Here is a 107400-nt window from a genome sequence, read left to right as displayed (position 1 = left end):
CTCTATTAGGCCTTACCTCCAGCGCCTGTTTTCCAAGTTTGGAAGGAGTGAGCGCTGGGAGCAGGCTCTGGATCTGCTCAGCAATCCTTGCTCCGTAACCATGGCAGCTCAGGGTGACTCACTCTGCCACAGGCCCGAGCCCAACTTAGCAGGAGGAATTTTTTTACCCCCCCTCTGTCACCAGCTTGGAGTTTCTCTCCACAGTTGCATAACTCAGCTGTCACTTGTGTTCCTCTGGTTCTGCCCTGCTGTCACCTGGAGGTTGTTCCCCAGGCAGGGAATGAAGGGGCTGATCCATGGATTTGTGATCGTACAGCACAAGAAAGTTCCCATGGCCAGATTTCCTCGTGGGTCTGATCCCGAGCCTCTTGGAGCACAGAGTTCCTAGAAATCCCTAAAATTTATAACAGAGTTCTCAGGTATCCAGCCATATCAACTGTGGCCAAAAAAACCCTCTTGTTGTTCCATGGGCGAGGGAATCCTCTTCCAACTGGAGTTATGGGATTTGCCAGCCCTAGATCCACCACGGTGGCTCAGGAGTGAGGAAAAATCTGGGATTCCAGCAGATGGAGGCTGAGCAGGGTGATGGGTTTGCCTGGTGTGGGGATGGTCATTCCTGGCCTCAGGAATCCCAGAGAAAACTCAGTTTCCCGCAAAGTTTCCCAATCCCTGCGTTTTCCCTTCAAGCAAGATCCATATTTTCACCTGGGAGGGGTTTTAATATTGATTATTCTCTGCTTATTCTTTCAGAATGAGGAAGACAGAAAATCTTGGAAGCCAGACAAAGAGGAAGCAAAAAACCCCATAATCAGCAGGAATTTCAGTTCTGAGGGAGCAGCACAGAGGCATCATCCTTATTTTGTGGGGGAATTTGGAGCTTGTCTTCTTTCAACTGTGAGTGTTTTTGAGATCCCGGTTATTTCGATGTGTTTAGTGACGTGCTTCGGCACTTGAAAGCTTTCACAGGGTGGGTTGGGGTGGAAAGGGTTTCAAGGATCGTCCCATCTCCACCCCCTGCCACGGTTAGGGACCTTTCCACTGTCCCAGGCTGCTGCAAGCCCCGTTAAGCCTGGCCTGGGACGCTCCCAGGGATCCAGGGGCAGCCCCAGCTGCTCTGGGAATTCCATCCCAAACCCTCATTCCATCCCCACTGTCACAGGGAAGAATTTCTTTGCTTTGCCTGACATGGAGTCGCCTTCTTTTGAACGTGTTGTGCACCAGGGCAGAGTCCAGCACAAAACTCCTCTTTTGCAGCTGCTCTCAGGGCCGAGAAACCCTGGATAACATCAGATAATGCTCCCACAGGGCCGCTTGCCAGGAAAACAGCGATCCCAAAAGGTAACTGCGACCTGATTAATGGCTATTCATCTCCCCAGAGGCACAATGGCAGCTGGAGAGCGACATTAACCCCATGAGATAACATCGGGGTGAGGCTCCACACAGGCCTCGTTCACACCCTGCTGCGCAGGTGAGCCCTTCAGTTCTCATCCTAAACAGCCAGGAAAAAAATAAACTAAAAAAAAACCGTGCTCTGAGAAAGGAGAGAAGGGAGAGCTTGTAAAATCACACAGTGACGGGCTCTGAGGGAAGAGAGTTCAAAGGCAAAGCCGCTCAAAAAAAACCCTCAAAAATACCCAAAACAAAACAACAAGTGAGATGAATGGCACAAACAAATTAACAAACTCAGGGTAGTCATTTAAAAAAAAATCTAGATTTTTTTTTTTTTGCCACATTCCAGCCCCGTGGGTTATTCCCAGCCAGCTCCCTTGCTCACAGCTGCTGTGGGCAGTGGTCAGAGCGGAGCCGCTCCGCGCTTTCCTCCCAGCAGAAACGGCTTTCTTTCCGTGCAAAACAAACAAGGGGTGATTTGGGGCAGGCAGCTTTGGAATGCACACACGGGGGAATCTCAGCAGGGCTGAGATCAGCTGTTAGGACAGAAAGCTGCAGATTGCCTGACCTTATTTTCTGCAGGGAAGGAGCAACAGGGACACAAATCAAACTGCTTTCTCTCCTCTGAGACCCAGCCCAAAATTATTTGTCTCCATTGCAAATTCTTCACCCAGCTCAGCCACGCTGTAATGTTTTTCTCCACCCAGTTTTTGAGGGAATGGGGTCCAATAACTCAGCCGTTCCCTGACCTCATTATTACCCTGAGGGAAGGGATAACTTTTGTTGGGAGCAGCTCCTCCCAGCCACGGGCAGCTTTGCTACACCCCAGATTGCTCCTGAGTGCCAGTGAGGGTCTCCAGGAAGTCACAGGGGGAGAAAACTTGGAACATCTGGAAGAATTTTCAGGATGTGGCTGATCCGGCGGGAGCAGACGGCAGGTGGCACCCCTGGATTAGCACAGGGCTGGCTCCAGCCGGGCTGGGCACTGCCTGCAGCTGGGCTCCTCTCCAAAAATAGCAGGGATTTGGGCTCTTGTGGTGGCTGCAGGGACAGCCCCGTGTCCTGGGGGGCTCCCCACGGGACACTCGTGGCGTTTGAGTGGCCTGGGATGTGGCTTTGGGCGAAGGGAAGGGAAGGGAAGGGAAGGGAAGGGAAGGGAAGGGAAGGGAAGGGAAGGGAAGGGAAGGGAAGGGAAGGGAAGGGAAGGGAAGGGAAGGGAAGGGAAGGGAAGGGAAGGGAAGGGAAGGGAAGGGAAGGGAAGGGAAGGGAAGGGAAGGGAAGGGAAGGGAAGGGAAGGGAAGGGAAGGGAAGGGACAATGCCGTGGCTGGCAGGGAAGGAGAGCAGTCAGGCGTCCCCACATGCTGCACAAGACAGCCCCCTGGGAGCTGTGCTGTAATGGCCGTCACAGGGCACCATTCCCTCCTGGCTCCTGTCCATAAGGGTCACTGTGGGGTGCCCAGGGCTGGTTTGGGGACTGGGGTCAGCTCCGTATCCCAGCCGTTGATGTGTGAGCTGTGCTGTCATTGCCATCACTGAGCACCAGGATCTCCTCCTGGCTCCTGTCCCACACGGTGTGTGTCCCCAGGGGGTCACGGTGGGGTGCCCAGGGCTGGTTTGGGGACTGAGCACAGCTCCGTGTCCCAGCCATCGATGGGATCGGTGCGGCAATGGCAGCTGAGCGGCCCCAGCCGCCGCAGGGCGCGGGCAGCCAGGCAGAAAGGCCGATAATCCATCAGCCTAAAGAGCAGTGATTAACATGAAATGAAGACAATGAGCTACGATCAGAGTGGCAGTGACAGAGGGGACAGCCAGGAGGTCACTGCCGAGCTGGCAGCAGCAGCACCGTGCTGCTTCTCACATCTCTTGTGGGGGATGTTTATTTTCCCCAGACCTGCAGCTCATCTCTCGGCAGCTAAACCCAAATGAGCGCTATCAGCTGGCCTTGGAAATGATAAATATCATTTTCCTAGCCCTGCATTAGCCAGGGGTGGTGCTGACCCTAATGGCTCGCTCTGATGAGCGTTCTCTGCTGCCCTGGGGCGCATTCACTTCAGCCAGTGATGCAATAAAAGTGATTTAATGAAACCTGAGGCTCCCTCCTCCCTCGGGAGGGTGACACCCAAAATAAACCCCAGTGAAAAAGCAGGGCCCAGGCAGGGGGCACTGATGGATTTTAATGGCCTGGAGCAGCTTTACCTGGGACCCCCACCCACCCTCTCCTGTTGCTCCATGTAGGCTCAGCCCCGGGGAGCTGCTCTTAGTTTGAGCTGGAATGTGCTGAATCCGGCCTAATTTGGGCTTCCTGCCCAGGAAAAGGCCATTTTCATCATGCTGGGATCTGCCAGGTGGGGTGCAAACTGTCCCAAGACTGAGGTGTGATGCACAGCCCAGGTGCTAAAACCTTGTCCCACTGGCTGGGGGTTACCAAAACCCCAAAGTGACCTAGGCCAGCCCAAAATCATCGTTAGAACCCCCCAAAAGCGGAGTCAGGGTTGGGGTTAGGTGCCACATTTTGGGGTGTCCTGTGCAGGGCCAGCAGTTGGGATTGCTGATCCTTCCAACTCGGGGTATTCCAGAGTTCTGTGCCCCACTGAGGGCTGGAAATGGGTGAAACTGGGAGAATTGGGGATTTTAGTGTGCACTGGGGACAGTGTTTGGCCTTCGGGCTCCTGAGAAACAAGCTGAGGAAATTGCAGTGCAGAGGATTGGGAAGAGCTGGATGCACTCAGTAAAAGAAAAGCAATTTAGGAAGAGAAGGGGTTTTTTATCAAGAGGAGAAAATGAACAAGAGTGAGTGACCAGACTGGGCTGAATATCCCAACTATTTCATCTCCTAAAGCTCAGAGGAGTGACAGGAAGGGAGCTTTAATTGATGGCAAACATTACAGCTGGTGCTGAAATCTCCAGCCTGGGCAGGAGAGACTTTTATAGCAGGGAACACAGGAGCATTGTGAAAGATGACTGTGATTCTTTGGGCATTTCTAGGTTAGATTGCAACAAAATTGCAGTAAAAAAAAAAAAGCAATTTTGCTTTAATCAACTCTCTAACAAAGCCCCGACATAGTGAAGAGCAGAAGCATCAGAAGATAGGAAATTGTCAGCCTTGCTGGAGCTGAAAGATAAGATTGTACTCCCTCCAGCTACAATAAGAGAAGATAAATTATCCGTGGGGGCAATTCAGAGAGAAAATAATGTACAATTAAAGTTGTTTGAATTACACTTTTAGGGAAGCACAAGTGCAGGAACGAAACAGCCTCAGTGGAAAGGCTGAAACTTTCCCATGTGCTTTTAGAAAGCAGAACCAAGAGGAAAAAATAATAAAATTTGCAGGAATATGATTGTCTTGGTTTGAAAAGGCAGGTGTCTGCTGAGGAAGGCAGCAGCCTCCCTTGAAATGGAAAATGCAAACCCCTTCCCTCTGAATTGTTATCATTTTGAAATTAAGGGGCTCTCAGGCAAGGATATGGGAGCAGGAATAACAGTTATTAAGGAAAAATAAAAATAAAATTTAAAATTGCAATATAAATAATATAAAACAAACCACTGAGAGAGTCAGAGCAGTCCCTGTCCCCTGTGTGTCAGGGTGGGGGCTCAGCCCTCCTGCAGTGCCAGCTGTGGTTCTGCTGCAGCAGGATCCTGCACAAGGGGGGAGTTTTCCTCTGCAGCTCCAGGGCTGCTGGAGATGGGCCTGCTCTCCCTCTGGGAATGCAGGGCAGGAGAAAGCTGCTCCTCTGGGAATGCAGTGGGCAGAGGCTGCTGGGCTGCTCCAAACCTCAGATTGTATCCAGGTAGGAATGCTTGGCTCCTGCCCTGGGCACAGCATCTCCCCATGGGATGATGGAATTTGATCAGCCCTGCAGGGACACTCAGTGGCCATGGACAGAAGATAATTAATAATTAATGGCTCATGAACAGAAGAGGTCTCCTGGAGGGAGGATGGGCTGTGGGAGAGATTAAAACTGCCCAAAGAACAGCAGAGAACTGCCCCAGCCCTAACAGATGTCAACAGAATGCACACCCCCAGCTGAATCTTTCAACGTAAGACTGATAAATTGGGTAAGAAAGTGCTAAAGAAGAGCAAAGGATTGTCTGTGAAAGGGACCCTGGAGGGAGAGGCTGGGCCTGGGGGGAAGAAAAGAAGCTCTGGGCTGGCCAGGAGGGAGAGGTAGGGCTGGGAAAGGCTGGGGAATGGCAGAAGGGCTGGAAATCTCATCCCTGAGGGTTCTGAGAGGCTGGAGAGTGGAAATCTCGTCCCTGGAGGTTGTGAGAGACTGGACAGGGGTGGAAATCTCATCTCTGGGGGTTCTGAGTGGCTGGAGAGTGACAGCAGGGCTGGAAATCTCATCCCTGGAGCAGCTTTGCCTCTCCAAAGCTGGGTTGGGTGTGGAGCTGGGGCTGTGCAGGAGCAGATTCACCCTCTGTCCCCATCCAGGGCTCCAGCACGCACTGCTGCTCCCTGATGAAAAACAAAGTTCCCTTTTTAGAGTTTTTAAAAGTTTATTAAGGGATAAAAGGGATAAAATGCAGCACTGGGGTGCTTGACTGTTTTCCAAACATGGTTAACTTAAACCATGTTCTCTATATATTGTTAATTACAGGGGGTACATGCATATTCATAAGAATTTTTACATATCCAAACATTTCTTTGAGTTTAGATGTTTTCGTTGGTTTTAACCTTTGACTTGTCTTCATGCCAGTATAAACCAATATATTTTATTTCTTCTTGTGGTTCCATCCTGATGTATTTTCACTGCCCGATAACGAGGGTCAATAAATCCTTCCTCTTTTTTGGTGCTCTGGTTTCTGTTTTATTTATCTTGTCTTTCAGATAAGATAGTCCTCCAATCTGGGAAACCACCTAATTATTTCACACCATTTTGTGAGTTAGTTACATGACAAAGCATTGTAACATTTTACAGTCTTTATTATGCTACAGTCTAAAATGTTATATATTATACTACTATTTATAAAAGCTGTTCAGTGCATACATAAACTGACAGATTATACTCTATCAAAAGCAGTAATTACTATAAAAACTGTACTATATCAGGATTTTTGTGATCAATAATAACTTGCAAAAGCTAATACTGATATTTGTTATTTATAATGCAGAGATCATGGGAATGACTTCCAGACTTCAGGCAAGCCCCACTTGCTGGGTGCAGAGGTTATTCCAGGCTTTGCTGACACCTGCCCTTCTCTGGGCTCTGTTTGAGCAAACAAGCAGAGTGTAAAGGTTAAAAAAGGCTCTGTGTCTCCATGGAGAGCTGCCCTGCTTGGAAAATGCACAATGTGGCTGGAGTGTGTATTCTGTTGACATCTGTAAGAGCTGGGGCAGTTCTCTTCTCTTCTTTGGGCAGTTTTAATCTCTTCCACAGCCCATCCTGCCTCCAGGAGATCTCTGCTATTCATGGGCCATTAATTTAATTATCTCCTGTCCATGGCCAGTGAGTGTCCCTGCAGGGCTGATCAAATTCCATCATCCCAAGGGGAGATGCTGTGCCCAGGGCAGGAGCCAAGCATTCCTACCTGGATACAATCTGAGGTTTGGAGCACCCCAGCAGCCTTTGCCCCCTGCATTCCCAGAGGAGCAGCTTTCTCCTGCCCTGCATTCCCAGAGGGAGAGCAGGCCCATCCCCAGCAGCCCTGGAGCTGCAGAGGAAAACTCCCCCCTTGTGCAGGATCCTGCTGCAGCAGAACCACAGCTGGCACTGCAGGAGGGCTGAGCCCCCCTGGGATGGGGCTGTGCCCCCACCCTGACACACAGGGGACAGCGACTGCTCTCACTCAGTGGTTTGTTTATATTATTTATATTGCAATTTTTTTTTTTCTTAATAACTGTTATTCCTGCTCCCATATCTTCGCCTGGGAGCCCCTTAATTTCAAAATTACAATAATTCAGAGGGAGGGGGGTTACATTTTCCATTTCAAGGGAGGCTGCTGCCTTCCTCAGCAGACACCTGGCTGTTCAAACCCAGACAGAAGGTGAAATAGGCTCTGTGTTTCCATGGAGAGTGTCCCTGAGTGTCCCTGTGCTCCTGAGGGGACCGTGGCCCATCCCCAGCTGGGTCCCTGCTCTGCAGCAGCCAGCTGATGGTGAGTGGGCGTGAAAAACACGGTCACTCTCCTGTGAACATTTAAAAAGTTTCAGGCTGATGTAATTAAAACATTTTTAAGGGGTGTCCCCAAAGATAACAGGGGGCTTTTGGCACAATAACCTTTGCTCTGTGCTCCTTGTCTCCCACTGTCCTTTATTAAACTTTTCACATGTTCACAGCAGAGTGGACGTCTGTTTCCCATTCTTCCTTCCGTGCCGGCAGCTGCCTCAGAGGAAGGGGAATGAGGAGGAGGAGGATGCTGAGGTGGAGAAACCACTTTGGGAAGGGCTGTTCTTGGAGAAAAGCTCTGTGCTGTGTGCCACGGGGCGGGCTCCAAAAATAATCGAGCCTGGCAATGCGGTGTGCTCGCAGTCAGCCGCTCCAGGAGCAGCAGCACGGGGTTATTGCAGCCCAGGCTCCCTTCCCATGGGACCGGCCCTTTGCCACCCCTGGGGACCTGGCACCGCCGCAGCAGCCTGTGGCTGTGTGTCCTTGTGTCCGTGTGTCCATGTGCCCCTGTATCTGTGTGTCCATGCATCCATGTGTCCGTGTGTCCATGCACAGTCTGGCTGCAGGCTCTGCCTCTGGGGCAGTGGGATGCAGTGGGGTCAGGGCAGCACGTCCATGTGTCTGTATAACTGTGTGTCCATGCATCCATGTGTCCGTGTGTCCATGTGCAGCCTGGCTGCAGAATGTGCCTCCAGGGCAGTGGGGGACAGGGCAGCGTGTCCATGTGTCTGTATGTCTGTGTGTCCCTGTGTCTGTGTGTCCTTGTGTCTGTGTGTCTGTGTGCAGCCTGGCAGCAGGATGTGCCTCCGGGGCAGTGGGGTGCAGTGTGGGATGGGACAGGGCAGTGTGTCCGTGTGTCCATGTGTCTGTATACCTGTGTGTCCATGCATCCATGTGTCCGTGTGTCTGTGTGCAGCCTGGCAGCAGGATGTGCCTCTGGGGCAGTGGGGTGCAGTGTGGGATGGGGCAGAGCAGTGTGTCTATGTGTCCGTGTGTCCATATATCTGTGTGTCCATGCATCCATGTGTCTGTGTGTCCATGCGCAGCCTGGCAGCAGGATGTGCCTCTGGGGCAGTGGGGTGCAGTGTGGGACGGGGCAGAGCAGTGTGTCTATGTGTCCGTGTGTCCATATATCTGTGTGTCCATGCATCCATGTGTCTGTGTGTCCATGCGCAGCCTGGCAGCAGGATGTGCCTCTGGGGCAGTGGGGTGCAGTGTGGGACGGGGCAGGGCAGTGTGTCCGTGTGTCCATATATCTGTGTGTCCATGCATCCATGTGTCCGTGTGTCCATGCGCAGCCTGGCAGCAGGATGTGCCTCCGGGGCAGTGGGGTGCAGTGTGGGATGGGGCAGGGCAGTGTGTCCATCTGTCTGTCTGTCCATGTGTCTGTGTGCAGTAGGATGTGCCTCTGGGGCAGTGAGGTGCAGGGCAGGGCAGGGCAGCGTGTCTGTCTGTCTGTCCGTGTGTCCATGTGCAGCAGGATGTGCCTCTGGGGCACTGGGCTGCAGTGTGGACAGGGCCGTGTGTCCCTGTGTGCCCCGTGTCTGTGTGTCCATGTGCCCCGTGTCCGTGTGTCTGTGTGTCCCGGTGTCCTGCCCGGCTGCCTCTGCTCTGCTGCCCCAGAGCAGTTTGTTTGCCGTAGCGCCGTGGGGTTTGGAGTCCATTGAAGAAAAGACCTCAGAGAAAACCTTTCAGAGAGAACAGCTCTTTTTCCCCCACACCTGAAGGGATGAGCGCCACGCTGGGAGCGATCTTTGCTGTGTCTTTGCTCTGATACCAAAACCCCCGGCTGATATTTACAGATAGCTGGGCTGCTCTGAGCTGGACTCATTCCCTGCGAGATCAAAACGTGCCCTGGGACTGCAGCAGGAACCTCCGGCTCCTTCCTGCCATCCTGGGAACTTCAGGAGGAATTTTTGCCAGGAATTTTGCCCAGGTGGATGCTCCTGCTGCCTTCCAGCCTGGGGAATGACAGAGAGCACCAAGAGGGTGCTGCCTTTGGGGGAGGAGGCCTCATATCTCCTCAAAATCGGTGGGAAATGGATTTGTAGAGGATTCTCACACATCTGTGTGCAAACTCTGAGATAAGAAATGCTGACTGAGAAATGCCATGGAATAGGACAGACATTGCTGGGAGAGAAATGGAACTGGAAACAGCTTTCAAAGGATGGCCTTGCAAGTAAGACCAGAGAAACAGAACTATGAAAGATGCATTTTACATTATTGGCTTTAAAGCATTTGCAGCATGGTGTGACAAAAGCTGACAGACCAAGAAATGCTGATGATGTAATTAGGAAATAGTTGGCTTCTGATTGTGATGGTGTGAGTGATGACACCTGTATTGTCTCACCCTTCTCATGAGACTGAAAATGGAATAAAAGTTTTTACAACACATCTCTGGGTCAGAAAAGGGTTAAATCTGACAAAAATCCACTTTTTCGCCTTCTTCCTGCTGTCCTTGCTGGGTTTGGGACAGAGCTGGGGGGAGGATGTGGGGAGGAAGCAGGAGGAAGGGAGAAGGGAAAAAGCTCATTTTCCATGCCTGGGGGAGGGAAGGGCTCTGCAAGCACGGCTGGCTCCTCTTCCCTCCACTCCTCCCAGAACAGAGGAGCTTTTCAGCCTGGAAAAGCCTCTGGGAAAGGGCACGGACTGGGAGAGAGGTGGAACCAAAAAGCAGAAATGAGCTGGGAAAGACGGCCTGGCAAAAAGAGCAGAGATTGTGGAGAGTTCCAGCTGGAAAGATGCACTGGAGCAGGAGTACGGGGGGGAAAATAGAGGGGGTGGGGGTTAAATATAGGTTAAAAATAGAGGTAAAAATAGAGGTGATTTGTGTTAAATGCAGGTAAAAATGCAGATAAAATAGAGGTAAAAATAGAGGTGATTTGTGTTAAATACAGGTAAAAATGCAGATAAAAATAGAGGTGATTTGTGTTAAATGCAGGTAAAAATAGAGGTGATTTTTGTTAAAATATAGGTAAAAATAGAGGTGATTTATGTTAAAATATAGGTAAAAATAAGGGTGATTTGTGTTAAACACAGGTAAAAATACAGATAAAAATAGAGGTGATTTGTGTTAAATACAGGTAAAAATGCAGATAAAATATAGGTTAAAATAGTGGTGATTTGTGTTAAATACAGGTAAAAATGCAGATAAAATATAGAGGTGATTTGTGTTAAATACAGGTAAAAATAAAGGTGATTTGTGTTAAAATATAGGTAAAAATGCAGATAAAATAGAGGTAAAAATAGAGGTGATTTGTGTTAAATACAGGTAAAAATGCAGATAAAATAGATGTAAAAATAGAGGTGATTTGTGTTAAATACAGGTAAAAATGCAGATAAAATATAGGTTAAAATAGTGGTGGTTTGTGTTAAACACAGGTAAAAATGCAGATAAAATACAGGTAAAAATAGAGGGGATTCTTCCATATTTTTCCATAACCATTTCTAAATTGACATTTCTCATCTCAAAGTTTACAGATGTGCCAAAAAAAAAAAAAAACCAAAAAAAACCCAACCAGCCACGGAATGGTTTAAACATAGCAGGTCTGGGGTTATTTTAACTCTCACCTTTCCATTTTCAGCTCTGCCCTGTCATCAAAAGGGTGAGGAAGTTTCCTGTGCTCTGCAGCCAGGAAAAAGTCCAAACCAGCCTCACTTTGGGGCTCCCAAAATGCTGGGGTTTCCCCCTCAAGATTATTTTTTTGATTTTTCAAATTTGAGGTTTGAAATTTTTGAGGGAAATTTGAGATTTTTTTTTTTTTTGAGATTTTTAAGCTTTAATTTGAGGTTAATTTAGGTTAATTCCCCAAATTTCTCCCGTGCTGTGTCCCCAGCAGTGCTTTCTGCCAGGCACTGGTGGGGAAATCATTCACCAGGATATTCCTGGGAAGCAGCCTGGGCTCCACCTGGCAAATTCCAGCTGCCTTCTGTCCTCCTGCCCAGTTCCATCCACCTCATCCTGAATCTGAGATCTCCAAAATCCCAAATTTGAGATCTCCAAAACCCCAAATTTGAGATCTCTGAAATCCCAATTTTGAGATCTCCAAAATCTCAAATTTGAGATCTCCAAAATCCCTGGTTCCCTGCACCTCATCCTGAATCTGAGATCTCCAAAATCCCAAATTTGAGATCTCCAAAATCTCTGGTTCCGTGCACCTCATCCTGACTTTGAGATTTCCAAAATTTTGACTCTGGGATCTCCAAAATCCCAGGGTCCATGTATCTCATCCCAAATCTGAGATCTCCAAAATCCTGACTTTGAGATCCTCAAAATCCCTGGTTCTGTGCACCTCATCCTGACTTTGAGATCCCCAAAATCCCAGGCACCCCAATCCTCAGCCCACTGCTCCCCAATCCCCCTGCTCAGCGCTCCCTGATCCTCCTCTCCAGGATCCCCAATCCCTGCTCCAGGCTCCCCAATCCGCTTGCTGCCCTTTCCCATTCCAGGCTCCCCAATCCCCATTCCCGACTCCCAAATCTCCATTCCTGCCTCCCCACTCCCTGTTCCTGGCTCCCCAATCCCCTCAATCCCTCTTCTGCTCCAGGCTCCCCAGTCCCCTCGCTCTGTGTCCCATTCCCGGCTCCCCAATCCCCTGGCCCCGTGTCCCATTCCCGGATCCCCAGTCCCCATTCCCGGCTCCCCAATCCCCCGGCCCCGTGTCCCTCTCCCAGCTCCCCAGTCCCCATTCCCGGCTCCCCAATCCCCTGGCCCCGTGTCCCATTCCCAGCTCCCCAGTCCCCATTCCCGGCTCCCCAGTCCCTGGCTCCCCAATCCCCTGGCTCCGTGTCCCATTCCCGGCTCCCCAATCCCCATTCCCGGCTCCCCAATCCCCTGGCCCCGTGTCCCATTCCCGGCTCCCCAGTCCCCATTCCCGGCTCCCCAATCCCCTGGCCCCGTGTCCCATTCCCGGCTCCCCAATCCCCATTCCCGGCTCCCCAATCCCCTGGCCCCGTGTCCCATTCCCGGCTCCCCAATCCCCATTCCCGGCTCCCCAATCCCCTGGCCCCGTGTCCCATTCCCGGCTCCCCAATCCCCATTCCCGGCTCCCCAATCCCCTGGCCCCGTGTCCCATTCCCGGCTCCCCAGTCCCCATTCCCGGCTCCCCAATCCCCATTCCCGGCTCCCCAATCCCCATTCCCGGCTCCCCAATCCCCTGGCCCCGTGTCCCATTCCCGGCTCCCCAATCCCCTGGCCCCGTGTCCCGCTCCAGGCTCCTCCCGCGCCGTTCCCGGCAGGAAGCGCTCTCCGCCAATCGCGCCGGGGCCGCCGCCCGCCGCCCGCGCTGCCTCCGCCGCGGGCCCGGTGAGTGCCGGGGGCTCCGGGGGGCTCGGGGGGCTCGGGGGTGCGCCCGGCCCCCGGGGTGCAGGGAGGGTGGGTGCAGGGAGGGTGGCACTCCGGGATGCTCGGGAATCCCGCTGGAAGCGCCCGCTTGGGTATCCGGGGCTGAAGGCGGCCCGCGGTGCCGGGAGGAAGCGCTGGTTCCCCTTTTCCCCGCCGAGACAAGGGGGAGCCCGCCCTGCCTTCCTCCGGCCCTCGGGGGCATCCCGGATCGCAATCCCTGCCTCCCGGCAAGGATCACCCCGAATCCCAATCCCTTCCTCTCGGCAAGGATCACCCCGAGTCCTTGTCCCTTCCTCCCGGCAAGGATCACCCCGAATCCCAATCCCTTCCTCTCGGCAAGGATCGCCCCAAGTCCTTGTCCCTTCCTCCCGGCAAAGATCACCCCGAGTCCCAATCCCTTCCTCCCGGCAAGGATCACCCCGAATCCCAATCCCTTCCTTCTGTCAAGTATTGCACCCCAAATCCTCATCCCTTCCTCTTTCCCAATATTCCACCTCAAATCTTCATCCCTTCTTCCTTCCCGGTATTTCGCCCCAAATCCTCATCCCTTCCTCCTTCCTGGTATCCCCCTAAATCCCTTCTTCCCCCCAGTATCACCCCAAATCCTCATCCCTTCCTCCTGCCAGGTGTCCCCCTGAATCCCTGTCCCTTCCCAGCCCCAACACCCCACCCCGCAGCCCCGGTGGGATGTGAGGGCTGTGTCCCGTCTCTCCACACCCCATCCCCACGGAGCCCCACGTGAGGCATCCCCGCTGCACGCCCACAACTTGAGCCGGACCTAAAAATAGTCCTGAGCTGAGCCTGGCTCTTGGCTCAAGGAGAGGGGGCAGAGAGTTAACCCAGGCACCCCGAAAATGAGATTTTTATTTAGTTGGCTACTTCTAAAATAATCTTGCTTTAGTTCACTTAGGGGGATGAGTCAGGGTTTTCCTCTCCCCCCATCGCCCCTTCCCTCCTTCCTGGGGTGGGTCTGGTTGGGAAAAGTTCGGGAAAGGGGGTGGGAAAAATCCTGGATTGTTCATTTTGCCTCGTGCACGGGAGGGAAGGAGAGGGGAAACGCTCTTAGGGCTCTTGGGGTAGAAATGTGTCTCAGTTTCCCCCATTCCCCGCGCCTCAGTTTCCCCTTGTGCCTCAGTTTCCCCCATTCCCCATGCCTCAGTTTCATCTTGTGCCTCAGTTTCATCTTGTGCCTTTGTGACTCAGTTTCCCCCATTCCCTATTCCTGTTTTCCTCAGTTTCCTCATTCCCTGTGCCTCAGTTTCCCCTTGTGCCTCAGTTTCCCCCATTCCCCGTGCCTCAGTTTCCCCTTGTGCCTCAGTTTCCCCGTTCCCTGTGCCTCAGTTTCCCCCATTCCCCGTGCCTCAGTTTCCCTCTATACCTGTTTCCCCCATACCTGTTTTCCCTTTGTGCCTCAGTTGCCCCTGTTGTGCCTCAGTTTCCCCTTTGTGCCTCAGTTTCCCCCATTATCCATGCCTCAGTTTTATCTTGTGCCTCAGTTTCCCCTTGTGCCTCAGTTTCCCCCATTCCCTGTGCCTCAGTTTCCCCCTTGTGCCTCAGTTTCCCGCATTCCCCGTGCCTCAGTTTCCCTCAATACCTGTTTCCCCCATACCTCAGTTTCCCCTGTTGTGCCTCAGTTTCCCCTTTGTGCCTCAGTTTCCCCCATTCCTTATTCCTGTTTTCCCCTTATGCCTCAGTTTCCCCGTTCCCTGTGCCTCAGTTTCCCCCATTCCCCATGCCTCAGTTTTATCTTGTGCCTCAGTTTCCCCTTGTGCCTCAGTTTCCCCTTTGTGCCTCAGTTTCCCCTTGTGCCTCAGTTTCCCCCTTTGTGCCTCAGTTTCCCCTATACCTCAGTTTTCCCCTTTGTGCCTCAGTTTCCCCTGTTGTGCCTCAGTTTCCCCCGTTGTGCCTCAGTTTCCCCTGTTGTGCCTCAGTTTCCCCCGTTGTGCCTCAGTTTCCCCTGTTGTGCCTCAGTTTCCCCTGTTCCCTGTGCCTCAGTTTCCCCCTTTGTGCCTCAGTTTCCCCTGTTGTGCCTCAGTATCCCCTGTTGTGCCTCAGTTTCCCCTGTTGTGCCTCAGTTTCCCCCTTTGTGCCTCAGTTTCCCCTGTTGTGCCTCAGTTTCCCCTGTTGTGCCTCAGTTTCCCCCGTTGTGCCTCAGTTTCTCCTGTTGTGCCTCAGTTTCCCCCATTCCCCATACCTCAGTTTCCCCCTTTGTGCCTCAGTTTCCCCCTTTGTGCCTCAGTTTCCCCCGTTGTGCCTCAGTTTCCCCCGTTGTGCCTCAGTTTCCCCCATTCCCTGGACCTTTCCCCCTCTTTGTGCCTCAGTTTCCCCGTGGGAGCCACAGATGTGGCAGTGCCACGACCCCACAGGGGTGACGGTGCCAGTGCCAGGGGCTCCGGGGCAGGGGGGATGGGACAGGGAGGGGACACGGAGGGGACACAACGGGAACCCGGGATGGGCTGGGACAGGGAGGGGACACGGAGGGGACACAACGGGACAGGGATGGGCTGGGACAGGGAGAGGACACGGAGGGGACACAGCGGGACCCTGGGATGGGCTGGGACAGGGAGGGGACACAACGGGACCCCGGGATGGGCTGGGACAGGGAGGGGACACGGAGGGGACACAACGGGACCCTGGGATGGGATGGGACAGGGAGGGGACATGGAGGGGACACAACGGGACCCCGGGATGGGATGGGATGGCACAGGGAGGGGCAGTACGGCGTCCCTACAGGCACAGGACCCCACAGATCCCAGCGGGACCCTGGGATGGGCTGGCACGGCCCAGGGAGGGGACAGAGCGCGACCTGACGTGGCCCAGGGAGGGGACAGGGAGGGACGGGCAGTGGCGCCGCTGCCCGGAGCCGGTGGCTGCGGCGGGAGCAGCGCGGGTCACGCGGCTCCTCGGGAATCCTCGGGCACTCTGCCCTCGCCGCCTGTCTGTCCAATTCCCCTTCTCCGGGCACCCATCCCGGAGCTTCTCCCGCCTCCCTGCGGCCCGCGCCGAGCCTCGCCGCCCCGCCGTGCCGGGAACGCGCAGCCCTGCCCCTTGGAGCTGCTCGGAGCGAAATCCCGGCCCCGGGAAGGGAAGGGGCTCCCATGGCTTCCCCAGGGCACCGCTGCCGGCTCCATCAGTGCCGGGAATGCAGCATCCCTCTGGCTGTGCCAGGCTGGAGCTGAACCCCTTCCCGTAGTGTCTGATAGGGTGGTGCTCCCCAGGAGTGGCTGGTGTGAGATCCCTGGGAATGCCGTGGGATCCCTGGGAATGGCTGCCATGGGATCCCTGGGAATGCCGTGGGATCCCTGGGAATGGCTGCCGTGAGATCCCTGGGAATGGCTGCCATGGGATCCCTGGGAATGCCGTGGGATCCCTGGGAATGGCTGCCGTGAGATCCCTGGGAATGGCTGCCATGGGATCCCTGGGAATGCCGTGGGATCCCTGGGAATGGCTGCCGTGAGATCCCTGGGAATGGCTGCCATGAGATCCCTGGGAATGCTGTGGGATCCCTGGGAATGGCTGCCATGGGATCCCTGGGAATGGCTGCCGTGAGATCCCTGGGAATGGCTGCCATGAGATCCCTGGGAATGCTGTGGGATCCCTGGGAATGGCTGCCATGGGATCCCTGGGAATGGCTGCCATGGGATCCCTGGGAATGGCTGCCGTGGGATCCCTGGGAATGGCTGGTGTGGGATCCCTGGGAATGGCTGCCATGGGATCCCTGGGAATGGCTGCCGTGGGATCCCTGGGAATGGCTGGTGTGGGATCCCTGGGAATGGCTGCCATGGGATCCCTGGGAATGGCTGCCATGGGATCCCTGGGAATGCCGTGAGATCCCTGGGAATGCTGTGGGATCCCTGGGAATGGCTGCCATGAGATCCCTGGGAATGGCTGCCATGGGATCCTTGGGAATGCCGTGGGATCCCTGGGAATGGCTGGTGTGGGATCCCTGGGAATGCCGTGGGATCCCTGGGAATGCCGTGGCATGCCCAGCCTGTTTGTCCCCTTGCTCTGTCCCTCCATCCCAGCACCATCCCAGCCTTTCCTTGTGTTTTCCCCCAGCTCAGCCTTCCCAGAGAGGATCCTCCCCACCAGGATTCCCGCTCCTGCTCCCTCATCCCGGCTTTTCCCGTGCCAAGGATGCCCTTCCCGCTGCTCATCCTGGCATTTGGGCTGGCAGGTGAGTGGGGCTGGTGGCACTGCCCTGCAGGAGATGTCCCCAGTGCCACTGGGATGGGGCTGGAATTGTGCCAGGGCACTGGGATGAGGCTGGAATTGTGCCATGGCACTGGGATGGGGCTGGAGCTGTGCCAGGGCACTGGGATGGGGCTGGAATCCTGCCATGGTACTGAGATGAGCTGGAATTGTGCCATGGCACTGGGATGGGGCTGGAATCCTGCTGGAGCACTGGGATGAGCTGGAATTGTGCCAGGGCACTGGGATGAGCTGGAGCTGTGCCATGGCACTGGGATGGGGCTGGAGCTGTGCCATGGCACTGGGATGAGCTGGAATTGTGCCATGGCACTGGGATGGGGCTGGAATTGTGCCATGGCACTGGGATGGGGCTGGAGCTGTGCCAGGGCACTGGGATGAGCTGGAGCCGTGCCATGGCACTGGGATGAGCTGGAATCCTGCCATGGCACTGGGATGAGCTGGAATTGTGCCAGGGCACTGGGATGGGGCTGGAGCTGTGCCAGGGCACTGGGATGAGCTGGAATCCTGCCATGGCACTGGGATGAGCTGGAATTGTGCCAGGGCACTGGGATGAGCTGGAATCCTGCCATGGCACTGGGATGAGCTGGAATTGTGCCAGGGCACTGGGATGAGCTGGAATCCTGCCATGGCACTGGGATGAGCTGGAACCGTGCTGTGCCACCCCAGCTGGCGCCGTGCTGGAGCACTGGTGCCACCTAGCGCTGCCAGCCTGGCCAGGGCTGGCTCCTCCTGGGGACCGTGTCCCAGCACTGCCACCAGCCCTCCTGTCCCCCGTGGGGACAATCCAGGCTCTGTGCCCCCGAGCAGGTTTGGGTGCCCGTGGCTGCTCCTGGCAGCTGAAGGTGCCTCTGGTTTGTCTGGAATTGTCCCCCTTCCATCAGGGTGGCATGGCCAGTGACAATCCTGAGATGCCACCTCTCCATGTGTCCCTCCCATGAGCATTGCTTGGGTGTTATCCACATCTGCATGCCCGTGGCAGTTCCTGGCAGTTGAGGTGTCCCAATTTGGTGCTGGATATGGAACTGTCCCCCTTCCATTGGGGTGACACAGCTGGTGACAATCCTGAGATGCCACCTGTCCATGTGTCCTTCCCATGGGCATTGCTTGGGTGTTACCCACATCTGGGTGCCCGTGGCTGCTCCTGGCAGCTCCTGGCAGCTCCTGGCAGTTGAGGTGTCCCAGTTTGGTGCTGGATGTGGAACTGTCCCCCTTCCATCAGGGTGACACGGCCAGTGACAGTCCCTAGACGCCACCTGCCCCCATGCCCCTCAATTTTCTCAGACTCCATCCAGCTGCAGAACCCAGGAGCTTCTCCTGCCGGTGTCACAGCTTGTCCCCATCCCCTCCCGCAGCCGCCATGGAGATCCAGGTGCCGGAGGAGCCGGTGGTGGCCCTGTTCGGCCAGGACGCCACCTTGCTGTGCTCCTTCTCCCCCGAGGCCAACTTCAGCGTGGCCGAGCTGAGCCTCATCTGGCAGCTGACGGACACCAAGCGCCTGGTGCACGGCTTCTCGGGGGGCCGCGACCTGCCGCAGGACCAGGGCGGCGGCTACGCCAACCGCACGGCGCTCTTCTACGACCAGCTGCCGCGGGGCAACGTCTCGCTGCTGCTGCGCCGCGTGCGCATCGCCGACGAGGGAAGCTTCACCTGCTTCGTGCGCGTGCGCGACTACGACAGCGCCGCCGTGGCGCTGCAGGTGGCAGGTGAGGAGAGAGGGAGGGAGGGAGAGGGGTGGGAGGTGGGCTGCGGATGAGGGTGGGTTTGGCCAGCTGGAAGAGCGCAATCGCATCCCAGTCCTCGCTCTGGTCGCCCCTCTTGTCCCCACAATGTTCCCTGGGCAGTGTGATCTGTGCCCTGCTGGGGTTCCTGGTTGAGGGGCACCTGGGCCAGCAGGGAGTCTCAGCTGAGGGTAGGTTTGGCCAGCTGGAAGAGCCCAATCTTGGCTGGCCCAGCTCCCTGTCCCAATCCTCGCTCTGGTCCCCTCTTGTCCCCAAAATGTTCCCTGGGCAGCGTGATCCATGCCCTGCTGAGGTTCCTGGCTGAGGGTTCACCTGGGCCAGCAGGGACCCTCAGCTAAGGCTGGGTTTGGCAGCAGGAAGAGCCCAATCCTGGCTGCCACAGCTCCCCATCCCAATCCTCACCCTGGTCCCCTCTTGTCCCCAAAATATTCCCTGGGCAGCGTGATCCATGCCCTGCTGAGACTCCTGGCTGAGTAGCACCTGGGCCAGCAGTGAGGATGGGTTTGGCACCTGGAAGGGCCCATCCCAGTCCTGGCTGGCACAGCTCCCCATCCCAATCCTCACTCTGGTCCCCTCTTGTTCCCAGAATATTCCCTGGGCAGCGTGATCCGTGCCCTGCTGAGGCTCCTGGCTGAGGAGGATCCTCAGCCAGCTGAGGATGGGTTTGGCAGCTGGAAGAGCCCAGTCCTGGCTGGCACAACTCCCCATCCCAATCCTGACTCTGGTCCTCCCTCCTTGTCCCTCACAGCACCTCCCCAAAATATTCTCCAAAACAGTGACAGGGAGGGGCCACCTGGGCCAGCAGTGAGCCTCAGCTGAGGATGGGTTTGGCCAGCTGGAGGAGCCCATCCTGATCAGGGCTGGCACAGCTCCCCATCCCAATCCTCACTCTGGTCCCCTCTTGTCCCCAAAATATTCCCTGGGCAGCGTGATCCGTGCCCTGTTGAGGCTCCTGGCTGAGGAGCCACCTGGGCCAGCAGTGACCCTCAGCTGAGGATGGGTTTGGCAGCTGGAAGAGCCCATCCCAGTCCTGGCTGGCCCAGCTCCCCATCCCAACCCTGACTGCTGTCCCCGCTGTCCCCACAGCTCCCTACTCCAAGCCCAGCGTGCACCTGGAGCCCAGCAAGGACCTGAAGCCGGGCGACGTGGCGGAGGTGACGTGCCACGCGTCGCGCGGCTACCCCGAGGCCAGCGTGCTGTGGCAGGACAGCCGGGGCGCCAACCTGACGGCCAACGTCAGCACCTGGCAGGTGGCCAACGAGGAGGGGCTCTTCGAGGTGCGCAGCGTCCTGCGCGTGCTGCTGGAGCCCGGCGTCACCTACTCCTGCCTGGTGCTCAACGCCGCGCTGCGCCAGCACGGCCACGCCTCGGTCACCGTCACGGGTGAGCCGCTCGGGAGGGGACACTGCCGGCCAGGAGGGGATGGGGAGGGGACACTGCCAGCCAGGAGGGGCTGGGGAGGGGACACTGCCGGCCAGGAGGGGCTGGGGAGGGGACACTGCCAGCCTGAGCCATCCAGGAGGGGCTGGGGAGGTGGCACTGCCAGCCAGGAGGGGCTGGGGAGGGGACACTGCCAGCCAGGAGGGGCTGGGGAGGGGACACTGCCAGCCAGGAGGGGCTGGGGAGGGGACACTGCCAGCCAGGAGGGGCTGGGGAGGTGGCAGTGGCACACTGAGCCAGCCAGGAGGGGCTGGGGAGGGGACACTGCCAGCCAGGAGGGGCTGGGGAGGGGACACTGCCACACAGAGCCGGCTGAGGGACTTGGGAGAGGGAGCACTGCCACCCAGGAGGGGCTGGGAAGGGGACACTGCCGGCCAGGAGGGGCTGGGGGAGGTGGCAGTAGTAGCCAAAGCCAGCCAGGAGGGGCTGGGGAGGGGACACTGCCAGCCAGAGCCAGCTGAGAGACTTGGGGGAGGTGGCACTGCCAGCCAGGAGGGGCTGGGGAGGGGACACTGCCACACAGAGCCAGCCAGGAGGAGCTGGGGAGGGGACACTGCCAGCCAGGAGGGGCTGGGGAGGGGGCACTGCCACACTGAGCCAGCCAGGAGGGGCTGGGGAGGTGGCAGTGGCACCCAGAGCCAGCTGAGAGTGTTGGGGGAGGTGGCACTGCCACCCAGAGCCAGCTGAGAGACTTGGGGGAGGTGGCACTGCCACCCAGGAGGGGCTGGGGAGGTGGCACTGGGTCTCAGAGCCAGCCAGGAGGGGCTGGGGAGGGGACACTGCCACCCAGGAAGGCTGGGGGAGGTGACACTGGCACTCAGAGCCACTCAGGAGGCATTGAGGGAGGTGACCGTGGTGGCACCGGCACCCAGAGCCACCCAGGAGACATCGGGGGAGGTGACACTGGCACCTAGAGCCATCAGGGGAGGTGACACTGGCACCTAGAGTCACCCAGGAGACATCAGGGGAGGTGACACTGGTACCTAGAGACATCGGGGGAGGTGACCCTGGTGGCACATGATCCAAAGCCACCCAGGAGGGGCTGGGGGAGGTGGCACTGCCACCCAGAGCGGGGGTGTTGGGAAGGGATTCCTGGCTGGCGTTCCCAGGGTGCTGTGGCTGTCCCTGCATCCCTGGCAGTGTCCCTTGGAGCAGCCTGGGACAGTGGGAGGTGGCACTGCCCGTGGCAGCAGGGGGTGGCAGCAGGTGGCCTTTAAGCCTTCCATGGGGACATTCCGTGCCCCCAGGGAGCGGCTGTGGGGCTGGGCCATGATCCAGCCTGGATGTGGGGTCACCCCAGGTGGGGGGTCACCCTGGATCAGCCTGGATGTGGGGTCACCCTGGATATGGGATCACCCTGGATATGGGGTCACCCTGGCTCGGGGTCACCCTGGCTTTGGGGTCACCCCTGGCTCGGGGTCACCCCGGCGCCGGGGCGCTGACCAGGCCCGTTTCCGTCCCTCCCGCAAGGCCAGCCCCTGGCCTTCCCGGCGGTGGCGCTGTGGGTGACGGTGGCGCTGGCCGTCTGCGTGCTGGCCCTGCTGGCCCTGCTGGCCTTCGTGTGCCACCAGAAGCTCCGCCAGAGCTGCCGCGAGGACGAGGAGCGCGCCGGTGAGTGCGGGGACACCGGGGGGGGACACCGGGGGGGACACCGGGGGGGACACCGGGGGGGACACCTGGGGACACCGGGGGGGGACACCGGGGGGTGGCACTGCCAGCGCGTCCCCTCCTCATCCCAGCTGCCTCCGGGCTCCTTCCCACGGCCCCCTCCCGTTTTGGGGCACATTCCGTGTTTTTATGGGGTGGTGTCTGCACCACAGGGGGATTTGTTCCCGAAATAGCTCCAGGGATGGCGCTGCCATCCTCGGGAATCACCTTTTCTCCATGGATTTTGCTCCCAATTTCCATTGAGAATGTCCTTTTCTCCATAAATTTTCCTCCCAATTTCCCTCAGGAATGACCTTTTCTCCATGGATTTTTCTCCCAATTTCCATTGGGAATCACCTTTTCTCCACAATTTTCCTCCCAGTTTCTATTGGAAATGAACTTTCCTCCATGGATTTTGCTCCCAATTTCCACTGGGAATGACCTTTTCTCCACGGATTTTTCTCCCAATTTCCATTGGGAATCACCTTTTCTCCATGGATTTTCCTCCCAGTTTCCCTCAGGAATGACCTTTTTTCCATGGATTTTCCTCCCAATTTCCATTGGGAATGACTTTTTCTCCATGGAGTTTTCTCCCAATTTCCCTCAGGAATCACCTTTTCTCCATGGATTTTCCTCCCAGTTTCCCTCAGGAATGACCTTTTTTCCATGGATTTTCCTCCCAATTTCCATTGGGAATGCCTTTTTCTCCATGGATTTTCCTCCCAATTTCCCTCAGGAATGACCATTTTTCCATGGATTTTCCTCCCAATTTCCATTGGGATTGCCTTTTTCTCCATGGATTTTCCTCCCAATTTCCCTCGGGAATGACCTTTTCTCCATGGATTTTCCTCCCAATTTCCATTGGGGATGCCTTTTTCTCCATGGATTTTCCTCCCATTTTCCCTCAGAAATGACCATTTTTTCCTGGATTTTTCTCCCAATTTCTATTGAGAATCACCTTTTCTCCACAATTTTCCTCCCAGTTTCTATTGGAACTTTCCTCCATGGATTGTGCTCCCAATTTCCCTCAGGAATGACCTTTTTCCCATGGATTTTGCTCCCAATTTCTATTGGGAATGAACTTTTTTCCATGGATTTTCCTCCCAGTTTCCCTCAGGAATGACCATTTTTCCTGGATTTTTCTCCCAATTTCTATTGGGAATCACCTTTTCTCCATGGATTTTGCTCCCAGTTTCTATTGGGAATCACCTTTTCTCCACAATTTTCCTCCCAATTTCCATTGGGAATCACCTTTTCCCCATGGATTTTCCTCCCAATTTCCCTCAGGAATGACCATTTTTCCATGGATTTTCCTCCCAATTTCTATTGGGAATCACCTTTTCTCCACAATTTTCTTCCCAATTTCCATTGGGAATGACCTTTTTTCCATGGATTTTTCTCCCAATTTCTATTGGGAATCACCTTTTCTCCATGGATTTTGCTCCCAGTTTCTATTGGGAATGACTTTTTCTCCATGGATTTTCCTCCCAATTTCCCTCAGGAATGACCATTTTTTCATGGCTTTTTCTCCCAATTTCTATTGGGAATCACCTTTTCTCCACAATTTTCCTCCCAGTTTCTATTGGAAATGAACTTTCCTCCATGGATTGTGCTCTCAATTTCCCTCAGGAATGACCTTTTCTCCATGGATTTTGCTCCCAATTTCCATTGGGAATCACCTTTTCTCCACAATTTTCCTCCCAATTTCCATTGGGAATCACCTTTTCTCCATGGATTTTCCTCCCAATTTCTATTGGGAATCACCTTTTCTCCACAATTTTCTTCCCAATTTCCATTGGGAATGACCTTTTTTCCATGGATTTTTCTCCCAATTTCTATTGGGAATCACCTTTTCTCCATGGATTTTCCTCCCAGTTTCCCTCAGGAATGACCATTTTTACATGGATTTTTCTCCCAATTTCTATTGAGAATCACCTTTTCTCCACAATTTTCCTCCCACTTTCTATTGGAAATGAACTTTCCTCCATGGATTGTGCTCTCAATTTCCCTCAGGAATGACCTTTTCTCCATGGATTTTGCTCCCAATTTCCCTCAGGAATCACCTTTTCTCCACAATTTTCCTCCCAATTTCCATTGGGAATGACCTTTTCTTCATGGATTTTGCTCCCAATTTCCATTGGGGATCACCTTTTCTCCATGGATTTTGCTCCCAGTTTCTATTGGGAATGACTTTTTCTCCATGGATTTTGCTCTCAATTTTCCTCAGGAATGACCTTTTCTCCATGGATTTTCCTCCCAGTTTCCCTCAGGAATGACCATTTTTCCATGGATTTTGCTCCCAATTTCTATTGGGAATGCCTTTTTCTCCATGGATTTTGCTCCCAGTTTCCCTTGGGAATTGCCTTTTTCCACAGATCTTTTCCCTGGGTTTGCTCCCAGTTTCCCTCAGGAATTACCCTTTTCCATGGATTTTTTTCCATGGATTTTGCCCCCAGTTTCCCTTTGGAATTACCTTTTTCCCATGTTTTTTTTCCACGGATTTGCTCCCAATTTCTTTTGGGAATGACCTTTCTTTCATGGATTTTTTTCCATGGATTTTACCCCCTGGTTTTCCCTTTGGAATTACCTTTTTTCCCTGGATTTTTCTCCCAGTTTCTCTTGGAAATTACTTTTTTCCCATGGGATTTTTCCATGGGATTTTGCTCCCGGGACCCTCCCGGGATCCCGGTGGGCACTGGAGGGAGGGAAGAGCCTCCCAGTTTGGGGTATCCCAAATTTTGTGGGGATGCAGGGATCCCCCTCCAGGTAGTTTTTAGCTGTCCCTGGGAGCTTTTCCTGCTGGGAATTTTGGGAATGTGGCGCCCAGGAAAGGCCAGGAATGCTGGGAATGGGGTTCCCACCTCGGGATCCTTGTTTTCCAGGGCAAGAGGAGCGGGATGAGGAGGGGGAGGAGCCCAAGACAGGTGGGTGCCCCATCCTGGATAAATCTCCCCATTCCCAAATAAAACCCCCCACTCCATTCCTTAATAAACCTCCCAGTTCCCAAAAAAATCCTCCCTTTTCCATAATAAACTCCCCATTCCCGAATAAAACCGCCCAATCCCTAATCAGCCTCTCCATTCCTTAATAAAACCTTCAAATTCCCAAATCAAACCTCCAAATTCCCAAATAAAATGACAGAATTCCCAAATAAAACCTCCCAATTCCTGAATCAAACCTCCCAATTCCATAATAAAATGACAGAATTCCCAAATAAAACCTCCCAATTCCTGAATCAAACCTCACAATTCATGACAGAATTCCATAATAAAACCTCCCAATTCCTTAATAAACCTCCTCATTTCTTAATAAAATGACAGAATTCCCAAATCAAACCTCCCAATTCCTTAATAAAATCTTCCAATTCCCAAGTAAAACCTCCAAATTTCCATAATAAAACCTCTCCATTCCTTAATAAACCTCCCCATTCCTCAATAAAACCTCCCAATTCCCAAATGAAACCTCCCAATTCCTTAATGAAATGACAGAATTCCCAAATAAAACCTCCCAATTCCTGAATAAAACCTCCCAATTCCTTATTAAGCCTCTCCATTTCTTAATCTTCCAATTTCTGAGTAAAATCTCCCAATTCCTTCCTAAAATGACAGAATTCCCAAATAAAACCTCCCAATTCCTTAATAAAATTATAGAATTCCTTAACAAAACCTCCCAATTCCTTAATAAAATGACAGAATTCCCTAATAAAACCTCCTAATTCCCTAATAAAATCTCCCAATTTCTTAATAAAATCTCTCAATTGCCAAATCAAACCTCCCAATTCCTTAATAAACCTCCCAATTCCTTCATAAAATGACAGAATTCCATAATAAAACCTCCCAACTCCCAAATAAGACCTCCCAATTCCATAATAAAATGACAGAATTCCTAGATAAGACCTCCCAATTCCTTAATAAAGTGACAGAATTCCCAAATCAAACCTCCCAATTCCTTAATAAACCTCCCAATTCCTTAATAAACCTCCCAATTCCTTAATAAAATGACAGAATTCCCAAATAAAACCTCCCCATTCCTGAATAAAATCTCCCAATTCCATAATAAAATCTCCCAATTCCCAAATCAAACCTCACAATTCCTGAATAAAAACTCCCAATTCCTTAATCTTCCAATTTCTGAGTAAAATCTCCCAAATTCCATAATAAAACCTCTCCATTCCTTAATAAACTTCCCAATTTCTTGATAAAATCTCCCAATTCCATAATAAAATGACAGAATTCCCAAATAAAACATCCTCATTACTGAATAAAATGACAGAATTCCATAATAAAACCTCCCAATTCCTGAATAAAATGACAGAATTCCCAAATCAAACCTCCCAATTCCTTAATAAACCTCCCAATTCCCGAATAAAATGTCAGAATTCCCAGATCAAACCTCCCAATTCCTTAATAAACCTCCCAATTCCTGAATAAAATGACAGAATTCCATAATAAAACCTCCCAATTCCTTAATAAAATCTCTCAATTCCTTAATAAAACCTCCCAATTCCTTAATAAACTTCCCAATGTAATAATAAAATGTCAGAATTCCCAGATCAAACCTCCCAATTCCATCCTTTCCCAGCACCCAGCAGCTCCAGGATGCTCCTGGGGATTCCCTTCCTCCCCTGACACAGGACCAAACCCTGGGAATTCTGCAGGGACATTGGGAACGGGGTTGCTTTTGGGGTTTATCCCCCCAAAAATGGGATTGTGGGAATGGGAGGGGACTGACCATGGGGTGCTTTTCCCTTTTCCCAGCTCTGCAGCTGCTGGAAAACACGGAGAGCAGAGAGGGTGAGTGGATGTTCCTGGAAAATCCGGGATAATTCCCATTTTCTCCCAAAAATCCGTGTGGGAAACGTTGGTCGGGTTTTAAGGGGGGATTCCTCCTCCCTATTTTCATTTTCCCACGGGTTTTCCATCAGATTTTCCCAAATTATGGTTTTCCATTTCCCTTTATCCCAGTTTTTCCCATTTTTTCCTGTTCTTTCCCATTTTTTCCTGGTTTTTCCCAGTTTTTCCTGGCATCCAGTGGCTCCTGCATCCCTTATCCCTCCTTTTCCCATCCGCTCTGGATGGGGAAAAGCCTCCCACACCTGACCCTGGAAGGAATTTGGGGGTTTTTTGGGGGGTTTCCAGGGATTTGCTGGGATGATGGGAATTGCTGGGGTTTGAAGAGGATCCAGAGTTTTCCAAGCTGGAAAAGGATCCAGGGATTTCCCAAGCCTGGAAAAGGATCCAGAGTTTTCCAGCCTGGAAAAGGATCCAGAGTTTTTCCAAGTGTGGAAAAGGATCCAGGGATTTGCCAGGCCTGGAAACAGATGCAGAGTTTTCCAAGCTGAAAACGGATCCAGAGTTTTCCAACCTGGAAAAGGATCTGGAGTTTTCCAAACTGGAAAAGGATCCAGAGTTTTCCCAGTCTAGAAAAGGATCTAGGGATTTCTCAAACCTGGAAAAAGATCCAGAGTTTTCCAGCCTGGAAAAGGATCCAGAGTGTTCCAAACCTGGAAAAGGATCCAAGGATTTCCCAAAACTGGAAAAGGATCCAGAGTTTTTCCAAGTGTGGAAAAAGATCCAGAGTTTTCCCAGCCTAGAAAAGGATCCAGAGTTTTCCAGCCTGGAAAAGGATCCAGAATTTTCCAAGCTGCGGCCCCATTAATCCATTAATGTATTAATTTATCAATTTATCAGCGTATCAATTTATTCATTTATCAATTAATTAACTCACCGACGTATTGATTTATTAATTTATTAATTTATCACTCCATTAATTCATTAACCTCCTGATTTATTAATTCATCCATTCATTAATTCATCCATTCCCTCTCTCCCCACCCAGGTCGGGAGCAGGAGATCGATTGACGGCAGCCCCGGCCCCGCCCGCGCGTCCCCGAGCGAGCGGTGACACCCCTGGGGCGGTGACACCCCTGGGGCGGTGACATCCCTGGGGCGGTGACACCCCTGGGGCAGCGACATCCCCGGGCTGGTGACACCCCCAGGCTGGTGACATCCCCATCCTGGTGACACCCCCGGCGTGGTGACACCTCTGGGGTAGTGACACCCCCGGGCTGGTGACACCCCCGGCGTGGTGACACCACCGGGCTGGTGACACCCCTGGCGTGGTGACACCCCCGGCGTGGTGACACCCCTGGCGTGGTGACATCCCCGGGCTGGTGACATCCCCTGGGCAGCGACACCTCCAAGCCAGTGACACCCCCTCAGCAGTGACACCCCCAGGTGGTGACACCTCCAGGCCGGTGACACCCCCAGGAGTGGTGACACCCCCGGGGTGGTGACATGCCCAGGGTGCCCCGGCGCTGCCGCCCGCCCCATCCCGTCCCGTCCTTGCCGGGAGAGGCGGGTGAGGGTCTGCCCAGTGTCCGTGTGTCCGTCTGCGTGTCCCTCCCCGGGGATCATCCCCGTTCCCTGCTCTGGTGCTGCCCCGGGTGCCTTTCCCTGCCCTTCCCTCGGGAATGGCGTCGGGAGCGCGGGGGGCTCCGGCAGCCCCTTCCCCACGCTCCTGTCCCCGCTCCCCGAGTCCCTCCGCGCTCCTCCTGGCCTTAACCGCCATCCCGGCGGGGTCTGTCCCACCGGGAACGATCCCGGGGCGTTTTTGGGAACGGGGCACCCGCTGGCCGGGTGAGCTCCCGCTGTGGGGACACCTGGGGACATCCTGAGCTCGTCATTCCCGTGGGACTGACTGGGGGCTCCGGGCGCGTCCTGGGGACGTGGGGACACCCCGAGTGCTGCTGGAGAGTCCCGGAGCGCGGGAAGGACCCGAGGAATCCTTGGGGAGAGTCCTTGTGTGAATTCCGGGATCGGGAGGGTTTCTCGTGCCTTGACAAATAAACCTGGGACCGTGTCGGTCGATCCCGCCCGGCTCCGTGTGCTCTGCGGGGATTGGCCAGTGGGGAACGGCGTCAGGGTCGGGATTCCCAAGGAAAAGATGGATGGATGGATGGATGGATGGATGGATGGATGGATGGATGGATGGATGATGGATGGATGATGGATGGATGGATGGATGGATGATGGATGATGGATGATGGATGATGGATGGGGATGGATGGATGGATGATGGATGGATGGATGATGGATGATGGATGATGGATGGATGATGGATGGAGGATGGATGGATGGATGATGGATGGATGGATGGATGGATGGATGGATGGATGGATGATGGATGGATGGATGGATGGATGGATGGATGGATGGATGGATGATGGATGGATGGATGATGGATGATGGATGGATGGATGATGGATGGATGGATGATGGATGGATGATGGATGGATGGATGGATGGATGGATGGATGGATGATGGATGGATGATGGATGGATGATGGATGGATGATGGATGGATGGATGGATGATGGATGGATGGATGGATGATGGATGGATGATGGATGGATGACGGATGGATGATGGACGGATGGATGATGGATGGATGGATGGATGGATGGATGGATGATGGATGGATGGATGATGGATGGATGGATGATGGATGGATGATGGATGGATGGATGGATGGATGATGGATGGATGGATGATGGATGGATGGATGGATGGATGATGGATGATGGATGGATGATGGATGGATGGATGGATGGATGGATGGATGATGGATGGATGATGGATGGATGGATGGATGGATGGATGGATGGATGGATGATGGATGGATGGATGGATGGATGGATGATGGATGATGGATGGATGGATGGATGATGGATGGATGATGGATGATGGATGGATGGATGGATGATGGATGGATGGATGGATCCATGGATGGATGGATGATGGACTCCCCTTGTATTTCTGCATTGCTTTCCCATCCCAAAGCTGCTTGGGAATGCAGCTCCTCCCGCCTGGATTGGCCATCAGGAGCCGAGGTGGCGTTTTTGGCTCAGGCACACCTTGGCAAAGCCTCGTGCCAGGAATGCCCTGGGATGGGAATGTGTCCCTGCAGGATGAGGCGCCGGCGGGGAGGACACGGGAACACTGTCCTGGGAGCAGCTGCTGCTCCGACCTCTTTGGATACCTTGGAAAAACGCCCAGAGTGGATTTGGAGCTGCAGATCCCTGCATTTCCCAGAGCAGGACCTGATTTCTCTCCCTGAGAAATCAGCATTTGGGAGTGGAAAAGAGGGATTTGGGAGCTCAGGGAAAGCGGGACTTTTTTCAGATGGATGCAGGACTCAGGGTAAGGGATATTTCTGCTGGGAAAATTGGGAATTGAGGGGGAACGAGTTCCCAAGGCCAGCTGGTTGTTCCTGGGGGTTTTGGTCATCCCCTTGTTGTTCTTCTTGGAGTCGGGAATGATATTCCAGTGACATTCCAGGGTTATCCTTGAGCCCTCCCGAATCCCCTCAGCCAGAAATGTCCGACCCCACTGATTTTCCCTAACACCAAACAGAGATAACGCATCCAAGGGAAGGGAAATTCCCCCTCCCTGATCCTGCCACCTCCTCCAGCATTCCCACATTCCAATCCGTGCCCCATTCCCACCCTCCGGAATGCAGGCTGGTCCCTCGTGGCACATCTCTATCGTGGTCGGGATTTCTCTGTGCTGGATGATTTATTGAGCTCCTTCTATCCAGTAAAAAAAAAAATTAAAAAATTAGAATTCATTTAGCCTGGAAAACCGTTGGGATATTGGGATAGTGGAATGTCAGGACATGGGGATATTGGGATATCGGGATATTTGCTGCCACCTTCTCACTCGGCCTTTATGAGGAGTACGGATTTATTGAAATATATATTTATATTTATATATAGATCTTTTCCAGCCCCTTTCCCAGGGATTTTCCCCCTCCCCCAAACCCTTTCCAAACCCGGATCCGGGCTCAGTTTTTGTTGGGAATTCTCTGCCTGGCCGGGACGTACGGCAGCAACGTCTGCGTGCTCTTATCGGCCACGGTCTGGGTGCTGCTGTTCCTGGTGGCCCTGCGGAGCGGGATCGCGCCGGGGTTCCTCGGCAGCTGCTCCCGAGGCCCCTTCCCGGCGGCGGGATCCTCGGGAACGTCGGCGCCGTCGTCGCCCTCGCCGTCGTCGTCGCAGCACAGGGCGTGGTACAGCACCTTGTCGCTGAAGCGGACGCGCTCCCGCGTCCCCGCCGGCCGCTGGGCCGGCATTTTGGGAACGGCGGCGCTCCCGAAACATTCCTCGCTGGAGGAATCCGGGGTCCCCCCGCCCCCGTGGGGGCCGTTGGCCACCGGGACCCCCCCGTTCATCAGGCGGGCCGGCGGCGGCCGCGGAGGCTCCGGGCAGTCGCCGGGGTCGGAGGGCGTGGAGGCGTCCAGGAAGGAGCAGAATTCCCAGCTGTCCGAGAGGACGTCGGAGGCGGCGAAGTCCAGCGGGCCCAGCTCGAGGCTGGCGCCGCCCCGGTCGCTGCTGGACGTGCTGCTGGCCGTGGCCGGAGTCCAGGCGTCCGGCTCCAGGTCCAGAGCGAAGTCCGAGGTCAGGCGGTCAATCTGGGACACGACCTGCGGAGAGACAGATGGACACGGGGATGGATGGATGGAGGGAGGGATGGATGGAGGGATAGATGGATGGATGGATGGATGGATGGATGGATGGATGGATGTTCCCAATCCTGTCCCCATCCCAATCCCAATCCTGTCCCCATCCCAGTCCTGTCCCCATCCCAATCCTGTCCCCATCCCGGGGTTGATGCCACTCACAGCTGTCCCCATCCCAATCCCACTCCCGTCCCCATCCCGGGATTGGTGTCACTTGTGGCTGTCCCCATCGCAGGATTAGTGTCACTCCGGGCTATTTTTGGGATCATTCCCTATTTTAAGCCGGGGGTTAAGTCCCCCGGTGACACTTGGCTCCCGCGGGGGATTAACACGGAAAGAAGGATTTGGGATTTGCTCCCCCCCCTTCCTCCCTCACAGAGCCTGGCGGTGCTTTTCCAGCTCAAAGCAGGGAAAAATCCCCCCAATTTCCCAGGAATATCCCCTGGGATTCACCCCAAACATCCTCCCTGTTTACGGGGGGAGGATCCCCTCCCAATTCCCTGGGAACATCCCCAGGGATTCATCCCAAACCCGCTTTCCTGCTTGTAGGGCACAAATTCCCAGAAACTGGGAAGCATTCATCCCCCACAAGCAGGGGAAGAGGTTTGGGATGAGGGAATTTGGGGGGAATTGTCCTCTCCAAGCACATGAGGATGACTGGGATGAATCCCTGGAGATATTCCCAGGGAATTGCAGGGGATTTTTTTTTTCCCTATAAACAGAGGAGGAGGTTTGAGATGAATCCCTGGGGATGTTCCCAAGGAACTAAGGGGGAATTCCCAGGAGTGTCCCAACAAAATCCCAGCTGGAATGTTCCCACCCAGCTCAGGCAGATGTGGGACAGCTGGAGCCCCATCCTCGTTTTTCTGGGATTTTGGGGATTTTGGCTGCAGGCCAAGGCTGAGCTTCCTACCAGGGGTTGGGATTGGTGGCTCCAGATCCTGGATTTTGGGCTGGGATCTGATCCAAGGGTGGGATCTGATGGGATCAAAGGGTTGGGATGTCGGGATCCAAAGGGTTGGGATCTGATGGGATCCAATGGGATCAAAAGATGGGATCTGATGGGATCTGATAGGATCAATGGTTTGAGATCCAATGGATCAAAGGATGGAATCTGAGGGGATCAGGGGCTTGAGATCCAATGGGATCCAGCAGTGGGATTTAGTGGGATCTGAGGGATGAGATCCAATGGGATCAAAGGGGTGGGATCTGATGGGATCAAAGGATGGGATCTGATGGGATCAAAGGATGGGATCTGATGGGATCAAGGGTTTGAAACCCAATGGGATCAAAGGATGGGATCCAAGATCTGGGATCCAATGGGATCAAAGGGGTGGGATCTGATGAAATCAAGGGTTTGAAACCCAATGGGATCAAAGGATGGGATCCAAGAGCTGGGATCCAATGGGATCAAAAGATGGGATCCAAGAGCTGGGATCCAATGGGATCAAAGGGGTGGGATCTGATGGGATCAAAGTGGGATCTGACAGGATCCAAAGGTGGGATCCTCTGTTGGCCCCTCCATCCCCACAGGGATTTGGGAAGAGGGTTGGGAAATCAATCCAAGCCCAGGATGGAGAGATAGATCGAGGCCTGGATCCCACCAGAACTGCTCACAAAATCCCCCCCAAACTGCTCCCAGAATCCCACAAACCCAGCTCCCCAAAATCCCCAAATCCCCCCAAACACAGCTCCCAAAATTTCCCCAAACCCCGCTTGTCAATAATTCCCAACCCTTTTCCAGAGCTGTTATTTTTGGGATAACAATCCCTGGACCTTCCCAAGCATTGATCCCATCATTATCAGGGGATTCATTCCCATGGGGAATCACCTACAGGATTTTTCCAGGGAAAAGGCTGGGAGGGAACCCCACTGATCCCATTCCAGCAATTCCAGACAGGATGGGCCCTTCCCATGGGAATTTTTGGGGGGTTTGGATTTGGGATTTTTCCATCCAAGGATTTTAATCATCGCTTTTCCCGGGAATGATTTCGGACACAAAGGGATGGGAAGGAAGGAGGGAGAAAACCGGGATGTCACAAATTCAGGACACTTTGGTGGCCCTGAGGGGATCCCAATCCGTGATCCCACCTCAGCTCGGAGCCACCAGTGAGGAACGCCCGAATTCCCTCCTCTTTTTTGGGAAATCCAGCCCAGGGACACCCAAATTCCCTCCTTGTTTTTTGGAAATCCAGCTCAGGGATTTCCAAATTTCCTCCTCTCTGACACTCAAATCTCCTCCTCTCTTCTGGAAATCTGAAATTCCTCCTTTTTTTTTTTTTGAAAGCCAGCCCAGATACTCCTGAATTTCCTCCTCTCTTTTGGAAAGCCACCTCAGGAATGCCCAAATCTCCTCCTCTCTTCTGGAAATCTAGCCCAGGGAGATCTGAAATTCCTCCTCTTTTTTTGAAATCCACCTCAGGAATGCCCAAATTTCCTCCTCCCTTCTGGAAATCCAGCCCACAGGATCTGAAATTCCTCCTCTTTTTTGGAAATCCAGCCCAGAGACACCCAAATTTCCTCCTCTCTTTTGGAAATCCACCTCAGGGACACCCAAATTTCCTCTGACACTCAAATTTCCTCCTCTCTTCTGGAAATCTAGTCCAGGGAGATCTGAAATTCCTCCTTTTTTTTTGGATATTCACCTCAGGAATGCCCAAATCTCCTCCTCCCTTCTGGAAATCCAGCCCACAGGATCTGAAATTCCTCCTCTTTTTTGGGAATCCACCTCAGGGACACCCAAATTTCCTCCTCTCTTTTGGTAATCCACCTCAGGGATGCCCAAATTTCCTCCTCTCTGACACCTGAATTTCCTCCTCTCTTCTGGAAATCTGAAATTCCTCCTTTTTTTTTGGAAATCCACCTCAGGGACACCCAAATTTCCTCCTCTTTTGGAAATCCACCTCAGGAATGCCCAAATTTCCTCCTCCCTTCTGGAAATCTAGCCCAGGGAGATCTGAAATTCCTCCTCTTTTTTGGGAATCCACCTCAGGGATGCCCAAATTTCCTTTTCTCTGACACCCAAATTTTCTCCTATCCTGGAAATCTAGTGCAGAGACAGGGACACCCGAATTTCCTCCTCTCTTCTGGAAATCCACCTCAGGGACACCCAAATTTCCTCCTCCCTTCTGGAAATCTAGCCCAGGGAGATCTGAAATTCCTCCTCTCTTTTGGAAATCCACCTCAGGGATGCCCAAATTTCCTCCTCTTTTTTGGAAATCCAGCCCAGAGACGCCCAAATTTCCTCCTCTTTTTTGGGAATCCAGCTCAGGGACACCCCAATTCCCTCCTCTCTTTTGGAAATCCACCTCAGGTAAATCCCCCCCCGTCTCTTCCAAACCCGATCCACCCCTTCCCTTCCTCTTCCCCCGGGATTTCCCCACCTCGCGGAGCTCCTTGGCCACCTCCTTGAGCTCCCGCAGGATGCCCTCCAGCTGCCCGATCACCATCCTCATGCGGCCGCGGATGCGCTCCCGCTCTCCCTCGCCCTCGCTAGGGCCGGTGGCGGTGCCGGTGCCGGTGGCGGTGCCGGTGCCGCCGGCGGGCCGCTCCGTGCGCTGCGCATCCCGGCGGCCCCGCGAGTCCATCGTTCCCTAGGCGGCCGGGCCGGTGTCCATGCCGCTGCTGCCCGCCCGGCCCGGCCCGGGCAGCTCTCACCATCTTAACGCCGCCGCTCACGGCCGCACCATGCGGGGACACCGCCGGTGGGGCGGGACGACCACGACGAGGAGGAGGAGGAGGAGAGGAGGAAGGGGTTTGCCGGGATTCCAGCGGGAAAGGGACGCGCGGTGTCGCCGAGGAAGGGTGGCGGGTCCGGCGGTGTCCGGCTGTCCTCCTGCGGGGACAGAGGGACAAGGGCGGGGATGGTCGTCGGGCAGCTCCTTGCCCCAGTTTGTGTGGGATGGGGGGAGGGATGGGGGCTGGGAATGTCGCTGGGAATGTCGCCGGGAATGTCACCCCACCACCACCGTGGCCTCCCTCGGTGCCCCCCACACCGAGCCTGGGCACGGTGGGGCCTCCCGGGGATGGACACCCAGAGGGACAGGGGGACACACAGAGGGACAGAGGGACACGGACAGGGGGACAGGGGACACGGACAGGGGGAGACAGGGACGCCCAGAGGGACAGGGGAACACACACAGGGACATCCAGAGGGACAGAGGGACACACACAGGGACAGAGGGACACACACAGAGGGACAGGGGGACACGGACAGGGACAGGGGGACACACACAGGGACATCCAGGGGGACAGAGGGACACGTACAGGGACAGGGGGACATGCAGGGACAGAGGGACACCCAGAGGGACAGGGGGACACACACAGGGACAGAGGGACACCCAGAGGGACAGGGGGACACGGACAGGACAGGGGGACACACAGAGGGACATCCCGGGGGACAGAGGGACACGTACAGGGACAGCGGGACATCCAGGGACAGAGGGACACCCACAGGGACAGGGAGACATGCAGGGACAGAGGGACACGTACAGGGACAGAGGGACACCCACAGGGACAGAGGGACACACGCAGGGACAGAGGGACACCCACAGGGACAGGGGGACACGCAGGGACCGAGGGACACGGACAGGACCCCCCGGGGGACACGGGGACACTCTGCACTCACCGGCGCGCTCCGGCCGCTCCCGGGCTCCGCTCCGAGCTCTTCCCGCTCCTGTTTTCCTTCCCTCGCTTCCTCCCCCTCCTCCTCCTCCTCCTCCTCCTCGCCGCCGGCTCCCGCCTCCCTCAGGGCTTTTCCGCGGGGGCCGGGGCCGCTCCGCTCCGCTCGCTGTCGCGGGGGGGACACGCTGTTACCGGCGGGGACAGCCCCTCCCGGAGCCCTTCCCGCCGCCATCCCCCCCTCCCGGAGCGCTCCGGATCCCGGCCCCGCCCCGGCCGCGGCGGGGGGAGAACGCGCCGTGCCCCCGAGTGCCCCCCGGGAACCGGGAACGGCGCGGGGGGAGCGGGGCGGGGCGGGGGGAGCCGGGGCGGGGGTGCGCAGGGGAAGGGGGAGCCGGTAGGGCCGCGTTTCCCTCACCGGTACCGGCATCCCCCATTCCCGGTACCGACATCCCCCATTCCCGGTACCGACATCCCCCGGTACCGGTGCATCCCCGGTACATCCTCCATTCCCGGTACCGGTACATCCCCGGTACATCCCCGGTACATCCCCGGTACATCCCCCATTCCCGGTACCGGTACATCCCCGGTACATCCCCCATTCCCGGTACCGGTACATCCCCGGTACATCCCCCATTCCCGGTACCGGTACATCCCCGGTACATCCTCCATTCCCGGTACCGGTACATTCCCGGTACATCCCCGGTACATCCCCCATTCCCGGTACCGGTACATTCCCGGTACACCCTCCATTCCCGGTACCGCCATCCCCCAGCCACGGTACCGGCATCCCCCAGTCCCGGTCCCCGCGTCCTCCGGGGCTCCGGGGATGGAGGGTGCCGGTATCCGCAGCTGCCAGCCCCGCTCTCCGAACCCTCCAGCCCCGAATCCTCCATCCCCCGTTCCCGAATCCTCCAGCCCCGCCGCTTTCATCCTCCATCCCCTCTTCCCGGATTCCCCATTCCCGCTCCCCGCATCCCCCTGCGTCTGTCCCCGCCGCTCTCATCCTCCATTCCCCGAGCCTTCATCCCCGGTTCCCGCATCCTCCATTCCCGGTTCCGCCATCCCCGGTTCCTCCATCCCCGGTTCCTCCATTCCCTATTCCCGGTTCCTCCATTCCCTGTTCCCGCATCCTCCATCCCCTATTCCTGAGCCCTCCATCCCCGGTTCCTCCATCCCCAATTCCCGCTCCCTGCATCCTCCATCCCCGCATCCCCCTCTCCCCGGTTCCCCTCTCCGGGACCCCCGGGACGCACCGGCGGCGCTGCCGGGCTCGGCAGGGCCGGGCTGTCCCCGTGCTCGGGGCGGGCGGAGCCTCCCCCGGTGCCCCCATCCCCGCTCCCGCTCCCCCGGGACGCACCGGAGCCTCCCCGCGGTCCCGCACGCCCGGACCCCCCGTGCCCCTCTCCCGGGGCCCCCCCCCGGACGCACCGGCGGCGCTGCGGGCTCAGGGCCGGGCTCTCCCCGGGCTCCGGGCGGGCGGAGCGGGCCCCGGGCAGGGCCATGAGCGGCGGAGGGCCCGGCCCGGCCCCGCTCCGGCCGCAGCCTCCCCGCGCTCCGCCCGGCCCCGCGCCGGCGCTGCTGTGTCACCGGAGGGGCCGGGCCTGCGCCGGGAAACGGGAATTAAAGGCACCGGGAGCGGGAACGGAGCGGGGAGGGAGCGGGGAGGGAAAGGGAATGGAGCGGGGAGAGAGCGGGAATGGAGCGGGGAGGGAGGGGAGATGGAGCGGGGAATGGAGAGGGGATGGAGCGGGGAGGGAGCGGGGATGGAGCGGGAATGGAACGGGAATGGAGCGGGAATGGAACAGGGAGGGAGGGGAGATGGAGCGGGGAATGGAGAGGGGATGGAGCGGGGAGGGAGCGGGGAGGGAGGGGAGATGGAGAGGGAACGGAGAGGGAATGGAGCGGGGATGGAGCGGGAATGGAGCGGGGATGGAGCGGGGATGGAGAGGGGATGGAGAGGGGATGGAGAGGGGATGGAGAGGGAATGGAGAGGGGATGGAGAGGGGATGGAGAGGGGATGGAGCGGGGATGGAGAGGGGATGGAGAGGGAATGGAGCGGGGAGGGAGGGGAGATGGAGCGGGAATGGAGAGGGGATGGAGAGGGAATGGAGAGGGAATGGAGCGGGAATGGAGCGGGAAGGGAGAGGGAATGGAGCGGGGAGGGAGCGGGGAGGGAGGGGAGATGGAGCGGGAATGGAGCGGGAATGGAGCGGGGAGGGAGCGGGGAGGGAGAAGGGATGGAGAAGGGATGGAGCAGGGATGGAGCGGGGATGGAGAGGGAATGGATCGGGAAGGGAGGGGAGATGGAGAAGGGATGGAGCGGGGAGGGAGGGGAGATGGAGCGGGGATGGAGCGGGAAAGGAGAGGGAAGGGAGAGGGAATGGAGAGGGGATGGAGAGGAAATGGAGAGGGGATGGAGAGGAAATGGAGGGGGAATAGAGTGGGGATGGAGTGGGGATGGAGAGGGGATGGAGATGGAGCGGGAATGGAGAGGGAATGGAGAAGGGATGGAGAGGGGATGGAGAAGGGATGGAGAGGGGATGGGGAGGGAATGGAGAGGGGATGGAGCGGGGATGGGGTGGAAATAGGATCTCAGGAAACCGAGGCAGCTCTGGGGGCATTCCCTTAGGATGAATCGCTCTTTTCCTGCTTTTTCCCCCCTTCCTTTAAAGATGCTCCCACAGCCCCATTCCAGGGGGATTTAGGGATGATTTATTTGGGATCCAGGAAAAACCCAGCTGGGATGGGGGAGAGCAATCCCAGGAAAGGGAAACATCCATGGATGGATGATGGATGGATGGATGGATGGATGGATGGATGGATGGATGGATGGATGGATGATGGATGGATGATGGATGATGGATGGATGGATGGATGGATGGATGGATGGATGGATGGATGGATGGATGGATGGATGATGGATGATGGATGGATGATGGATGGATGGATGGATGATGGATGATGGATGGATGGATGGATGGATGGATGGATGGATGGATGGATGGATGATGGATGGATGGATGGATGGATGGATGGATGATGGATGATGGATGGATGGATGGATGGATGGATGGATGGATGGATGGATGGATGATGGATGATGGATGGATGGATGGATGATGGATGGATGGATGGATGGATGGATGGATGGATGGATGGATGATGGATGGATGATGGATGGATGATAGATGGATGGATGGATGGATGGATGGATGGATGGATGGATGGATGATGGATGGATGGATGGATGGATGATGGATGGATGGATGGATGGATGGATGGATGGATGGATGATGGATGGATGGATGGATGGATGGATGATGGATGGATGGATGATGGATGGATGGATGATGGATGGATGGATGGATGGATGGATGATGGATGGATGGATGATGGATGGATGGATGGATGGATGGATGGATGATGGATGGATGGATGATGGATGGATGGATGGATGATGGATGGATGGATGGATGGATGGATGGATGGATGGATGGATGGATGATGGATGGATGGATGGATGGATGGATGATGGATGGATGGATGATGGATGGATGGATGGATGGATGGATGGATGGATGGATGGATGGATGATGGATGGATGGATGATGGATGGATGGATGGATGGATGGATGGATGGATGATGGATGGATGGATGGATGGATGGATGGATGGATGGATGATGGATGGATGGATGGATGGATGGATGATGGATGGATGGATGGATGGATGGATGATGGATGGATGGATGATGGATGGATGGATGGATGGATGGATGGATGGATGGATGATGGATGGATGGATGATGGATGGATGGATGGATGGATGGATGGATGATGGATGGATGGATGGATGGATGGATGGATGGATGGATGATGGATGGATGGATGGATGGATGATGGATGGATGATGGATGGATGGATGGATGGATGGATGGATGGATGGATGATGGATGATGGATGGATGGATGGATGATGGATGATGGATGGATGATGGATGGATGGATGGATGATGGATGGATGGATGATGGATGGATGGATGGATGGATGGATGGATGATGGATGGATGATGGATGGATGGATGGATGGATGGATGGATGGATGATGGATGATGGATGGATGGATGATGGATTATGGATGGATGGATGGATGGATGGATGGATGGATGGATGATGGATGGATGGATGGATGGATGATGGATGGATGATGGATGGATGGATGATGGATAGATCCATAGATCCATGGATGGATGGATGGTGTGGGATCCCAGCATGGGAGGGATTCCCTGCACACCCAGGATCCCTCTGGATCCAGACTTCAGGGATATTTTGGAATGGCCTTTCCCAGGGTGATGCCAGGCCTGGGAAGGGTTGGAATTCCCAGTGGGAATCTCCGTCTGTAATTCCCACGTTGTGACAATGGGGACATCCCGGGAAGTGGATTCCATGTTCTCATCCCAAAAATCTGAGACCAGGGCAGGGATTTGGGGAAATATCAGGACAGGGATTTATGGGAAGAACGGAAATGCAGATCCAGGGATGAAATCCATGGAATTGTTTTGGGGAGAGGAGAAACCCCAGTGGGGGATCCAAAGAAATTCCAGCTGCTCCCAGTTCCTGCTTTTCCCATCTCCCATCCCGAGGTGAATCCAGGGAATTTCAGTTTGGCCTCAGGTGGATAAAAATCCCTCGGAGTGGGAGAACTTCCCAAAAAATCCTTCAGGGACCCATGGAGAAAATCTGGGAAAAGTTCATCCTTGGAGAATCCAAGGATTCCCATCTGGGTGGAGCTTTTCCCATGGGAATTCCATGGAAGGCAATGGAAAGGTGGGAATGATTCTATTCCCATTCCCTGATTCCCCTCCCTCACCCTCCTGCCTCCATTTTTTTTCTTGGAATTCCTGGGAATTTTCCAAGGAAAAACCAGAAATTTTATCCCCAGAATAAAAATTCCCGCTGGGAATTTCCCCCCACATTTTTCCAGGATTTACTGGGATCCCCCCCAGCTCTAATTCCCAAACCAATCCTGGGTTTTTTTCCATTTTTTTCCCGTTCCCTTCGCTGTTTTGATGGGAAGATCAGTTCCTTTCCCCACCTTTTCCCCATTCCTGCTTTTCCTGGGATTTTAAATCTGGAATTTCCTGGGCCCAACTCCGCAGCTGCAGAAAATCCGGAGCTGCTCCAGATTTCCTCTGGCTGGGGTTGGGAATTCTGGGATGCTCCGGAATTCAGGATTTGGAGCCTTCGGGATGCGGCTCCAAAAAAAAAAAAAAAATCCCATCCTGGATAGTTTTCCTGCCAAAATTCCCATTTTTTTGGGGAAAATTCCATGGGTTTGGAGTCCCCCCCAGTCCTGATTCCAGCAGGAGGGAATTCCAGGCTTCCTGGAATATCCAGGTTTGGGAATGTGCCAGGGATTCATTCCCTGTGGGAGGAAGGGATGGAAATTCCCATGGGATCAGGATCTTCTGGAGCCCCTGGACCATGGGATTCGTTCTGTGGAGATGCTGGACTGGACTTGATTTGGGATTTGGAGATTTGGGGATTTGGGGATTTGGGGATTTGGGATTTGGGACCACGGATTGGAGATTGAGGATTTGGGAATTGGGGATCTGGAATTGGGGATTTTTGGGATGTGGGAATTGGGGTTTGAGATTTGGATTTGGGATTTCAGATTGGGGATCTGGGATTGGGGATTTGGGGTTTAGGGATTTGAGAATGGGGATTTGGGAATCCTCTCCACCCCTTGGACGGATCTGGGAATTTCGCCTGCCCTGATGTTGGGATCAGAGCCTTCCGGAACCTTCTGGAACACGGGGAATTCCCGCTGGCAATGCCGGCACGGAGGCGATTCCCCAGTTCCAGCCGAGATTTTGGGATTCCCCGCCCTCGCTATCCCGAGAAATCCCGATCCCAAAAATTCCCGGGTTTTCCCGGGATTGGCCGCTCCAGCGCGGGCTGCGGGCGCCCCCTGGCGGCGCCGACACCGGCGGGATTCGGGATCCGGGATTCGGGATTTGGGATTTGGGATCCGGGATCTGGGATTCGGGATTTGGGATTTGGGATTCGGGATTTGGGATTTGGGGTCCGGGATTTGAGAGCTGTGGTTTGGGATTTGGGGCTTGGGATTTGGGGGTTGGAAATCTGGAATCCGGGATCCGGGATTTGGGATACAAGGTTTGGGGTTTGGGATTTGGAGTTTAGGATCTGGAATCCGGGATTTGGGATCTGGGATTTGGGATCCGGGATTTGGGGTTTGGAGATTTGAGAACTGAGTATTTTGAATTTGGGATTTGGGATCTGGGGCTTGGGATTCGGGATTTGGGGTTTGGGATCTGGGGTTTGGAAATTTGAGAACTGAGTATTTGGGATCCGGGATTTTGGGTTTGGGATCGGGCATTTGGGAATTGTCCCGGATTTCCATCCCGCCCTGCTCCATCAATTTCGGCATTCCCAGAGGGGGAAACCCCTGGATTTTTGGGGGGATCCAGAGGGGTTTGGAGCCCCACCAGCCACGGGGTTTGGGATTTGGGGATTCCCTCCTCGAATCCCATTTTTTTAAAATTTAACATCCCGAGGAAATAAAAAGGAGTTTCCAGCCAAATTCCCGATCAATTCCAGGCGTCCTCCGCCATAATTCGGGATTTCATATCCAGGGGGAAAACTCCAAATGGCCCCAAAGAGGCAGAATCTGGGAGAAAAATCCAATTTTTGGGCAGGGTTTTCCTTTGGGAAGGGGATTTTTCCGCGGAAATCGGGAAGTGGTGGGAATTGGGCGGGAAAAGGGATCCCCGAAGGGTTCAAAAAACGGGGAAAAGGGAAATTCCACCTTTTTTTTTTTTTTTATATCCCGACTGGATGCAATTCCCGCCTTCTCCAGGAGGGCAGGACCCGCTCTGGAGGCGCTTCCCGGGACGGAATCCCGAGGAATTCCACCCAAAATTCCCTCCGGGGGGTCATCCCTGGGTTTAAAAAGTGGGGAAAAGTGAAAATCCCAAGGTTTTTGCCCGCCTGGATGCACTTCCGGAGTGCGGGAACCGCGCTGGGAGCGAATCCCGCGGAATTCCGGCAGAATTCCTCCTGGAGGAGGAGGAGGAGGAAGAGGGAGAGGGAGGAAGGCTCGGGAAAGGGGGAGAAGGAAAAAGAGGAGGAAAAGGGAGAGGAGGAGGAAGGCTTGGAAAAGAAGGAGAAGGGAAAAGAGGAGGGAGAGGGAGGAAAGTTTGGAGAAGGGGAAGGAGGAGGAGGGACGGGAGGAGGAGGAAAAAGAGGAGGAGGAGGAGGGGTCGGAGGAGGAGGAGAAGGGAGGAAGGCTTGGAAAAGGAGGAGGAAAAAGAGGAGGAGGAGGAGAGGAGAAGGAAGCGGAGGGAGGAAGTCTTGGAAAAGGAGGAGAAGGAAAAAGAGGAGAAAGAGGAGGAGGAGAAGGAAGAAAAGGAGGAGGAAAAAGAGGAAAAAGAGGAGGAGGAGGAGGAAAAAGGAGGAGGAGGAAAAAGAGGAGGAGGAGGAAAAAGAGGAGGAGGAGGAGGAAAAAGAGGAGGAGGAGGAGGAGGAGGCGCTCCCGGCGCGCTCCGAGCGGGACGGGCCCGAGCGGCGCTGCCCCGGCCGGGGGTGCCAGCACCAGCGGCGCCACCAGCGGTGCCACCAGCGGTGCCACCAGCGGTGCCACCAGCCGTGCCAGCCGCACGGGGACGGCGGGCGGCGATGGCGGCGGGGCTGTGGCGGCGCGGGGCGCTCTGGGCCGCGCTGCTGCTGCTGGCGGCGGCTCAGGAGCCGTGGCGGCAGCTGATCCAGTGGGAGAACAACGGGCGGCTCTACAGCCTGCTCAACAGCGGCGCCGAGTTCGTGCCCGCCGGCCAGGAGCGGCCCGCGGGCAGCCGCCTGTGGCTGGCGGGGACCGCGGGGACAGCGGGGACAACCGGCAGCGTCCGCCGCCAGGCCCCCGCCTCGGGGACAGTGCGGGGACAAGCGCGACATCCCTTCGGGTTCGGCCAGGTGCCGCCCAACTGGCGGGACGGCCCGCCGGGCGACGGCGCGGGGGGACAGCGGCGACAAGCGGCGCGCGGGCGGCAGGCGGGCGCGACAGCCTCGGGGGTGGCCGTGTCGTCGTTCGCCTTCGCCTCGGCGGGACAGCCGCCTTTTGTCGCCGCGGGGGTGGCGGGACAGCCGCCTTTTGTCGCCGCGGGGGTGGCGGCGCACGGGGAGCGCCACGAGGGGGTCCCCGCGTCGCGGAGCGCGGTGGCGGCGGGGACAGCGACGGGGACAGCGATGGGGACAGGAATGGGGACGGGGATGGGGACAGGGTTGGGGACAGGGTTGGGGACAGCGATGGGGACAGGGATGGGGACAGGGATGGGGACAGGGTTGGGAACGGGGATGGGGACACCTATGGGGACAGGGTTGGGGACCCCGCTGAGGACAGGGAGCGGAGCGGCGTTCCCGCTCCAGCCCCGCGCGCTTCCCGAGGATTTCGGGGAGGAGCCGCAGCCCTTCGGAGCGGCGGGGGTGCCGCTGGACCGCCGCTACTCCCACAGCCTGTACCACGACGGCGACGGCGAGGCGCAAACCGGGATGGGATCCATGGAAAACCTGGGATTCGGGGCGCAGTTCCCGCCCCGCGAGGCGCAGCCGCCGTTCCGGGCGCCCGAATCCTTTGGGGTGGCTCATCCCGAGCCCTTCATTCCCGAAATTCCTCAGGCCGTGCCCGACAGCCAAGCCCGGCTCAGCGTGGGCAGCGTCTACAGGCCCAGCTTTGGGGCCAGGGGTGAGTCTGGGCTTTCCTCGGGACGGGCGGAATTCCCGGGATTCGCCGCGGGGGGTTTGGGAATGATGGGAACGGGGAGGGGGGGCTGGGATCGGGATGGCGCTGGGCCCTATCCGGGGTCATCCCATAATTTTGGGATGGGGCCGTGCCGTGTCCCAGGGCATCCTAAATTTGTGGGATGAGGTTGGGCTGTGCTCCAGGTAATCCCAAATTTGTGGGATGGGGCTGTGCCGTGTCCCAGGGTATTCCTGGGATCCGTCCCAGGTATTCCCAAATTTGTGGGAGGGGGCTGCGCCGTTATCCCGGCCATCCCATAATTTTGGGGTGGGGCCGTGCCGTGTCCCAGGGCATCCCAAATTTGTGGGGTGGGGCCGTGTGGTGTCCCCAGCTCACCCTGCATCCATGGGGTGTTCCTGTGCTGCGGGTTGGGATCACACCGGGATGGGATGGGGATGCATCCCGGTTATCCATGGGCTGTGTTTATCCCATATTTCCACGGGATATTTGGGATGGGACAGAGCTGGATCCCATTTTTCCATGGGATATTTAGGATGGGACAGGGCTGGATCCCATTTTTTCCATGGGATATTTAGGATGGGACAGGGCTGGATCCCATTTTTCCATGGGATATTTGGGATGGGACAGAGCTGGATCCCATTTTTCCATGGGATATTTAGGATGGGACAGGGCTGGATCCCATTTTTCCATGGGATATTTGGGATAGGACAGGGCTGGTTCCCATTTTTTCCACAGGATATTTGGGATGGGTCCCAGTTATCCCAGCCATTCCTGGATTTTTGGGAATGCCAGAGGGATCCGTGCCCCGGGGTCACTCCGGGGTCGCTCCCTCTCCATCCCAATAAAATCCCATGGATTTGGGCTGAGCTTTCCAAGAGTTTCTCACCCCTCGGAGCCGCTCCCAGCCCTTCCCTCGGGAATCCCATCCCAGCCTGACCCCGTGCCCTGCCCAGCCCCATCCCAGTTTTCTGGGAAAAGCCATCCCAGAGGATTTGGGGCAGTGGGAAGAGCCCAGCCCTGCCCTACGCAGCCAGGGAGGGAACGCCACGGGAAAAACTCGGGAATTTTTGGGATGGCAGAGAAGCCGGGAATGGGGCACAAGGAGGAGGTTGGGGAAGGATGGGAGGGATTTGGGGGCGCATTCAGGGAATGCCAGAATTCCCGAGGCTCTGGAGGGACACCCGAGGACAGCTGCCCCGCCGCTGACCCGGCAAAGATTCCGGCCAAATTCCCGGGGAAGGAAAGATCCCGGCCAAATTCCCCGTTGGCAGCGTCCGTGTCCTTCCAGGATCCCGCCAGGTGCCGGTGGCTCCGCCAGGGAATTCGGGACACCCAAATTCCCGGAGCTTCCCCCTTTTCCCGGGGAAATTTCACGGGAATCCGGCCCGTCCCCTCAAATTCCGGGTGGCTCGCGGCGTTCTGGGAATGTTGTCACCTCCCTGTCACCTCCCGGGGATCCTAATTGGAGCCAAGGACGGCCGGCAGCCGGCGTTAATCGTTAATTATTAATTAATAAGGGTTAATTCCGCGGCCAAAGCTCCTCGGGAGCCTCCTAATCCCGGCCGGATCTGCCAGGAATGTTCGGCATTGCCGGCCCCCGGCCGGGGTTAATGAGGGGAGGAATCCGAGCCCGCTGCTTCCCGCGGGGAATTCTCGGCCTTCCTGGGGGAATGGGCGCCGGGGGAAAGCTGGGAAAATTCCAGGCCTGATCCAGAGGTGGGAGGGACGGGAGCAGCTCCTGGGCTGGGGAAGGGGAGGGGATCCAGACCCCGAAAGTTTTCCCTACCCAGATCCCAAACCCGATTCCATTTCCGGGGGGTTTCTTCATCCCGATCCCGTCTCTGGGGGCTCCTCATCCCATCCCAATCCCGATCCCATCTCCAAAATTTCCTGACCCAATCCCAACCCCAATCCCATCTCCAGGGGTTCCTCATCCCAATCCTGACCCCAATCCCATCTCCAGGGGTTTCTCACCCCAATCCTGACCCCAATCCCATCTCCAGGGGTTTCTCACCCCAATCCTGATCCTGATCCCATCTCCAGGGGTTCCTCACCCCTATCCTGACCCCGATCCCATCTCCAGGGGTTCCTCATCCCAATCCCCACCTGGATCCCATCTCCAGGGGCTTCCTGATATCTGATCCCATCTCCAGGGGTTCCTCATCCCAATCCCGACCCCAATCCCATCTCCAGGGGTTTCTCACCCCAATCCCGATCCTGATCCCATCTCCAGGGGTTCCTCATCCCAATCCCGACCCCAATCCCATCTCCAGGGGTTCCTCATCCCAATCCTGACCCCAATCCCATCTCCAGGGGTTCCTCATCCCAATCCCGACCCCAATCCCATCTCCAGGGGTTCCTCACCCCAATCCCAACCCCGGTCCCCTCCTCCAGGGGTTTCCTCATCCCAATCCCCACCTGGATCCCATCTCCAGGGGCTTCTCCATCCTGATCCCAACCCCAATCCCATCTCCAGCGCTTCCCTCACCCAATCCCAACCCAGATCCCATCTCCAAAACTTCCTGGCCCCAATCCCTGCCCAGATCCCATCTCCAGGGGTTCCTCATCCCAGTCCCAATCCCAATCCTCTCTCCAGGGGTTCCTCACCCCAATCCCAATCCTGATCCCATCTCCAGGGGTTCCTCATTGCATCCCAGTCCAGATCCCATCTCCAAAACTTCCTGGCCCCAATCCCTGCCCAGATCCCACTTCCAGGGGTTCCTCACCCCTATCCCGACCCCGATCCCATCTCCAGGGGTTCCTCATCCCGATCCCAATCCTGATCCCGTCTCCAGGGGTTCCTGACCCCAATCCCGATCCCGATCCCATCTCCAGGGGTTCCTGACCCCAATCCCATCTCCAGGGGTTCCTCATCCCGATCCCTGCCCCGATCCCATCCCCGGTGGTTTCCCAACCCCGATCCCAACCCGGATCCCATTCCCAGTAGGGTTTCTCCCCCTGACCCCTCGGATTGGGTCCCCAGGGTTGCTCGTGGAAGGAAAGAGGGGTTTGGGAATTCCATGGGGCGCTGGGAATTTGGTGCCGCCCCCAAACGGGCTGGAGGGTGTCGGAATTCCCAGGAAAGCCTCCCTGGGGTGGGGTCAGATTTGGGAATGGGGTGGGATTGCTGGGATTCCATGGGGATGGAGGAGGGATTGGGATTGGGAATGGGAATGCGATTGGGATTGATAGGATTGGGAATGGATTGGGGATGGGATCGATGGAAGGGGATGGGACAAGATTGGGATTGGGATTGCGATGGGATTGGGATTGATGGGATGGGATTGTGAATGGAATTGGGACTGGGAATTGGGATGGGATTGATGGGATTGATGGGATTGTGAATGGGATTGGAATTAGGATTGGGAATGGGATGGGGTTAATGGGATGGGATTGATGGGATTGGGATTGTGAATGGGATTGGAATTAGGATTGGGAATGGGATGGGGTTAATGGGATGGGATTGATGGGATTGATGGGATTGGGATTGGAATTAGGATTGGGAATGGATTGATGGGGTTGGGATTGTGAATGGGATTGGAATTGGGATTGATGGGATTGGGATTGGGATTGGAATTGGATTTGGGACTGGGAATTGGGATGGGATTGATGGGATTGGGATTGTGAATGGGATTGGAATTAGGATTGGGAATGGGATGGAGTTAATGGGATGGGATTGATGGGATTGGGATTGTGAATGGGATTGGGATTGGGAATGGGATGGGATTGATGAGATTGGGATTGTGAATGGGATTGGAATTGGAACTGGGAATAGGATGGGATTGATGGGATTGGGATTGTGATTGGAATTAGGATTGGGAATGGATTGATGGGGTTGGGATTGTGAATGGGATTGGAATTGGGATTGGGATTGGGATGGGATTGATGGGATTGGGATTGTGAATGGGATTGGGATTGGAATTAGGATTGGGAATAGGATTGATGGGGTTGGGATTGTGAATGGAATTGGAATTAGGATTGGGAATGGGATGGGGTTAATGGGATGGGATTGATGGGATTGGGATTGTGAATGGAATTGGGATTGTGATTGGATTGATGGGATTGTGAATGGAATAGGAATTAGGATTGAATTGATGGGATTGTGAATGGAATTAGGATTGGGAATGGGGTTAATGGGATGGGATTGATGGGATTGATGGGATTGGGATGGGAAGCTGGAATCCCCAGGTCTCTCCGGCTGTCCCCATTCCCGCTCCCTCCGTTCCCAGCCTCCCCCGCTCCCGCTTTTCCGCGGCTCCCGGCGGGATTTTCCCGCTGATCCCGCACACCTGCACAAACAGCGCCCACCATCCCGATTTTCCCTGGATTTTTGGGAAACCTCGGCAAAACCCCCCCTGGAATTTGGGGTGGGACAATTCCGGAGGTGGGGATCCCGATAATCCCGTGAATTCCAGAGGTTTGACCCTGTAAAAACAGCGGGGCCGAATCCAGCGGGAAAGGGGGAAAATCCAAATCCCATAAAACTCCCCGTTGGTCCTGGAGTCGGATTTCGCTCCAGGGCTTCCAAGAATTCCTTGGAATAAACAACAGCAGGGGAGGGGGAAAAAAAAACCAAGAAAAATCTGAAAGGATGGAAAACTTTTCCTTGGCCGGCCCGGGGTGGTTTTCCATGGGTTTTTTTGGAATTTTTTTTAAGGGATGGGGGAGAAGTTTTTTTTCTGAGCTCTCCCGGTTTTTTTTTTAATTTTTTTGGGTCCCCCTCGGGAATTACATCAGCGGGAATGGGGCAGGAAATGAGCTCCAAAGGAATGACGTGATCCCTCCCGGGAAGGCAGGCCCAGAAACAAGGAGGCATTGTTCTCCTTTCCAGGGAAAAACGGGGAAAAATGGGGAAAATGGGGAAAACGGGGAAAAACGGGGAAAAACGGGGGAAAGTGGGGGGAAAACTGGGGAAAATGGGGAAAAATAGGGAAAAAATGGGGAAAAATGTGGGGAAACAAGGAAAATGGGGGAAAGAGGGAAAAGGGGGGAAAACAGGGAAAACCAGAGGAAAATGGGGGAAAATGGGGATAAAAATGGAAAAACAGGGATAAAATAGGGGAAACAGGGAATAACAGGGGAAAATGGGGAAAAATGGGGGAAAACAGGGGGAAGTGGGGGGAAAACTGGGGAAAATGGGTGAAAATGGGGAAAAAATAGGGAAAAAAGTGGGGAAAATGGGGGGAAAGAGGGAAAAGTGGGGGAAAGAGGGAAAAGGGGGGAAAACCAGGGGGAAATGGGGATAAAAATAGAAAAAAAGGGATAAAATAGGGAAAAGCAGGGAATAACAGGGAAAAGGGGGAAAATGGGGAAAATGGGGAAAAAATAGGGGAAAAAGTGGGGAAAAAATGGGGGCAAATGGGGAAAAATGAGGGGAAACAAGGAAAATGGGGGAAAGAGGGAAAAGGGGGGAAAACCAGGAGAAAATGGGGATAAAAATGGAAAAACAGGGATAAACTAGGGAAAAGCAGGGAATAACAGGGGAAAATGGGGAAAATGGGGAAAAATGGGGAAAAACAGGGGAAAGTGGGGGGGAAAACTGGGGAAATGGGTGAAAATGGGGAAAAATAGGGAAAAAAGTGGGGAAAATGGGAGGAAATGGGGAAAATGGGGGAAAGAGGGAAAAAAGGGAAAACCAAGGGAAAATGGGGAAAACCAGGGGAAAATGGGGATATAAATGGAAAAACAGGGATAAAATAGGGAAAACAGGGAATAACAGGGGAAAAGGGGGAAATGGGTGAAAATGGGGAAAAAATAGGGAAAAAAGTGGGGAAAAATGGGGGGAAATGGGGAAAAATGGGGGGAAAGAGGGAAAAAGGGGAAAACCAGGGGGAAATGGGGATAAAAATAGAAAACAAGGGATAAAATAGGGAAAAGCAGGGAATAACAGGGAAAAATGGGAAAATGGGAAAAATGGGAGAGAAGGGGGGAAAGCGAGGAAAAATTGGGAAAACCAGGGGGAAAATTGGGAAAAATTGGGGGGAAAATGGGGAAAACCATGGAAAAACTTGGCCCCAGTGCCTGTCCCCAGGGATGTCCCCAGGGTCATTCCCAGATCCCAAACGTGTCCAGGTCCCCAGGAGCTGTGTCCCCTGGGATGTCCCCGGTCCCTGTCCCCAATCCCTGCTCTCAGCGGTGTCCCTGTTTTCCCAGCTGGTCTCCTGGATCTGATCCCGGTTTTCCCCAATCCCAGATTTTCTCAATCCCGATCCCATTTCCCAGCAGATCACCCGGATCTGATCCCAGATATTCCCAATCCCTGTCCCCAATCCCAGATTTCCCCAATCCCGATCCCATTTCCCGGCAGGTCTCAGACCTGATCCTGGATTTCCCTAATCCCAGATTCTTCCCATCCCAATCCCATTTCCCGGCAGGTCTCAGACCTGATCCCAGATTTTCCCAATCCCTGTCCCCAATCCCAGTCCCGTTTCCTGGCAGGTCTCCTGGACCTGATCCCAGATTTCCTCAATTCCAGATTTCCCCAATGCCGGATTTCCCCCATTCCGGATTTCCCCAATCCCTGTCCCCAGTCCCATATCTCCCCAATCCCAATCCCTTTTCCTGGCAGGTCTCAGACCCAATCCCAGATCTCCCCAATCCCGGATTTCCCCAATCCCGATCCCGATCCCGTTTCCCGGAGGTCTCTCGGGCCTGATCCCGGATTTCCCCAATCCCGGATTTCCCCAATCCCTGTCCCCAATCCCATATTTCCCCAGTCCTGATCCCATTTCCTGGCAGATCTCAGACATGATCCCAGATTTCCCCAATCCCGGATTTCCCCAATCCCTGTCCCCAATCCCATATTTCCCCAGTCCTGATCCCATTTCCTGGCAGATCTCAGACATGATCCCAGATTTCCCCAATCCCGGATTTCCCCAATCCCGGATCTCCCCAATCCCGATCCCGATCCCGTTTCCCGGCAGGTCTCCCAGACATGATCCCGGATTTCCCCAATCCCGGATTTCCCCAATCCCGGATTTCCCCAATCCCGGATTTCCCCAGCCCATCCCGATCCCGTTTCCCGCAGGGCTCCCAGACCCGATCCCGGATCTCCCCAGCCAATCCCGATCCCGATCCCGTTTCCCGGCAGGTCTCCCAGACCCGATCCCGGATCTCCCCGATCCCGGATCTCCCCAATCCCGATCCCGATCCCGTTTCCCGCAGGGCTCCCAGACCCAATCCCGGATCTCCCCAGCCAATCCCGATCCCGATCCCATTTCCCGCAGGGCTCCCGGACCTGGTTCCCGACCCCAACTACGTGCAGGCCTCCACGTACGTGCAGAGAGCGCACCTGTACTCGCTGCGCTGCGCCGCCGAGGAGCGCTGCCTGGCCAGGTGGGACACGCCGACGGACGGACGGACGGACACACCGACAGACCGACAGACCGACAGACCAACACACCGACACACGGACAGGGGGCACACGGACACACCAACACACTGACACACGGACACACGGACACATGGACACATGGACACACGGACACACCGACATACGGACACACGGACACACCGACACACGGACACACTGACACATGGACACACGGACAGGGGGCACACGGACACACGGACACACCGACACACAGACACACGGACACACGGACACACGGACACATGGACAGGGGGCACACGGACACACGGACACATGGACACATGGACACATGGACAGGGGGCACACGGACACACTGACACACCGACACATGGACACACGGACACACCGACACATGGACACACGGACAGGGGGCACACGGACACACGGACACACCGACACACCGACACACGGACACACTGACACACTGACACACGGACACATGGACACATGGACAGGGGGCACACAGACACACCGACACACGGACACATAGACACACGGACACATGGACACACGGACACATGGACACACGGACACACAGACACACAGACACACGGACACACAGACACACGGACACACAGACACACAGACACACCGACACACGGACACACTGACACATGGACACACGGACAGGGGGCACATGGACACATGGACACACCGACACACGGACACACGGACACACCGACACACCGACACACTGACACACGGACACACGGACAGGGGGCACACGGACACACGGACACACCGACACACCAACACACAGACAGACTGACACACGGACACACGGACAGACCGACAGACGGACACATGGACAGGGGGCACACGGACACACGGACACACGGACACACGGACACACGGACACACGGACACACGGACACACGGACAGGGGGCACGCGGACACACGGACACACAGACACACGGACAGACGGACAGACGGACAGACCGACACACGGACACACGGACAGATCGACACAAGGACACACGGACACACAGACACACGGACAGTGGGCACACGGACAGGGGGCACACAGACACACGGACACACAGACACACCAACACACGGACACATGGACACACGGACAGGGGGCACACGGACACACGGACACACGGACAGACAGACACACGGACAGACCGACACACCAACACACGGACACACGGATGCCAGGGGGACAGGACACGGGAGAGATGGGACACGGGATATGAGATATGGGATATGGGATAGGGGATAGGGGATATGGGATAGGGGATATGGGATATGGGATATGGGATATGGGATAGGGGATATGGGATATGGGATATGGGATATGGGATAGTGGATATGGGATATGGGATATGGGATATGGGATAGGGGATAGGGGATAGGGGATATGGGATATGGGATATGGGATATGGGATATGGGATAGGGGATAGGGGATAGGGGATAGGGGATATGGGATAGGCAGGATCTGGGAATGGTTCACGGGATCTGGGGATGGGAAACAGGATGTGGGAACGGGACACGGGATACAGGAATGGGGTACGGGATCTGGGAATTGTGAAATGGGATTCCAGGAACGGGAACAGAGCATCTGGGAATGGGAAACAGGATCCCGGGAATGGGAGAGAAGATTTCTGGGAATGGGAAATGGGATCCTGGGGATGGGATCGCTCTGGGGTTGGGGGGATGTGGGGGGAAAAGGGGGAGGGATGGGAGAGAGGGAGGGGAAAGGGAAAAGGGAAGGGAAAAAGGGGAAAAGGGGGAAAAAAGGGGGGAAGGAAAAGGGGGAAAAGGGAAGGGGAAAAGGGAAAAGGGAAAAGGGAAAAGGGAAAAGGGAAAAGGGAAAAGGGAAAAGGGAAAAGGGAAAAGGGAAGGGAAGGGAAGGGAAGGGAAGGGAAGGGAAGGGAAGGGAAGGGAAGGGAAGGGAAGGGAAGGGAAAAAATGGAAAAGGAAAAGGCGCCGGGAACAAGCCCAGAATTCCCTCCCGTTTATCCCTTCCGTTCCCATGGAGCAAATTCCCTGCGGAAAAGGGGATCCCCCCGAAGGGCACCCCCACTGTCCCTGCTGTCCCCGCTGTCCCGGTGTCACGGCTGTCCCTGTCCCCAGCACGGCGTACGCGGCCGAGGCCACCGACTACGACGTGCGGGTGCTGCTGCGCTTCCCGCAGCGCGTCAAGAACCAGGGCACCGCCGACTTCCTGCCCAGCCAGCCCCGCCACCGCTGGCAGTGGCACAGCTGCCACCAGTGAGTGTCCCCAGCGTCCCCAACCCCGGCCCACCCCGGGCTGGCAGCTACAAGGGCTGCGGTGGCACTTTGGTGGCCCTTTGGTGGCGTTTCCCCGTTTGGTGGCACTTTGGTTTTGGGGTCTTCCTTCAGCTCTTTGTCCCCAAAGCCACCATCCACGGTAGTGGCAGTGTCACAGCTGCCACCACTGAGTGTCCCCAGTGTCCCCAATCCTGGCACCCAGCCCAGTGGCAGCTCCAAGGGCTGCGGTGGCACTTTGGTGGCACTTTGGTGGCGTTTCCCCGTTTGGTGGCTTTGTTTTGGGTGTCACTGTGTGGTGTCACCTTCTATGAACTCTTTGTCCCCAAAGCCACCGTAATGGTGGCAGTGGCACAGCTGCCATCACTGAGTGTCCCCTATGTCCCCAACCCCAGCCCACCCCCTGCTGGCAGCTCCAAGGGCTCTGGTGGCACTTTGGTGGCCCTTTGGTGGCATTTCCCCGGTTGGTGGCTTTGTTTTGGGGTCTCCCTTCAGCTCTTTGTCCCCAAAGCCACCATCCACGGTGGTGGCAGTGTCACAGCTGCCACCAGGGAGTGTCCCCAGCGTCCCCAACCCCGGCCCACCCCAGGCTGGCAGCTACAAGGGCCGCGGTGGCACTTTGGTGGCACTTTGGTGGCCCTTTGGTGGCACTTTGGTGGCATTTCCCCGTTTGGTGGCTTTGGTTTTGTCACCTGAGTGCCACCTGAGTGTCCCCAAAGTGTCCCCAGAGTGTCCCATGATTTATCCCATAGCTTGTCCCCTGACTGTCCCCTGATTGTCCCCAGAGTGTCCCCTTAAATGTCCTCTGAGTGTCCCATGATTTATCCCGCAGCTTGTCCCCTGATTGTCCCCATGATTGTCCCTGATTGTCCCCTTAGATGTCCCCTGATTGTCCCCATGATTGTCCCCTGATTGTCCCCTGACTGTCCCCTGACCCTGCCCATGATTGTCCCCTGATTGTCCCCTTAGGTGTCCCCTGATTGTCCCTGATTGTCCCCCTCGGTGTCCCCTGACTGTCCCCCTGATTGTCCCCTGACTGTCCCCATGATTGTCCCCTGACTGTCCCCTTAGGTGTCCCCACTGTCCCCAGAGTGTCCCCTTGAATATCCCCTGAGTGTCCCGTGATTTATCCCATTGCTTGTCCCCTGACTGTCCCCAGAGCATCCCCAAAGTGTCCCCAGAGTGTCCCCATGGTGTCCCCACGATGTCCCCAAGCACCATCACAGCATGGCGGAGTCCGGTCACTATGACCTGCTGGATGTCACCTGAGTGCCACCTGACCCTAACCTGATTGTCCCTCTAAGTGTCCCCACTGTCCCCTGAATGTCCCCAAAGTGTCCCCACAGTGTCCCCACCGTGTCCCCATGGTGTCCCCAGGCACAACCACAGCATGGCGGAGTTTGGCCACTCTGACCTGCTGGATGTCACCTGAGTGTCCCCAGAGCATCCCCAAAGTGTCCCCAGACCATCCCCACGGTGTCCCCAGCCTGTCCCCACGCTGTCCCCTCGCTGTCCCCAGGCACTACCACAGCATGTCGGAGTTCAGCCACTACGACCTGCTGGATGTCACCTCGGGCCGCCGGGTGGCCGAGGGACACAAGGCCAGCTTCTGCCTGGAGGACACCACCTGTGACTTCGGCCACCTCAAGCGCTACGCCTGCACCGCCCACACCCAGGTGACACCGCGGGGACAGCGCCCCTCCTCACTTCTGTCCCTTTCTTGTCACTTTCGTCCCCTTTTTGCCCCCTTTTCTCCATCTTTTTGTGCCTTTTTGTCCCTTTTGTCCCTTTTGGTCCCTTTTGTCCCCATTTGTGGCACTGCCACACCCAGGTGACATCGACAGGACAAAGGCCTTTGTCACTCCTGTCCCGTTTTGTCCCTTTTTGTCCTCTTTTCTCCCTTTTCTGCCCCCTTTTTAACATTTTTCCCCATTTTTCCCCATTTTTCCCCATTTTCCCCATTTTTCCCCATTTTTCCCCATTTTTCCCCATTTTCCCCCATTTTTCCCCATTTTTGCCCAATTTCCCCATTTCTCACCCCATTTCCCTCCCTAGGCTCTTGGCCTGGACTGTTACACCCACAGGATCCCTTTTTTGTCCCTTTTTTTGTCCTTTTTCACCCATTTTAAAACCATTTTCACCCTTTTTTTTTCACTATCCCCCATTTTTTCCCATTTTCTCCCATTTTTGCCCAATTTCCCCATTTGTCACCCCATTTCTCCCCCTGCAGGGTCTCACCCCAGGCTGTTACCCCACCCCATTTCCCTCCATTTTTTCCTCATTTTTTAACCTTTTTTCTCCCTTTTTTAAAATTTTTTTTCTCATTTTTCCCATTTTCTCCCATTTTTCCCCAATTTCCCCATTTTTTACCCCATTTCCCCCCATGCATGTTCTCCCCCTGGTCTGTAACCACACCCAAGCCTTCCCATTTTCTCCCTCCTTTTTTCCTCATTTTTTAACCTTTTTTCTCCCTTTTTTTTCCCATTTTCCGCCTTTTTTTCTCATTTTCCCCATTTTCCCCCAATTTTTACCCAATTTCCCCATTTCTCACCCCATTTTCCCCCTCCATGATCTCACCCCAGACTGTTACAACACCGACACCCACAGAACCCTCTTGCTCCCATTTTCCCCCATTTTTTCCCATTTCCCCCCATTTTAAACCTTTTTTCTCCATTTTTTCCCCATTTTTCCCCATTTTCTTCCCATTTTTTTCCATTTCTCCCATTTTTACCCAATTTCCCCATTTCTCACCCCATTTCCCCCATTCATGGTCTCCCCCTGGTCTCTCACCACACCCAAGCCTTCCCTTTCCTCTCCCATTTTTTCCTCATTTTTTAACCTTTTTTCTCCTTTTTTTCCCCATTTTTCCCGATTTTTTCTCATTTTCCCCATTTTCCCCCATTTTTGCCCAATTTCCCCATTTCTCACCCCATTTTCCCCCCCTCAGGGGCTCAGCCCTGGCTGTTACGACCCCCAATGTTTCCGTTTTTCCCCCCATTTCCCCCCATTTCCCCCCATATTTTCCTCATTTTTTAACCTTTTTCTCCCCCTTTTTTTCCCATTTTCCCCCCATTTTCCCATTTTCTCCCATTTTTGCCCAATTTCCCCATTTTTTACCCCATTTCCCCCATTCATGTTCTCCCCCTGTTCTCTCACCACACCCAAGCCTTCCCTTTTCTCCCTCATTTTTCCCTCACTTTTAAACCTTTTTTTCTCCCTTTTCTTTCCATTTCCCCCCATTTTCCCCCATTTTTTCCCATTTTTTCCCATTTTCCCCCATTTTCTCCCATTTTTGCCAAATTTTCCCATTTTTTACCCCATTTCCCCCATGCATGTTCTCCCCCTGGTCTCTCACCACACCCAAGCCTTCCCTTTCCTCCCTCATTTTTTCCTCATTTTTTAACCTTTTTCCTCCCTTTTTATTTTCATTATTTCCCCCATTTTTCCCATTTTCCCAATTTTTCCCAATTTTTCCCCATTTTCCCCAATTTTTGCCCAATTTCCTCATTTCTCACCCCATTTCCCCTGTGCATTGTCTCACCCCAGGCTGTTACCACACCCAAGCCTTCCCTTTTCTCCCTCATTTTTTCCTCATTTTTTAACCTTTTTCCTCCCTTCTTTTTCCCATTTTCCCCCATTTCCCCCCATTTCCCCCCATTTTTCCCCATTTTTCCCCATTTTTGCCCAATTTCCCCATTTCTCACCCCATTTTCCCCCTCCATGATCTGAGCCCTGGCTGTTACGACCCCCAATGGTTCCATTTTTTCCCCCCATTTCCCCCCATATTTTCCTCATTTTTTAACCTTTTTCCTCCCTTTTTTTTTCATTATTTCCCCATTTTCCCCATTTTCTCCCATTTTTGCCCAATTTCCCCATTTCTCACCCCATTTTCCCCCTCCATGATCTCACCCCAGGCTGTTACAACACCGACACCCACAGAACCCTCTTGCTCCCATTTTCCCCCATTTTTCCCAATTTCCCCCCATTTTTAACCTTTTTTCTCCCTTTTCTTTCCAATTTTTCCCCATTTTTTCTCATTTCCCCCCATTTTTCTCCCATTTTTGCCCAATTTCCCCATTTTTTACCCCATTTCCCCCATGCATGTTCTCCCCCTGGGCTGTCACCACACCCAAGCCTTCCCATTTTCCCCCCATTTTTCCCTCATTTTTTAACCTTTTTTCTCCCCTTTTTCCCCAATTTTCCCCATTTTTTCTCATTTTTCCCATTTTTTCCCAATTTTTTCCCATTTTCTCCATTTCTCACCCCATTTTCCCCCTCCATGGTCTCAGCCCTGGCTGTTACAACCCCCAATGGTTCCCTTTCCCCCCCCCATATTTTCCTCATTTTTCAACCTTTTTCCTCCCTTTTTTTTTTAATTTTCCCCCATTTTTCCCCATTTTCTCCCATTTTTGCCCAATTTCCCCATTTCTCACCCCATTTTCCCCCTCTCAGGGGCTCAGCCCTGGCTGTTACGACACCTACAACGCCGACATCGACTGCCAGTGGATCGACATCACCGACGTCCCGCCCGGCAACTACATCCTCAAGGTTGGGGACAATTTGGGGACATTTGGGGACATTTTGGGCTGGAAAATCCCAATTCCAGCCCGGATCGGGAATTTCCCACCCCTGGATGTTTTTTCCAGGGGGATTTTCCTCCTTTTTTCCCTTTTCCTCCTTTATTTTTGGGATTTTTTCCTGATTTTCCCATTTCCCTCTTGATTTTTTGGGGTTTTTCCCCCCTGATTTTCCCATTTCCCTGCTCATTTTGGAGATTTTTCCTTTCCTTTTTTCCACTTTGAGATTTTTTTTCCTTTTCCTGATTAATTTTTGGGATTTTTTTTCCCCCATTTTGGGATCTCCCCAAATTTTCCCTTTTGGGATTTCTTTCCCTTTCCCCCATTCCCACCCGATTTTCCCCATTTTTTTTTCCTCTTGCTGATTTCTGGGATTTTAAATTTTTTTTAAAATTTTTCCTGGATTTTTTGCCCCATTCCAGGTCCAGGTCAATCCCAAATATTTGGTGCTGGAGTCGGATTTCACCAACAACGTCGTGCGCTGCCACATCCACTACACCGGGCGCTTCGTGTCCGCCTCCAACTGCCGCATCGCCCAGTAGGGCTTCCCAAAATCCCCTGATCCCAAAAATCCCTGATCCCAAAAATCCCTGATCCCAAAAATCCCCATCCCAAAAAATCGCATTCCAAAAATAAACCCAAAAAACCACATCCCAAAAATACCCTGATCCCAAAAATCTACATCCCAAAAATCCCTGATCCCAAAAAACCCTGATCCCAAAAATGCCCTGATCCCAAAAAATCCCCTGATCCCAAAAATCCCTGATCCCAAAAATACCCTGATCCCAAAAATCCCTGATCCCAAAAAATTGCATTCCAAAAATAAACCCAAAAAACCCTGATCCCAAAAATCCCTGATCCCAAAAATCCACATCCCAAAAATCCCTGATCCCAAAAAAACCCCGATCCCAAAAATCCCTGATCCCAAAAATCCCTGATCCCAAAAATACCCTGATCCCAAAAAATCCCCATCCCAAAAAATCTACATCCCAAAAAACCCCAATTCTAAAAAAACCCTGACCCCAAAAAAACCCTGATCCCAAAAAATCCCCTGATCCCAAAAATCCCTGATCCCAAAAATCCCTGATCCCAAAAATCCCCATCCCAAAAAACCCTGATCCCGAAAATGCTCTGATCCCAAAAATCCCTGATCCCAAAAATACCTGATCCCAAAAATCCTCATCCCAGAAATAAACAATCCCAAAAAATCCCCATCCCAAAAAAACCCTGATCCCAAAAATCCCAATCCCAAAAAAATACTCATCCCAAAAATCCCCATTCCAAAAATACCCTGATCCCAAAAATCCCCATCCCAAAAAATAAACAATCCCAAAAATACCCTGATCCCAAAAATACCCTGATCCCAAAAATCCCTGATCCCAAAAATCCCTGATCCCAAAAATACCCTGATCCCAAAAATCCCTGATCCCAAAAATCCCTGATCCCAAAAATCCCTGATCCCAAAAATACCCTGATCCCAAAAATCCCTGATCCCAAAAATCCCCATCCCAAAAATACCCTGATCCCAAAAAATCCCTGATCCCAAAAATCCCTGATCCCAAAAATACCCTGATCCAAAAAATCCCTGATCCCAAAAATCCCAATCCCAAAAAAATACTCATCCCAAAAATCCCCATTCCAAAAATACCCTGATCCCAAAAATCCCTGATCCCAAAAATACCCTGATCCAAAAAATCCCCATCCCCAAAAATCCCTGATCCCAAAAATCCCTGATCCCAAAAATACCCTGATCCAAAAAATCCCTGATCCCAAATATCCCAATCCCAAAAAAATACTCATCCCAAAAATCCCCATTCCAAAAATACCCTGATCCCAAAAATCCCCATCCCAAAAAACCCTAATCCCAAAAATCCCCATCCCAAAAAAAACCCTGATCCCAAAAATCCCCATCCCCAAAAATCCCTGATCCCAAAGATCCCCATCCCAAAAAATAAACAATCCCAAAAAAACCTGATCCCAAAAAAACCCTGATCCCAGAAAAACCCTGATCCCAAAAAATCCCCATCCCCAAAAATCCCTGATCCCAAAGATCCCCATCCCAAAAAATAAACAATCCCAAAAAAACCTGATCCCAAAAAAACCCTGATCCCAGAAAAACCCTGATCCCAAAAAATCCCCATCCCAAAAAATCCCCATCCCCAAAAAATAACCAATCCCAAAAAAACCTGATCCCAAAAATCCCCATCCCAAAAAATAAACAATCCCAAAAATACCCTGATCCCAAAAATCCCCATCCCAAAAATACCCTGATCCCAAAAATCCCCATCCCAAAAATCCCCATCCCAAAAAAACCCTGATCCCAAAAATCCACATCCCAAAAATCCCCTGATCCCAAAAATCCCTGATCCCAAAAATACCCTGATGCCAAAAATCCCCATCCCAAAAATACCCTGATCCCAAAAATCCCCATCCCAAAAAAATACTCATCCCAAAAATGCCCTGATCCCAAAAATCCCTGATCCCAAAAATCCCCATCCCAAAAATCCCTGATCCCAAAAATACCCTGATCCCAAAAATACCCTGATCCCAAAAAAACCTCAGTTCTAAAAAAACCCTGATCCCAAAAAAACCCTGATCCCAAAAAACCCTGATCCTAAAAAATACCCTGATCCCAAAAAATCCCCATCCCAAAAAAACCCGATCCCAAAAAAATCCCATCCCAAAAAACCCCAATTCTAAAAAACCCTGACCCAAAAAAAAAAAACCCATAACCCATCCCAAAAATCCCCTGATCCCAAAAAATCCCCATCCCAAAAAATAAACAATCCCAAAAAAACCCTGATCCCAAAAAATCCCATCCCAAAAAATCCACATCCCAAAAATCCCCTGATCCCAAAAAATCCCCATCCCAAAAAATCCCCATCCCAAAAAATCCCTGATCCCCAAAAATCCCCATTTCCCATGGAATTTTAGGGGATTTGGGGTGGGAATTGGGATTTTCCCCCTTTCCCACAGAATTTTCTGGGATTTGCCCATTTTGGGGTGGGAATTTGGAATTTCCCCATTTCCCATGGAATTTTCTGGGATTTGGGGCAGGAATTGGGATGATTTTCCCCATTTCCCACGGAATTTTCTGGGATTTTCCCCACAGATCCTGACGGCAGCCCCACCTCAGGGACGTCGCCTGTCCCCTTTCCCGGGAAGTTCCCCAGGCGGCTCCGCTGCGTTCCCGAAATTCCCCAAATCCCCCAAATTCCCCCTTTTCCCAATAAAAAGCGGGGAAGCCACGAGGACTCTTGGGAATCGTTTTTATCCCGAATTTTCCCGGCGTTCCCGGGGGGAATCCAAGGCCGGAATCAAAGCGGAGACCCCGAAATGCTCCATGAAATCCTCGTGATCCTACAAATCCTCGGGAATTTCTGGGAATGTCCCCAAGGGAGGGAAAGAAACGGCTCTGGGAATTTGGGGAGGGAAATCCCGTCCATATTTTTTGGTTTTTAGGGAATTTTTCTGGTTTTCCCAATTTTTCTGAAGGCTGAGAGAGCAGAAGTTGGGATTTGGGGAATTTTGGGCTGGGAATGGGGTCGGAAATGGGGACAGTGGGATGGGATGGGGACATGGAGATTGGGAATGGGGACGTTGGGATTGGGGACACCGGGAATGGGATTGGGGACACTGGGAATGGGATTGGGGACAGTGGGATTGGGGACACTGGGAATGGGGACACTGGGATTGGGAATGGGAACAGTGGGAATGGGGACAGTGGGGTGGGATGGGGACATGGAGATTGGGAATGGGGACGTTGGGATTGGGGACACTGGGAATGGGATTGGGGACACTGGGAATGGGATATTGGGAATAGGGACATTGGGAATGGGGATGCTGGGAATGGGGACGCTGGGAATGGGGACATTGGGATTGGGGGCATTGGGATTGGGGGCATTGGGATTGGGGACATTGGGAATGGGGACACTGGAAATGGGGACATTGGGAGTGGGATTGGGGACATTGGGAATGGGGACATTGGGAATGGGAATGGGGACATTGGGAATGGGGACACTGGGACACTGGGATTGAGAATGGGGACATTGGGATTGGGGACACTGGGATTTGGAATGGGGACACTGGATTGGGAATGGGGACATTGGGATTGGGGACATTGGGATTGGGAATGGGGACACTGGGAATGGGGACACTTGGAATGGGGACACTGGGAATGGGATTGGGGACACTGGATTGGGAATGGGGACACTGGGATTGGGAATGGTGACATTGGGATTGGGGACATTAGGATTTGGAACGGGGAGACTGAGAATGGGATTGGGGACATTGGGAGTGGGGACACTGGGAATGGGAATGGAGGCACTGGGATTGGGAATGGTGACACTGGGATTGGGAATGGTGACATTGGGATTGGGGACACTGGGAATGGGGACAGTGGGATTAGGGACACTGGATTGGGAATGGGGACAGTGGGATTGGAAAAAGGGACATTGGGATTGGGAACACTGGGAATGGCATGTGGACATTGGGAATGGGTACAGTGGGAACGGGATGGGGACATTGGGAATGGGACTGGGGACATCGGGATTGGGGACATCAGGATGGAAATGGGGACAGTGGGATTGGAAATAGGGACATTGGGATTGGGAATAGGGACATTGGGATTGGGAATGGGGACGTTGGGATTGGGGACACTGGGAATGGGACTGGGGACACTGGAATGGGAATGGGGACAATGGGATTGGGGATATCAGGATGGGATTGAGGACATCGGCATGGGAATGGGGACACTGGGATTGGGGACACTGGGATGGGACGCCCCATCCCCGGGATTTCCTCCCAGAGTGACCCTCGGACTCCCGGGATTTATTGGGAATTCCGTTGGTCCTTATGGGATTTATCGGGAATTCCGTCAGTCTTTGGGGGGATTTACTGGGAATTCTGTCCGTCATTCCGGGATTATCCGGGATTTCCGTCTGTCATTCCGGGATTGTTTGGGATTTCCATCAGTCCTTGTGGGATTTATTGGGAATTCCGTCAGTCCTTGTGGGATTTATTGGGAATTCTGTCCGTCATTCTGGGATTGTTCAGGATTTCCGTCCGTCATTCCGGGATTTATCGCGATTTCCATCAGTCCTTGTGGGATTTATTTGGATTCCCGTCCGTCATTCCGGGCTGTCCGTGGTTCCCGCCGTCCGTCATTCCGGGCTGTCCGTGGTTCCCGCCGTCCGTCATTCCGGGCTCACGGGGAATTCCGGCGCCGGAGGCCGATGGCCAGGGCGGCTCCGGCCGCGGCCACGCCGGCCACCGCACAGGCCAGCGCTGTCCCCAGGGCCAGCGGGGCCACCGCGCCTGGGGGGACAGCGGGTGACACCGCGGGGGGCGGGGATGGCACCGGGTGACACACAGGGTGACACGGTGCCACACAGTGACAACAGTGCCACCAGTGTCACACAGTGTCACACAGTGTCACCGGTGTCACCCAGTGTCACACAGTGTCACACAGTGTCACCAGTGTCACCCAGTGTCACCAGTGTCACCCTGTGTCTCACAGTGTCACCAGTGTCACCCAGTGTCACCCAGTGCACCCAGGGTCACCTGTGTCACCTGGCACCAAACAGTGACGCCAGTGTCACACAGTGACACACAGGGTGACCTGGCATCACACAGTGTCACCCAGTGTCACCAGTGTCACCCAGTGTCACCCAGCATCACCCAGCACCACCCAGTGACACCAGTGTCACCCTGTGTCTCACAGCGTCACCAGTGTCACCAGTGTCTCGCAGTGTCACCCAGTGTCACCTGGCATCACCCTGTGTCTCACAGTGTCACCCAGTGTCACCTTGTGTCACCAGTGTCACCCAGTGCCACCAGTGTCACCCTGTGTCTCACAGCATCACCAGTGTCACCAGTGCCACACAGTGTCACCCAGTGCCACCAGTGTCACCCAGTGTTACCAGTGTCACCCTGTGTCTCACAGTGTCACCCAGTGTCCCCAGTGTCCCCAGTGTCCCCGGTGTCCCCGGTGTCACCTCAGGCACTCACCCTGGTGGCCCTCGTGGCGCTGGCCCCGCTGGGCACTCGACAGCAGCACGGGACCGATGACAACGTCAGCCTCGGAGGTGGCACCTGGGGACATGGGGACATGGGGACAGTGAGGGACAAGGGGCAGTGAGGGGGGATCACCCCACGCCCACAGTCCCCCCGTCCCGGTGTCCCCCTGTCCCAGTGTCCCGGTGTCCCCATGTCCCCCTGTCCCAGCGTCCCAGTGTCCCCTTGTCTCAGTGTCCCCACGTCCCCCTGTCCCCTGTTCCAGTGTCCCCCTGTCCCCCTGTCCCCCTGTCCCCATGTCCCCCTGTCCCAGTGTCCCAGTGTCCCCATGTCCCCCTGTCCCCTGTTCCAGTGTCCCCCTGTCCCCCTGTCCCCCTGTCCCCATGTCCCCCTGTCCCAGTGTCCCAGTGTTCCCCACGTCCCCCTGTCCCCCTGTCCCCATGTCCCCCTGTCCCCCTGTCCCAGTGTCCCCACGTCCCCCTGTCCCAGTGTCCCCCTGTCCCCATGTCCCAGTGTCCCCCTGTCCCCATGTCCCCATGTCCCCCTGTCCCAGTGTCCCCCTGTCCCCCTGTCTCCCTGTCCCCATGTCCCCATGTCCCCATGTCCCCCTGTCCCCAATATCCCCAGTGTCCCCCTGTCCCCATGTCCCCCTGTCCCCCTGTCCCAGTGTCCCCCTGTCCCCATGTCTCCCTGTCCCCCTGTCCCAGTGTCCCCCTGTCCCAGTGTCCCCCTGTCCCCCTGTCCCCCTGTCCCAGTGTCCTCCTGTCCCCATGTCCCCCTGTCCCCCTGTCCCAGTGTCCCCCTGTCCCCGGTATCCCCAGTCTTCCCACACTATCCCCGCTGTCCCCACTGTCCCCTCACCGTCCCCGCTGTCCCTCACCGTCCCTGCTGTCCCTCACTGTCCCTGCTGTCCCACACTGTCCCCACACTGTCCCCTCACCGTCCCCGCTGTCCCTGCGCTGGCGGTGGCTGTCCCATGTCCCCGCTGTCCCCACACTGTCCCCACACTGTCCCACACTGTCCCCACACTGTCCCCTACCGTCCCCGCTGTCCCTGCGCTGGCGGTGGCTGTCCCATGTCCCCGCTGTCCCACACTGTCCCCACACTGTCCCCACACTGTCCCTCACCGTCCCCGCTGTCCCTGCGCTGGCGGTGGCTGTCCCATGTCCCCGCTGTCCCCTCTGTGTCCCCACACTGTCCCCTACCGTCCCCGCTGTCCCTGCGCTGGCGGTGGCTGTCCCATGTCCCCGCTGGCCGCGGGCCGCGCTGGCCGCAGTTGCCCAGCTCGCAGCAGCTGCAGATGTCCCTTGTCCCCTCCACGGGCGCCCAGCTGTGACACCGAGGGGACAGCGTCAGCCAGGGCCACCGCGGCCGGCAGGGACACCGGGGAGGGGACAGCAGGGAGGGGACAGCGGGGAGGGAACAGCGGGGAGGTGACACTGGGGAGGGGACACCAGGGAGGGGACAGCGGGGAGGGAACACCGGGGAGGTGGCAGCGGAGAGGTGGCACCATGGAGGTGACAGCGGGGGGATGGCAGCAGTGAGGTGACACCAGGAGGTGACAGTGTGGCACTCACGCGTTGCGCGCCTTGCTGAAGGAGCAGGCCTTGTTGAGCGCGTCCGGGCTCTGCTCGGCCGGTGTCACCTTCAGGTGACAGGTGATGTAGATCTGCGCAGGGGACACTGCTGGGGACACGGCGGGGACGCGGGGTGGCGCCGGTGTCCCCGGTGTCCCCGCTGTCCCCCGCCTTACCAGGCTGCGGGGGTCGCCGGCGAAGCGGAAGGCGTCGATCTGGAAGCGCAGCACGTCCTGCCGCGGGCGGGGGGTGACAAAGGACGAGCTGGTGGCATCCGAGCGCCCGTCCACCAGGCAGCTGTGGGGACAGCGGGGTGACACCATGGGGACAGGGTCACACCATGGGGATGGGGTCACAGCCATGGGGACAGGGTCACAGCCATGGGAACAGCAGGGACACAGCCATGGGGACAGAGAGGTCACAGCACAGGGACAGTGGGGTCACAGCTCTGGGGACAGCAGGGTCACACCACGGGGACAGCAGGGTCACAGCAATGGGGACAGCAAGGACACAGCCACGGGGACAGCGGGGTCACAGCATTGGGGACAGCCGGGTCACACCACGGGGACAGGGTCACAACACAGGACAGGGTCACACCACGGGGACAGCGGGGTCACAGCCATGGGGACAGCAGGGACACAGCCATGGGGACAGAGAGGTCACAGCCCTGGGGACAGAAGGGTCACAGCCATGGGGACAGGGTCACACCATGGGGACAGGGTCACACCACGGGGACAGCGGCGTTACAGCCATGGGGACAGGGTCACACCACTGGGACAGGGTCACATCCATGGGGACAGCGGGGTGACACCCCGGGACACCAGGGTCACACCACAGGGACAGCGGGGTCACACCATGGGGACAGGGTCACAGCCATGGGGACAGCAGGGACACAGCCATGGGGAGAGTGGGGTCACACCATGGGGACAGTGGAGTCACAACCCTGGGGACAGAGGGGTCACAGCCACGGGGACAGCAGGGTCATAGCCATGGGGACAGGGTCACACTATGGGGACAGGGTCACACCACGGGGACAGGGTCACAGCCCTGGGGACAGCAGGGACACAGCCATGGGGACAGTGGGGTCACAGCCATAGGGACAGCAGGGTCACAGACATGGGGACAGAGGGGTCACAGCTCCAGGACAGCAGGGACACAGCCCTGGGGACAGAAGGGTCACAGCCATGGGGACAGCGGGGTCACAGCCCTGGGGACAGAGAGGTCACAGCCATGGGGACAGCAGGGACACAGCCCTGGGGACAGAGAGGTCACAACCACGGGGACAGAGTCACACCACGGGACAGGGTCACACAGCTCTGGGGACAGCAGGGACACAGCCATGGGGACAGCAGGGTCACAGCCCTGGCTGGCACCACAGCATCCCTGAGTGTCCCCAGACCTCAAAGTGTCCTCAAGTGTCCCCAGATTGTCCCCAGATGTCCCCAGATGCCCCCAGCGCACCCATTGATGTCGATGATGGTGCAGTGGGGCAGGATGAGATGCCACCCTCCCCCTGACCCCAAAGAGTTCCTAAATGCCCCCAAAGGTCCCCAGATGTCCCCAAACCATCCCCAGATGTCCCCAAATGTCCCCAGATGTCCCCAGATGTCCCCAAACCTCACCAGATGTCCCCAGATGTCCCCAGCAGTGCACCCAATAAAGTCGATGATGACGCAGTGGGACAAGGAGAGCTCACCACCCCCTGGATGTCCCCCAGACCCCAAACCATCCCCAAATGTCCCCAAATGTCCCCAAACCATCCCCAAATGTCCCCAAACTGTCCCCAAACCACCCCCAGCTGTCCCCGTCGCACCCGTTGAAGTCGATGATGGTGTAGTGGGACAAGGAGAGCTCGCCACCTCCTGGATGTCCCCCAGACCCTAAACCACCCCCAAAAGTCCCCAAACCATCCCCAAATGTCCCCAAATGTCCCCAGCTGTCCCCAAACCATCCCCAAATGTCCCCAGCTGTCCCCGCTGTCCCCAGCACACCCGTTGAAGTCGATGATGGCGCAGTGGGACAAGGAGAGCTCACCACCCCCTGGATGTCCCCCAGACCCTAAACCACCCCCAGATGTCCCCAAACCATCCCCAAATGTCCCCAAACCATCCCCAAACGTCCCCAAACCATCCCCAAATGTCCCCAAACCATCCCCAAACGTCCCCAAATGTCCCCAAACGTCCCCAGCTGTCCCCGTCGCACCTGTTGAAGTCGATGATGGCGTAGTGGGACAAGGAGAGCTCGCCACCTCCTGGATGTCCCCCAGACCCCAAACCATCCCCAAATGTCCCCAAACCATCCCCAAATGTCCCCAAATGTCCCCAGCTGTCCCCAAACCATCCCCAAATGTCCCCAGCTGTCCCTGCTGTCCCCGTCACACCCGCTGAAGTCGATGATGGCGTAGTGGGACAAGGAGAGCTCACTCTCTCCTGGATGTCCCCCAGACCCCAAAGTGGCCCCAAACATCCCCAAACATCCCCAAATGTCCCCAAACCATCCCCAAATGTCCCCAAACCATCCCCAAATGTCCCCAAACCATCCCCAGCTGTCCCCGTCGCACCCGTTGAAGTCGATGATGGCGTAGTGGGACAAGGAGAGCTCACTCTCTCCTGGATGTCCCCCAGACCCTAAACCACCCCCAAAAGTCCCCAAACCATCCCCAAATGTCCCCAAATGTCCCCAGCTGTCCCCAAACCATCCCCAAATGTCCCCAGCTGTCCCCGCTGTCCCCGTCACACCCGTTGAAGTCGATGATGGCGTAGTGGGACAAGGAGAGCTCACTCTCTCCTGGATGTCCCCCAGACCCCAAAGTGGCCCCAAATGTCCCCAAACATCCCCAAATGTCCCCAGCTGTCCCCAATGTCCCCAGCTCACCCGTTGAAGTCGATGATGGCGTAGTGGGACAAGGAGAGCTCACTCTCTCCTGGATGTCCCCCAGACCCCAAAGTGGCCCCAAACCATCCCCAAATGTCCCCAGCTGTCCCCATCTGTCCCCAATGTCCCCAGCTCACCCGTTGAAGTCGATGATGGCGTAGTGGGGCTCGCTGCCGGCGCCGGGGCCCAGCGTGGCCACGCAGGAGTCGACGAAGAGCCGCAGCGGGACGTGGCTGTGCGCGCCCACCTCGGCCTGGATGTTCAGCACGTCCCCCAGGCGGAAGGCCGAGAAATCCCGCTCCGAGCTCCAGTCCTCTGGAAAACCCCAAAAGGGATCAACCCCAAACAAACCCCAAAAGGGATGGGAAATGGGGGATCCTGAGAAATCCCGCTCCGAGCTCCAGTCCTCTGGAAAACCCCAAAAGGGATCAACCCCAAACCGATCCCAAAAGGGGAAAAGGGATGGGAAAAGGGGAATCCCCAAAAATCCCACTCTGAGTTCCAGTCCTAAGGAAAACCCCATGGGAAAAGGGATAGGAAAGGGGGGATCCCAATAAATCCTGCTCCGAGCTCCAGTCCTCTGGAAAACCCCACGGGATCAACCCCAAACGAACCCCAAAATGGTAAAATGGATGGGAAATGGGGGATCCCAAAAAATCCTGCTCCGAGCTCCAGTCCTCTGGAAAACCCCCTGGGATCAACCCCAAACAAACCCCAAAAGGGATGGGAAAAGGGAATCCCCAGAAATCCCACTCTGAGCTCCAGTCCTCTGGAAAACCCCATGGGGAAAGGGATGGGAATGGGGGAACCCCAAAAAATCCCGCTCCGAGCTCCAGTCCTCTGGAAAACCCCAAAAGGGATCAACCCCAAAGTGACCCCAAAAGGGGAAAAGGGATGGGAAAGGGGGATCCCAAAAATTCCCACTCTGAGTTCCAGTCCTATGGAAAACCCCACGGGATCAACTCCAAACGAATCCCAAAAGGGATGGGAATGGGGGAACCACAAAAATCCCACTCCGAGCCCCAGTCCTCTGGAACACCCCAAAAGGGAAAAGGGATGGGAAAGGGGGAATGCCAATAAATCCCGCTTCGAGCTCCAGTCCTCTGGAAAACCCCAAAAGGGATGAACCCCAAAGTGACCCCAAAAGGGGAAAAGGGATGGGAAATGGGGGATCCTGAGAAATCCCGCTCCGAGCTCCAGTCCTATGGAAAACCCCAAAAGGGACGAACCCCAAAGTGACCCCAAAAGGGGAAAAAGGATGGGAAATGGGGGATCCCAAAAAATCCCGCTCTGAGCTCCAGTCCTCTGGAAAACCCCATGGGAAAAGGGATGGGAATGGGGGAACCCCAAAAAATCCCGCTCCGAGCTCCAGTCCTCTGGAAAACCCCAAAAGGGATCAACCCCAAAGTGACCCCAAAAGGGGAAAAGGGATGGGAAAGGGGGGATCCTGAGAAATCCCGCTCCGAGCTCCAGTCCTCTGGAAAACCCCAAAAGGGAAAAGGGATGGGAATGGGGGAATGCCGAGAAATCCCGCTCCGAGCTCTGGAAAACCCCAAAAGGGATGAACCCCAAAGCGACCCCAAAAGGAGAAATGGGATGGGAAAAGGGGGATCCCAAAAAATCCCACTCTGAGTTCCAGTCTTCTGCAAAACCCCAAAAGGGATCAACCCCAAACGGATCCCAAAGAGAAAAAGGGATGGGAAAAGGATGGAAAAGGGGGAAGAGGGCATGGGGAAATGTGGGAAATGGGGGAAAAGGGATGGGAAAGGGGATGGAGAAATGGGGGAAATTAGGGAAAAAGGGATGGGAAAGGGGGAATCCTGACAATGCCCTCTCAGAGCTCCAACCCTCTGGAAAACCCGATGGGATCGACCCCAAAGCGATCCCAAAAGGGGAAAAGGGGCGGGAAAGGGATGGGAAAGGGAGGGATGGAGAAATGGGGGATGGAATGAGGGAAAAGGGGATGGAGAAAAAGGGGGAAAGTGGGAAAAGGGGGGATGGGAAAGGGGATGGGAAGGGATGGGAAGGGGTGGGGAAGGTGGGGAAGGGTGGGAATTCCCGATCCCGCACCGTTCATGAGGCGCAGGGAGAAGAGGAGCTTCTCCTGGGAGGCCAGAGCGGAGTTGAAGGGAGCCCAGGTGGGACGGATGGAGCCGCTGGAGACGTTATCCCGCCTGGAAAAGGGAACGGGGACACTGGGAATGGGGGCACTGGGAATGGGGACACTGGGAATGGGGACAGTGGGAATGGGGACATTGGGAATGGGATTGGGAATGGTGGCATTGGGAATGGGGACAGTGGGAATGAGGGCATTGGGAATGGGGACACTGGGAATGGGGACATTGGAAATGAGCACACTGGGAATGGGGGCATTGGGAATGGGGGCACTGGGAATGGGGGCACTGGGAATGGGGGCACTGGGAATGGGGGCATTGGGAATGGGGCACTGGGAATGGGGGCACTGGGAATGGGAATGGGGGCATTGGGAATGGGGGCATTGGGAATGGGGACACTGGGAATGGGGGCATTGGGAATGGGGACATTGGGAATGGGGACATTGGGAATGGGGACACTGGGAATGGGATTGGGAACGGGGACACTGGGAATGGGGGCATTGGGAATGGGGACACTGGGAATGGGGACATTGGGAATGGGATCCCTGGGAATTCCGAGAAGGTGGGATGGGATCCAGGGTGGGAATGGGATTCCTGAGAATTCTGGGAGCACGGGATGGGATCCGGGGCGGGAACGGGATTCCCGGGAATGCCGTGAGCGCAGGATGAGATCTGGGGCAGGAATGGGATTCCCAGGAATGCTGTGAGTGCGAGATGGGATCCGGGGCGGGAAGGGGATTCCCGGGAATGCGGTGGGACCTGGGGTAGTGGCACTCGATGGGGACGACGGCCGGGTCGCTGCGCACGATGGCCGGGTTGGCGCCGGGGCTGGGGGCGTAGCTCAGGAGAGTGCGGTAGATCAGGGAGTCGGGAGTGACCTGGGAACGGAAACCGGGAATTCCGGGGGAAAGGGAACCCAGAACATGAGGGAATCGGGAGAAATGAGGGAATCCAGAGTGGCCTGGGAATGGAAACCGGGAATTCTGTGGGAAAAAAAGGGTTCCTCAATCCCGAGTGAGTGGGAATTGGAAGGAATGAGAGGATCCGGGGTGATCCGGGAAGGATAACCAGGAATTCTGTGGGAAAAGGGAATCCAGAAAATGAGGGAATGGAAAGAAACTAGGGAATCCAGAGTGACCTGGGAATGGAAACTGGGAATTCCGGGGAAAAGGGAATCCAGAAAATGAGGGAATCGGGAGAAATGAGGGAATCCAAAGTGACCTGGGAACGGAAACCGGGAATTCCGGGGGGAAAGGGATCCCTCAGTCCCCAGGGAGAGGGAAGGGGAAGGAGCCGGGGGATCTGGGGGGATAAAAACCGGGAATTCTGGGGAAAAGGGTTCCTCGATCCTGAGTGAGTGGGAATTGGAAGGAATGAGAGGATCCGGGGTGATCTGGGAATGATAACCAGGAATTCTGTGGGGAAAAGGGAATCCAGAACATGAGGGAATTGGGAGAAATGAGGGAATCCGGAGTGACCTGGGAATGGAAACTTGGAATTCTGTGGGAAAAGGGAACCCAGAAAATGAGGGAATGGAAAGAAATGAGGGAATCCAGAGTGACCTGGGAACGGAAACCGGGAATTCCGGGGAAAAGGGATCCCTCAGTCCCCAGGGAGAGGGAAGGGGAAGGAGTCGGGGCATCTGGGGTGATCCTGGAATAAAAAATGGGAATTCTGTGGGAAAAGGGAATCCAGAAAATGAGGGAATGGAAAGAAATTTGGGAATCCAAAGTGACCTAGGAATAGAAACCAGGAATTCTGGGAGAAAAGGGTTCCTCAATCCTGACTGAGCGGGAATTGGAAGGAATGAGAGGATCCGGGGTGATCTGGGAATGACAACCAGGAATTCTGTGGGAAAAGGGAACCCCAAAAATGAGGGAATGGAAAGAAATGAGGGAATCTGGAGTGACCTGGGAATGGAAACTGGGAATTCCAGGGAAAAGGGTTCCTCAGTCTTGAGTGAGGGGGAATTGGAAGGAATCAGGGGATCTGGGGGAATAAAACCCGGGAATTCTGTGGGAAAAGGGAATCCAGAAAATGAGGGAATGGAAAGAAACTAGGGAATCCAGAGTGACCTGGGAATGGAAACTGGGAATTCCGGGGAAAAGGGAATCCAGAAAATGAGGGAATCGGGAGAAATGAGGGAATCCAAAGTGACCTGGGAACGGAAACCGGGAATTCCGGGGGGAAAGGGATCCCTCAGTCCCCAGGGAGAGGGAAGGGGAAGGAGCCGGGGGATCTGGGGGGATAAAAACCGGGAATTCTGGGGAAAAGGGTTCCTCGATCCTGAGTGAGTGGGAATTGGAAGGAATGAGAGGATCCGGGGTGATCTGGGAATGATAACCAGGAATTCTGTGGGGAAAAGGGAATCCAGAACATGAGGGAATTGGGAGAAATGAGGGAATCCGGAGTGACCTGGGAATGGAAACTTGGAATTCTGTGGGAAAAGGGAACCCAGAAAATGAGGGAATGGAAAGAAATGAGGGAATCCAGAGTGACCTGGGAACGGAAACCGGGAATTCCGGGGAAAAGGGATCCCTCAGTCCCCAGGGAGAGGGAAGGGGAAGGAGTCGGGGCATCTGGGGTGATCCTGGAATAAAAAATGGGAATTCTGTGGGAAAAGGGAATCCAGAAAATGAGGGAATGGAAAGAAATTTGGGAATCCAAAGTGACCTAGGAATAGAAACCAGGAATTCTGGGAGAAAAGGGTTCCTCAATCCTGACTGAGCGGGAATTGGAAGGAATGAGAGGATCCGGGGTGATCTGGGAATGACAACCAGGAATTCTGTGGGAAAAGGGAACCCCAAAAATGAGGGAATGGAAAGAAATGAGGGAATCTGGAGTGACCTGGGAATGGAAACTGGGAATTCCAGGGAAAAGGGTTCCTCAGTCTTGAGTGAGGGGGAATTGGAAGGAATCAGGGGATCTGGGGGAATAAAACCCGGGAATTCTGTGGGAAAAGGGAATCCAGAAAATGAGGGAATGGAAAGAAATGAGGGAATCTGGGAATAAACCCCAGGAATTCCACGGGTCTCCAATCGGGGGTATCAGCAGGGTGAGTGGGAATTCCGAGGAATCAGGGAATTTGGGGGGGATTTGGGAGTAAAAGTGGGGAATTCTCTGGGAGAGGCCGCCCTTCATCCCAGCAGCACCGCTGGGATGGCTGGGAATGCTGGGGGAATCCATGGGAATGGGGGAAAAGGGCTGGAAAAGGGATGGAAAAAGGATGGAAAAGGGAATGGAAAAATTTCAGTTTTCAGGGAGCTGGATTAAACCCGAGGGAAAAGAGGCTTTTCCCAGAGGAATGGGAAAATTCCCAGGAAATCGCGGCTCCTCCTTCTCCGGGAATGATCCCGGATGCAGCCCCTGGATCTCCGTAAAACCGGGAAGAGGCGCGGCTCCGGAGCCGCTCCCGGTGGGAATCCTGGGATGGGATCGGGACTCACCTGGATCTCCCCCCCCCGACACCTCCGGATCTCCTGGAGCCTCTCCCGGGCGGAATCCCAGGATCGGGGCGGGATCCCGGGATCGGGACAAGGACTCGGGAATCCGCACGATCTCCGGGAGCCGCTCCCGGTGGGAATTCCGGGATCCCGACAGGACTCACTTGGATCTCCCCGGGCACCGTGAGAGCCGCTCCCGGTGGGAATCCCGGGATCGGGACAAGGACTCGGGAATCCGCACGGACCCGGGGAGCCGCTCCCGGTGGGAATCCCGGGACAGGAGCGGAATCCCGGGACGGGAGTGGGACTCACCTGAATTTCCTTTAAATCTGGGATCCGGACAGGCCCGGGAGCCGCTCCCGGTGGGAATCCCGGGATGGGAACAGGACTCACCTGGATCTCCCCTAAATCTGGGATCCGGACATGCCCGGGAGCCGCTCCCGGTGGGAATCCCGGGGCAGGAGCGGAACCCCGGGACAGGAGCGGGAGACTCACCTGGATCTCCCCTAAATCTGGGATTTGCACGAGCCCGGGAGCCGCTCCCGGCGGGAATCCCGGGACAGGAGCTGAACCCCGGGATGGGAGCGGGACTCACCTGAATTTCCTTTAAATCTGGGATCCGCACGGACCCGGGAGCCGCTCCCGGCGGGAATCCCGGGACAGGAGCGTAACCCCGGGATGGGAACGGGAGACTCACCCGTGTCTCCCCTAAATCTGGGACTTGCACGAGCCCGGGAGCCGCTCCCGGTGGGAATCCCGGGGTGGGAACGGGACTCACCTGGGTCTCCCCTAAATCTGGGGCTTGCACGAGCCCGGGAGCCGCTCCGGGCGGGAATTCCGGGATCCCGACAGGACTCACCTGGATCTCCCCGGACACCGTGGGAGCCGCTCCCGGTGGGAATCCCGGGACAGGAGCGGAATCCCGAACAGGAGCGGGACTCACCTGGATCTCCCTTAAATCTGGGATCCGCACGGACCCGGGAGCCGCTCCCGGCGGGAATCCCGGGACAGGAGCTGAACCCCGGCATCGGGACAAAGCCTCGCGAACCCGCACGGACCGGGGAGCCTCTCCGGGCGGGAAATCCCGCCGGGAATCCCTCGGGGAACACGGCAGGACTCACCTGGACGGTGCTGCCGCACTCGTGCAGGCCGGCGCTGAAGGTGACGGTCTTGCGGGCCGCATCCAGGCGGGAATGCTTGCAGGCGGCGGGGCCCAGGCTGAGCTCGGCGGCGCTGACCAGGCGGCCGGTACCGAACAGGTCCCGGTGCACCGTCACCACCAGCTGCGCCTCCTGGCACTGCACCTCCACCGGCAGCTGCGAGCGCGGCCGCCACACCGGCGCCTCCTCCGCCCAGCCCCCGGGGCCGGGGTCGCTCCACGCCGCCTCCCACCGAGGGGGCGCCGCGCCCGCCGGGACCACCAGGAGGAGGAGGAGGAGTTGGAGCTGGGAGCGCATCCCGGGAATTCTCGGCGGGTCGGCAGCGCGCAGCCCCGGCGCGCTCGGAGGGTTTTTATCCCGCCGGGAAGCGACCGCCGGTGTGGAATTCCAAGGGCGCCCCCCGAGCGCGCCCCCGTCATTTCCGGGGGGAGAGGGGTCGGGAGGAGCGATCCCGGCCGGGAATTTGGGTGTTTTGGGGTTTTTTTTGGGAATTGTTTATCCCGGCAGGAGCCGCGGAGCCGAGCGCAGAGGGAATTGTTTGGGCTCGGCGCTGATAAGGAGCGAGACGAGGCTCCGCTCTTCCCGGGATGCAGAATTCCAGGGATAACCCTGGAACGCTGCTCTCCCCTCGGATCAGGAATTTTGGGGGTTCCAGACACCACCCCCCCAAAAAAAAATAGGATTTGGGTTTGGATCATCGGGAATGACGGAGGCTCCCCCGAATTCCAGCCTCGCGAGCGAGGTCGGAGCCAAAATTCCTTCTTTTGTATTTTTTTTTTGGGATAGAGCGTGGCTTCCCCTCCCCCTCTTCCCAAAAATCCTCCCCCAAGGTTTCTCCCGGGATCCCGAATTCCAGGGATAACTCCGCAGCGCTGCTCTCCTCTCTCGGATCAGGAATTTTGGGAAGAGGAAGAGAGAGAGGGGAGGAAGAACGTCCTGTCCCAAAGGAAAAATGGGAATTCCGGCCAAAATTCCTTCTTTTTTTTTTTTTTAAAAAAAACCAGGACAAGGGGAAAAGAACGGCCCGGGAGGATCCCTGGCAATTTGGGAATTCGGGATCCCGGGGATGAGGATTTTTGGGAAGAGGGGGAGGGGAAGCCACGCTCTATCCCGAAAAAAAAAAAAAAAAAGGGAAGAATTTTGGCTCCGACCTCCCTGTCGGGGCTGGAATTTTGGGGTCTCAGGGGATCCGAACCCCTCCGGGTGCAAAAATTCCTTTTTATTTTATTTTTATTTATTTATTTTATTCTGGGATACAACCTGGGATTTCTCCTCCCCGCCCCCAAAAAATCCCAAATTTTCCCCCCAAAAAATCTTCGTCCGAGGCTCTGGGATGATCCCGAATTCCTGGGATTCCCGATTTTTGGGGGAGAGGAGATTCTATCCCAAAGGAAAATAGAAATAGGATTTGGGTTTGGATCATCAGGAATCATCGAGAGCCCAAAATTTTCTTCCCTCCCAGCTCTTCCCATCCCATTGGATCCAAGGAAAAGGGGAAAAAAAAACCAGGGAAAACTCCCCGGGAATAATTTCCGTGGATTTTTCCAGGTTTATTCCAAATTTTCCTCATTTTTGTGGTTTTTTTTTTCCATTCCTTTTGTTATCCCCATCCCAGATTTTAATGGAATTTTAAAATGGAATTTCTTTTTTCTTTTCTCTTAATGGAATTTATTTTCATGGAGTTTTTCAAATGGAATTTTTCAAAATGGAATTTTTTTAAAATGGAATTTCTGTCCCTCCTCATCTCCCCTCCCCTTTCCCAGTTTTTCCCCAAATCCCAAAATTCCTCTCCCCCCCCCTTTTTTTTCCCCCCTGGAAAAAAAATCCCCCCGGATTTGGGATTTTTTTTTCCTTTTTTGTCCCAAAAAGGAATTCCCGATGTTTTGGAGCCAGAACCGACTCAGCATTCCCAAAAAAATTATTTTTTCTGGATCATCACCAACCCCTCAGCTGCTTCCAGGGGTTTTTCCGCTCATCCCAAAATCCCCAAATCCCTTTTTTTTTTTTAAATTGTTTTTTTTTAGGGATTTTTTTTCCCCCTCTGTGTTTAAAATCCTGCGGAAATTCCCGGAATTCCAGAGGCTGAGCTCCTGCGTCAGGGAGATATCGGGAATTCCGGGAATTTCCCCCCTCAGGGAGGGGAAAATCCTTGGATTCAAGGCTCCTCCTCACCCCGGCCTCTCTTTGGGATTTGGGGGGAGGAGGGAAAAATAAAAAATCCCTCGGGATGGAGCCAGAGGGAAAAAAATCCGGGAATTCCAGGGGGGTTTTCCATAGGGAAAAGGGGATTTCTGATTTCCAGGGGAAAAAAATGGGAGTGGGATTTTTTTTTGGGAATTCCCGAGGAGCTGGGAAAGCACCAAATCCGGGTTTTTTTTTCCTTAAAAATTGAGGTGGAATTCCGGGAGCTCCGAGAATTCCAAGGGTTTTTCCTCTATCCCGGATTTCTTTGGGGTTTTTTTATTCCCAGATTTTTCCCCGTGGTTTTCCCTCTTTTGGGAATTTGGGCTCTTCCCGAGTTTTTAGGATCAAAATCTCTCTGGAATCCCAGGAAAACCCAGGAGTGATCCCAAAAAAAAATAAAGGATTTTTTTTTGGGGGGAAGGAATCCATGAGGATTTGGGGGATGGGAATTCTTTCCCTAATCCAAGGATTTGGGATCCCCCTCGGAATCTCATCCCAAGGAATTCCAGCCACAATTCCCGGTTTTTTTCCTCAGCCAGGAATCCCCAATCCGAGGGGGAGCAGCGAATCCCGGCTCTTCCCTTCCCACAAATCCCCAAATTCGTGGAAAAATCCCCAAATTTCCCTGAGAATTCCCAAGTTTTTCCTTTCCCAGCCCTGCAGAATCCCGGGATTTGGGGATGGCAGCGGGAAAATCCCAAATCCCATTAAATAAATTTAAAAAAAAAAAGGGAATTTCAGAGCCGTTTTTTGGGATGGGGGGGAAGGGAATTCCGAGCTCAGGAATTCCAAGGATTGTTTATCCTGGGGGGGATCCGAGAATTCCAAACAATCCTTGGAGCTGGGATCGGAATTCCGGGGGTTTGGAATTCCTGAGGAGGGGGGGGAGGGGTGCAATTCTCTCCTCTCTCTCACCCCAAACTGGGGATTTTTATCCCAAAAAATCCATCCTGGATTTGGTTCCCATTTCCAGATTTTCCAGCAAGGATAAAAAAAAATCCATGGAAAAAAAAAAAGGGAATTTGGGAAGAGTTTTTCCCCTTTTCCCAGAGGTTTTTTATTGGGAAAAATCCCTGCTGGGGAAGGGGATCTGATTCCAGAGGGATTCCTGGGATTTTTTTGGGATCAGGGACCTCCAAAGGGAGGAAAAATCGGGAAAAATCCCATCCAAGATCCCAAATTCCCTCCTCATCCTGCTGGGAAAAGTCTGATCCCAAATCCTGGTGGGAATTCCGAGCTCCTCCCCCTTTTCCAAGGGCCAAAAAATCTGGGAAAATTTGGATTTTTGGGATTTGGGATCGCAGAATATTCCCAGTTTTCCCAATCCCATGGTGAGATTTGGGATCCCGGAATTCCCAGTCCCAAACTGGGATTTGGGATTCTAGAATTCCCAATCCCAGATTGGATTTGGGATCCCAGAATTCCCAGTTTTTGCAATCCCAAACTGGGATTTGGGATCCTGGCATTTCCGGTCCCAAAATGGGATTTGGGATTCCGGAATTCCCAATCCCAAAATGGGATTTGGGATCCCAGAATTCCCATTTTTCCCAATCCCAAGGTGAGATTTGAAATCCTGGCATTCCCAGTCTCAAACTGGGATTTGGAATCCCAGAATTCCCAATTCCAAGGTGAGATTTGGGATCCCAGAATTCCCATTTTTTCCAATCCCAAACTGGGATTTGGGATCTTGGAATTCCCAATCCCAAACTGGGATTTGGGATCCCAGAGTTCCCAATCCCAAACTGGGATTTGGGATCCTGGCATTCCCACTTTTCCCAATCCCAAACTAGTATTTGGGATCCAGGAATTCCCAGTCTCAAACTGGGATTTGTGATCCCAGAGTTCCCAATCCCAAGAGGGGATTTGGGATCCTGGAATTCCCAATCCCAAAGTGGGATTGAGACTGGAATTCCCAGTCTCAAAATGGGATTTTGGATCCCTGAGTTCCCAATCCCAAAGTGGGATTTGGGATCCCAGAATTCCCAATCCCAGATTGGATTTGGGATTGCAGAATTCCCACTTTTCCCAATCCCAAGGTGAGATTTGGGATCCGAGAATTCCCAGTCCCAAACTGGGATTTGGGATCCCAGAGTTCCCAATCCCAAACTGGGATTTGGGATCCTGGAATTCCCAATCCCAAACTGGGATTTGGGATCCTGGAATTCCCCATCCCAAACTGGGATTTGGGATCCTGGAATTCCCAGTTTTCCCAATTCCATGGTGAGATTTGGGATCCCAGAGTTCCCAGTCCCAAAATGGAATTTGGGATCCCAGAATTCCCTTTTTTTGCAATCCCAAACTGGGATTTGGGATCCTGGAATTCCCAATCCCAACCTGGGATTTGGGATCCCAGAGTTCCCAATCCTAAAATGGCATTTGGGATCCTGGAATTCCCAGTTTTTGCAATCCCAAACTGGGATTTGGGATCCTGGAATTCCCAGTCTCAAACTGGGATTTGGGATCCCAGAGTTCCCAATCCCAAGAGGGGATTTGGGATCCTGGAATTCCCAATCCCAAACTGGGATTTGGGATCCTGGAATTCCCAGTAGCAAACTGGGATTTGGGATCGTAGAATTCCCACTTTTCCCAATCCCAATGTGGGATTTGGGATCCCAGAATTCCCATTTTTTTCCAGTCCCAAACTGGGATTTGGGATTCCAGAATTCCCAATCCCAAATTGGATTTGGGATCCCAGAATTCCCAATTTTTGCAATCCCAAACTGGGATTTGGGATCCCAGAATTCCCAGTCTCAAATTGGGATTTGGGATCCCAGAATTCCCACTTTTCCCAATCCCAAATTGGATTTGGGATCCTGGAATTCCCATTTTTTGCAATCCCAAACTGGGATTTGGGATCCTGGCATTCCCAATCCCAAACTGGGATTTGGGATCCCGGCATTCCCGGTTTTCCCAATCCCGGATTTCCCTCTCCAGCCCCTCCAAACCCTTGGGAATTCCTTTGGGCTGGATTTCCCGGGAATTTCCTGGGATTTCCTGGGATTTCCTGGGAATTTCCTGGGATTTCCCGGGAATTCCGGGCCATCCCTTTGGGATATTGGGAATCCCCCCGAGGGAGGAGTTGGGGTTTCCGTGGGAATTCCAGCCGGGAGCGGGAGGATCCCCCCGGGAATTTTTGGGGTCGGGAACGGGGACCCCAAATGGGGCAAATCCCAGGGAATGGCAGGGTCCCCATCCCGACCCTGACCCCGGGGGTGGGGACACCTGGGGACACCGGGACAGGGTTTGGGGACACCCGGGGACACCAGAGAAGGGTTTGGGGCCACCTGGGGTTGGGGACATTCGAGGGACACCAGGACAGAGTTTGGGGTGACTTGGGGCTGGTGGCACTCAGGGGACACCACCAAAGGGTTTGGGGTCACCCGGGGTTGGGGACACTGAGGGGACATCACAAAAGGGTTTGGGGACACATGGGGACACCAGAGAAGGGTTTGGGGACACCCGGGGTTGGGGACACTCGGGACTTTGGGGTCACCTGGGGTTGGGGACACTCCAGGGACACCAGGACAGAGTTTGGGGCCACCTGGGGGTGGTGACACTGAAGGATTTGGGGTCACCCAGGGTTGGGGACACTGAGGGGACGTCACAAAAGGGTTTGGGGACACCTGGGGACAGAGTTTGGGGCCACCTCAGGTTGGGGACACTCAAATTTTGGGGTCACTCGCATTGGGGACACTTCAGGGACACCAGGACAGAGTTTGGGGCCACCTGGGGTCGGATTTTGGGGTCACCTGGGGCTGGTGGCACTCAGGGGACACCACAAAAGGATTTGGGGTCACCTGGGCTTGGGGACACTCAAGGATTTGGGGTCTCTTTCTTTGGGGACACTCGAGGGACACCAGGACAGAGTTTGGGGCCATCTGGGGTCAGGGTGACACTCGAGGGTTTGGGGACAGAGTTTGGGGTGACTTGGGGCTGGTGGCACTCAGGGGACACCATAAAAGGGTTTGGGGTCCCCTGGGTTTGGGGACACTCCAGGGACACCAGGACAGTTTGGGGTCACCTCAGGTTGGGGACACTCAAATTTTGGGGTCACCTGGGGCTGGGGACACTCAGGGGACACCAGAGAGGGGTTTGGGGCCTCCTGGGGACAGGGGGGCACTCGAGGGTTTGGGGACACCTGGGGTTGGTGGCACTCGAGAGACACCAGGACAGAGTTTGGGGTCACCTGGGACTGGTGGCACTCAGGGGACACCACAATAGGTTTGGGGTCACATGGGGTCAGGGTGACACTCGAGGGTTTGGGGTCATTCGGGTTGGGGACACTTGAGGGACACTGTGGAAGGGTTTGGGGTCACCCGAGGTGGTGGCACTCGAGGCTTTGGGGTCACTCGGCTCGGTGACACAAGGGACACCACCAAAGGGTTTGGGGTCACCTGGGCTTGGTGACATCGCAGGGACACCAGCGCCAGCTTCGGGGTCACCTGAGGTGACAAACCCCAGCGGTGCCACCTGAGGTGACAAACCCCAGCGGTGCCACCCCGGGTGACAAACCCCAGCGGTGCCACCTCGGTGACAATTCCCCGCATCTCCGGGATCCTCCCGCGTTCCCGCCCCGCTCTGGCGACACTGGCGGAGGTGGCGTTGTCGCCAGAGCGGGGACGGGGACAGGAAAGAGGAGCGGCGGCGCTTCCTGGTGGCTTTGTCATGTGACGGCGGCGGAGCGGATCCGGTCCCGATCCCGATCCCGGTGAGCGGATCCCGGTCCGGGAAGGCGGGGATGCGGGACCGGGAATGGGGCGGGGATGCGGGACCGGGAATGTCCCCGGGATGGGGCGGAGCTGGCGCGGGGACAACGGGCACGGAGCGGGCCCGGAGCGGTGCGGGCGGGGCTCGGCCACCGGAACCGCCCCCACGGTACCGGCGGCGCCTTCCCGGAGCCGGGATCCCCTTCCCGGTCCCACATCGCCGTCCTATATCCCCATCCCGGTCCTATATCACCATCCCGGTCCCACATCCCGACCCCACATCCCGATCCCGGTCCCACATCCCACATCCCGGTCCCACATCCTGATCCTGGTCCCACATCCCGATCCCGACCCTATATCCCGATCCCGGTCCTACATCCCACATCCCACACCCCGGTCCCATATCCCATATCCTACATCCCGACCTCAAATCCCAATCCCGATCCCACACCCCAATCCCGGCCCCACATCCCGATCTCCATCCCAGAATCCCCATCCCGATCCCAAAATCCCCATCCCAGAATCCCCATCCCAATCCCAAAATCCCCATCCCAGAATCCCCATCCCAATCCCAAAATCCCCATCCCAGAATCCCCATCCCAGAATCCCCATCCCAATCCCAAAATCCCCATCCCGATCCCAAAATCCCCATCCCAAAAGCCCCATCCCGATCCCAAAATCCCCATCCCAAAAGCCCCATCCCAGAATCCCCATCCCGATCCCAAAATCCCCATCCCACAATCCCCATCCCGATCCCAAAATCCCCATCCCACAATCCCCATCCCGATCCCAAAATCCCCATCCCACAATCCCCATCCCGCACCCCTCCGGTCCCCGCCCTCCCGGACTCCTCCGGCCCCGCCCCGCAGCTCCGTCCGTCCGTCCGTCCGTCCGTCCGTCCGTCCCGCCGCGCCCCCGCAGGTACCGGGGGGGACCCGCGGTGGGGTTGTAGGGCGGGGAGGGAACGGGGGGTCCCGGCTGTTCATGGGGGCCCCAAATATTTATGGGGGCGGCGGAGGGGGCGGATGGTCCGCGCTGCCGAGAGGGGGGGGACAGGGGACAGGGACAGGGACAGGGACAGGGATGGGGACAGGGACAGGGACAGGGCTGGGGACAGGGCTGGGGACGGGGACAGGGCTGGGGACAGGGGACAGGGACAGGGATGGGGACAGGGACAGGGACAGGGACAGGGCTGGGGACAGGGACAGGGACAGGGCTGGGGACAGGGCTGGGGACAGGGACAGGGCTGGGGACAGGGACAGGGCTGAGGACAGGGCTGGGGACAGGGATGGGGACAGGGACAGGGACAGGGACAGGGACAGGGACAGGGACAGGGACAGGGCTGGGGACAGGGACAGGGCTGAGGACAGGAACAGGGCTGGGGACAGGGCCGGGGACAGGGGTGGGGACAGGGCTGGGGACAGGGACAGGGCTGGGGACAGGGACAGGGCGGGGGACAGGGATGGGGACAGGGACACGGACACGGACAGGGATGGGGACAGGGACAGGGCGGGGGACAGGGACAGGGACAGGGCTGGGGACAGGGCTGGGGACACATCTGGGGACAGGGATGGGGACAGGGACAGGGCTGGGGACACCTCTGGGGACAGGGCTGGTGCTGGGGACACCGCTGCCGGGGCGGTTTTGGGGTCGCTGCCGGGGAGGTTTTGGGGTCGCTGCCGGGGGGGTTTTGGGGTCGCTGCCAGGGGGTTTTGGGGTCGCTACCCGGGGGTTTTGGGGTCGCTACCCGGGGGTTTTGGGGTCGCTGCCGGGGCGGTTTTGGGGTCGCTGCCGGGGCGTTCCCACTTTGCCGAGGCAGGAAGGGGCGGTGGCGGTGGCGCTGACGGCACCAACCCCGTTTTGCTTTCGTTTCCGCGGCGCTCGGGAAATCCCAAATTCCAGGCAGGCCGAGAGCTCGGGGAGGAGCCTGCGAGGGGCGGCAGAGCCGAACCCCGAGCGCGATTTAGGGCGCCGAGCCCCTCTCCCCCCATCCCTCAGCATAACCCCGCACCCCCGCAGATGGAGACGGAACCGGAGCCAGAACCGCAACCGGAGCCAGAACCGCAACCGGAGCCGGCCGCGCCGCTCCGAGCGGCGGAGGGCGAGGATGAGGACGAGGAGGAAGACGAAGATTTCCAATTCCTGCGGTGCGACGGCTGCGGGCAGGACTCGGCGCGGCCGCGGCTGCTGCGCTGCCTGCACACGCTGTGCCCGGGCTGCCTGAGCGACACCAAGCAGTGTCCGCGCTGCCGGGCGGCCACGGGCGCTCCGGCCGTGGAGAACCTGCTCTTCTGCAACCTGCGGAGCCGCCTGCAGCTCTGGCGGCAGATCCGCAGCTCGGGCGGGCCCGGCTGCAGCCGCTGCCGCGCCGAGGCGGCGCTGGTGTGGTGCGCGGACTGCGAGGAGTTCTTCTGCGGGCGCTGCCTGGAGGAGCACCAGTGGTGGCACAAGAAGAAGGAGCACAGGGTGCGCAGGTTGGAGGAGATGCGGGCGGGCTCGGCGCGGCAGTTCCTGCAGGATACGCGGGGATCCTGCAGTCTCTTCTGCTCCAGTGATAGCCACCCCGAGGAGAGCCGCGTCTGCAGGTGGGAGCGCCGTGAATGCACCGGCACGGCACGGCCCCGAATGGGGGCGGGGGATAAAGCTTGGCACGGCCACAAAGCTTGTCCTGGCCCCAAATCTCATCCTGGCCCCAAATCTCATCCTGGCCCCAAACCCCGTCCTGTCCCCAAACTTGGTCCTGGCCCCAAATCTCATCCTGGCCCCAAACCTTGTCCTGTTCTCAAACCTTGTCCTGGCCCCAAACCCTGTCCTGGCCCCAAATCTCATCCTGTCCCCAAACCCCATCCTGTCCCCAAACCCCATCCCACCCCCAAAGCTCATCCTGTCCCCAAACCTCTTCATGTCCCCAAATCTCACACTGTCCCCAAACCTCATCCTGGCCCCAAACCTTGTCCTGGCCCCAAATCTCATCCTGGCCCCAAACCTCATCCTGGCCCCAAATCTCATCCTGGCCCCAAACCCCATTCTGTCCCCAAACCTTGTCCCGGCCCCAAACCTCATCCAGGCCCCAAATCTCGTCCTGTCCTCAAACCCCATCCCATCCCCAAAGCTGTTCTCAAACCTTGTCCTGTCCCCAAACCTCGCCCTGTCCCCAAACCCCGTCCTGTCCCCAAACCTGGTCCTGTCCCCAAACCCCATTCCATCCTCAAACCTTGTCCTGTCCCCAAACCTTGTCCTGTCCCCAAACCTTGTCCTGGCCCCAAACCCTGTCCTGTCCCCAAACCCCATCCTGTCCCCAAACCCCGTCCTGTCCCCAAACCCCGTCCTGTCCCCAAAGCTCGTTCTGTCCCCAAACATCGTCATGTCCCCAAATCTCATCCTGTCCCCAAACCCCATCCCATCCCCAAACCTTGTCCTGTCCCCAAACCCTGTCCTGTCCCCAAACCTCGTCCTGGCCCCAAACCCCATCCCATCCCCAAAGCTCGTTCTGTCCCCAAACGTCGTCATGTCCCCAAATCTCACACTGTCCCCAAACCTTGGTCTGTCTCCAAACATTGCTGTGGCCCCAAATTCCATCCTGTCCCCAAACCTCATCCTCTCCCCAAACCTTGTCCCGGCCCCAAATCTTGTCCTGTCCCCAAACCTCATCCTGTCCCCAAACCCTGTCCTGTCCCCAAACCTTGGCCTGTCCCCAAATCTCACACTGTCCCCAAACCTCATCCTGTCCCCAAATCTTGTCCTGTCCCCAAACCCCATCCCATCCCCAAACCTTGTCCTGTTCTCAAACCTGGTCCTGTCCCCAAATCTTGTCCTGCCCCCAAACCCCCTCCTGTTCCCAAATCTCATCCTGTCCCCAAACCTTGGCCTGTCCCCAAATTTCACACTGTCCCTAAACCTTGGCCTGTCCCCAAATCTCATCCTGGCCCCAAACCTTGGCCTGTCCCCAAATCTCATCCTGGCCCCAAACCTTGGCCTGTCCCCAAATCTTGTCCTGGCCCCAAACCCTGTCCTGTTCCCAAACCTTGTCCTGTCCCCAAATCTCATCCTGTCCCCAAATCTTGTCCTGGCCCCAAACCCTGTCCCATCCCCAAACCTTGTCCTGTCCACAAATCTTCTTCTGTCCCCAAACCTTGTCCTGTCCCCAAACCCCATCCCATCCCCAAACCTTGTCCTGTTCTCAAACCTTGTCCTGTCCCCAAACCTTGTCCTGTCCCCAGACATTGTTGTGGCCCCAAATCACATTCTGTCCCCAAATCACATCCCATCCTCAAATTTCATCCTCTCCCCAAATCTCATCCTGTCCCCAAACCTCGCCCTGTCCCCAAATCTCATCCTGTCCCCAAACCTCATCCTGTCCCCAAATCTCATCCTGTCCCCAAACCTCATTCTGTCCCCAAATCTCACCGCGCTCCCAAACCTCCCCCGTCCCCAAATCTCGTGCTGTCCCCAAACCTCGTCCCCTGCCCAAAACCTCCTCCCTTCCCCAAAACTCATCCTCCTCCCCAAACTCATTCTGCCCCCAAATCTCATCCCACCCCCAAACCTCGTCCTGTCCCCAAATCTCCCGTCCCCAAATCTCCTGTCCCCAAATGTTCTGTCCCCAAATCTACTGTCCCCAAATCTCCCGTCCCCAAATCTCCCGTCCCCAAATGTCCTGTCCCCAAAGCTCTGCCAAGGGGGTTTGTCCCCTGTGTTTGGGGGCTGATGGCAGTGACCCCACAGAGACCCCAGGGAGCCAGGGCAGCTCCAGCGGGGATTTGGGGAAAAAGTTCCAGAGGGGGCTGGGCACGGCCTGGGATGGGCACTGTCCTGGAGTGGGCACTGACCGCTGACCATCGCTGGCCACTGTTCGTCCCTGACCACTGACCATCCCTGACCACTGACCATCCCTGACTGCTGACCATCACTGACCATCACTGACCATCCCTGGCCACTGTCCACCCATGACTGCTGACCATTGCTGACCATCCCTGGCCACTGACCATCCCTGACCACTGACCATCCCTGACTGCTGACCATCACTGACCATCACTGACCATCCCTGGCCACTGTCCACCCATGACCATTGTCCATCCCTGACCACTGTCCATCCCTGACCCCTGTCCATCCCTGCCCCTGTCCATCCCTGCCCCTGTCCATCCCTGTCCATCCCTGACCCCTGTCCATCCCTGTCCATCCCTGACCCCTGTCCATCCCTGTCCATCCCTCATCCCTCTCCATCCCTGTCCATCCCTGCCCCCTCTCCATCCCTGTCCATCCCTGTCCATCCCTGCCCCTGTCCATCCCTGTCCATCCCTGTCCATCCCTCTCCATCCCTCACCCCTGTCCATCCCTGGCCCCTGTCCATCCCTGTCCATCCCCGTCCATCCCTGTCCATCCCTCATCCCTGTCCATCCCTGTCCATCCCTCATCCCTGTCCATCCCTGTCCATCCCTGGCCCCTGTCCATCCCTGTCCATCCCTGTCCATCCCCGTCCATCCCTGTCCATCCCTCATCCCTGTCCATCCCTGTCCATCCCTTATCCCTGTCCATCCCTGACCCCTGTCCATCCCTGTCCATCCCTGTCCATCCCTTATCCCTGTCCATCCCTGACCCCTGTCCATCCCTGTCCATCCCTGTCCATCCCTGTCCATCCCTGACCACTGACCATCCCCGTCCATCCCTGTCCATCCCTGTCCATCCATGACCCCTGTCCATCCCTGTCCATCCCTGTCCATCCCTTTCCATCCCTGTCCCTCCCTGTCCCCGTTCCCCGCATCATCTCCCGCCTGTCCCTCCCCTCTCGCAGCCCCGCTGTCCCCTCTCCTGACGCCACCCTCCTGTCCCCCTGCCAGCATCTACTGCCCTCGCTGCGAGCGTCCCCTGTGCTGTCCGTGCGCGCTGCTGGACACTCGCCACGCTCCCTTCCGCGACCTGCGCGCCGAGAGCCGCCGCCGCCAGGACGAGCTGCGCTCGCTGCGCCGGGACCTGCGGCGCCTCCGCCGCGCCTTCGAGGCGGCGCTGGCGCGGCTGCGGGGCGAGGCGGCGCGGCGGGACGAGCAGCGGCAGCGGCTGCGGGAGCGCGTCCGGGCCAGCGCCGAGCGGCTGCAGGAGCTGGTGCGGAGCGAGGCCGAGGAGCTGCGGGCGCTGCTGGAGGAGGCGCGGCCGGAGCGCGGCCGGGGCGCGCTGGCGGAGGAGCTGCGCGGGGCGGAGGGCGCGCTGCTGCGGCTGGAGGCGGCCGAGAGGCTGGTGGAGAGGCTGGGGCGCTACGGCGGCGAGCAGGAGCTGATGGACATGCAGCCCTTCGTCAAGGCGGCGCTGCTGGAGCTGCGGAGGATGCGGCCGCCCGAGCCCCCCGAGCTGCGGGAGCCCCCCGACTTCGCAGAGTGCCGGGCGAGGCTGCGGGCGCTGGTGGAGCGCGTCACGGGCCGGCCGGGTGAGCGCCGCGCCGGGCCGGGCCGGGCCGGGCTGGGCCGGGACGGGCTGGGACGGGCTGGGCTGGGACGGGCTGGGGAGGGAGCTCTGGACTGGGCCGGGCCGGGCCGGGCTGGGCCGGGCTGGGCCGGGCTGGGCCGGGCTGGGACGGGCTGAGGAGGGAGCTCTGGGCTGGGCCAGGCTGGGCCGGGCTGGGGAGGGAGCTCTGGGCTGGGCCGGCTGCAAAGCAACCTCCGTGAGCAGGGGCAGCGCTGGATTCTTCTTCTTCTCTTTTGTCTCCTTCTTCTCCTCCTTCTCCTTCTTCTTTTTCTTCTCCTCTTTTCCTCCTTCTCCTTGTTTTCCTTCCTTTTTTCTTCTTTTCCTCCTTCTTCCCCTCCTTCTTCTTCCCCTCCTTCTCCTTCTCCTTCTCCTTCTCCTTCTCCTTCTCCTTCTCCTTCTCCTTCTCCTTCTCCTTCTCCTTCTCCTTCTCCTTCTCCTTCTCCTTCTCCTTCTCCTTCTCCTTCTCCTTCTCCTTCTCCTTCTCCTTCTCCTTCTCCTTCTCCTTCTCCTTCTCCTTCTCCTTCTCCTCCTTCCTCCTTCCTCCTTCCTCCTTCTCCTCTTCCTCTTCCTTCTCCTCCTTCCTTCATTTCTTCTTTTTCCTCTCCTTCTCCTCCTCCTCCTCTCCCCATTTCCCTGCCCCTCACCCCCAGAGCCGGGATTTTCCCCGTTGTTTTTCTGGAGCCCCTTTGGGTGTCCCCCGATCCCGCTGGCTCTGGGGACGCTCATCCCCGGCTCCCCAGACCCCCCAATCCCCAGGACCACCCCAATCCGGCGGGAATGGTTTGGAGCTGCCGGGCGGGACCTTCCCGGCTCCAGGGCTCCGGCTCGGGGTCTCATCCCGCTTCTCTCTGTCCCCAGATGTCCCCGAGCTCGAGGTGGCCCTGGAGAACAGCCTGGTGAGACATCGGGGTGCACCCCAAACCTGCACCTCTCCTCCCTCACCCCAGGGTTCCCAGGCTTTCCTCACCCACCCCTTCCCACATCCCACCATCCCGGGGGAATTCCATGACCGTGCCTCAGTTTCCCCATCCCCAGGGGCGCTCCCATGGGTCTCCACGGGGCCCGGGTCCGTCCCGACTCCCCGCTCTTCCCGCAGGAAGAGGATCCCACCCATCCCAAAGCCCCCAGCGTCTCCCCCGGCCTGGAGGAGATCCAGGTGGAGGAGGTGAGGTCCCTCCATCCCATCCAGGTGAGATCTGATGGGATCCCAATCCCAATCCACCCCAATCCCAACCCCAATCCCAATCCCAACCCCAACCCCAATCCAACCTCAATCCCACCCCAATCCCATCCCAATCCCAACCCCAATCCCAACCCCAGTCCCAATCCCAATCCACCCCAATCCCACCCCAATCCCACCCCAATCCCAATCTGCCCCAATCCCAACCCCAATCCCAATCCCAATTCCAACCCCAAACCCAATCCCACCCCAATCTGAATCCCAACCCCAATCCAATCTGAATCCGACCCCAATCCAAATCCCACCCCAATCCCAACACTAACCTGAATCCCAATCCCACCCCAATCCCAATCCCACACAAATCCCAATCCCACTCCAATCCCAATCCCACCCAAATCCCAACTCCAATCTGAATCCCAATCCCACCCCAATCCCAACTCCAATCTGAATTCCAGTCTCACTCCAATCCCAACCCCAATCTGAATCCCAATCCCAACCCCAATCCCACCCCAATTCCAACCCCAATCCCACCACAATCCCAACCACAATCCCAATCCCACCCAAATCACAATCCCACCCCAACCCCACCCCAATCCGACCCCAATCCCAATCCCACCCCAACCCCACCCCAATCCCAACCCCAATCCCACCCCAACCCCAGCCCCAATCCCAACCCCACCCCAATCCCACCCCAATCCCAATCCCAATCCCAATCCCACCCCAATCCCACCCCCATCCCAATCCCAATCCCACCCCAATCCCACCCCAATCCCAATCCCAATCCCGCTCTTCCAGCCCCTCCCCTGCTGGCCGAAGCGGCCGCAGCCCAGCGCGGAGCGGGCCAGCCAGGTGTCCCCCAAAATCCTGAAGCTGGAATGTGACCACGAGCCGGGCCCCAGCCGCCCCACATCCCACTGGGAATGCCGGGCACAGCCGGGACCCGCCCCGGCACGGCACAACTGCGACCGGGAATGTCACCGCGGCGGGGACACAGGTGGGCACCACCGGGAATGTCACCGTGCGGTGACACAGGTGGGCACTGGGAATGTCACTGTGCGGTGACACAGGTGGGCACCACCGGGAATGTCACCGTGTGTGTGACACAGGTGGGCATCACCGGGAATGTCACCATGGCGGTGACACAGGTGGGCATCACCGGGAATGTCACCGTGCCCGGTGCCCCCTCCGCCGGAGCCTGTGGGAGCATTCCCAGGCCACTGTCCCACGGGAATCCCGGGCAAGGGCGGGGATGGTCCAGATCCACAGGGGAGGGATCCGTGGGGTGAGGGATTTGTGGGGTGAGGGATCCGTGGGGTGAGGGATCTGTGGAATTCAGGATCCATGGAGTGAAGGGTCCATGGGATGAGGGATCCGTGGGATGAGGGATCTGTGGGGTGAGAGATCCATGGGGTGGAGGATCCATGGGGTGAGAGATCCATGGAATGAGGGAACCACGGGGTGAGGGATCCATGAGGATGAGGGATCCATGGAATTCAGGATCCATGGGGTGGGGGATCCATGGAATGAGGGAACCACAGGGTGAGGGATCCGTGGAGTTCAGGATCCATGGGATGAGAGGCCTGAAAGATAAAGGATCCATGAGGATGAGGGACCCATGGAATTCAGGATCCATGGGGTGGGGGATCCATGGAATTCAGGACCCATGGAGTTCAGGATCCATGGAATTCACGATCCATGGAATTCACGATCCATGGAGTGAGGAATCCATGGGGTGAGGGAACCACGGGTGGGGGATCCATGGAATTCAGGATCCATGGAATTCAGGATCCATGAGGATGAGGGATCCATGGAATTCAGGATCCATGGGGTGGGGGATCCATGGAATTCAGGGCCCGTGGAATTCCGGATCCAGGCAGTCACCCCCACCCCGGGGGTCGCCCCGCTCGGTTCCTGGCGCTGATCCCGGGGGGGGATTTGGAATTTTTGGGATTTCCCTTGCAGAGGGCGGCAGCATCCTCATCTGCAGCTCGGACGACAGCGACGAGGACACCGTGGTGGTGACGGTGACGCCGGAGCCACCCCCCTGCTGACATCCCGCCGGATCGGGATTGGGATCGGGATCGGGATCGGGGTCGGGATCGGGGTCGGGATCGGGATCGGGATTGGGATCGGGATCGGGATCGGGATCCTCCGGGCGCATCCCGCCCTTCCCGGACTCCCGCTCGGCCTCTCCTCTTCCTGGCCCATCCCAAATTTATTCCTGGATCTGCTGGGATCTCCCCTTTAATCCTTCGAGGTTTCCTGGGAATGCTCCGCTCCTCTTAAATCCCATCCGGGTGGATCCCCAAAAAAAAAAATTTTGGGATGGGGCTTGGGGTCTGTGCCGGTGGATCCCGTTCCTGAGCGCCCCCAAAGGTGGGGAGATGATCCCGAGGGTGGGATCCCCCATCAGCGCTTGGAGCAGGGAATTCCTCGGGATCAGGATCGGGATTGGGATTGGGATCGGGATCGGGATTTGGATTGGGATTGGGATTGGGATTGGGATTGGGATTTGGGATTGGTGTCGGTTTCCTGCTGTAATGAGGGTTTAAAATCCCGATTTTTTAAATATCTCCCCTCAATAAAGCTGCTCCGGGATAAAATTCCAGCTGCTTCCTCCTTTTTCCCCACCCATCCCCAGCAGAGGGAAAACTGGGAATTCTGGGGGGGAAACCTGTCCCTGCTCCCGGCACGGATCCCGTTTTAAGGATGGGAGAAAATCCCCGAGGGCAAGGAGAGGTCCCAGGGATGAAATTCCCACATTCCGTGAGCGGGGCAGCCTGATCCAGCAGCGTTCCCACAAAAATCCGGGAAAGGAGGGAAGTGGAATTTCCCTTTCCCAGGAAAATGGCCCGGGATTGTCCAGAGGGAAAAGAGGGAAGGAATTCGGGGCTCTGCTTTTATCCCAGATCCCATTTTTAATTTGGGACACTCCCAGCTCCAGGAATGTTTTCCATGGATTAAATTCCCAGGATTTGCACATTCCTGCCTCAATCCCGGCTGGGTTTGGGATCCCCAGATCCCAATTTTGGGGTTCCTCAGGAATGTTTTCCATGGATTAAATTTCAGGGATTTTTGTGTTCCTGCCTCAATCCCGGCCGGATTTGGGATTCCGAGATCCAATTTTTGGGTCTCCCCATTCCAGGACCAGTTTCCATGGATTGAATTCCTGGGATTCCTGCCTCAATCCCAGCTGGATTCAGGGCTCTGCTTTTATCCCAGATCCCATTTTTCATTTGGGACACTCCCAGATCCAGGAATGTTCTCCATGGATTAAATTCCTGGGATTTGAGTGTTCCTGCCTCAATCTCGGCCACATTTGAGATTCCCAGATCCCGTTTTTGGGGTTCCTCAGGAATGTTTCCCATGGATTGCATTCCCATTCCTCGCTCCCAGGGCTGTTCCCACCCAGCCAGGATTGGGGTCCCTTTGTCCGGGATTTTGGGGACACGGGGACACCGGCCTGCGGGTGGCACCTGGCCCTGTCCTGGTGTCCCCTGCAGGTGACACTGGGTGTCCCATGGGGGTGACACTGGTTGTCCCATGGGGGTGACACTGGTTGTCCCATGGAGGTGGCACTGGGTGTCCCCTGCTGGTGACACTGGGTGTCCCATGGGGATGGCACTGGGTGTCCCCTGCTGGTGACACTGGGTGTCCCCATAGAGGTGACACTGGGTGTCCCATGGGGGTGACACTGTGTGTCCCATAGAGGTGGCACTGGGTGTCCCCTGCAGGTGGCACTGGGTGTCCCATGGAGGTGACACTGTGTGTCCCACGGAGGTGACACTGGGTGTCCATGGAGGTGACACTGAGTGTCCTATAGAGGTGACACTGGGTGTCCCATACAGGTGACACTGTGTGTCCCACGGAGGTGACACTGTGTCCCCATGCAGGTGGCACTGGGTGTCCCGTGGAGGTGGCACTGGGTGTCCCATGGAGGTGACACTGGGTGTCCATGGAGGTGACACTGAGTGTTCAATGCAGGTGACACTGCTGTGCCCAGTGTCCCCTGCGGTTGGCACTGGGTGTCCCCTGCAGGTGTCACTGTGTCCTCTGCAGGTGGCACTGGGTGTCCCATACATGTGACACTGTGTCCCCATTCAGGTGGCACTGTGTCCCATGCTGGTGGCACTGTGTCCCATGCAGGTGGCCCTGAGTGTCCCCTGCAGGTGGCACTGGGTGTCCATACAGGTGACACTGTGTCCCCATGCAGCTGACACTGGGTGTCCCCTGCAGGTGGCACTGGGTGTGTATAGAGGTGGCACTGTGTCCCCATGGAGGTGGCACTGGGTGTCCCACAGAGGTGTCACTGTGTCCCCTGCAGGTGTCACTGTGTCCCCTGCAGGTGGCACTGTGTGTCCGTGCAGGTGTCACTGTGTCCCCATGGAGGTGGCACTGGGTGTGTATAGAGGTGGCACTGTGTCCCCATGGAGGTGGCACTGGGTGTCCCACAGAGGTGTCACTGTGTCCCCTGCAGGTGGCACTGTGTCCCCTGCAGGTGTCACTGTGTCACCTGCAGGTGGCCCTGAGTGTCCCCTGCAGGTGTCACTGTGTCCCCATGCAGGTGGCACTGTGTGTCCGTGCAGGTGTCACTGTGTCCCCATGCAGGTGGCGCTGGGTGTTTACAGAGGTGTCACTGTGTCCCCTGCAGGTGTCACTGTGTCCCCATGCAGGTGTCACTGTGTCCCCATGCAGGTGGCACTGGGTGTCTGTGCAGGTGGCGCTGGGTGTCCGTGCAGGTGGCCCTGGTGTCCCCTGCAGGTGGCGCTGGGTGGCAGTCGTGTGTCGCGGGCGGTGTCCCTAGCGCGGCTGGCTGTCACACGGCAGTGCCACCACCAGGGGTCCCCCTTGCACAGCGGCTCGCGGGATGGCGCGGCTCTGGGGACACTGGGGACACTGGGGACACCGGCACGGGGACACCGGCACGGGGACACTGACACGGTGACCCTGTGACACTGTGACACTGTGACACTGTGACCCTGTGACACTGTGACACTGGCCCTGTGACACTCACACATGTGACACTGGGGACACTGGGGACACCGGCACGGGGACACTGACCCTGGGACACTGTGACACTGTGACCCTGTGACACTGTGACCCTGTGACACTCACACATGTGACACTGTGACACTGTGACACTGAGATGTGTTACAATGACACTGGTGATACTGACATGGTGACACTGACACATGTGACACTGGCCCTGTGACACTCACACATGTGACACTGGGGACACTGGGGACACTGACACGGGGACACTGACCCTGGGACACTGACCCTGTGACACTGACACGGTGACCCTGTGGGACTGTGACACTGAGATGGTGACACTGACACGTTTGACACTGGCCCTGTGGCACTGTGACACTGAGAAGTGTTACAGTGACACGGTGGCACTGACATGGTGACACTGACATGTCTGACACTGACACACTGACCTGTGACAATGACACCGTGACCCTGTGACACTGGTGACACTGACACGTGTCTGACACTGACCCTGTGACACTGGCACCGTGACCCTGTGACGCTGATATGGTGACACTGGTGACATCGGGGACACTGACACTGTGACACTGACACGGTGACCTTGTGACACTGGTGACACTGACACGTGTGTGACACTGGTGACACTGACATGTCTGACACTGGCCCTGTGACACTTACACCGTGACCCTGTGACACTGATATGGTGACACTGGTGACATCGGGGACACTGACACTGTGACACTGACACACTGACCTGTGACACTGGCACTGTGACCCTGTGACACTGGTGACGCTGGCAGGATGACACTGACACTGGTGACACTGACCCTGTGACACTGACACCGTGACCCTGTCACACTGATATGGTGACACTGGTGACACTGACATATTCGACAATGACCCTGTGACACTGACACTGTGACCCTGTGACACTGGCGACACTGACACGTGTGTGACACTGACCCTGTGACACTCACACATGTGACACTGGTGACATTGACACTGTGACACTGACACTGGTGACACTGACACTGTGACCCTGTGACACTGGCGACACTGACACGTGTGTGACACTGGTGACGCTGACACTGGTGACACCGACACGTGTGACACTGGTGACACTGACACTGGTGACACTGACACCGTGACCCTGTGACACTGGTGACACTGACACGTGTGACACTGGTGACACTGACACTGGTGACACTGACACGTGTGACTCTGACCCTGTGACACTGGTGACATTATTCCCAATCCCACAGCGATCCCAAAGGATCCAGGACATTATTCCTACCCCAACAGGGATCCCAAAGGATCCAGGACGTTATTCCCAATCCCACAACAATCCCAAAGGATCCAAGACATGATTCCCAATCCCACTGCCATCCCAAAGGATCCAGGACGCTATTCCCAATCCCACAACAATCCCAAAGGATCCAGGATATTATTCCCAATCCCACAATGATTCCAAAGGATCAGGACGTTATTCCTACCCCAACAGGGATCCCAAAGGATCCAGGACGTTATTCCCAATCCCACAGCGATCCTAAAGGATCCAGGACGTTATTCCCAACCCAGCAGCGATCCCAAAGGATGCAGGATGCTATCCCCAATCCCACAGTGATCCCAAAGGATGCAGGATGCTATTCCCAGAATCCTGGGCTGTGGGATGGGATGAGCTTGTCCCTGCCTTGATCCTGCCCCAAAGTTCATCCATCCCCAAAATCGGGGCTGGCACTTCCAGAGGGGCAGAACAGCTCCCAAAAACCCCAAATCCTGGAGAAAGGTGTCCAAAAATTCCACAAAAATCCCACTGTCCCAAATTTCCCTTCCAACCAGGAAATTCCCATTTTCCGGGTGTCTTTAGGGCGGTGAATGGCTCTGCTGGAATGACATCGATGATCCCGATAGGATGGGATCAATAATTCCCGGCCCCTTCAATCAATTCCCAAAGCAACACTGGGAAAAGGGAGCCAGGGGAAAATGGGATGGGAAAATAATGGGATAAATCTGGTGTGGGATGGAAACAGATCTGTGCCCTCCATGGATCCATGGATCCATCCTTCCATCCATGGATCCATCCATCCATCCATGGATCCATCCATGGATCCAAGCATCCATCAACGGATCCATCCATCATCCATCCATCATCCATCCATCATCCATCCATCCATCCATCATCCATCCATCCATCCATCCATCCATCCATCCATCCATCCATCCATCCATCCATCATCCATCCATCCATCCATCATCCATCCATCCATCAATCATCCATCCATCCATCCATCCATCCATCCATCCATCCATCCATCATCCATCCATCATCCATCCATCCATCCATCATCCATCCATCCATCCATCATCCATCCATCCATCCATCCATCCATCCATCCATCCATCCATCCATCCATCCATCCATCCATCCATCATCCATCCATCCATCCATCCATCCATCCATCCATCCATCCATCCATCCATCCATCCATCCATCCATCCATCCATCCATTCTTTGGAATGCCGACCGTGCCCGGCACGCACAGCTGGGGGCGGGGCCTCTCTCTGTCGCGACTCGGCCCTGTCGGCGACACCGGGCGGAGCCGCTCTCTCTCCCCCGGTCCCCGCCGTTCCCCCCGGCCGTGGCGGGGCGGGGACACCGGGCTCGGGCTCGGCGGGCGGGGATCGCTGCCTGCCCGGATCGATGTTTCCCGCCCGGGGCTCGGTGCCGCCCCGCGCTCCCCGCATCCCGCTCCCGTCCTCCCTCCGGGCTGTCGGCACGGCCCCGGAATTCCCGCGTGGATCGGGAAGAGCGGCGCGGGAGGAGGCTCCCACCCGCTTCTCCTCCATCCTCCGCGGGATGCGCGGGCGGGACGGGGGGAGCCGCGCCCCGACGGCATCGCCGCCGCTCCGGGGGAACCGCTGAGCGGCGGCGGAGCGGCGGAGAACACCCGCGGGCCGAGCCGGACCGGCGCCTCCGCTTTTCTGGGGGGTTCTTTCTGTATTTTCGGGGGTACCGGCGGTGCGGGAGCGGCCGCGGGCGGCGCCGGCCGGGTGGGTGGGTGGGTGGTGGGCTGGGAGAAGGAAGGGGGTGGCGGGCGGGCGGGCGGTTGGAGGGGGAGGCTGTCAGAAATGCAAATCGCTGCCTCTCGCTGTGCCTCGGCAGCCCAGAGCCCGCACGGCCCCGCCGCCGCTCGCAGCTCAGCCCCGGCAGGCGCGGGGGCAGCGGGCGGGGTCCCCCCGGTCCCCCCGCCCCTCGGCCGGCTGGCAGGAGGAGGATGAGGAGCGGCGGGAAGGGGTGAGGGTGGCGGAGAGGCACCTAGGAGAGGGTGAGTGGCGGGGGACAGGGGACAGGAGAGGGGGAATAGGGCGGGGATGAAGTAGGGAGAGACGGGGGAGAGAGAGGGAAGGGAGAGGCGGAGGAGGGGGAAGCGAGAGAAATAATTGGGGAAGGAGAGATGAAAGGAGAGGATAAAGAAAATGGAGGTTAATTAGTTGGTTATTGCCGGGGGGAGGAAAAGCCTGACAGAGCCGGGAAAAAGAAAGTGAGAAGGGTGGGAAGAGCCGGCTGGGAAAGGGAGAAGGAAGGACCCGATCGAGCCGAGGAATAGAGAGTGAGGAGGGTGGGAAGAGCCGGTCGGGGGAGAGGGAAGGAAAACCGGACCGAGCCGGGAATAGAGAGTGAGAAGGGTGGGAAGGAGAGAAGGAAAAACGTGATCAAACGGAGAAATAGAGAGTGAGAAGGGCGAGAAGGGGAGAAGGAAAAACGGGATTAAATCGAGAAATAGAGAGTGAGAAGGGGAGAAGGAAAAACGTGATCAAACCGAGAAATAGAGAGTGAGAAGGGGAGAAGGAAAAACCTGATCAAACCGAGAAATAGTGAGAAGGGCGAGAAGGGGAGAAGGAAAAAACCGATCAAAGGGGGGAAAAGAGAGCGAGAAGGGTGAGAAGAGCCGGCCAGGGACGGAGAGAAGCAAAACCCTGACCGAGCCGAGAAAAAGAGAGCGAGAAGGAAGGGTGGGGAGAGCCGGCGGGAGGGCGAGGGAAGCGGGGGAGAGGGCGCGGAGGGGATGCGCGGGAGGCAGCGGGCGGCAGCCGGGGGGAGCCGGGCGCAGACAATGGGGCGCGGCCCCGCCGCCTCCACCTCCCGCCGCCGGGCGGGGCCGGGGCGCGCTGGCGCTGAGCCCCGCGCTGTCCCCTGCCAGGGGGACATGGCCCCGCTGCTGGCGCTGCTGCTGGCGGCCCTGCTGGGCTCGGGCCGGGCGTGCCCGGAGCCGTGCGCTTGCGTGGACAAGTACGCGCACCAGTTCGCCGACTGCGCCTACAAGGAGCTGCAGGCCGTGCCCGCGGGGCTGCCCTCCAACGTGACCACGCTGAGCCTGTCGGCCAACAAGATCAGCTCGCTGCCCCGCGGCGCCTTCGCCGAGGTGACCCAGGTGAGCTCGCTGTGGCTGGCGCACAACGAGATCGCCGCCATCGAGCCCGGCGCGCTGGCCGTGCTGGCGCAGCTCAAGAACCTGGACATCAGCCACAACCAGATCGCCGAGTTCCCCTGGCGGGACCTGCGCAACCTGAGCGCGCTGCAGCTGCTCAAGATGAACAACAACCGCATGGCGCGGGTGCCGCCCGACGCCTTCCGCACGCTCAAGGACCTGCGCTCGCTGCGCATCAACAACAACCGCTTCGCCACGCTGGCCGAGGGCATCTTCGACTCGCTGGGCTCGCTGTCGCACCTGCAGATCTACAACAACCCCTTCGAGTGCTCCTGCGCGCTGCAGTGGCTGAAGCGCTGGATGGAGAGCACGCTCATCTCCATCCCCGAGAAGGACTCCATCGCCTGCGCGCTGCCCGAGCGCCTCCGCGGCGTGCCGCTGGCCCGGCTGCCCGAGCTGCGCTGCGCCGCGCCCGCCGTCAGCCTCGCCTTCTCGCCCGACCTGGACGCGGCCGAGCTGCCCGACGGGCTGACGCTGAGCCTGCACTGCGCCGCCAGCGGCTCGCCGCCGCCCGAGCTGCGCTGGAAGATCCGCACGGCCGGCCAGAGCCTGGAGCTGGGCGGGAGCGGCGCGGAGAGCGCGGCCAAGGAGGAGCCGCGGCCGGAGCCCGAGCGCTTCGTGGCCTTCAAGAACGGCACCTTGGTGATCCCGCGCCTCAGCAAGCGCGAGGAGGGCACCTACACCTGCGTGGCCACCAACGAGGTGGGCACCAACCACTCCTCGGTCAGCGTGGCCGTGGCGGGCCCGCAGAAGTACCCGCCGGCGCCCGGCGGAGACCCGCGGGGCGGCAAGGGGCAGGCGGGCGACGGGAAACCCGGCGCCGAGGCGGCCAAGAACAGCGTGCTGACCCCGGAGGAGAGGGGCAAAGCGCTGGGCCCCACCCGGCAGAGCCGGCCCGGCTCGGCGGCGGCGGCGGCGCCGGAGCCTGAGGGCCGGGCTCGGATCCCGGTGGAGCCGCCGGGGCTGGAGGGGAAGTGCGGGGCCTCGGCGGGCGGCTCCAAGTACGTCTCCAACCACGCCTTCAACCAGAGCGGCGACTTCAAGCGGCACAGCTTCGAGCTGGGCGTCATCGCCCTGGACGTGGCCGAGCGCGACGCCCGAGTGCAGCTGACGCCCACCCAGCCCGGCGGGGGCCACCTGGGCGTGCTCTACCTGTGCCAGCAGGGCCGCCAGGGCCGCCACGCCCTGCTGCAGTGGTCGCAGATCGAGGCCGGCGTGAACTCGTACTGGTTCCAGGGCCTGAGTCCCGGCACCAACTACTCGGTGTGCCTGAGCTCGCCGGGCGAGGAGTGCCGGGTGCAGGTGGTGTTCACCACCAAGAAGGAGATCCCGTCACTGATCATCATCGTGGTGGTCAGCATCTTCCTGCTGCTGCTGGCCACGCTGCCGCTGCTGGGCGCCACGTGGTGCCACCTGCTCGCCAAGCTGCAGGCCAAGCCCTACAAGCTGATCATGAAGGCGCAGAACCCCGACCAGATGGAGAAGCGCATGGCCGCCGACTTCGACCCCCGCGCCTCCTACCTGGAGTCCGAGAAGAACTTCGGTCCCGCCGAGGCCGAGGAGGAGGAAGAGGAGGAGGAGGAGGAGGCGGGGGATGAGGAAGGAGCGCGGTGGCGGCGCGGCAGGGAGGGGGAAGGCGCGGCGGAGCTGGAGCGGGAGGAGAGCGTGGCCGCCAGCTCCATGGCGGAGTCGCAGTCCAAGGGCGGCGCCGAGGAGTTCGAAGTGCGCTCCGAGTACAGCGACAAGCTGCCGCTGGGCGCCGAGGCCGTCACCATCTCCCCGGAGATCAACGGCAACTACCGGCAGCGGCCCCGCTGAGCCCCCCGGATCCCCCCCGCCCCCGCTCCCACACCCCTCGCTCTACCCGGGGAAAAACCTCCGGGAACGAGCGGAGCCATCCCCGCCTCTCCTCCCCCTCCTCCTCCTCCTCCTCCTCCCCCCCTTTTCCTTCTCGCCGGGATGAGCCTCCCACGATTTCGTTTCCATTTCGGGCGCCGCCGGTGCTCGCAACAACGATTCCCTCTCCCCCGCCTCCCTCCGCCGCCCGCCGGCGCCGGCTTCGCTTTCCCCTCCGAGTGAAAAAACGAAAAAAACCCCGAGAAAACGGCGAAAAGCCAAAAGCCCCCTAGCCCCAAATCCTCCCTGCTGCAATCGGTTCAGTCCCCGCCGCCCTCTGCTCCCCGGTTCTCTCCTGCCGAGCCCGGAGCCGTCCCCGCCGCTCCCCGGTGAGCGCCCGCCGCGCTCCGGCGCATCCCGATTTTCCCCGGCGCGGGTGCCGACATTCCCGGTCCACGCCACTCCCGCCCGTTTTTCCCCGCTCCCCGATGGATCCCGGGGCTCCTCGCTCCCCGCCACTCCCGGGCGATGCTCCCCGCGCCCCGCTGGGCGCCGACATTCCCGGTCCCCGCCGCTCCCGGGCGGTTCTCTCCAGCCCCGATGGATATTGGTGCTCCCCGATCCCCGCCACTCCCGGGAGCTCATCCCCGGTCCCCGCCACTCCCGGGAGCTGATCCCCGCTCCCCACCACTCCCGGGAGCTGATCCCCGCTCCCCGCCACTCCCGGGAGCTCATCCCCGCTCCCCGCCACTCCCGGGAGCTGATCCCCGCTCCCCACCACTCCCGGGAGCTCATCCCAGATCCCCACCACTCCCGGGAGCTCATCCCCGGTCCCCGCCCTCCCGTTCCCGGTGTGTCCCGCTCTCCCCGTTCAGCACCGGCCTCGCCGGGACAGCTCCGCCGTTCCCCGCTCCCCCGCTCCCCGGTTCCCGGTCCCGTCCCGTCCCCTCGGTGTGTTTTGGGTAGAGTAGCCTTGTAGCCAAGTGTGTGTGCCGCAGACGCGCCCGGAGCCCGCGGCCGAGGTCGCCACGGTCCCCACGGTGGCCGCGGTGGCCGCGGTGGCCGCCAGCCCCGCCGGCCGCCGGCCCCGGTGCGGCGGAGAGCCGCGGGCGCTGCCCCTGCGCGCTTCTGTCCGTGACGAGTCAATAAAAGGGATTGAAAGTGGAGCCGCCTCTGTGCTTTGGGGGGAAAAACCGCGATTTTGTCCCCGGGGCGGGGAGGGGACAGCCAGGAGGTGGCACCGCCGCCGCCGCCTCCTTTTATTTTATGTCTTTTACACGTTTTTATTTTTAATATCGTAAAAAACATCGGTTCATTTTTTCCCGGCCATAAAGCAGGCGCGGAAATCGCGTTTGCGTGAGAACGGAACGGCCCGAATCCATTAAATTTTCCCTATAAATTCACCCCGGAGAGGGGAAAAAAAAAGAAAAGGAATTCCATTTTCCCCCCGGTGAGCGTCGGAACCCGCTGGAGCAAGGAAACATCCCACGGATTTGTGTGTTTTCCATCGTTTTGTGTATCATTTTCCAGATCGTTCTCTGGCATTTTAATTATCATTTCTATCATTTTTATATCCTTTTAGGTACGCTTTCCATTATTTTAGATACGTTTTTATCATTTTGGATGCGATTTCTGTCATTTTATTTATCTTTTTTTTTTCCTGCCGCTTATTTCATTTTTGATGGAATTTCTACAATCCCGCCTCTCTTTTTTTTTTTATAAAAACCAACACTTCAAAGCTCGCTGCTTTTTTTTTTTTTTTTGCCTTTTTTCTCCCCAAACTCCTCTCCCTGCTGGTGCCACCTCGATCCCCAACGGCTCCCAGCACTCATCCCAAAATTCCCGCTGGATTTCTACTCCCAACCCCATCCCACAGATGAAATCCCCCCCACCCCCGGCAATCCAAAATTCCTTTCTCCAGGTCAAAAATTCCCCAAATTCCCCCCAAAATCCCCCAAATCCCGGGAGTCCGAGGCTGCTCCAGGTGTTTGGATCTGCCTGGATATTCCCATCCTTGTTGACATTCCCACAAATTGCTGCCGTCCCCGTAATTAATTGCGCACATCCCCACACAAATTGTTGCCGTTCCCGTAATTAATTCCGGATTTTCCCACAATTGCCGCCATTCCCATCGTGGCTGGAATTCCCATAATTGTGAATATTCCAATAATTGAGCGCGGTGCTGGGGGAGTCACGGCGGGAATGGAAAAGAACAATCATTCCAGCTGCCTTTAATTAGGGAGCCGCGGATTCCCGGGAATCCGGGATGAGGCCGGGATTTGCTGCTCTCCAGGAGGCCACGAATAAAGGGAGGGGGTGGGGAATCTGCGTTTTTCCCGGAAAAAAAAAAAAATTCCTGCTGGGAATGCCCCAAAATCCTCTGGGTTTGTCCCCACGGCTGGAATGAGCCGGGAGCTCACCAGGGAATTCCAGCCCCGCGGCGGGAATGGCCCAGCTTGAGGAGCCAGGAATTCCCAGTTTGAGCAGTTGGGAATTCCCAGTTTGACCAGTCAGGAATGTCCCAGTTTGACCAGTTGGGAATTCCCAGTTTGACCCAATTTGGAATTCCCAGTTTGACCAGCTGGGAATGCCCCAGTTTGACCAGGTGGGAATGTCCCAGTTTGACCAGTCAGGATATTCCCAGTTTGACCAGTCAGGAATGTCCCAGTTTGACCAGGTGGGAATGTCCCAGTTTAACCAGTCAGGAATTCCCAGTTTAACCCAATTAGGAATTCCCAGTTGGACCATTCAGGAGTGTCCCAGTTTGACCAGTCTGGAATTTCCCATTTTGACCCAATTAGGAATGTCCCAGTTTGACCAGTTGGGATTGGCCCAGTCTGACCCGTTGGGAATGTCCCAGTTTGACCAGTCGGGAATTCCCATTTTGACCAGTTTGGAATGTCCCAGTTTGAACCAATTGGGAATTCCCAGTTTGACCAGTCAGGAATTCCCAGTTTGACCAGTTGGGAATGTCCCAGTTTGACCAGTCAGGAATTCCCAGTTTGAGCACTTGAGAATTCCCAGTTTCACCCAATTAGGAATGTCCCAGTTTGACCCAATTGGGAATTCCCAGTTTGACCAGGTGGGAATTTCCCAGTTTGACCAGTCAGGAATTCCCAGTTTGACCATTCGGGAGTGTCCCAATTTAACCAGTTTGGAATGTCCCAGTTTGACCAGTTGAGAATTTCCCAGTTGGACCAGTTGGGAATGTCCCAGTTTGACCAATTGGGATTGGCCCATTTTAACCAGTTAGGAATTCCCAGTTTGAGCAGTTGGGAATTCCCAGTTTAACCAGTCAGGAATTCCCAGTTTCACCCAATTAGGAATGTCCCAGTTTGACCCAGTTAGGAATATCCCAGTTTGACCAATTGGGAATGTCCCAGTTTGACCAATTGGGATTGGCCCAATTTAACCAGTCAGGAATTCCCAGTTTGAGCAGTTGGGAATTCCCAGTTTGACCAGTCAGGAATTTCCAGTTTCACCCAATTAGGAATGTCCCAGTTTGACCAATTGGGAATGTCCCAGTTTGAACCAGTCAGGAATTCCCAGTTTGAGCAGTTGAGAATTCCCAGTTTGACCAGTCAGGAATGTCCCAGTTTGACCCAATGGGGAATTCCCAGTTTGACCCAATTGGGAATGTCCCAGTTTGACCATTCAGGAATGTCCCAGTTTGAAGCAGTCAGGAGTATCCCAGTTTGACCAGATGGAATGTCCCAGTTTGACCAGTCAGGAATTCCCAGTTTCACCCAATTAGGAATGTCCCAGCTTGATGAGTCAGGAATTCCCAGTCTGAGCAGTTGGGAATGTCCCAATTTAACCAGTTGGGAATGTCCCAGTTTGACCCAATTGGAAATGTCCCAGTTTGACCCAATTGGGAATGTCCCAGTTTGACCAGTCAGGAGTATCCCAGTTTGACCAGTTGGAATGTCCCAGTTTGACCAGTTGGGAATGTCCCAGTTTGACCAGTTGGGAATGTCCCAGTTTGACCAGTTGGGAATATCCCAGTTTGACCAGTTGGAATGTCCCAGTTTAACCAATTGGGAATGTCCCAGTTTGACCAGTTGGAATGTCCCAGTTTGACCAGTTGGAATGTCCCAGTTTGACCAGTTTGGGGTGGACAGGGACCGTTCCCATTCCCATTCCCATTCCCGGTGGGATCTGCGGGATGAAATCCTCCCAATCCCGATTTTCCGACCTTTCCCTGGGAATTCTCAGGGACACAAGGAGGTGGCGCTGCTGCCACCACCGGTGCCATCCCTGGTGACATCCCCGGTGCCATCCCCGGTGACATTCCCAGTGCCATTCCCGGTGCCATTCCCGGTGACATTCCCGGTGCCATCCCCGGTGACATTCCCGGTGCCATCCCCGGTTCCATTCCCGGTGCCATCCCCGGTGCCATCCCCAGTGACATTCCCGGTGCCATTCCCGGTGCCATCCCAGTGCCATCCCAGTGCCATTCCTGGTGACATCCCCGGTGCCATCCCCGGTGCCATTCCCAGTGACATCCCCGGTGCCATTCCGGTGACATTCCCAGTGACATTCCTGGATTTGGGAATTTCCTCCTCCCTCCTGACCCAGCCCTGGCCCCACAACCCCTCTGTGGGGTCACCCCGCCACCCTGTGACCCCAAACCCTGTCCCCAAACCTTGTCCCCAAATGCTGTCACCAAACCCTGTCCCCACCCTGTCCCCTCCTCCTGTCCCCAAACCCTGTCCCCAAACCCTGTTCTCACTCCTTGTCCCCAAAGCCTGACCCCAAACCCTGTCCCCAAAGCCTGACCCCAAAGCCTGTTCTCACTCCTTGTCCCCAAACCCTGTCCCCAAACCCTGTCCCCAAACCCTGTCCCCAGTCGCTGACCCCAAACCCTGTGCCCAATCTCTGACCCCAAACCCTGACCCCAAACCCTGTCCCCAAAGCCTGACCCCAAATTGTCCCCACTCCCTGTCCCCAAACCCTGACCCCAAACCCTGTCCCCATCCCCTGTCCCCAAACCCTGTCCCCAAAGCCTGACCCCAAATTGTCCCCAAACCCTGTCCCTACTGCCTGTCCCCAAAGCCTGACCCCAAACCCTGTCCCCAAAGCCTGTCCCCAAACACTGTCCCCATCCCCTGTCCCCAAACCCTGTCCCCAAACCTTGTCCCCACCCCGTCCCCAAACCCTGATCCCAAAGCCTTTCCCCAAACTGTCCCCAAACCCTGTCCCTACTCCCTGTCCCCAAAGCCTGACCCCAAACCTTGTCCCCAAACCCTGACCCCAAAGCCTGACCCCAAACTGTCCCCAAAGCCTGACCCCAAACAGTCCCCAAAGCCTGACCCCAAAGCCTGACCCCAAACCCTGTCCCCAAAGCCTGACCCCAAACTGTCCCCAAAGCCTGACCCCAAACCCTGACCCC

General features: G+C 56.4%; 7 protein-coding genes across 10 annotated transcripts; 5 read left to right on the top strand and 2 right to left on the bottom strand.

Annotated features, from left to right (window-relative positions):
* Positions 1-12757: 12757 nt before the first annotated feature.
* CD276 (CD276 molecule) lies at positions 12758-27901 on the top strand. Of its 4 annotated transcripts, none has more exons than XR_014616455.1 (8): positions 12758-12802; positions 16901-17018; positions 18406-18756; positions 19879-20175; positions 21708-21843; positions 24762-24803; positions 26637-26672; positions 27718-27777. XR_014616455.1 is itself a non-coding variant. In XM_084213611.1 (8 exons), exons 2-8 carry the CDS (start codon positions 16979-16981, stop codon positions 27738-27740), a joined length of 930 nt encoding a protein of 309 aa, XP_084069737.1. In that variant the 5' UTR covers positions 12758-12802; positions 16901-16978; the 3' UTR covers positions 27741-27810. The 4 variants fall into 4 exon arrangements, 3 of the variants coding, with proteins under 3 accessions (XP_084069737.1, XP_084069736.1, XP_084069738.1); XM_084213611.1 differs by having other exon boundaries at positions 21703-21843; positions 27718-27810; XM_084213610.1 differs by lacking the exon at positions 24762-24803 and having other exon boundaries at positions 27718-27901.
* A 2420-nt stretch (positions 27902-30321) lies between these two features.
* Positions 30322-37552, bottom strand: INSYN1 (inhibitory synaptic factor 1). Its single transcript, XM_084213508.1, has 4 exons — positions 37450-37552; positions 36026-36187; positions 34782-35233; positions 30322-31362 (listed from the first exon to the last, which is right to left on the bottom strand). Exons 3-4 carry the CDS (start codon positions 34983-34985, stop codon positions 30724-30726), a joined length of 843 nt encoding a protein of 280 aa, XP_084069634.1. The 5' UTR covers positions 34986-35233; positions 36026-36187; positions 37450-37552; the 3' UTR covers positions 30322-30723.
* Positions 37553-43649: 6097 nt separating this feature from the next.
* LOC311158193 (lysyl oxidase homolog 1-like) lies at positions 43650-44429 on the top strand (the record flags this gene model as incomplete). The annotated part of the gene is made up of 2 exons (XM_084213446.1): positions 43650-44251; positions 44412-44429. The coding sequence occupies exons 1-2, from the start codon at positions 43718-43720 to the stop codon at positions 44427-44429; spliced, it is 552 nt and encodes a 183-aa protein (XP_084069572.1). The 5' UTR covers positions 43650-43717.
* On the top strand, positions 44423-62233 carry LOC311158414 (lysyl oxidase homolog 1-like). Its single transcript, XM_084213802.1, has 7 exons — positions 44423-44777; positions 52022-52130; positions 54249-54386; positions 55924-56080; positions 58857-58952; positions 59404-59519; positions 62094-62233. Exons 1-7 carry the CDS (start codon positions 44585-44587, stop codon positions 62098-62100), a joined length of 816 nt encoding a protein of 271 aa, XP_084069928.1. The 5' UTR covers positions 44423-44584; the 3' UTR covers positions 62101-62233.
* A 1954-nt stretch (positions 62234-64187) lies between these two features.
* On the bottom strand, positions 64188-76461 carry ZP3 (zona pellucida glycoprotein 3; the record flags this gene model as incomplete). Its single annotated transcript, XM_084213443.1, has 9 exons — positions 64188-64297; positions 64991-65074; positions 66202-66326; positions 66574-66665; positions 66750-66870; positions 69585-69762; positions 71518-71621; positions 72321-72439; positions 76126-76461. The coding sequence occupies 9 exons, from the start codon at positions 76459-76461 to the stop codon at positions 64188-64190; spliced, it is 1269 nt and encodes a 422-aa protein (XP_084069569.1).
* Positions 76462-76867: 406 nt separating this feature from the next.
* Positions 76868-93121, top strand: PML (PML nuclear body scaffold; the record flags this gene model as incomplete). The annotated part of the gene is made up of 8 exons (XM_084213442.1): positions 76868-76906; positions 82961-83056; positions 85074-85639; positions 88892-89472; positions 90369-90406; positions 90607-90699; positions 91486-91684; positions 92653-93121. The coding sequence occupies 8 exons, from the start codon at positions 76868-76870 to the stop codon at positions 92739-92741; spliced, it is 1701 nt and encodes a 566-aa protein (XP_084069568.1). The 3' UTR covers positions 92742-93121.
* A 6769-nt stretch (positions 93122-99890) lies between these two features.
* LOC311158575 (immunoglobulin superfamily containing leucine-rich repeat protein 2-like) lies at positions 99891-101990 on the top strand (the record flags this gene model as incomplete). The annotated part of the gene is made up of 1 exon (XM_084214081.1): positions 99891-101990. One exon carries the CDS (start codon positions 99891-99893, stop codon positions 101988-101990), a length of 2100 nt encoding a protein of 699 aa, XP_084070207.1.
* Between the last annotated feature and the right edge of the window lie 5410 nt (positions 101991-107400).

The sequence above is a fragment of the Fringilla coelebs genome (assembly GCF_963513975.1).
Source record: "Fringilla coelebs genome assembly, chromosome: 12".
In the NCBI taxonomy this organism is placed as follows: domain Eukaryota; kingdom Metazoa; phylum Chordata; class Aves; order Passeriformes; family Fringillidae; genus Fringilla; species Fringilla coelebs.
This window is presented reverse-complemented; position numbering and strand designations above follow the sequence as displayed.

What these genes read in the sequence shown, in the direction of transcription:
- LOC311158414 (XM_084213802.1), top strand. Translation starts at nt 44,585, where the DNA reads ATGGGATCCATGGAAAACCTGGGATTCGGGGCGCAGTTCCCGCCCCGC. An exon ending in GCCCAGCTTTGGGGCCAGGG is followed by an intron (nt 44,778 to 52,021) that starts GTGAGTCTGGGC and finishes CATTTCCCGCAG; the next exon opens with GGCTCCCGGACCTGGTTCCC. An exon ending in CAGTGGCACAGCTGCCACCA is followed by an intron (nt 54,387 to 55,923) that starts GTGAGTGTCCCC and finishes CGCTGTCCCCAG; the next exon opens with GCACTACCACAGCATGTCGG.
- CD276 (XM_084213610.1), top strand. Translation starts at nt 16,979, where the DNA reads ATGCCCTTCCCGCTGCTCATCCTGGCATTTGGGCTGGCAG. An exon ending in CGCCTCGGTCACCGTCACGG is followed by an intron (nt 20,176 to 21,707) that starts GTGAGCCGCTCG and finishes CCGCAAGGCCAG; the next exon opens with CCCCTGGCCTTCCCGGCGGT. An exon ending in AAACACGGAGAGCAGAGAGG is followed by an intron (nt 26,673 to 27,717) that starts GTGAGTGGATGT and finishes CTCCCCACCCAG; the next exon opens with GTCGGGAGCAGGAGATCGAT.
- INSYN1 (XM_084213508.1), bottom strand. Translation starts at nt 34,985, where the DNA reads ATGGACTCGCGGGGCCGCCGGGATGCGCAGCGCACGGAGCGGCCCGCC. An exon ending in TGGCCAAGGAGCTCCGCGAG is followed by an intron (nt 31,363 to 34,781) that starts GTGGGGAAATCC and finishes GTCTCTCCGCAG; the next exon opens with GTCGTGTCCCAGATTGACCG.